The following is a 134033-nucleotide window of genomic DNA, read 5'->3' as shown; positions in this document are numbered from 1 at the left end:
GAGACTTATTCATCAGATGGGGACTGTGAGCGGGTGAGATTTCACACAAATGGATGGGAGTCTGCTGGAGGGAAAAATTCAGAGCATTGAAGGTTCTGCCTGTGTGAGTGTTTGTTGGGTGAATGAGGGGACTGAGGAGGAAGGAGGGCAGGCAATGAGGCTTTAAAGGGAAGAAGGTAGGAAATTTGAACTCATCTTTCCTAGTGCTTACTCTCAGCCCATTCCCTGGTTTGTGGTCCTGACCCCACACTGCTTTTTCCAGCACCACTGTCTGTGTGAGTCCATTCACTTCAATACCAGAGCTACCTCTTTGTTTCCTATTTACTAAGAAGCCATACCAGCATGAGATCTCCTTGCTAGTGTTAAATCCCACTGTGGAAAGATTGAAAAATATCTCCCAGCCTTACCAGAGGTTATGATCCAGTGTGGAGGCAAAAGACATTGAGAAGAAAAAAGCAAATGCCTCCTCCTGGCTTTCCTGTTAGGTTGACATAATCATAATTCCCCTTTGAAAGGTCTCCCACATTTGCCCTTTAACTTCCTATTGCCATGATAAGTATTTAGGTTATTACCTAAATAACTTATTACCTCGTGCCTTGATTATCTAAATAAATTCTTAGATGGCTTCCCTTGCCTCCTGTTCTCCCTCCTCGATCCGCCCTACTCAGTGTCACCAAATTTTGTTTTTTAACAACTTTGTCAGGTCATGCCTCTGCTTAAAGACTTGCTAGTGTTCCCAATTGCCCACTGAGTACAATAGAAATTCCCTAGGATGGTGCTCAAAGCCCTTTGTGATCTGGCTTCAGTCACCCTTTCTAGAGTCATCTTGAAACATTCTGGATACAAGCCACATTCCATCTAAACTGAACAATTTTCCAGTTTCTGAACATGCTTTAAGATTTCTCCCATCTCCATCTTTGCAATTTCATTCCCTTTACCTGTAATGCTTTCCCCCATCATCTTTCCTTTGGCTCAAATGCCAACTTTTTCCTGCAAACTTCTCTGATTAACCCAGCTAGACAAAAAATTTCTCTGTGAACATTTAAGTTTTCAAGGCTTTTATCACAAACATCCTTGTCCTGTCTTCCCTATTAGAAAGCTCTAGATTCAAATATTCAGCTGCCTACTTGACATGTACACTTAATATGCCTCACTAGAAATAAGCAGTGATACACCCTGGGGCTGTTCCCTTTCTCCCAGTTTTCCTCATCTTAGAAAATGGCACCTCCACCCATCCAGTTGCTTAAGCTAGAAACCTGGAAGTTATCCCTAATTTTCCTCTTCTCTCACTCCTTACATCCAGCCTGTCAACAAGTCTGTCAGTTCTACTTCCAAAGTGTGTCTTGACTCTCCTCACTTTTACTACAGCTACCTTAGTCCAAACTGCCATGATCTCCCATGGGTTATTATAACTCCTAGCTGGAGTCCTTGCTTCTACCCTTGTTCCTACAGTTGTCTATAGACAGTGATTTTTTTTTTAAGTAATAGATCATGTGACCCCCCTGCGTGAAGCCCTTAAATGATTTCTCATTGACACTTAGAATAAAATCCAAACTGCTTACAGTATCCTGCAAGGCCCCTGCCTACTTGTACTTTGTCTCTTGCAACCCCTCTTCATATACCACTTTCCCCCTGGCTCACTGTAGTCTTCCTATGGACACATGTTGAGCTCTTACTTACCTCAGAGACTTTACCCTGCTATTCCCTCTCCCCAAGCATACTTTACCCATACTGCTCCCTCCGCTAGAATGCTCCCATCTCCAGTGTTAGCATATAGCTGGCTAGTCCCCATCCTTCAGGTCTTGTTGTGTCACTTCCTCAGACAGGCATTCCCTGGCAGCCTTTTGTCTCTGTCTACCCTATTATGCTATCACTGTTTCCTGTTTTCCTCAATTCATAGCACCTCCCAATGTATCATGGTATATATGGTCATTTGCTTTCACTCAACAAATATTTATTGGGTACCGACTATGTGCCTTGTGATATACAGTAGTGAACACAATACACATGCTCCCCGTCTGCCTCCCTCACTAGTTAGTAGAGTTTCATGAGGGGAAGGGCCATGCCTGTTTTTGCCAATCACTGTATCCTAGAGCTTATCCTAGTACCTGGGATCTAGGAGGTAATTAAATGATGGGAACTGTGTTTTGTTCATGTCTTCATCTCCCTCAGGGGCCTGAAACAGTGCCTTCTTCATAAAGGGGTTGGATAAATACAGTATGAGTGAGGTAGATGGCAATCCTGTACATTCAAGTTGGAAAATGAAAGACTGAGATAATAAGTGCTATAGGTTATAAGGGGCGATCAGTGCGAGCTGCAGTGGCCTAGTGTTTCTCTTTAACTGATCTTTGGTATGGGTAGGTAGAAAGGCTACCGAAGGAGAACAGGAATGTGGGTACTCTTTACTACAAACATTCTGAATCTTATCAAAAGAGGCTCCCTGGCATGCAGTTTTTAAATACTGAGAACTATAAAACATAACCAGGAGATGTCTGTAGAGACCAGATCTTGAGAATGAGAACTAAAAGGAGAAAGAAAACATTCTGAGGAGGTGTCTGTTCACTTTTTCCGAGAGTGGTGATAGTTTGTGTCAAGAGAAGAAAGGAGCTGTCCACAAGCAAATAACAGACAGAACAAGTCTGTAGGAAACAAGTTCTGGGCACTAGGAGGTCGATATGTGCTTGTTGGATGAACTAATGGGCAGCTTAGGTAGAGGCTTAGACCAGGTACCTTGTGGCCCCAGGGAACAGGAAAATTTGCTTGCCCAGGTTTGGTGATTGCAGATTATCTGGGCTAACAATTCAGAGGCAGAGGCTTAATTGCAAGCTCTTCATTCCCAGAGGCAGTGTCCAGATGGAATGTCTTTCAGAATTCTGTATATGAATTCAAACCCTTTTCTATAGTTCTGTATTTGGAGTGAAGCTCAGGAATGCCAGGTGTGAGCTCAGGCTAAGTCAAGTGTAATTTCCTTCAAAGAATGACTTACGCTTTGTGAAATGGACATCTCTAACTCATGACTTCTGTTAGGCAAAGGGGGGCATTAAGGAACTATACTTTCTGAATCAAAACTTAGAGCACATGTTTGGATAATAAATCAGATAATTGAAAGAAGAGCTGACTTAGTCTTATGTATGTGAAAGCTTTAGTTACCAAGTGAGACATAAATGGTATTCATTTTCTAATAGAAAATAAAATCTTTCAGAAGAAATTTTTTTTGTTACTTGCCCCCATCCCTAAGCCGAAAGTTTTGATGTGATTCACCAGAAATTCCCAACCCAATTTTAGATAAAACCGTGTAAATGTTTTGGGTGCTTTCAACATACCAAACACCTTCCATATATCTGTCCATTGTGCCCTCAGGCAGGTAAGATGACTTTAGACAGAGGCTCAGGAAAGTGTTCCAGAAGGTCTGGTCTTCCAGATAGGCCCTGGAAACCTGGAAGGATTGGAAAGCTGAAGATGTGTGAGGAGGGTTTTCCAGGTATAGGGAAGAGTAAGCAAAGTCATAAGACTGGGTGGGGAGTGAATACAGAAATACCCAAGAGGGTTTGAGAGAGTAGATTATCCAGTGTGAAGCATAAGGAACATATTCAACCAAGGGCTGGGAAATGTTAGCAAGAGGGGCTGTGCTAAACCTGCTTAATGAATTAGGATGAAGTAGCTGTTGAAATCTCTCCAATTGTGCGTAAATTTGGGGTGTTAACCACAGTGTGTAGTTACCTTGGACTGACCTTTTCTCTAGCAGTGAGACCTGGTTAATCATGGATTTGTTCCAATCCACATGGTCACAGATGTGGATGACAGCCACCATTATCCCTTCCCTCTCCAACCTCTCAGGTCTGCCTTTCCCCTGGCCTCCCACATTTTATGAGTGGAAACCCATCCAAGGTCTTTAAGATATTTGAACTTTGGGGAAGAATCCTGAGAAGTTTTGGCCTGGGAAAGACCATTCCCTTGGTAACATGGATTCAGATCTGTGGCAGAAAATACACTTTGTTTTCTGCCCCCATTCCCCAAAGACACACATTGTGGTGTGGCTTTGACCCTACCTTTAGGTCACCAATCTACTTATTACCCATTTGTTAGTACCTACTGTATACCATGACCACACTGAAAGGTAGCTCTCATCCACATTTTATAGATGAGGAAACTGAATTGTAGAGAATTGAAGTGGGTTTCCCAAGGCCACCCAGCTAGAGTGCAGAGGCAAAATCCAAACCCAGATTCGTCTGACTCCAGAGCCCAAACTCACTGCCTATTACACCATACTGCCTATCTTGAAAATGATTAGTCTTGTCTTCTTCCTTTTAATAGGAAAATGCTAAAGCCAGCCCACACTAACAGGAATTTCCAAGGAAGACAGTTTCACGATCCCACACAATGTTTAACGGCCCTCATGATCAGGAAATTGTTCACTTATATAACGAATATCCCTCCAAACAACGTGGAAATTCATTTCCCCTTGACTGGGTTTTTCACTCACAACTGTCACTTGGCAGCTTTCCTGATATCCAAACAGCCATCGAGATCCTATTCTTACACTCCGGGAGGTCTTGGACTTGCTGGCCTCTGCCCATGGGTGTTCTCACTGGCTGCTTTGAATCCCCCTCTCCAGACAGTGCTGAGCTGGGCAAGTCTCTTGGGGAGTGAGAAAGTGACACTTAGGAACATATTGGTTTATTATTACACACAGAGAAGTAAAATTAACCATACAAGGTACCTCTGGAATTGCCAACAGGAGGATGTCACCACCTTTCTCATCCTGTCTGCCTTTTCCTTGATTTCTATCTTGCCTCCATTTTTAAGCTATTGAATCATTTCGGTAAAGGGTATGTTACTCAGAGAAGTCCCGTTCTCCTCCAAATTCCAGTGTCCATTGTTTCTGAATTTCAATTCTATTTTTTAAATCCACTGAACTCATCTTCTCTGGCTCCTTTTAGGCTAAACTGAGAAACTAGTGCAAATGCTGGTGTTAATACCTGATCTGTGGCTGAATGTGTTTCTTTTCCCAGCCAGTATACTTGCTTTTTAACCAAAGTGTTCAGTGCCTTTAAACCAAGGGAGTAGGGTCTTCACAGTATCATCAGATATATCCCTTTGTGGGGGATGCTGATCCATCCTCTTGTGTTCCATTGGGCAATTCCAGACATAAATATAGGTGAAAAGGCTGCAAAGAGCGTCTTCTCTTTGTAGGTTTTTTTTTTTAATTTTTTTTTATTTTTGAGAGTTTTGCTGTTGCCCAGACTGGAGTGCACTGGCATGATCTTGGCTCACTGCAAGCTCTCCCTCCCGGGTTCATGCCATTCTCCTGCCTCAGCCTCCCGAGTAGCTGGGACTACAGGCGCCCACCACCACGCCCAGCTAATTTTTTATTTTTTTTATTTTTATTTTATTTTTTTTTTAGTAGAGACGGGATTTCACGTGTTAGCCAGGATGGTCTCAGTCTGACCTCGTGATCTGCCCACCTCAGCCTCCCAAAGTGCTGGGATTACAGGCGTGAGCTACCATGCCCGGCCTCTCTTTGTAGTTTTTGTTTAACTGGCTTTTCTCCTGAGCAGCCCACACAGAATTTGGTCAAATATCACAGACTCTGAAAACACTGGTGGAGAATAGGAGCTACCGCTCAAATGCTGGCTTGTCTGCCACACTATTCATACTCGTTTGGCATCTCATTTCACATCCCATTAAACCTCCCTAGTATCTTTTTTTTTTTTTTTTTTTTTTTTTTGAGACGGAATCTCGCTGTCGCCCAGGCTGGAATGCAGTGGTGCGATCTCGGTTCACTGCAGACTCCGCCCCCTGGGTTCACGCCTTTCTCCTGCCTCAGCCTCCCGAGTAGCTGGGACTACAGGCGCCCGCCACCTCGCCTGGCTAATTTTTTGTATTTTTAGTAGAAACAGGGTTTCACTGTGTTAGCCAGGATGGTCTCGATCTCCTGACCTTGTGATCCGCCCGCCTCGGCCTCCCAAAGTGCTGGGATTACAGGCATGAGCCACCGCGCCCGGCATAGTATCTTTTTTTAAAGCATGTGAGCGTTCTCAGTGTTATCTCCACAAGGTCATGAGAATTTTCAAACAGAAACTTCTTCAAAACTCCCGAGGAGGTGACCTGTGAAGTGGTGAGGCTGCCATTCTGGAGGAATAGGACTTCAGAGAGGACAGGAAAGCAGCAGCTCTCTCCTAAAATGGACCTGATGATGTGCCCTTGCGTGGTGGCTTCCTGCTTTATCAAGCTCTAAAACTGCTGCTTGTCTTTGGGGGTGATGAAGCCCAGAGCAGGGAATTTTAGGTGAGAGTTAAGAAATTTCTGAGCTGCAGTTCCCAGGAAAGTGATGGGCTGTGGGGTGGGAGGAAGTGGTCAGATTATAGCCTCTGCATTACTGTGCCTGATAACAGCTTGTTAATATTTTATCAGTGATCACATCACAGCATATAGTGAGCCACCACTTAGGGCAGAAGAGAGAGATAACCTGCTAGACTTCCTGTTTGAGGTTCTTTTTCCTCTTGAGATAACAGAATTTCTCATCAAAGCCGGGAGCCGCTTGAGCAGGGAGACCATTCTGGGTGAAAGCCAGGCTTCAGCCAGCTGAGGAGAAGCACATGCACTTCCTGGCCTGGGCCTCTGTGTCCCAGAGTGGGCTGCTGCAGGCACGAAAGAATCCCCTGTCCGTGGGCCCAGGGCTGAGTGGGAGGGAACAGAGTTGGCCCTGCAAGGCCTCATCACCTTCCTTTAGCACTAGGCTCTTCTCTTGCCTGTCTCCCTTCTCCCACACCTGCATTTCTCCTCTGGTCCAGAGACAAAAGGCCCCTGGCTACCTGAATGGGCACTGCTTGTGCTGCCCCCAGCAAATTGCAAAGTCTTGTGCAAGGGAAGGAGATGAGGGAGGAGAAGCTGAGCCCCAGGGTCACTCCTTTTAGAGTCACATAAGGGTCCTGTGAGGCAAACTCAGAAGGATTCCGGATTAGCTGCACAGCATATCTCTGCTACCTCCTTAGCACCGCCTCTACACCCGATTGCTCAATTTCCCAGAGTCCTTCCATTGCAAGAAGCAGTTTTCATCATGCTTTCCCCAAAAGCTCATGTAGTGCCAGGCCCTCATTTCATATGGATTGGAATTTAAGGGGACTTACAAGACTATTTTTATCAGCCCTTGACCCCTATCTTACGTCACTTTTGTCATGTCTTTCACAGGACAGCCCATATGCTGCCTTGTACCACAGTTAGGTGTCCATGTCTTATCTCCTCTAGATGAGCTGTCAGTTCCTACAGGGTACAAACTTTACCTTGTTCACTCTCATCACCCTCAAAGCCCTTTGCACATTTCCTGACACAGAGTAAGAGTTCAGTGAGTGTGGGCTGGCCAGCAGATAGCTGTTTGAATGGCTGGACAAAGGTCTTTCCGAAAGTTGGAGCTTGCCTTTCCACTAAGAAGCCAGTTTCAGTCCTCCTTCTCCCATTAATGATCACATAGCAGTGGGTCACTAGGGCTCCAAGGGGAAGAAAATATGAGTCATGTTATTATCAGAGGAATGAGAGAGGGCAGAAACATCTCTCCTTGTGCAAGGGTCAGAGAGCCATGAGGCTGGAGCATAAACATAGTGGCCTTCACTATCCCCTAGGTCTGTGGCTAATCTAAATTACTTTATGAGGGAAGGCAATGGGGTGAGCTGAAAAGTGTTTGCCCTGGATCCAGGAGTCGGGAATATTTCTAGGAAACTACTTAGAGCAAAGCCTTTCTTGCTCAACCAGCTGGAGGGAACAGTTGCTCTTTGTTAGGTCTTCCCTGGCTTTTCTAGTTGAGGATGAACTTCTAACTCCTTCCACTGAAACTTCCCAGATTAACAAAGGTAGGAGGACCCCTCAGGCCAGCCTCCTTCTAAGATGAAGGAAAGCTCTGTGCTCTATATCCAACAAAGGCCCTTGTATTCCAGTGGCAGACAGGGACACGAAGCCTGCAAGAGTTTGAAGAGCAATAGTCCTCATACACCTTCTGGGACCAGAATGCTGGGCTCATGTTGCTGTGAGAAGTTTCTAAGCTTACGTTCAAACTCTGACACTGTGACCTGAGTGATATTGCTCACATCTCTGGGCCTCCATTTTGTCTCTTGTAAAAGACCCACTTCACTGGAGTATGTGGAGAATGCAATGAAATCGGTGGATCTGCAAGTGCTTTAGCAGCCAGATGGTGGCTCATCAGAGCCCATACCAGACTGCTGCCCACTCAGCATAGCAGAGCCAGCAAGGTGGTTTTATCTTCCAACCTCCAGTGGCCCCCAATCAAGGGCTCTGGGGTTCCTGGTGCCAGACCAGAGACATGACTTCTTGTTAAGCTTTTATCCAGGGAGCCTTCTCTCTCTCCCCTTATCCCTGCCTGCTGCCATTCCCTCTAAATGGACTTGGATGCTGACGTTCTAGCCTCTGCACCAAAGAAGGCTCACTTCAGAAGTGCAAGGGTAGTGTCTGATACAACAGGCTATGTGCTGAGGCCCTCTAGATCTAGGGGCTGGTTAAGCTGAATCAGGTAGGGCCCCATTATTGTCAGTGTTGCCACAGTGAACACCCTTATGAATGGGGCTTTGTTAATTCCTAGTGAGTGTAGAACAGAGCCAAATCATTGGCCTCCCAAACTGCCACACCTTCAGAGTTAGGGGAATTGGAACTGAGGTATTGTATTTTACTCAATGTAAGCCCGGCATCCCCCTGCTAGAGCAGCTAGCTGGGCCCAGGCTGGCCAGCATAGCAGGAGAGGGCAGTTCCAGGTGGTACACTTGATGATTTCCCAGATTGCCCTCATGGGCGACCAGGAGAGCCTGTGTGCCTTCCTTGTTACCTGGCTGGCTGTGAGTTATTTTCCTCAGGCAGCTTGGGGACCTCTGGAAGGCTCTTCTATTGGCTGTGAATGGTGTGGGATTAGCAGGGTCCTATTTTGGGAGTCAGGAGACTGAGGGAACTAACACTATCTTTGTGGCCCTGGGAAAATCTGTTTACTTGTGTGGGCCTTAGTTTCCCCATCTGCCAAATGCAGATGATCAGATCCATTTTACCTTCCTCATGATAGTGGTTCAGAGAATGAAATGAATAAATACATCATCGTTTAGCAAATAACTGAAAACAATTGTTATGAAAAGGAAAGAGCCCTGGGCAAGTTGAAGAGGTTGGAGTTGCCTTGGGGAGGAGATTGTCATGCTTTCTAATTATTTCTAGTAAGGTCTAGAATTGTCTATCTACCCTGTGGAAAGAAATGCCAGTTTCCACACTCCCCTCCCCTTAGCCGAATTCCCTCGAGTTTCACTTGCCCATTCTGGGCCCCTTTTAATCAGTAAGACAGTTACTCAATCAACAAGTGTTTATTGATCACCTACTGTGTGCCCGGCACTGTTACAGATAGTCTGGGGGAAACAGAGAGGTCTAGGATATGGCCCCCACCCACCGAAGGGTTTACAATGTACTTGTGAGATCGGACACACACACACACAAATAACGATCAGTCAAAAATTGTGAATGCTAAGCATCAAGAAGCAATTTATACATTGAGGGTTGGGGGAGGGAGGGGTAGGAGAGGGATGGAGTGATCAGAGAAGGCTCAATGAAGGAGGTGACGCTGAGGAAGTTCTCCAAGCCTGAGGAGGACTTGGCTAAGGGGAGATGGCCTTCCAGGTTGGGAGAGCAGCTGGAACATGGACAAGAAGGTGGACATGTGAAAGGCATGTTACAGACAACAGATGGGCCCTCTCTGCTGACACTGAGGTTTGAGGAGGTGTGCTGGAATTTTTCAGAAGCCAGTCATGCCTAGACTGGTGAGGGAAAATACCTTTGGTGTATGACCCCTCACTCCCACTCCAGGGTAAAGGGAACATTTTCAGACCTTAGAGGTGGAACTGTCTTCCTGGGAACCATTCTCTACTCCCACCTCAGCTGCAATCCCAGGCAGCAGTGCAGCTATCACTCAGATCATGGACACAGCACTGCGGGCATGGATATGCCATGCTGGAGCCCTTAGATGCCCTCTAGCCACTCTGGAGCATCTTCTGATGGACAGTGGGGGAATCTGAAGGGGCTCGCTTGGTGCTGTGGTCTTTCAGAGGCTCTGTAGTGCTCTGTAGGTGGACCCTGGGGTGGCCTGATCTCAGTTGAGCTGATTTTCCATTACGCCTGAAGACTTTCTGGGGGGCTGCCTCTCACTGGCAGAGTAGAAACACCCACTGGAGCCACCACACACATCCACCTGGCTTCTTAGACACCAAGGTTCTTATTCCTTCTTGGCCACCGTCAAGGAATGGTGTCTTCCTCAGTACCCCACAGCTCCCACACTGTCATCCCCCAGCCAAGGGCCATCCCTAGAAAAACTGGTTTACTGTTCCTAAGGAAACCATTGTCTATAGCCCTTAGCCTTGTGGTTTAGGCAAGAGGCCAGGTCAGATGCCCCAGAGTGAGGCAGGGGCTTCAGCGAAAGTTGTGATCGCAGCTTCTGAGGCAGTTCCTCAGTGGAGTCAGAGTCCGCTGCCACCTGAGCTTTCCACCAGATCTTCTTTCCTTTCCTTGTGCTTTCCTCAAGCTGCAGGCTTGATCCCCAGCCCACAAATATGAGAGAATTCTGGAAAGTGCCCTGAGAAATGGGTTCTGTTTTTTTTTTTTTTTCGTTTTTTTTTTTTTTTAATGTCCCAGGCTGCCTTCCTGTCCTCCCATCCTGCATCCTGCTTTCTGTTCCCTGGATACCGTAGGATGGTTTTATTTCAGTTCATGCACAAATTAGTCTGGACACTGTGGAGTCATAACAAGAGTGGGATGGAGGTTCCAGGGCCAATCAGTTTCTTTGGAGGGAAGCTTGAGAAGTAGGTTAGAGCAATGCCCACAAAAGCCACTGCTTCTCCTTCCCATCCCCAGCAATGAGCTAAGAGCCAACCTCAGCCAGAGAGAGGGTCTTTGATCACAGAGGGTCAGTCAGTGGGATGTGATTAGTGGGTTTGGAGATGGAGTCCCAGGTAAACCAGAGGGCAAAGGGATCCTCTGAGTCCTGGCTTAAGGTAAGGGAATGGGGTTTCAAGTTGAGGGTTGGGGACTTAGGGCAGGGGAGCGGCAAGGTGAGGAAAACAGAAAGGCTGGCATGGTGAGCATCCTTGGCAATTCAACCTGCATGCTGTTACACTAGCCCCCATTTCTGCCTTTGCTCAATCCAATGGCCAAAGTCAGTCTATCCTCAGCAGCACCTTCTGACACGATCCAGTGGTAATGTCCCTCACCTGTGGCCCTCGGGGTGCTGTCCACTGTTTTTCACAGACCCAGCCACCCCCCAGCTCTGGCCCCTGGTTCTTCACACATACCCTGTCAGGCTGTAGGAATTGAACTCACTCTTGACTTTGGGAGGTTGACCAGGCCTTGGAGAGCTCCTTGTGGCAAGAGGTTGGGCTTGGTAGGCATCATAGTAGTTGGAGCGATTTCTCTGGGATGAGCAGGAAAAGCAGAGGATGATTCCAGCTATCAGGGAGAACAGGGAAGAAATAATGCCCAAGTAAAGAGCCTCTCCAATCTCAAATTTCATGCTGTCAGGCACCAGTGGTGAGTAGAAGTCCCGTAGGATCCCATGAAGATTCCAGGCAACAGGAATGAAGCCCAGGAGGCCTCCAAGGATGAAAAAGACTCCACCTGCTACCGCCACTCTGTCTTTGGCTCGGGATTCCTGGCAGAAGACTGTGCATCTCATGCCCACCACAGAGATAATGCAGGCCAGGGAGGAGATTGCACTGGATGTCACCATCATGGCCTGGGCAGCCTGGATGTCAGCGGGCAGGCCCAGAAGGGTGCTATAGATGTCACACTGGGTGATACCTGTGCTGTGTGTGGCACACTCCATCCAGAGGCCCTTGGAGAAGCCAACTGCTGTCACAATGCTGGCACCGACGTAAGAACTTGTTTTCCAGCTGGGGAGCAGCATGGCAACCAGTGTGCCCAAAAGCCCCAGAAGGCCTAGGATGTAGCCCACAAGTTGGAGGCCAAGAGAGGCCATGGCAGACCTCTCAGTAGAAGCGTCTTCAGGGACTGCTCCTTGTCTTCAGGCTGAAGCTCTTGCTCCTTGAACACCTCTAATCCCTCATTTCAGAGTCTCTCTGCCAGGCTGACTTCTCTCCTCCTTACAAGTGTCTGTGGGTGGCCACAAGCAGCCTCAAGAAGGCATCCAGAAGACCTAAAAAAAAATCCATAAACCAGATTAAATATTGACCAGAAGCTTATGAGAAACCAGAAAATGCTGGATGCCTTTTGACCTTTGTTATCTTTAGAAATAACACATGAGAAACGAAAAAAAAAAAAAAAACTTTGAACGTGGAGCCAAAATGTCATCGCCTCCTGCGTAGGCACATGCCTTAGGTTGGCAGCTGGACAAAGCCAGGAGCCAGACAGGTGGCTGCCTTCCGGGAAGGTGATGATGGCAGTAGTGGTTGTGGTGGCTGTGTTAACTCAAGTGCTAGTCCCCAAGGCCTGCTGTTTAATACATTGCCAAGCAACATTGCCATAGGGCCCCTCAATTGCAGACTGAGGCCAAACTGCAGACTACATCAGGAGGAACAGATCCTAGAATGTAGCCTCGGACTCCAGCTTGTTAGAGGCCTCTTGAATCTCTAGGGGCCTACAGAGTAGTGGTCTAGCCCTGGATCATTCTGCCTATGGTGAAAATCTACTCCAGGGTAGATGGGGGTGGGCAGCAAAGCCTTCTGTCCGTGCTCTGAGAGTTCATATCCTCCCAGCCATGCCCAAATCCCTCTCTGCAGCCTAGTCTAAGGCCTTCTGCATGTATAACATGCCCAGACATTTCCTGTCCAGTCTCCTAATAGATGCTCCCATTATCAGCCTCTTGGATGATGAGGGAGCACTCTGGAACAAGGGTTCCAGGACTGACAGGGAGCCCTGAAATTCTCTGAGCCATCTGTTAGGGGGGACAAGAGTCTGCCACAGAGGAAAGGGAAACTGCTGTAGAATATAGGGCTTTGCATGAGGCAGGTATCTGAGTCAATGCTTTGGAATCTCAGAGCCATATAAGATTTTGCCGTGTTCAAGGAACCCCCAGTGTTGCCAAGATTGAGGACATTAAGAGTCAAGGGCACACCTCCCCATTCTCTACAAGACCCTCTGACCCACTAATTTTTCTTTCTTTCTTTTTGAGACAGGTTCTCACTTTGGCACCCAGGCTGGAGTGCAGTGGCATGATCTCCGCTCATTGCAGCCTCGACCTCCTGGGCTCAAGCGATCCTCCTGCCTCAGCCCCCCAAGTAGCTGGGACTACAGGAGCACATCACCACACCTGGCTAGTTGTGTGTGTGTGTGTGTGTATTTTTTGTAGAGACCAGGTTTTGCCATGTTGCCCACACTGGTCTTGAACTCCTGAACTCAAGCGATCCACCTGCCTCAGCCTCCCAAAGTGCTAGGATTACAGGCATGAGCCACCGTGCCCGAACTAACCCACTAATTTTTCAACCCACCACAATCTGGCTATTCCATTTTAGCCTTCTTCAAGATTTCTCTTTCCCTACTCATCTCTTAAATGTGAGTATTCCTCAGAAGTCCATCCTTTTCTCAATTAACACTCTGTCCCTGAGCAAACTCATCTTGCTTCCATAACTTAATCTACTACCCATCCACTGACCCTCCCAAATCTGAATTTCCAGGATAGACCCTTCTGAGCTTCAAGACTGGCAGAGCAATCACCTAGTCAGAATCTCCACAGGGAAATCTCATAGACATCTCGAATTTGACATGTCCAAAAGTGAACTCATCACATCCCCCATGCAGCTTTCCCCAAACAGTTCTTCCCTGTGTTCCCTGTGTTCACTGAATGATACTTCTGTCCATCTACTGGTGCCAGACCAAAATCCGGAAAGTGATCTTTGGCACCTTTCTTCTACTTACCTCCTGCATCCTATAGTCCCTATGTCCCAGTTCTACCTTATGAATATACCTCAAATCCATGGTTCCTTTCTCTCCATTTCCACGCTACTTCCCTAGTTCAGTTTCACCATTCGTTTTTGTTTTTTTTTTAAGACCCAGTTTTGCTTTTGTTGCCCAGGCTGGAGTGGGGTGGGGTGATCTTAGCTCACTGCAATCTCCACCTCCCGGGTTCAAGCGATTCTTGTGCCTCAGCTTCCTGAGTAGCTGGGACTACAGGTGCACGCCACCACCCCCAGCTAATTTTGTATTTTTAGTAGAGACAGGGTTTCGCCATGCTGGCCAGGCTGATCTCGAACTCCTGACCGTAAGTGATCCGCCCACCTCGGCCTCCCAAAGTGCTGGGATTACAGGCGTGAGCCACCATGCACGACCTCATCATTCTCTTTCACCTGGATTATAGCAACAGCTTTCTAACTCGTCTTTCTCCCAATTCATTCTCCACATCATTGCCAAGGTGATCTTTCAACACATTAATCTGATTAAGTCACTACTCTACATAAAGCATTCCAATGGCTCCCCATTTGCTAAAAAGTAAAGTCCAAACTTGCTTGTACCCCATGACCTCTCAAGCTTCATCTCTTGCCATTTCCCTCCTCATAGTCTGTACTATTGTGGAATTAAATTACTTCCAGTTCTTCAATCATGCCATGTGGTCTTTTGCTCCCAAATAGAAATAGAACAGAATATTCTACGCAGAGTGTTATGTATTCTTCGTCCTCTGTTTAGTGCCTTCTCATCTTTTAGGATTCAGCACAGATGTCTCTTACTCTAGCCTGGGTCAAGTACCCCTCCTGTCTATTCTTACAGTATCTTGTGTTTACTTCCATCATAGTAATAATAATAATAATAGCAACACTTATGTAGTGTTTCTTATGGGACCATTAGAAGCACTTTTTACATGTTAGCTTATTTAGTCGTCACAAGTTTTTTTGTGGTAGGCACTAATAATCCCTATTGTATAGATGAAGAAACTGACGCAGAGATAGTACATTTTGCATTATGTTGCAATTTCCTGTTTAAACCTTCATTCTTCCCTATTAGCCTGTGAGCTACTTGAGGGCAAGACTATATCTTATGTATCTCTGTATCTCATGTGCCTTACACACTGCTTTACCCAGAGCAGCAATTCAAAAACTATCTTCTTAATGAATGAATGAAGTTGGCAAAGAGGTTTGAGGGGCTCCATATGACTAAAATATAGGGACTTTTCAAATGAGTCAATAACGCTTCAGTGTAAGGGTCACTGAAGTGCTGCCCAATGTTGGGAAAGAAGAATGAGAGAGAGAGATAGGGGATCAGAGGAAAAAAGAGGTAAGGGGGGAGAGAGAGACAGCAGAGCTTCATTATGTATATATATAATGTATATTATATATATTTATAATATATATGCATTTGTGGAATATTTTGTCTCCTCAACCAAATTCTAAACAATTTGAGGGTGAAAAAATATATATTAAATGTCTATCATGCTTCCACGGCATTGGGCACATGACTGATAGTCAATACGATTCATCGGCATTGGAAACACCAATGCCAGTGTTGATGCAAAGCAGTGCAGAGCAGGAGTCGATAAACATTTGATGAAGGGAGAAAAACACAGTTTGAATCTCACCTCTGTCACTCATTAGCAAGTCTTTCTTGACATTGGTTTCTTATTGCTAACCTTGGCACAATCGTACCTGTCCTGATCATGACTATGTATCTCATTTAGGCCTTCAGTGCTGCTTGGAAATCCTTCTACTTCTCCCTGGTAAGCACCCTTCTGATGACTACTTCAAATATTTGCTACTACTTTCTGAGCTCCCTACCCTACCTCCTCCCTGTGCAGCTATTACTCCTATCTTCATCATTCTCTTTGCAGCCAAGATCCTTAAACAAGCCATTCATTATTGATGTCTCCACTTCTTCACCCTCCCACTCACTGCTCAGCCCTCTGCAGTCTGGCTTCCACCATTAGCCCTCCACTGAAAATACTCTCACCAAAGTTATCAACTCTTTTCTTGATCCAAAATTCAATGATCATATCTCTGTCATCTCACCTTGTCTCTCTCCTTCATAAAACTATCTTCTCCCTTGTTTTCTGTAGCACCACTCCATTTTACCTACTTCTCAAAATGATTCTTCCAGTTTTCCTTTATAAGTTCCTTTTCTTCTGCTCGCTCTTTAAGTCTAACTATCCATCTCTGCCCCTCTAGCCTCCTCAGGGTTTCATCTTGACTTCTAGATGGCTCTTCTTACCCTTCACATTTTTCATGGGTTATCTCATCCACTCTGTCTCCATGCCAGTGACTCCTGAATTCATACCTCTGCCACAGATTTCTCTCCTGAACTCAAGATTTGTGTAGTTAACTATTACTTGGAATGGCCCTACCTGAATGTTTTAATGGCCTCAAATTCAACATTTGCAAAGCTGGAATCATCTGCCCTTTTTTCTCCCCATGCCCAAACTGCTCCTCATGCAGTGTTCCTTACCTCAGTGGGGCCGTCACCCAGTTAATAACCCAAGCCAGTTATCCTTGCTTTTTCACCTCTTGTTGACATATAATTAATTATAATGTACCATCAGGTGTGCCTTCAAAAATAGACCGTGAATCCATCTACTTCTTTCTGTCGCCACTGCCCTAAACCATAGTTCAGACTATACAACCATCGTTTCTTGTCTATTTGAAAATCTCTTAGACACCTCAAATTGATCTCTCTAATTCCACTTCTGCCCCAATCCTGCAATAATGAATTACCCACCCAGTAGTCAAAGATCTTTGTAAAGTTGAAATCAAATTGTGACTCTCACCTCACCCTTTGCCATGCTTAAAAATCTTCAGGAGCTCAGCCGGGCACGGTGGCTTACGCCTATAATCCCAGCACTTTCGGAGGCCGAGGCGGGCAGATCACAAGGTCAGGAGTTTGAGACCAGCCTGGCCAACATAGTGAAACCCCGTCTCTACTAAAAATACAAAAATTAGTTGGGCGTGGTGGCATGTGCCTGTAATCCCAGCTACTCGGGAGGCTGAGGCAGGAGAATCGCTTGAACCGGGAGATGGAGGTTGCAGTGAGCCGAGATTGTGCCACTGCACTCTAGCCTGAGCGATAGAGCAAGACTTTGTCTCAAAAAAAAAAAAAAAAAAAAAAAATCTTCAGGAGCTCTTAAGTATTTCAGGTTGAAGTTCAAACTTGCTAGCCCAGGAAACCAGGAAAGCCCTCCATTATTTCACCCCAGCTTTTCTTCACAGCCTCATCTCACACCATTAACCTCCAACCTCATGCTTTATGCTCCTATACATACACATATGATCCAGCCATACCTAAGCACTTGAATTTATCTGACTGCCTTTCTCTCTGTCTCCAAGCCCTTAAGCATGCTATTCTACCATCCACCATTTGCTTGGATAATTGCAAATAATCTTTCAGGATGCATCCTTGCCTTGAAACCATCCTTGGGCCCTCCCTGCTCCTCACCCAGGCTGGGTTCAATACTTTTCCTTTCTTCCTCCTGTTTGTATCTGAGCTTTCAGTGAGAATTGGTGAGATACCTTGAGGTTTTCAAGGGGAAGACCTACTGCTTCCCAGAGGAGCAGCTCCTGCTTCAGCCTTCCTGGGATGGCAGCAGAAGAGTCAAGCTTGAGTTTCCCAAGGGAATCAACAGTGTCCCCAAGAGGAAAGCCTCTCCCCAGAGCCTGTCCTAAGTAATAGTAAGTAGGCAAGTATTTTGGGGTGAGGGAGAGGGCAGAGTCAAGAAAATGCCATTACTGAGGCTTGGAATCTCTAGAGTCTGACTTGGCATAGCAGCATGCCCAGGCAGGAGGAAGAACAAGTTATTGGAGCTTATTCAAGTGATAGAAATGGCCCCAATGAGAGGGGGCGGGTTCAGCTTTCCACCAGAGTTAGGAAGACCAGCTAAATGGCGAATTGTTGGGTGGTGAGCCAGGCTGGATTCAGCCAGGTTTTTGTTTGCCTGATGAGCAGTAGAGGTGAGGGCAGACAGGGTCCTAGTGTTAGAATCAAAAGATCTAGCTTCTTGTGGTGTCAATTCTGCCTATAACCTGTTGAGGAAGTCCTATAGCTTCTCTAGGCCCTAGTTTGTCATCTCCAAGATTTTTAGTCTCAAATAAAGGCATGGGGACAGGAAGCCACTTTGACAAATATAGAAGACTGAAGAGCTGTTGTTAGAAGCAGCCAGTTTTAATAGAAACCTCTCTTTGAGGGATCCTCCTAGAAGTCAAGTACTGGCTGCTTTGGAGGTACAGAGGACTCTAGGCCTTGTCAGCTGAATTTGTCTTCTGGGCATGGGGCCAACATACTCCATGGCCCAAGGACTGGGCAAGAAAGTTTAACTTAGGATCCTTACTTAATCTTCCCTAGTGGGGGGACCGGAGCTGCAGGAGAGGATTAGGAGGGTCAAGATTGACTGCAGCTCCTGACTTAACCCCTTCTCACCTAGGTACTTTCCCTGCTATTCTCCCCATCTCTTGCTCCAAGAGTCTTGTGCATGGTACTCTTTCTTTGGCAGTACCCTCCTAAGACTACATGGGACAGGGCACTTGGGGTTCCCAGGCTCAAGGAAGGAACTGATGTGACCTTCTGAGGGTGATGGTGGCCACCACAGCCCTCTTCTGTCAGTCAGCCTCATTTCTCCATCCCTTGATCTCACTGCCCCTCATAAGAATCTGAGACACTTGCCTCCTTCTCTGAAACTCACTTCCAGCTGCCAAGGGCACTAGTAGGTGGCAAAGCCATTCCCTTGAGGCCCTACTTTCTCAAAAGTTTGTCCTTAGAGCAGTTCATCTTTCCTTCTGCATCAATTGATTGATGGCAGTTCAGAGAATTGCAACTGGATTGAGAGATTTTCTTATTGTTTGAAAAAGAAGTTGATTTTTGTCCTGATCATCAAAGTAAAGCATTCTCACTTTAGAACACTGGAAAACACAGAAAGGCAGAATTTAGAAAACAAAAATCGCCTACGATCTCCCCAGCTGTAAGTGCTGTGAATGTTTTGGTTCCAACTTCATTTTCAAAGAGGGCACTTGAAGAGAGTAATACCTCAGTCCAAAGAAGGAATTTCTAATGACAGACTTGCAGACCAGTGGGAGAGAGTCATTGAAGGACTTCATGGGGAAACTTTATGACTTCACTTAGGAACCCACCTTCTGCTACCTCCCTGAGCCTTCATGCCAAGGAGGGCACTGGAGCTGGCTGTCAGGGAGTGCCCCTTCCGCCACTCCTCAGTCCACTATAATTAGGCAGAGGGGTAAACTGTGGCTCCCTTCCTCCAATTTTTATCCCAGTCCTTTTAAGCCCCCAAACCAGAAAATATCTGATTTGGAGAGTGCTTTCTCTGGTCCTGAAGTTTTAAAGATTTGAACCTTTGTGATAGCTTTGAGGAAACAAATACCACCAACCCAAATGCCACCGGAGTTTCCCCTCCCATACCCTTCACTCAGAAACCCAAGGTGGCCCAGCCTGGCTCCACCATGGGGTGAATGGATAGTGACTAGGAAGGAAGAGTGCCCACCTTGGTGAATTTAAAAGGCAGCAACTATATCAGGATGGAGATACTTACAGGGCAGTTCTTTGCAGAGCCTTGGAGGGGGAGATGCCCCTGGAGAGGGAGAAAGGGATCCTGAGGGAGGGGAGCGAAGTACAAGGGGCCACGGGCTGAGGTGATAAAGGATTTCTAATCGTTAACCACAGCTTTGCAAAATCTATCTGCAAATCTGAGCCGTGGGTCAGAGACTTATTACAGATCAGAATTAAACCCCTGGAGGCTGGGAAAGATTGAGGTACTTTAGGGAAAAAAAAAAAGGTTTGGTGGGTTTTGTGTGTGTGTTTTTTTTCTGTCAAAAACTCCACTCCAGCTGGGCTTTTGTGTGGTGACCTCTGTGAACCCAGGAGAGGCCTTGTGGGGAGGGGGATTTGGCCCAAGAAGGAATTCAGAACATTCCAGCTTTGAGGGTGGTGAGAGGAGGGGGCTCTGTCCCACCAATTAGGTGTCCCTGGCTAGCAGCCCTGAAGCCCAGCAGGGAGTAAGCTGCATAAACACAGCCCTGGTGAGCCAGTGCCCAAGCAGCCCTGCATGGCCTGCAGCTCCATAGACTTTTCTACTCAGCTTGATTCTCTGGCAGGCCCTCAGCCCTACCCTACCCCTAAGGTTGGTCCCAAGGCTCAAGGGCAAACATGGGTACTGTAGGTTCGACTCTGAGTTCAAAGAGCAGGTCCTACAAGGTGGAACTGAGTAAGCCAGCATAAGGACAGGGTTCTCCTTTTTACCACACATGGCAGTGCCATGTACTATGTCATTTAAGCCTCTCAAAAGTGCTGTGAAGGCCGGGTGCAGTGGCTCACGCCTGTAATCCCAGCACTTTGGGAGGCCGAGGCAGGTGGATCACCTGAGGTCAGGAGTTCGAAAACAGCCTGGCCAACACGGTGAAACTTTGTCTCTACTAAAATACAAAAATTAGCTGGATGTGGTGGTGCGCACCTGTAGTCCCAGCTACTCGGGAGGCTGAGGCAGGAGAATCACTTGAACCCAGGAAGCGGAGGTTGCAATGAGCCGAGATCATACCACTGCACTCCAGCCTGGGTGACAGAGTGAGACTCCATCTCAAAAAAGCAAAGCAAACAAACAAAAACCCAAACAACAACAGAAATAAAACAAAAACAAAACAAAAACATGCTGTGGAGTAGTAGAGTGCAGTGACTGGCTTTATTCTCCCAACGCAAAAAAAGCTTTCTAGTTTTTTCTAAGTAGAAAAATACTAGATGCTATTGAAAAGAATTCAGAAAATGAATTATAAAGAAGAAAATAGAGGTCCTCATAATGCCACCAGCCAGAAATAATCATTGCTAACATTTTGATGTATTGTAGAAGATATTGATGGGATTTGTTTTATAAAATTGAATCACACTATACCTACAATTTATGTAACCTTACATCATTTGTAAATAACATATCATGGACCTATTTCCATGTCAATTAAAACACAGAACTACATCATTCTGTCATGGCTGCACTGCATTCTATCATATAAAATATGATTTATTTAATCGTAAACTACTAGACGTTTTGTTATTTTCATTTTCACTGTAACCCAGCATCTTTGCACATAATACTGACAAAGTCTTAAGAATAGAATTGCTAGGTGAAAGAGTGTGCATGTTTTAAAGGCCAATACAACATGTTACAAAAATAGGACAGCCATTACTATTTCCAGATGAGGAAACCTCAGCCCAATGAGATGAAAAGAGTTGCCCAACATCCCAAATTGAGCAGTAATAGTTAGACCTGGAATCTAGGTCTGTAGATGTCTAGCTTGGCAAACTTTGCAGTGTACAACACCAACTCCCTCCCAAGGATTCCCATGTACAAATGATAAGGCCACTGTTCATTGAACACTTGGTAGGTGCCAGGCACTGTGCTGAGGTGTTTCCTATCCATAGTCTCACTGTGCTAGTACAGAGCGAGGCCTGGGTACCAAACCTGGCCACCTCTAGAGCTTGCCTCGTAATCATTATGCTTGACTCTATTTTTCAAGTCATATCAAAGCAAACAGTCGGATTTGTTGCCTAGGGTGAACTCAGTGAAGCAAACCAGAAATCATCCTCCTTCCCAAGGCGGCCCATCCCTACCTTGCAGGTACAAATGGGGCACTGATCCCTTGGCAGTGCTCCTGAACAAGGGTCTCTCCAGGGCGCTCCCTCTTGGCAGGCTGGGACATGCTAAAAGGGCAGCCATGCCTGAGCTCAGGCCTGGGGAGTCTTTGGGCATGAAAGCAAGCAAGGCTGAAAGGGTGGGAGGGATATCAGGCTAATCCTCTAACCATCTATGTGACCTCAGGCAAGCCTCTCCATTTTCTTTCTCCAGGCTTCACCCAGCCGAATTCCCAAGGCTGGGTGAATGAATGTGAATGCATTTTGACAAGTAGAAAATGCTGATTGAATGCAGAATGTTAGAATTTGTAGTAGAGAGGCACCTTATCAGTTCATAGTGACTGTGCAATTGAGGATAGGAAAAGGCAGAATCTTAGGGGCAGGTGCCAGGGCGGATGAGAAGACTGTGTTGGCAGGATGTGGTTTCCAGATTGGCAATCATTCAAGGACTGGGTTCTAACACTGTGTTTCCTTCAGGTCGGCATTGTCAGATCCTGGTGGAATCATGCCAAATACTATGACTCCTCAGTGTTGAGACTAGGAGGTTCTTTAGTAATCCTTCTGCCAAGACCCCTGCTGAGATCCAAAGAGCTTAGATGGGTGCGGGAATGGAGAGGGGGCTGAAAGAACAGGAAAGAATAGCAGTCTGAGAAAAGCAGCATTTAGTTCAGGAGACAAGTGAGTAGGGAGAGAATAAAGGGAGGGAAATAAGAGTATGGGAAGAGGTGGGTTGGGGGAAGAGAAAAGGAGAAGAGAGAAAAAGGGTCTTTGAGGAAGAAAATAGAAGAGAGCTCTGTAGAAAGCAAGGTCTTGAAGGAGAGGGAGGAAATGATGCTATGAAAAGAGGAGTCTAGAAGGAGAAATAAGAGATTCTAAGGAAGAGCGTGTAGGGATGGACTCTGGGAGAAGGAGTTAGGGTCTAGGGCAGAGAGAGGCTTAGAGACATTTCACCCTCACTATTCCACCAAAAGAAGTTCTTGTCACAGTTACCAATGACCGCATGTCACCAAATCCAATGGCCACTTTTAGTCCTTAATTTCTATGACCTCTATGCAACATTCAGTGCCCTTGATAACCTTGTCTTTCTTGAAATACTTTCTCCTCTTGGCCTCTGTGATAACAACACTCCTCTGGTTTCCCTCTTATCTTTCTGGGTACTTCTTCATTGGTACCTCTGCCTCTGCCAGACCCTTAAATATGGGCACTTCTCAGGAGCCTGACCTAAGTCCTCGTTCCTCACTCTACATTCCCATTCTGGGAAGTCTCATTTATCCTCTGTGGTTTCAGTTATCCTCTATCATCTGACGACTTCCAAATCATCATTATCAGCCCAGACTTCTCTGGGCTTCAGACCTTTATATACTAGCATCTCCATTTGGATAGCTGAAAGTTGTCTCAAATGCAACATGTCCAGGATCTTGCTCTGTTGCCTGGGCTGGAATGCAGTGGCATGATCACAGCTCACAGTAACCTTGAACTCCTGGACTGAAGCGATCCTCCTGCCTTAGCCTTCCAAGTAGCTGAGACTACAAGCATGTGCCACCATGCCCAGCTAATTTTTTATAATTTTTTGTAGAGATGGGGGTCTCACTATATTGCACAGGTTAGTCTCAAACTCCTAGGCTCAAGCCATCCTCCTGCTTCAGCCCCCCAAAGCGCTGGGATTACAGGTGTGAGCCAGTATGCCCAGCCTCAACATTGTATCCTTGATATCCCTTTGAACTGAAATCAGTCCTCCCTCAGTCTTCTCCCTTTGAGAAAGCCAATTGTTTAAGCCAGAAACCTCAGAGTTAGCTTTAATTCCACTTTCTCTGACCCTCATTGTATCAGACCTGTAAGTCTTTCCCATTCTACCTCCAAAATTTAGCTCTTTCGTCCATCTGCTGGTTTCCACTTCCACTCCCCTTAGCATCATATCTCACTGGGATGCAATACCCTTCTGATTTTCCTATTTCTCCTTTTGGCTTTCTACAGTCCATTCTCCACATAGTAGTATGATTTGGCCCCTACCTAGCTCTCCAAACTGGTTTTGTACTACTCTCCTCACTCCCCACTCTCCCAACTGGCTTCCTTTCAGTTTCTCAAGCCTACAGTGCTTTCCCTTCCCTCTAGGCCTTTACAAGTCCTGTTCCTTCTGCCTGGAACTCTTTCTGGACCCTGACCCTACTCCGCCTTCAGCTGGTTTTGTCTGGAAAACTCTTTATCCTTTAGGGCTCAGCTTAAGCATTGCTTCCCTGATTCCTGGGTCTCTTGGTTGGATGTTCCTCCTCTGTGCTCCCAAAGCATCTTGTTATCCCCCCACCAATTGTCTTGGGTTGTATTTGTTGTTGCTGCTCCTGCATAGGACTGTGAATGCCTGAAGGGTTTGGCTTTTTTTTAATTTTCTTAATTTAACTTTTATTTTAGGTTCAGGGGTATATGTGCAGGTTTGTTATATAGGTAAACGTGTCATGGGGGTTTGTTGTGCAGATTGGGTTTGGCTTTCAATTGTTATTTTCATCACTATTCTAGTCTAATACATAGTAGGTGCACCATTGAATTGATGGAATCAGACTGAGAAGAGATTGTGGTAAGAAGGGAAACAGTAGATGGGTCTGGGAAGAAAGGGGTCTGGGAGAAGAGGAAGGAGAGACAAGATGATTATGTAAGGGAAAGGTGGGTGAAGAAGAGAAGTTCTGGGAGGGGAGGCAGGAGAAGGGCTCATGAAGACATGTCTGGGAGGAAAGAGAGAATAAAGGTGTGAGAGGCAATGGATAAGCAGATCTAGGAGGAGAAATGTTGAGCAAGTGCTTCCTAAGCACTAATGCACAGACTTAAGAAGAAAGGAAGAGAGTGGTAGAGGATCACCAATAGGAAGAAACTAAGGCCAATGTAGCAAGATTTGTAAATTATTTAAAGCTTATTCAATTTAAAAGACTACTTGTAATTCCGGACTTATTCTTTGAATAGTTGGTATTAAGATTTCTTTTGTAAAATAAGAGGTGGTAGTATTTTTCATTGCCCTTAGTTAACAAAATTAAAAGTTTGACAACCATATGTTGATTCTCCCTCATTTTAAAAAATTTTGTAATTCCACTGGTCCACAAAAATCCCAAATTGAGGAGAGCTCTGGGAAGAGCACATTCTGTCAATGGGTCTCAACATTTTGGTCTCAGGACCACTTTACATTCTTATTTAGGAAATGACCTAAATGTCGTTCAACTAGTGAATGAATAAACTGGTACATCTGTGTAATGGAATACTACTCCACAATCAAAAGTAATGTACTATTGATACACACAGCTACATGGGTGAAGCTCAAATGTATTATGCTGAATGAAAGAAGCCAGACTCAAAAAGCTGCTTACTGTTATGTTCTATTTATATGACATTCTTGAAATGATACTACTTAGGGATGGATAATAGATTAGTGGTTGCCAGGGGCTGGGGTGGTGGAAGGGGTTTACTACAATGGAGTGGCATAAGGAAATTATTTGGGGTGTTGAAACTCTTAATTGTTGTTACATAATTCTATGCATTTGTCAAAATTCGTGGAGCTGCACACCCAAAAGAGTGAATTTTATACATCCCTCCACATTTTGTCATTCAGCACCTTAATATCTATACAAATTTAAAAATAAACAAATAAAAGATGTTAGTTAACAGATTATTGAGGACTCCAAAGGGCTTTTATTTGTCTAACCTCCAAAGGGTTATATCTATTGACATTGAACATATTTGAAATTAAAACTTACATTTTAACTATTTATATATTACTTTAAAATAAAAATTATAAACTTATTACAACATAAATAATATATATTTATGACAATTATAGTTTTCAAAACAAAAAAATGGCAAGAAAGTGGCATTATATTCAAAATGTTTGCAAATCTCTTTAATGTCTGGCTGAGCACAAGGCAGCTGGATTCTCATATCTGCTCTTGCACTCCAGCTGTTGCAATATGTGGTTTTTGGTTGAAGTGGGTGAAGAAAATCAAGCCCCACAAAGATAGGGAGGTAGAGAAGGAGGGTATTTAATAGTCTTTTTAGGCAGAATTCTAAGAATGACCCCGAAATGTCCCTCACCTGCCTATAAATTTCTTCTCTTTTGGGAGTGTTTCTGATGAGATATCACTCCCATGTTTGTGTTAGTTATATGGCAAAGGGAAATTATCAAGGTTGTACTCACCTAATCACAGGAATCCTTTAAAAGAGGGTTTGTGGCTGGGTGCAGTGGCTCACACCTGTAATCCTAGCACTTTGGGAGGCCGAGGTGGGTGAATCACCTGAGCTTAGGAGTTCGAGACTCCCCTGGGCAACATGGCAAAACCCACCTTTATTAAAAATGCAAAAATTAGCTGGGCATGGTGATGCGTGCCTGTAATCCCAGCTGCTTGGGAGCCTGAGGCAGGAGAATCACTTGAGCCCGGTAGGTGGAGGTTGCAGTGGGCCGAGATTGCACCACTGCACTCCAACCTGGGCCACAGAGCGAGACCCTGTCTCAAAAAAAAAAAAAAAAAAAGGGGTTTTCTAGTGGCGGAAAAGGAAGTCGGAAGTCAGAGAGATGCAAACTTGACTATGCCGTTGATGGTTTCCAAATGGAGAGAGCTGCGTAAGAAGGAGTGTAGGTAGCCTTTAGGAGCCATGAGCAGCCTCTGGATGACAGTCAGCAAGTCAGGGGGGCCTCAGACCCACACCCTGAAGGACCTGGATTCTGCTAACAACCTGAGTAAACTTGGAAGGGAACTTTTCCCCAGAGCCTCCAGATAAGAGCCCAGCTCAGCTAACCACTTCACCTCAGCCTTGTGAGACCCTAAGCAGAGAACTCAGGTGAACACACCTGGATTTCTAACCTATGTAACTGCGAGATGATAAATGGGCATCATACTAAGTTGTTAAGTTTGTGGTAATTTGTTATGGCAGCAATACAAAACTAATAAATGGTGTGGGGATTCTTCTTGATAACTACACCTACACTTCACAAGTGGTTGTTTCTTAATCTTTCTTTGCAGTGTTGAATCTGAAACTAAACCGTATCAGTGAACCTTTTGTACTCTGTTACATTAAAATCTACTGGTCAGCCAGGCACCATGGCTCACACCTGTAATCCCAGCACTTTGGGAGGCTGAGGTGGGTGGATTGCTTGAGGTCAGGAGTTCAAAACCAACCTGGCCAATATGGCAAAACACTGTCTGTACAAAAAATACAAAAATTAGCCAGGTGTGGTGGTGTACGCCTGTAGTCCCAGCTACTTGGGAGGTTGAGGCACGGAAATTGCTTGAACCTGGGAGGTGGAGGTTGCAGTGAGCCAAGGTTGTGCCACTGTGTTCCAGTCTGGGCAACAGAGTGAGATTCTGTCTCAAAAAAAAAAAAAAAATCAATTACACTTTGAATGGATCTGTTATCCATGCATGATTTTGTAACATCATGCATTAGTCATCTGGAAAATATCAGTCTACCCAGTTAGGCAGATCTTCCCATTGTTGACTCGCTTTTTGATTCTACAATATTAAAAAATCACATTCGTTAGTATCCCTACTAATCTTATTAGAAAGCTCTTTAGGATATTGAGAAGCTCGCAAGCTCACAGTGGCTGATACAGGTTTTCCAAAATTGTGCTCTTTACTTGAAAGCTTAACTTTTATCATTGACAAGAAATAGTAACAGTTGTTTTCCTTGAGGTGACAGGATCATTTTGTCCATTTTTAACAAAATAATTGCCAAGCACCCAAGTTTGAATAACCACAATTTATCCGTCAATCATTCAAGTAAAAAAAAATAAAGTGCTCCCCAGCACTTTGGGAGGCTGAGGCAGGTGGAATGCTTGAGCCCAGGAGTTTGAGACCAGCCTGGGCAACATAGCGACACTGTGTCTCTGCTAAAAAATAAAACAATTAGCTGGGCATGGTGGCGCAAGCCTATAGTCCCGGCTACTTGGGAGCCTGAGGTGGGAAGATCGCTTGAGGCTGGGAGATCGAGCCTGCAGTGAGCCATGATGGCACCACTGCACTTCAGCCTGCATGACAGAGCCAGACTCTGTCTGGAAAAAAAAAAAAAAAAGAGTTCCATAAAAAATTCGCTAGTTTAGCTTGCAAGTCAATTGTGCAAGTGCTTTTCCTCATGACAACTGCACTTCAGTATGCAGAAGTACTTTATATATCCATATATACCCATATATACTTCCTATGCCCAGCCCCATGAAAGTAGTTTTGACTGAACCTCCTGAATCTTAGGGGCTCCCTGGGTCTTTGGACCACATTTTTAGGGCTGCTGGTCTAGGCTGAGGCTGGAAGGGGAGGGAAGGGGCCTGGGAAAGAGTGGAGATGAAATTTTAATTATGCTTAGAAATGTCCTGTCAGTAGAGGAGACAGCTGGGCATGAAGAGGAGGAGAGGATTCCTAGGTTCCTTCCCAAAGGACCTCTGCTGTTGTTGTGCCCTTTCCTACTCCTGACCTGCCTTGTTCATGAGCTGTCCCAGCCAAGTCAACAGCGACCCTCTGTAACTACTCATATCCTGGGATCTTGGGTGCTCTGTCTTAGAAGGCCCCAATACGAACAGAGAATCCCACCCTGGCCCATGCACCTGTCATAGCTGTCTGCCACCCTACTGTGGAGCCCCAAGGCTACTTGCTACACTACATCTATTAGTCTTCTCAGACCAACTACCTGTGTCAACATCATTCCATTCACATGAAATGAACGCCTGCCATGTCCCCAGTCCTGTGCCAGGTGCTGATGGGAGGGAGGAGACAAGACTAAGCCACAGCACCTTGATAGAAAGGCTTGCTTCTTATCCAAAAAAGTGACTGAAAAGAGGGCTGGCACCCCTACATGAGGGAAAAGCTCAAATGAGAGGCCTGCAGAGGGAGGCAGATGTTAGCGTGGCTTGGAGGCTTCCTGCAGTCAGTGTGGATTCAAGGAGGACCTGGAAGGGAGGGCAGAATTTGTATCATGGGGAAGAGAGGTGTTCTAGTCTTGGCAGGGGTTTGGGGGGTGGAGATGGTCATGTGCAGGGACACTGTAATAACAAGCCTGCTGGAAGTAAGGGGGAGAGCAGAGTGGAGTCAGAGGTGAGGCTTGAAGGAACAGGGAAAACGTGTAAATGCCTCTTATTCTCATCACTCATGAGCTGCCATTGCGGGTGTCTGAGCAGGATGGAAGCTATGTTCTGGGAAGCCAAATCTGGCCCAGTCTGCAAAAACACCTGGAAGTATGTGGGACAGAAAAGGAACACCGGTTTCCATACAGTATTTCATTTCATCCTCACTCCAATCCTGGGAGATGGGTACTATTGTTTTCATCCCCAGGAAATTGAGGCTCAGAGATTGGTTCACTTACCCAATATCACCTGCGTGGTAAAGGATTGAGGAAGGCTTCCAACCTAGGCCTGCTTCTAAAGCCTGTGCTCTGAATAGCCACAATGTATGCAATGATGGAGGGGCAAAAGGAATAATCATAATAGTCACCATTTACTGAGTGCTAACTACATGTCAGGTTATAAGCAAAATCCATGCACTATTTCTTTCAGTCTTCACTGCAACTCTGTGAAGTAGGAACCATTATTTTTCCCCCACACCCAAGTCTAGCTATAGGGCCCAAGCTTTTTGCACATTAAGATTGACTGCAAAAGTACAGGCATTAGACAAGAAGGGCCTGAGTTAGAGTGGCAGACAAACCTCTCAATAGCTCCTTGAGCCTGGGTAAATTGCTTAATCTCTCCATGCCTCAGTTTTCTGCTGACCTTTACTTTTATGGCTTTTTTTTTTTTTTTTTTTTGATGGAGTTTCACTCTATCCGCCCAGGCTGGAGTGTAGTGGTGCGATCTAATTTTACTGCAACCTCCACCTCCTGGGGTTCAAGCGATTCTCCTGCTTCAGCCTCCTGAGTAACCAGGGTTACAGGTGCCCCAAGCCACCATACCCAGCTAATTTTTGTATTTTTAGTAGAGACAGTGTTTCACCATGTTGACCGGGAGAGTCTTGAACTCCTGACCTCAGGTGATCCGCCCACCTCGGGCAGATCACCCAAAGTGCTGGGATTACAGGCATGAGCCACTGCGCCTGGCCTCTGCTCACCTTTAAATGGCAGCAATAATAGTAACACTACCTCATAAGATTTTTGTGAGGAGTCAATAATAAAACAATAAAGCACTTAGCACGGTGCCTGGCACAGAGTAAGCAGTCAATAGATGTGAACTATTTTTCTTGTCATTGTTTTTGTTAGTTTCTCAGGATCCACATCCCAGGAAGATAGCTGCCTCTAGTTACTAGTATCGTTTGCTTACTTAGCCAGGATCATCAGGACACCAAGACTAAAAGGACAAGAGGAAAGACCGCACTACTGAGAATTCAGCATCGCTTCATCTTCCCAAGGTCTCAGGCCAGGCTGGGAAAGGGGGCTGTCTCAGAGAAGAGAGGATGAAGAGGCTGGCCCAAGGAGCCAGGGGAGGAGCTGGATAGAAGGACAGGACGGAGAAGGAAAGGAGCCCAGCTGGGAGTGACGTTTCCAAACACCTCCCTCCTGCCCACCTTCTTCCTCAGAGCTTTGTTTTTCTAGGCTTCTGCAGTCCAAATAAGGAGCAAATGGGGAGCTGCGAGAGGTTCTGCCAAGAGAGCCCACACCACATGGGCCACAGCCCTGGCTCAAATGGTGGACCAAGCAGCGGAGGGTGTAGGAAGAGAGCTAATCCAGGAACAAACTGTTCTCCAGAGGGGACCCCCTGTCCCAGGAACCCAAGGGACTGCATATAAGAGTTGGCACATTTGGGACATTTGGACTTGAGGGCAGAGTCCCCAGGCACCATTTGCTATTTATGATTTGGAGGCAGGCCCGGGTTGGGGAGAGAAACTTCTCCTTTGCTCCTTTCAGAGCAGACCCTGTGTTACTTCGGGCCTCCACCGGGCACCCTCACTGGATGTTTAGGCTTCCTGCCCTCAACCCCAGGGGACCGGGGTTGCAAGACAGAGGCCAGAGGGAAAGAGGAAGAGCTCCTTTCTGGAGAGGAGCGCAGAACCTGTTGCTGGAAATTTCAACCTGGCATTGAACGTTCTCCTCCCTCTGTTGCCTGCTGGCCTAGCCTCTCACTGTTCCCAAGACAGCCCACTCTCCCCACTGCTCCCCAGTGGCAGGATAGGGCTGGGCAGTGGTTAGGAGCACAGAGACTCCCCGAGTTCAAATCCCAATCTTGTCACTTTTAGCTCTGTGACCCTGGGTAAGTTACCCGGTCTCATCTTTAAAATGCAGCTTTTAATAGTATCTTCCTCACTGGGTTGTTTGTGAGGCTTGAATTAATTCACGCAGAGTGCTTAGAACAATGCCTGGCATATAAATGTTTAACAAATGTTCTCTACTCTTATTATCCACCTCTGTGCCACTTTTCTCTGCCAGAATTACATTTCCACCTTCTCTCTGCCTCCTTAAACCCAGTCCAGCTCAATCTCCCCCTCTTCCATGAAATCTTTGGGCAGTATCCAGTCTCCTGACCTCTGTTACACCCGGCAATGAGACCAGAACCATTTTGAGAGCAAAGGACAATGACATGAGCAGCACTAACTAAATGAATCACAGAATAACATCTGCGCTAATCTCCTTAGTGCTATCAAACTTTTTGACTGTGACCCACAGTAAGAAATATATTTTATAGCATGACCCAGTCCATGCATTTTGTATCAGTGTATTCATTTGATACACAATGCATTTGTATATAAACATTGTTATAGAATATGAAAAAAAAAAATAGCCGTGGGTGTTGGGACACAGCTATGGTCCCAGCTACTTGGGAAGCTGAGGTGGAAGGATCGCTTGAGTCTAGGAAGTCAAGGCTGCAGTGAGCTGTGATCGTGCCACTGCATGCCAGCCTGGGCAACAGGGTGAGACCCTGTCTAAAAAGAAACAAAAAAAAAAGAAAAGAAAGAAAAAAATACACTGTCCCAAGAATGACCCTGAGCCTTCCCTCCAGAGGCCCTAAACCCTGAAAAGATTACAGGTGAATGGCGTGTTTGCGGAATGGAGATAGAGTTGAGGTAGGCTGCAGTGGACGGTGTATGGAAGGCCTTCTGAGGCAGAAGACTGGAGAGCAGGCTGAGCTCAGATGTCAAAGGGCTTCAGCTGCCACACGAAGGAGTTTGGACATTTTCTATAGACACTGGAAGTTTTTAAGGAGAGGAAGACCATACTTGGCTATGTGTTTTAGAAAAATCTCTGGGGCAGCTGTGAGGAGAATGGATTGGAAAGACTAACTCACAGACAGGGAAAACTATGAAGAAGCTCTGTTGAGCATCCAGGTGAGAGAGGACAGATGAGGCCATAATTTAAGAAACAACTGGGAGAGTGGAAGAGTGGAGAACATGGAGGAGACAAAAGTCAGAAATAGTAAAGACCGAAATCAGCAGCTGAAGTTTTGAGCTTGAGTAACTGGGTCAATATAATGCTGGTTTCCAAGGTAGGTACAAAGGAGATTTGTCCGGCAAGAAAACAGTTCAGTTTTGGAATAAGTTTGAGATATCCACTGGAAAAATTTCAGTGGGAAACATAACTCTCATTCTTTCATTCATTCAATAAACTTTTATGGGACTGACATAGATAAACTAACGTTTTATTTTGCCAGAGTAGAAACATTAAACAAATAAAGTAACTTCCATCATTGCCATCATTTCAAAGAACATTTTACTACCAAAAAGTAGGAACAGCATAATCTCAGAACGAAGGAGAGTCCTTTATTATTATTATTATTATTATTTTGAGACGGAGTTTCGCTCTGTTGCCCAGGCCGGAGTGCAGTGGCACAATCTCGGCTCACTGCAACCTCCGCCTCCTGGGTTCAAGCAATTCTTCTGCCTCAGCCTCCCAAGTAGCTGGGATTACAGGTGTGTGCCACCACGCCTGGCTAATGTTTGTATTTTTAGTAGAGACGGGGTTTTGCCACGTTGGCCAGGCTGGTCTTGAACTCCTGACCTCAAGTGATCCGCCCGCCTCAGCCGCCCAAAGTGCTGGGATTACAGGCGTGAGCCACAGCGCCCAGCCTAGTCCTTTATAATTGAAAAAATGTATTTATTGAAACACTTTCCTAGTAAAGTTTTTCTCATTTTGCCATGAAAACATCGCTGTATAATACCAGCCTGTTCTGGGGACTGTAATTGAAGAACCACTGATTCGAGGAATGGGCAGAGGAAGAGAGGCCAGCAAAAGAGACCATGAGGAATGGTTCCAGAGGCAGTAGGAAAACCAAGAAAGCGTGATCATGGAGGCCAAAAGAGGGGAGAGTTTAGGAAATAAGGGCTTGGCCAATAGTGTCTTTTGCCACCCAGAGTTCAAAGAAGTAATCAAATTTGGCAATTAGGAGGTCATTGGTGACCTATGGCAGAGCCCTTTCACTGAGATAATGTGGCTGGAGCCAAACTGCTCTTGGTTGAGGTGTGAATGGGAAGCCAGGAAAAGTGGAAGTCTAGCATGTAGACTACTTTGAACAAATTTGAGAGTGAGGGAAAGAAGATAGAGAGAGGAAAGGAGGGAGGGAGAGAAAGAGATCAAGAGAGAAAGAGCAAGTTAGAGGAGCAAGAGAACATACAGTGGAGGGGGAGTTCTTGTTTTTTGGGATAACAGAGACAGGCATTTTATAATCAGGACAGAAAGAGCTGGTATAGAGAAGCTGAACTTTCCTGAAGACAAGAAGCATAACAAATGGCTGGAGGAAGGGCCCAGGAAGGAGGTGGATGAGGCCAAGGCCCAGGCAAAGGGATTAGCCTTTAACCAGAGGGGCACCTTGTCCCCTGAGAAGAGGGCTGGAGGGGAAGGAAGTTGGAAAGGCAGGCCAAGTTTGAGGGGGGAGTGGGGCAGGGCACTGAGGTAATTCACGCTTGAAGGCCTCTGTTTTCTCAGGGAAGTAGAAGGAGAGGTTATTCCGTGCAGAGAGAGGGGAGGGGCAGGAACATGGTAAGGAGCTGAAGGAAGTTTGGAATGTGGCCAAGCAAAATGTGGAGGCTGGAGCTGGGGCCTTGACATGTGAACACGCTCAAGGATGACTGAGGGGCGCTGGGGGTCAGCTGAGATTGATCGAGTCTGTCTTCTCTCTGTGGGTCTTGTCTCCTTTGCAAAGCTTGAGGCAGAGTCCATGGCACTTTCCTTTCCTGTCTGTCCGTTAGCTAGGCAATGCTAGCCCCAGTACTCTCAGAAAAGTCTGGAAAAGCAATCACTGGCAAAACCCAGAAGCACTATAGGGCTGTTAGGGGAACAGAGGTAAGATCTTAACTGCTCTGATAGGAGGGTCTCCATCTTGGTTGATCCAGACCTTTTCTGCTGCCCTGCTGACCAGTTTACTCCTGTTTTGTGTTAAGTGAAAAGGAGAACAGCTAACTTTTGCCCAGCAACACTTGCAGGCCTTAAATCTTACAGGCCGGGGAAAAGCCAACAAGAAGAGCCAGCGGCTTCATGTCCCACAAGCTAAATGAGGCTGAGGCAATTCCTAGGAGGTAGCAAGACAGAGCCATTGCGTAGGGAGGACAAAGACCCATGGAAACAGGATTGAAGGCTCCCTGGGCTCCAGGAGAGCATGCTGGGAGCTGGGTGTAAGTGGAACCCTGAGGCCTGCTGCTCAGGGGAGTGAAGGGACTGGACAGCTCCTAACGTGAAGGTGGTGACTGAAGGAACACAAGTTCAAGGTGGGAGGTGGCATGATGGGTGGCATGGTTGAGTCTGGTCAGGCATGAGCCCCGAGCTCAGGAGGAATATCTGCCTCTTAGCCCTCTCCCTCCTTCCTTCTGCTGATTCTCGGAGGCCACTTACAGGTGGAAAAGATCCTTGAGTGTGACAACAGGTGTTGTGCTTCTTTCTCTTTTGCACACCATCTCCTTCCAGCCCAGTCTTTTCAGCCTGGCTCCTTCTCTGAGCCACACTCCTCCTTTCAGCCAGTGATGCAGTCAGTACAAGGAAACGCTCAGCTCATAAAGGTAAATTTAGCAAGAACTCTCAGAGACTGATAGATGCTCTGGCTCCCCAGCAACCCTCTCTTTCCCCACAAGATTTCCCTCTTCAGGACCTGGGATCTATCTTGCACTTAGAAAATTCAGGGACAGAGAGCTCTCTCAAGTCCAAGGCAGCACATTCCACTGAACTCATTTCACCTCATATAATAAACCTCTGTTTATTGAGGGCCGGGACCATGCCAGGCCCTTGGGTTAGGTGGTGACTGAGCTGTTAGAAAGTTTTCCTTTGATTGAGCCAAAATGTGTCTCCCTGTAGCTTCCAGCCGTGGGCCTCAGCCCTGCCCTTTGAAGTCACCCAGAACAAGTGTAATCTCATTGCAGTCTAATCCTCAGATATTTGAAAATATCTGTCACTTCCCCCAGCTTTCGCTCCTCCATGGATAAACATTTCTTTCTTGGTTTATTTTTATTTTTAGTGCCTTTCCTTTTTATTACTCAAATAATGTCAGTTCATTGTGGAACTTTTTAGAAAATTCAGAAAAACATAATGTAAAAATCCACCCCACTGTTACTCCCAGAAATGACAACCCTAACACTCTTTCTTCTCACCAGTCTTATTTTTTCTCTGCATGCTGTCCATTCTATATCTTTTTTCTTACCAAAATGGGATCATCCTTTAAGTAATATTTTAGAGACTTATTTTGTTTTCACTCTTTCAATATGTTAACTTTTCCCTCATTCTTCTACCATGCCAATTTTAACATGAAATTGTGTAACTGCCCAATGATTTATCTAACCAGCTTTTAAAAGTGAGACATTTAGGTTGTTTTCAATTTTCCTTTGCTGAAAAGAACATAGTGGGACTAGAATTGGAAGTGGAGTGAAGATGGGGGGTAGGTGAACAGAGAAACGAGGAGCCCTTAAATTAGTCATGCTATCTTACCATCTGATTTTTTTTCCATTTTCTGTGTTGAAAAATTATACTTCCCAGAACATGATTGTGAGCACCTGCTTGGTATTCAGTTGCAAGGATTTGCCCTAATTAATGTAACTGGTTTCCTATTATTGGACATTGAGGTTGTTTCTAATTTTTGACCATTACAAACCAGACTGTGATGAACATCCAAGAAGCTAAATCTGTGCTGGAGCTGGACATTGAGGTCAGGAGGAATATTTTCGAGACCTCTGAAGCATAAGGTCCCTGCCAGTAGTTGTAACTAGAAGCTTTCCGGCAAAGGCCCAGAAGGCTGGCTAAGGTCGAGGACTGTGCTCAGGCCTCTGGGCTTGCCCGGGTTCAGTACCCATTTATGTAGCCCCTGTCAGAGAGTGTTCAGGCTGGCATGGTCCTATGAGACCACTGGGCCAGCACCCTCATCTCTCACATGAGGGAACTGAGGCCTGGGGCTGGGGCTGGTCCTTTGGCAGCTCTGTAGTCGGGCAGAACTTTGCCTCTCCCCAGCACCCTGGCTTCTGAACTGGAAGCTGAGCTTTGAGGTTTGGAATCTCACCCAGAGGCCCTGTGAAATCCTGCCTGCTCTCCTTCACTGGACCACTTACTGCTGAGGCTGGAGGGGGCACTTTGGCAAATGAACTGATCAGTAAGGGGCTGAGGGGCATTGAAAGAAGACTTAAGGTTTACCCTACAAGCAACTGGGCCTGCTCTGCCCAGAATGCCCCTTTTTTCCCTAACCCAGATGATATGCTTAATGGCAGTCACCCTACATTCAGGTCCACCTGGCAAATCTATCTGAGGTTGAGCTGAAATAACAAGTGAGTCCCTCACTCTCCTTAAAGGGGTCAGCTGTCTCTCTTCTTGCCAGGAACTGACTTTGTTAAAGGCCTGTCTATTCAGCCCTCTGTCCCTGACAGCTCTGTGGTTTCAGAGTGCTAATGAGCTCCTCTCCTTCCCCTCTCAGGCCTTGCTACTCCCTGGGGAATTCACACAAATGGTGTGCGATTTGCCCCTTCTGTGTTTTCCTTTCTGACTTGGAGGCAAAGCAAATCCCTCACCTCCCACTGACACCATGTTTATTCAACTGGGAGAGATTTCACACCCAGGAACCCAGCTCTCCCTCCCTGAGCCCCTTCCCTAAATCTTTGTCCCCCTCCCAAGTCATCCCACCCCTGTCCTCCCTGAATAATTTATAAGACCAGGCAGGGCTTATAAAAGGGTCTCCCAGGAAAGGCCAAAAGAGTGCAGAAGGTTCTGGGAAGTAGGAGACCCCACTGACTTTGGTCCCCTAAGAATGGACTCTGCTGCCTGTGCTGCTGCTGCCACCCCTGTTCCAGCCCTGGCTCTGGCCCTAGCTCCAGACCTAGCACAAGCCCCACTGGCACTCCCTGGCCTGTTAAGCCCATCTCCCCTTCTCTCCTCTGGACAAGAAGTAGATGGGAGTGAAAGGTAAGTTGAGCTTGGCCTTTGGCAACCTGAACTTAGGCTTGAGAGCTTCCTGAGAGAGGAAGGAAAATGAGATGTCCAGGGCACCCTGTTCTCTGTGAAGGGGAAAAGCAATGGCCTCATAGCCCTCCCTCCTCATCTCTAGCTGTAATATCTCATCTGACCTTTCACCTCACTAATCCCGCTGGGTGGCAAGAGGGGACTTGGGGACAGTGGCTGTTGCCAAAGCTGAAGGTGAAGCAGCTAGGTCCTCATAGGCCAGGTGGCTGAGTCCTCTGAGGGGGTTGGGGAACTGCCGTGAAACCTGGGCTTAACACAATCTAGACTGTGGGGGTGGGGAGTGTGGGGAAAGAGGACCAAAGTCTAAAGAGGCCCTTGACTGGGACATTGTCTTTTTCCTGACCATGCCGTAAGATTTCCATTTGCTTTTTTCCTACCTCTGCAAGTCCAGTGGGGAAGCAGTGGGCCCAGGAACATTTCTGGCCCTCTTCCTCAGCCCAGGAAGATGGTAGAGCTCTGAGTTCTACTTCTTGGAGCAGGAAGTAGGAGGCAAGATATTTTCCATCTAACCCCCATTCATTACTCCAAACATTTAGTCTTCAACAAACATTTACTGAAACAGCTACTGTGTACCAGACATTGTGCTAGGTGTTGAGGATTCAGTTATGATTGAGCATATCTTTGAGCTTAAGGAGCTCAAAGACAAGTAAATAGACAATTACAAAACAGCATGATAAAAGCAATAATAACAATGCTGAAGCCAAGAGGAGGGGCATCTGTCCTGGAATGGGCTCAGGAGCCTTAGGAAAGGCTTCCTGGAGCAGATGGCACCTGAGCCAAGCTTTTGGGAGGCCTCTTGTTATCTCAGGGAGCCCACCTTTCAGTCTCTTCCTCTACAGATTGATCTCTCCTCTTTGTCCCAGAAGAACTTGTCTCTGGAGGCCCTGGCTGTCTTCCACAAATGACTTTCCAAGGCAGATGAGGAAGCTGGTGGATTTGGTGAGTTCGAGCCCTTGTGACGCATGTTCACATGCAGCCACATGCATTAACACTGACCAGGTCACTTCCCAGAGAGCCCCTGACCTCAGTCCAAAGGTGCAGATCTGAGATAGCATCCTCACAGTTTTGTCAACATTTGATTCCAACAGAGAGCAGATCCAAGCTTTCTGTGGCAATTGGAAAGATGAGGAGACCAAGGCTCAGAGTGGGCAAGGGATCTGGGCAGGCCCCACAGCCAGTGTGTGGCAGTGCTGGTGCTTGAGGCCTGGTCTCCTGGCACCTTACTCCAGTGCTCTCCCACCCACCCCATCTCCCTGAATCTTTGCTGCTCCAGTAGAACTCTGTCCCCTGGAGAGCCTCCAAACAGGTGCTGGAACAGAGGCAGGGAAGCAAACAACCCACAGGACTCTGTCTGCTTGTTTTTCAACCAGAACCAAGAGAGACCCCTTGTTGAGGGGCGGGTATTGGGGGTTGCTGGGTCCCAGAGATGTCTAAGGTCTCTTCAAGATCATTTTACCTGCAGCTTTCTGACCTCTAGTACAGAGGAGGAAGTTATCTAGCCATGTACTTTGAGCCACATGCTAGCTTTTGCTTTGGACAGGCTGCTGATGGGGCAACGGCTGCTGAGGTCACCAAGGCTGAATCCAAGTTCCATCACCCTGTCAGGTAAGCTTCTGGCATGAAGCTCCAAACTTGACATAGATCCATTAGCTCTTTGAATCTTCACAAAGGTCTTGTGAAGCAGGAGAGGGGAGGAATTGCTATCTATGATCGCTGTTTCATAGAAGAGAAAACTGGAGCCCAGAGGTTAAGGGACTTTGCCAAGGCTGTCTTTTCTGGAGGCATTGTTAATGATGCCCAAGAATGATCCCCCATGGATGGGTCAGTGAAATAATCCTCAGTGGAAGGAGATGGGGCCATAGGGCTGGAGAATTCTTGGCTAGAAGCTTTCTGGGGTAGGTAGCAGGTGGTCAGAGCCATAAGTGGCAGATGCTGGGGCTGCCCCCCCCAACCTCTATAGGTCCATAAGGGGTTGCCTTCCTGCGTAGGGCCACTTTGTAACAATGCAGAAGGTTCTGTTACAAAACTTTCTTTCTTCCTTTCCCTATGACCTCATTGTTGCAGCCAAGAGAAGGGGTTTAGGGGTCAGCTTCTTTCTTGGCCCTACTGGCCCCTCTGCACATATGAGACCTGTTAGGGGCCATGCTTCTTCTCTGTCCACAGGCTCTTCTGGCCTAAATCCTGCTCCTTCGACTATCTGTACAGTGCTGGGGAGATTTTACTGCAGAACTTTCCTGTCCAGGCAACCATCAACCTATATGAGGACTCAGACAGCGAAGAAGAAGAGGAAGATGAAGAGGAGGATGAAGAAGAGAAGTAGGAGGCCAATGAAAAGGGGCCAGAAGAGTGTGTGAGGGTACCAGGGTCCATACCCTACAGCGCCACAGCTCATCCCCCTTCCCCACCCCTAACCTATCCAAATGGAGGCAGCCAGAGTCTGACTGGGGTTCAGTTTATCTGGCGAGTTTTCACAGACATCAATTAGCCAGGAGTATTAGTCCAGCAGATAGAGCTTTCTGGACTGAAAATTGGGTCCTCTAGCTGCCCAGCTCACCCTGGCTTACCTGACTGGCCTGTGAGCTCAGGCCTCTGGCATCTCACTGTCTGGGCTGCTGTTGTGTTGACCATGGGAGGGTTCTAGGAGCTCTAGAAGAAGGAAGGCTTGCCGAAGCCCCCAGGAAGCAGAGCAGGGCAGGGAATGCCCTTGTGGAGGGAAGTAGTCACTCCTCAGGCCCGTTGACTCCCCAGACTTCCCAGGTGACCATGTAGTCCCGTCTCTCTGTGGAAAGCCTGACTTCTGGCTTCACCCAAAGGAATACCAACAGCAGATCCATGCAAGGTTGGGGTGCCTTTTTTATGAGTCTTACAGGAAGGGAAGGGGGTGTGTAGAGAATCGGCTTGCTCTGGGGTGCCCCCCCATTTTGCCTGCTGTCCATTGAAGTCTGTGTGTTGGCATGAGATGAATCAGGAGAAAAAGAAACTGGATGGTGTTTTCCTTTTTCTTGGAACTGTGCTGATTTCTTAACTGAACTCTGCCCATATTGTGAAGCCATGGGCAGAGGGTCAGAGACCAGCTCAAGGCCAATTCATTGCTTTTCCTACCTGAGGTCAGTTGACAAGTTTTTCTTCATGGGGTTGTGGGGCTGGGGACCCAGCATGGGGCCAGGCCCTCTCCATCAATTTGTGAAATCAGACTTGATTAAACTTCAAGGACGGCTTGGAAAGAGAACAAAAAGGCCCCCAAAGGGCAGCTTGTAAGTTTGGAGTAGGGATCAGGTTAGAGGGGAAATATAACATGTGCAGCCTCATTTGAGCCTCAGAGATGGCTGTGTGCATGTGGGGAGGAGGGCTACTAGGACCTAGCAATTTTTTTCCTCAATTCCCTTTGTATTTACCGCAGCTCAGACCCTCATGCTTACCCTTGCTCCAATTACTCTTCGACTAATTTTTTTTTTTTTGGCCTCCAGCTGTCCCTTTGCGATTCATCTTCCACACTGACAACCAGATTAGACCACATCATGCCTTTGCCAACACTTTTGGGCTTATCCTTTTTTTTTTTTTTTCTTGTCACAGATCCCCTGGAGAACCTGTGGCTTCTCTACTCAGAAAAATACATTTGTTCACACCACACACACACACACACACACACACACACACACAGTGCTATATCTTCACAAATCAAGTACTTAACTTGATATTCTAGGCCTTTCAATTGTCTGGGTTTTGCCTGTCTCTTGAGACTCATCTCTCAACTCTTAAAGTTTACACTGCCTCTCCTTGAATGTTGCATGCTTTCTAACACCTCTGTGTCCTTAACCCTGTCTGGAATGCCTTTCCACTTTCGCATGCCTAGGAAACTCATTCATCTAACAGAACCAGCTCAGACACCCCTGCTGTAGGAAGCCTCCCCAGACATCCCAGGCACCAGGTTGGGTGCCCCCACTCATTCAGAGCCTCCCCTACCATAGCATTTGCCTCCTTTCCTATACAGTAACCTGGGGCTGTATTTGATATTCCCATATGACTTCATTGCACAGAACACTGGCTGACACAAAGGAGGTGCTCAGGAAATGTTGAAAGAGAAAAAAGATTCTCAAGTCTTCTGAAAGTAGCTCTTGGTGGAACCACCATTGTTCCCCAACTTGCTAGCTTCCTGGTTTAGCTACAAAGGGGAAAGGGTAATGTCATTTCATTCAGGAGCAAAACGATGACCATCTTTCTTTTCCTTCTCCCTCAACATGAGACAGGCTGCTTCAGTTCTGAGCCCTAGCTGGGACTTCCCTGCATTGGACACAACCTTGAGTAGGCCACCAAACTCACACACTGGTGCCATCTATTGGTCAAAATTTAATCTTTTTCTTTAATTAAGGCTTCCAGGCAGTTGACCTTTGACTACATTAATTCTTTTAGTCCATTCTGTTTCTGTTTGTAAGTAAAGTGGAATCTACCATGTGCTAGCAGTATGACCTTGGGCCAGTTACTTATCCGCTCTAAGTCTCAGTCTCCTCATCTGTAAAATGGGGCTAATAATACTTCCTTTCAGAGTTACTGTGAGGATTAAATGATATAGTATATGTAAAGTACTTAGCATGCTCCCTGGCACATAGTACAAACCCTCAATAAATGGTAGTAGTCATAATAATAGTAGTCTTAGTAGCTGCTATTACTGATTTTATAAAGGAAATGATCTTATAGGCCAGAGTCAGCTAATGACGATTTACTCAACTAATAACTGATTTGTCAGTTATCACCACTTGATCTTCCTGGCACCATTTGATGGTTTACCAGTAAAAGCATCTTTTCAGTGTTTATTCCAAAATGAAAAAAGAAAGAAAGAAATAAAGAAAGAAAGAAAGGAAGGAAGGAAAGAAAGAAAGAAAGAAAGAAAAAGAAAAAGAAAGAAACCGCCCCCCCAAAAAGAAAAAAAAAAAAACAGAGGCAAAGTATGGCTCCCTGGACCACTATCTACATTCAAATGGTAACCCACAGGTTTCAGCTCCCTTTTTCCAAGGCCAGAGGTTTGTAAACGTATTTTTTTGTGCTTTAGCAGGAAAACCTTTCTTTTGAATTGAATGCAGAAGCCCAATATATAAATCAAATAAAAATGGAGCTCCCTGGTGGAAGCCTTAATGGGGGGGCCCAGAATTCTTATGCTGGTGTCTTCTCTCTGGTAAAGTAGCTGTCTCCACCCCTTTCTGTGAGGCACTTTCAAGGATCCCTAGACTGTGGAAAACACGATTTGGAAACCACTGTTCCAAGGGTTAAACCAGGATTGATTTGAAGTAGAAGGGAGATTAATTAGTACTTCAAAATGTCCAGTGTTCTGTTTAAAATCCTTGCTTTGGGTCCTAAGCACCCAGCATTTCACAGCTCAAAAATTGCTCGAATCCTTACACCATAGGTTATAGGGATTTAAAATCATTGGAATCCCAATATCCTTGGTTTTAAGGTATTGTATAGCATAGTATTACAAATCCCTAAATCCTCAGGGATTTAAAGACCTTAAAACCCTTGGAGCAGTAATTCTTAACTCAGAATGGGCTCTTCTCATTTCCCAACCCCGCCCTCCTTACTGCACACGTGCTGTTGTTTACTGGGCAGAAATTTTGTTTCGCTGTCCTCTCTGTCCCCTGTCCTGAAATGGCTTCCAATCCTCTTCCCCATACGTGGTTGCTAAGTAATTGGAATTCACTGTTCTGACTAATCAGAGCTCAGTATGAGTTACTTTGTTGTGGGTGTTTCCAATCCTTGTACCAACTTCAACTCCAGTGCACAAACTCAGGAGAAAAATCTCTGTGCAAAACTCAAGAGTCCTTCCTCCAGCTCCACCTGGCTGGCCCATCCTAGTGTCCCAGCACTTCCCCATCCTAGCACTGATTTCCTCCTGTTTCTCCCACCTTGTTGCAGCAGTGAGAGAACACATCTGTTGGGGTGAGGCTGCATTTGAGCTGGGCTTTGAAGGATGGGCATGAGTAGTAATGGAGGGAGAAAACTTTTCAGAAAGAGGCAGCACTATGAATGCCTTCATTAAACAATACTTATTGAGCACTTACTATGTGCCAGACCTTAATGTTGTAATGATTAAGAGCATGGGCTTTGGAAGCAGATGTACCTGGGTTCAAATGCCTTTTCTGCTGCATGGTAGCTCAATTCATAGGCCCACTCCCCTCAAGTGTCAAGGTCAGCTCTCTGCTCTTAACCCTTTCACTACAACCTCTGTAGTTTCTTTTTTGTTTGTTTGTTTTTTGAGACAGGGTCTCACTCTGTTGCCCAGACTGGAGTGCAGTGGCGCTTGGCTCACTGCAAACTCCGCCTCCTAGGCTCAAGCAATTCTCCTGCCTTAGCCTCCCAAGCAGCTAGAATTACAGGCGTGCACCACCACGCCCAGTTAATTTTTGTATTTTTAGTAGAGATGGGGTTTCATTATGTTGGCCAGGCAGGTCTTGAACTCCTGACTATAGTTCTTTATTGTATCACACCTCTTCCCCACACAGCACATACTTATTAAAATAGTTGCCTATTCTCCTCTGCCTCAGCAGGGAAAGCCCTCTGCCTACCCAGTGGGTGTTACAAACCCTCACCTCTCACCCCCTCCTCAAAACTGTGCCTGTGTGACCCATCTAGTGGGTAGATACATTGTCTCCTTTCCTCCCCACTTCCCTTTTGCCAAATGGTGGCCAATCTCCGTCCCAAATAAGGTTGTTAGCAGACCTGAATCCACTGTTTTGGCCTATCAGGAACATTGTGTTGGTTCCTGTGTTTTTGGTTTATCCCCTGGCTAGCAAGGCTCGTGACAATCTCCATGGAAACACAGAAACTGAGATACAGAAAGCCAACAAGGAATGAGTGCTCTGACAGCGGGTGCCACAGCACTTGCTACTGACGTTACACCCGTCATCTTGTGTGGTACTTGTAATCGCAACAGTCCTAGAGATAGGTCTTATTATTATCCCCACTTATTAATGAGAAAACTAACAGTTAGCTGGGTTTCTGTGCCTGGGTTTGTGTGCCTGCATGGAAGATGCTACAAGCCTTGTCAGCGGTGATTAAGTAAAAAATACAGGAACCAACACCAGGCCATGACAGGTAAAACAGTGAAGTCAGGTCACCAGTTTACAACAGGAGACTGGAGAAAAGAGGAGATGAACTGTCTGTCCACTAGAGAGCCATACAGGCACAGTGCAGGGCGGGGGAGTAGGAGGTGGTGACACCCACAGGTGTGGGAGTGGGGCTTTCCCTGTCCAGAGAAGACTAGACAATAGGATACGTAGGAAGATAAGAGTTAGAACAGCTGATAATTCTGGAATTTTTGTTATGGACCTTACATGGATTAACTCCTTTAATACAACAACTTTGAAGGATAGGTACAGTTGAGAAAACTGAGGCTTAGAGTGGTTTTTAAAACTTGCCCCAAATCACACAGTTGGTAAATTGTGGCACCTTCTAAGTGTCAGGCTTTTTACACATTTTATCTCATTTAATCCTTATGGCAACCCTAAAACTCAAGCACTATTATTTTCCTTGTTTTATGGATGAGGAAACTGAGTTTCAGAGAGGTTAAGGAATCTTAAGGTCATGTAATTAATAAATGACTGACCCAAGATTTGAGAGATGACAGCAATTGCTCCAGGTTACATTAATGGTAAGTGGCAGAACCAGGGTTCAGGGCTGCCTGACTCCAGAGCCCCGTGCTTTCAGGAGGTGGAATCAACAGGGTTTGCTGAAGGATTAAATCTGTGGGAGGGCAAGGGAGAAAAGATTTAAGTTCTGGCTGCAGGGAAGTGAGTCAGAGGATATGAAGAACTCTGGGCCAGGGGCCAGGAAAAACTGAGGGCCTCTGAAAGGTATCACTGAGGGAGGAATGTTTGGGGACCTCCTGCCCAGCAGTGGCAGGCTCTCACAGCACCTGGGCTGTGGGCACAGGACTACCAGAGGTGAGAGGGGGATGAGGGAATTCTGTTCCTGCCCCTCGGTGCTGTGCTGCCTCAGAGTGGAATGGGCCCTGGCTGGACATGTCTCACTCTGGCTGAAAAGTGGGAGAACTACCAATTGCTGAGCTCTTCTGCTCTATCCCAGGCACTGTGCTTGGCACCACACACACTTTATCCTGAACTGGGTGATGGCGGTGGTGGGGCATCCTAATGTTTACAGATAAGAAACTGGGACTCAGAGAAGTGAAGTGACCTGTTAGTAGCACAGGCAGTGAGTGGGAAGCTGGGGTAGAACAGGACAGTGCGACTACAGAGTCCTGGCTCTTAACTACTAGGCTCCTCCTTCCCTCCTCCTTATTCCCCCAGAGAAGCCCTGAAAGTCCCTTAGGGCAGGCAGCTCTCCCTGGCCTCCTGTAGCCTACGGGGAAAGAAGTGTGTAAACTGTCAACAAAAAGGCATTGCTATCCCCATCACTGGGGACACCTTGAGGCCTGGGACCAAGTGTGAATTAAAAGAGGTTGAGGGAGAGACCAGGAACCAGCTGGAGTCAGGCTCTGGGTTTTTCTAGAAGTCTTCCATCCAAGGGAGAGAACAGCTGCCTGCAAGTCCCTAGCGATTCAACTCGTTTTACGCTAACAGCAAGACAGGCAGCCCCCTCTAGTGGCTGAGCCCTAAACCTACAGCACAAGGCCCAGGATGAGGGGGCTCATCCATCCAGAGGATTCTATGGCCAGCACTGTTTTGTGCCTGGTGGTTATAGGGACAGACTCTGGACTTAAAACTAAACCTGGGTTCAAATACTGGCTCGACTCCTTGTTAGCTAAGTGATCATGAGAAAATGTCTCTAAGCCTTAGTTTCTTCATCTATAAAATAGGAATGATAATAATACCATTTTAACAGGGTTAATGTAAGAATTAAATGAGACAGCATACGTAAGGGGCTGGCAGAGTACTTGGCACATTACAGATGTGATAGAGACATGCATATATATTTATATATACATGTACACACACTATATATTGTGCATATATATGAATGTATATATATTGTGCATATATATATTGTGCATATATATGAATGTATACATATATATGAATGTATACACATCTAATAATTCCTATATATGTATACTCATCTAATAATTCATATATACACATATATATGAATGTATACACATCTAATAATTGTTCTTTCTTGACACATGCTATCATAATAGTCATCACCATTTTCACTTCCCTTGCCTTTCCCATCTGATATGGTTTGGCTGTGCCCCCCCGCCCCCAATCTCAAGTTGAATTGTAGTTCCCATAATCCCCAGATGTCATGGGGAGGGACCTGGTGGGAGGTAACTGAATCATGGGGGCGGTTACCTCATGCTGCTGTTCTCGTGATAGTGAGTTCTCAGAAGAGCTAATGGTTTTATAAGGGGCTTTTCCCCAATTTGCTTGGCAGTTCTCCTTGCTGCTGCCATGTGAACAAAGACTTGTTTGCTTCTCCTTCCATCATGATCCTAAGTTTCCTGAGGCCTCCCCATCCCTGGGGAACTGTGAGTCAATTAAACCTCTTTCCTATAAATTACCCAGTCTTGGGTATGTCTCTATTAGCAGCATGAGAACAGACTAATACACTATCTAGCTCTACTAAGCCCTGGTGCCCCAAGTACTGTCAACACACTCCCCTGAAGCTTATGGGAAAGACATGGGCTAAGATACTTGCTTTTCTCCATGTACACTTTCAAGAATCTTGGACTGCACATCTTTGTCCTTCAATATTCAGGGAATGTTAATAAGCTTGCTTTACACAGGTGCTAGGCTCTTTCTGTGTTTCAAAGCAACTTTACCTCCGTGATCTCATTTGAATCTCTTAATACTCCCAGTACTCTCATTTTTTTTCATTTTGTTTTAGATACGGGGTCTCACTGTCACCCAGGCTGGAGAGTAGTGACTCAATCATAGCTCACTGCAGCCTCAAACTCCTGGACTCAAACAATACTTCCACGTCAGCCTCCTGAGTAACTAGGACTGCAGGCGTGTGCCATCATGCCCTGATGGTTTTTTTTTTTTTTTAAATAGAGACAGTGGTCTCATTTTGTTGTCCAAGCTGGTCTTGAACTCCTGGGCTCAAGCAATCCTTCTACTTCAACCTTCCATATTGGATTACAGGCATGAGCCACTGTACCCGGTAACATTTTTAAATGAGGATATTGAAGATGATGACAAGGGAAATGACTTGCTCAAGGTTGCATAGCAAGTCAGTGCAGGAGTCAGGACTAACCTCCAGAATCTCGATGTTGAGTCCAGTGCTTTCTACCAACACTTGCAATCGTCCAGGGCCTTAAGCTCTGACTAAATATGAAGCACTTGGAATCCAGGACAGAGCTTACTTTTGAAGGCCACACCACTCCACTTTGACACCAATTTCCTGCTTCTACTGAGGCCAAGGTTGTATCTCCAGGAAACTATCAAACTATGATTCTTCACCTATAAGAAGTGGCGCCATGTTGCCAGGACTGGTGACCCAAGACAGCTACATCTCCAAAACATGCCAAGAATACAATTAAATGTTAGATGATGGGTTTGCAGAGAGGTGAACATTATCTTCTCAGCCAAGCTGCATGCACTGCTAAAGGAATAGCTGCTGTCCTGTACTCACAGCCAGCTTGACTTAGCCACTCTTTTTGTGTTGGACATAACCATCAGTGTCTCAGAAGGGCAGCCTTGTCCCTAGTCAGCACAAAAATTGGGAGGTGCTGATGCATGTCATCAGCATGGGTCCTGATGGCAGCATCTGTTTGTAGGCACTGAGAGAAGCAGTACGATAATAACTCAAAGCTCTCAGTGTCATTTGTTATCACTTTGGGGGCAGAGGATGCAGGCTTGACTGTCAGTAGCAGTGGCCGTGTTTTCTCATTCTAACACACTGGTGACAAAATGAGCACTGCTGAGATAACAAATCATGTAGCCCAAACACCCTCTCCCTAGCCGCCATGCGACACTGGCAAGCTTGGTTCTGCTCAGAGGGGAAGCTTGTTACTTCCTTCTGGAGTGTTGGATCTCTGGGTGGCACTGAATTTTTCTTTCTGCTATCACTTGTTTTTTACTTGCTCATCACCATGGCAACTCGAGAGTGGGAGCCAACATTGAAATCAGTCTCTCCCCAATAGACATATGTGGAACAGCAAGTGTACTCCCTCTCTAATATTAGGGAAGCAAAACATTTTTAACCCTCTCTCCGTGCTTCAGCCTTGGTCCGTGGTGAGAGAAAATACTTTCACCTGCAATTTCAGGCACCTTTGCTCTTCCTGCATGGGAGTTTCTAATCTCATTGGTCTGAGGCCAATCATTGGGCCACAGCTCACCAGTGACCCAGGTCATTACAGTGAAAAGAATCATACACATCTGTGACTAGATAGCCGGTTCCACTTGCTGCTGGATGATTAGGTCAGGCCAAATTTGTTCTGAAGACTTTAGCTTCTCAGATTCAGAGTGAAGGGAGTAGCTTAAGCTGCACTTTCCAATCAATTTTTTTAAACCAAAGAACCCTGCAACAGAAAGAGGAGAACAAGGTTACCAAGCCTATGTTGAATTCTCAGATCAAGTGTTTTATTAATGAATACTTTGCTTACTATTCTACTATTGCTCCTTATGCATATAATTTTCTTGGTGGGAAGGGTTGAGGAGAAGGGTGAGATTCAGGAATTCAGGAATAATAACTCCAACTTGAACCCACAACATCTAGGAAGGTTTGCCCAAGGTCAAAGTCTTGTCCCAGCCTATGTCTACACTGGGCAGAAAGGAGGCACATGTTCAATTTCCTCACCTTCCACTGATTTCTGAGGATTTTGGGAGTACATCCAACTGAAAATCAAATTTTATGTTGAGCTTTCAGTAGTGTGTAACTCTTTCACGGATACCGAGACGTGACCTGCCCATGTAATGAAATTGTTAGCCTGGGAGTAGGAGCTTTGCCTTGGACTAACAGTCAAATTTCCCCCTGCTCAAACACAACCATAGAAACTTGAGTACCAAAACGTTCTTGGAAAACTGTTGACAATTTCCACGTGTAAGAAAGCCCTGAAATAAAAAGCTATTCTTTGTAAACTTAGCAGATTTTTTTGAGTGGATATTTAATATCTTCTGAGATGGGGGAAGTGTGCTGGGAAGGAAAGGGCACCAAGCATTAGGAGACTGACTCAGGTACTTGTTTAGTTCTGTCATTTATTACTTGTTCGGTCCTCTAATATGTTGGACAAGTGATTTAATTTTCTCATCTCTAAAATGGGGACAACCTTCAGGCCTATCAACCTCGCAGGTTTTTGGGAATGAGGTTCCAGTATATAGTTATATGATTAAACCACTCAGAAAACTGTAAAATGTTATATAAAGTTGTATTTTATAAGCACTGTGAAAAGAACTTCAGGATAATAGTCTGCCTTTCAAAATGCAGACACAAGCCCTATACATTTCTGGGAGAAACCCTTGGCGATCTTGCATAGAAGTCATTCATGCAAATTGCTAGAGAAGTTAAACCTCATGGCTTCACTTAAAAAGGTAGTAGAAATAGTTTTTGTCTGCCCACCTTTCCTGGATACCCCATTTCCTAATCAACTTGGGGCAGTTTTCCAAGAGGCCCTGTATGTGAAACTGTAAATGTGGGAGCAGTAACTTTGCCTGAATTATTGGGAGTGGTGACATTTGGTGGTTGCCATTGGCAATAGCTTACAAAATCTGAAGTTCACATTATTTCTCCGAAGCTAAGCTGCTTGTGCATTTGAGTAACATGAACATATTATTTCATTCTTTTTTTTTTCTTTTTTTGAGACAGTCTCACTCTCTTGCCCAGGCTGGAGTGCAGTGGTGCGATCTCGACTCACTGCAACCTACATCTCAAGAGGGCAAGCAATTCTTATGTCTTATATAACTCCAGAAAATGTCCAGGGGAGCGCCAGCATGCCCAGCTAATTTTTGTATTTTTAGTAGAGACGGGGTTTCATGTTGGCCAGGCTGGTCTTGAACTCCTGACCTCAAGTGATCTGCCTGCCTCAGCCTCCCAAAGCGCTGGGATTACAGGCGTGAGCCACTGCACCCGGCTACATATTATTTCACTCTGAAGGCACTCAGCATGTTAGGAAAATGGACTTTTTTTTTTTTTCTACAAACAACTTTAAGGATTCATACTATTTAAACTCCAAAAAGGTAGAGGGAAATTTTCAGGTTTTTTTTTTCTCTAAAATAGTGGAAAAACTTACAAATAATCCATAAGAGAATAATTCCAGGCACAAGACCACCACCAAAAATGGTAGGCAAAATTCCAACTGACCAAAATGTTTGCTGAAACATAAAAAGTAAAATGAAGATAGAGTCATGGGAATACAAATAAAATGATCAAAGGTAGGAGAGTTTCTTTTTACTTTTAAGAAAAGGAAGGGTGAAGATACTAGTTTTTATGTAAATATTATACACGTTTTGTGGACTCTTCCCCTATTAGATATATAGAAAACCATACATAGGCTCATGAGGAGTTAGTAGAAATGAAAATTTTGCTCTTCCTATCTGAATAGAAGGTAAGAATCATAAATGTAGATGTTTGCAATGCTTCCTTATATCTATTTTTATGAGTCCAGTAAAATTGCATGCAGCTGGAGACTCGACAACTTTAACCAAATAGAAGGCAGTAGGATTAGACTGGGCATGGTGGCTCATGCCTGTAATCCCAGCACTTTGGGAGGCCACGAATCACTTGAGGTCAGGAGTTCAAGAACAGCCTGGCCAACATAGCAAAACCCCTCTCTACTAAAAATACAAAAATTAGCCAGGCATGGTGGCAGGAGCCTGTAATCCCAGCTACTTGAGAGGCTGAAGCAGGAAAATGGCTTGAACCCAGAAGGCGGAGGTTGCAGTGAGCCAAGATCACACCACTGCACTCCAGCCTGGGCAACAGAGTGAGATCCCATCTCAAAAGGGGGGGAAAAATGACAGTAGGATTAAAAAGAAAGAAATAGACAGGGGATTGAATAATGAACCCTCTTTAGTATCCAGAAGTGCAAATCTGTGGTTGTGCTAGGCTGATGACATTAGATATGATTTTACTTTATTTCCTCTTTTTTTCTAAATGTTCCTTAAAGGGCTTTCATTGTTTTTAGACTTTTAAGTTAAGGGTTAAGACAGTTGGAGGAAAAAAAGAAGACATATTAACTTCAAAAGTGCAACAATAAAACTGACAGCTTAAGAGAACCAATAAAAGCCAAAGACAATAGAATGAGCTTATCAAAGTGCTGGAAAATTTAAAAAAAATAAAAGCAAAAAAAAAATCTAGAACTTGATATCCAGTAAAAATGTCTTTGTAAAATTAAGGTGAATATCCTCACACACATATGCAAAATTGATTTTTATCAAAGACCTAAAAGCAGCCATTTCAAAAAATGGTGCTGGAACAATCAGACAGGCAGAGGCAAAAATAAAAAATGAACCTTGATCTAAACCTCACATCTTATACAAAAATTAACTCAAAATGGATTATAAACAAATGTAAAATGTGAAATTATGAAACTTTTAGAGAAAGCTATAGCAGAAAATCTGTGGTATGTACAACTAGGCAAAGATTTCTAGACTTGATACCAATATCATGATACTATATAAGAAAAATAGATAAATTAGACCTCATTAAAATTAAAAACCTGTGCTCTGTGAAATGTTCTGTGAATTAGACAGAAAGACAAGCTAGAGACTAGGAGAAAATATTTGCAAACCGTATAACTGACAAAGGACTCACATCTAGAAATTACCATTCTCAGTAAACTATCGCAAGGACAAAAAACCGAACACCGCATTGTTCTCACTCATAGATGGGAATTGAAAAATGAGAACACATGGACACAGGAAGGGGAACATCACACTCTGGGGACTGTTGTGGGGTGGGGGGAAGGGGGAGGGATAGCATTAGGAGATATACCTAATGCTAAATGACGAGTTAATGGGTACAGCACACCAGCATGGCACATGTATACATATGTAATTAACCTGCACATTGTGCACATGTACCCTAAAACTTAAAGTATAATAATAATAAAATAAAATAAAATAAAATAAAAAGAACTTTTAAAACTCAACAATAAAGAACCCAAACAATTCAATTAGAAAATTGGCCAAAGACATGAACAAATATTTTTCCAGAGAGGATATATCCATAGTGAATAAGCATGTGAAAAGATGTTCAACATCATTAGCTGTATTCATTTGCTAGGGTTGCCATAACAAAATACCACAGACTGTGTGGCTTAAACAACAGAAATTAATTTGCTTACAGTTCTGGAGACTAGAAGTCCAAGATCAAGGTGTCAGTAGTGTTGGTTTCATTGTGAGGCCTCTCTTGTAGATGGCTTGTAGATGGCCATTCTTGCTGCCTTTTCTTATGATTGTCTTTCTGTACAAACGTGCCCCTGGTATATCCGTCTCTTCTTATAAGGACACCACTTATATTGGATTAACGCCCTAATCTAATGGTCTCATTTTAACTTAATAACAATTTTAAAGGCCCTATCTCAAATATGGTCACATTCTGAGTTACTGGGGGTTGGGACTTCAACATATAAATTTAGAGGGGACACAATTCATCCAATAATATGTAATAAGAACATAAAAAGATGCTCACATTGGGGAAATACAAATTAAAACTGCAATGAGATACCACTAGACACCTAATAGGGTGGTTACATAAAAAGACAGACAATAACAAGTGTTGTTGGCAAGGATGTGGAGAAAATGGAAACCTCATACATTGCTAGTGGGAATGTAAAATGGTTCATTCACTTTGGAAAACAATTTGGCAGGTCTTTAAAATGTTAGACATAGAGTTACCATATGACGCAGCAATCTCACTCCCAGGTATATATCCAAGAGAAATTAAATCATGTCCACACAAAAACATATCATGAATGTTCACAGCAGCATTATTGATAATAGCAAAAAGGTGAAAACAATCCAAATGTTCATCAATTGTTGAATGAATATATAGATTGCAATATATCCATACAATGGAAAACAACTCAGCAATGGAAAGGAACTAACTGCTGATACTTGGCTACAACATGTATAGCCTCAAAAACATTATATGTAAATGTAGCCACATGCAAAGACCAAATGTTTTATGATTCCATTTATATTCACTGTACAGAAAAAGCAAATTACAAAAGGTAGACAGTAGATCAGTGGTTACCTGGGCCAGGAATGGGAATGAGGATTGGGAGCTCTCTTTGGAGTGATGGAAATGTTCTAAATTTGGATTTTGGTGATGGTTGTAAAACTGTAAATTTACTTAAAAATTATTGAATTTTACATTTAAAAGTGGGTGAGTTTGCATTGGGCACAGTGGCTAACATCTCTAATCTCAGCACTTTGGGATCTGACACGGGAGGAGCATATGAGGTCAGGAGTTTGAGACCAGCCAGGGCAACAGAACAAGACCCCATCTCTACAAAAGATTTAAAAATTAGCTGGGCATGGTGGCATGCACCCATAGCCCGAGCTACTTGGGAGGCTGAGGCAGGAGGGTTGCTTAAGCCTAGGAGTTCAAGGCTGCAGTAAGCCATGAACATGCCACTGCACTCCAGCCTGGGTGAGAGAGTGGGACACTGTCTCAAAAATAAAAAACAAACAAAAAACAAAAACAAACAAAAAAGGATGAATTTTGTGGTATATAAATTGCATCTCAAAAAAGCTATTTTTACAAGTATATGAACAATAAAAATAACATCTATAACAATAATAATAATAAAATAAAATAAAATAAAAAAGTAAAAAAAAATCTTATAAAATAAAACAATGCTACATACTCTATGATTCCATTTATATGAAAGTATAGAAAAGCCAAAACGACAGTGATAGGAAGCAGTTCAATGTTGCCAAGGGCGAGGAGTGGAAGGAGGAGATTGCCTCAAAGGGGCCCAAGGGAACTTTTTAAACTGATGGAAATGTTCTATATCTTGATTGGAGTGGTGGTTGTATGAGTGTATACTTTTTTCCAAACTCCTCAAACTGTTTAAAATTGGTAAAATTTCACTATCTATGCATTATCTCTCCAAAAAATTGATTTAAATATTTTTAATCAGTGAAAGATTTTAACAGACTTCACAAAAGATGATAAAAGAAACATCCATAAGTACATTAAGTGACATTGGACTTCATTAGCTATCAGTGAAATGTAAATTAACACTACAATATGAAATAATCTACATACCCTCTAGAATGGCCAAAATTTAAAAAGACAAACTTTTTAAAATGCCAAGTGCTGGCGAGAATGTGGAACAACTGGAGCTCAAATATACCGCTGGTAGGAATGCAAAATGGTACATTAATCTGAAAAACAGTTTGGATGTTCCCTAGGAAGTTAAAAAATATGTCCCATCATTTTCATTCCTGAATATTTACCCTATAGAAATGAAAATATGTTTACACAAAGACTTGTAAGCAACCGTTCGTAACAACATTATTCATAATTGCCCAAAACTGGGTACAACCCAAATGACAATCAAAGGGTGAATGAATAAACAAATTGTGGTATATTTATACTAATGGAACACTAAAAGGAATAAACTTCTGATATGGGCATGGATGATTCTCACAAACATTATGCCAGAAATAGCAGGCAGAAAAACTTAGTTATGACTCCGTTTTTATAAAACTCTGGAAAAGATAAATCTATAATGACAGAAAGCAGATCAGAGGTTACCTGGAACCTCCTGAGGGTAGGGGAGGTTGACCTGGTTGGGGAACAAGGGAAATTTCAGGGTGATGGAAATATTCTATATCTTGATTGTGGTGTGGTTGGTTACACGGGTGTATACATTTTGTAAAAATCATGCATTATACATTTTGTGAAAATGTTTAGAAATGAGTGCCTTAACTCTGTGTAAATTATACTTCAGTAAAGTTTACTTTGAAAAATAATTAGGAAAATGCAAATTAAAACTGCAATGAGATACTATTTTACACCCACCAGACAGGCTAAGATGAAAAAAGTTAGATGATATCAAGTGTTGGTGAGGATATACAGATATCAGAACTCTTATTTATGACTGATTGGAGTATTAATTGGCACAGCCACTTGGAACATTATTTAGCAGCATCTATCAAAGCTGAACATATACATACTCTATTGATGTAGCAATTTCACTTCCAGATATTTAAATATATACCCAAAAGAAATGCATAAATATGGGCATCAAAAGACAAATATAAGAATGCTTACAGCCACATTATTTTTGTATCCCAAAACTGGAAACAATTAAAATTTCCATCAACAGTAGAATGGATTTTAAAAACCATAATATAGCCATACAATGAATTGTCACACACAATAAAAGGGAATGAACTGCTGATATGTCACATAAATGAATTAAAAAACATAATGTTGAGTGAAAGAAGCCAACTAAAAAAATGCACGTTGCATCATAGCCATAAGATTCAATTTATATAGTTTTTCATGTTATTTTTAATGGACACATAATTGTACATATTTATGGAATATAGTGTGATATTTTGATACATGTGTACAATGTGTAATGATTAAATCAATGTATTAATGTATTCTTCACTTCACTTATTTTTTCTCATGTGCTGAGAACATTAAAAATTCTCTCTTCTAGTTATTTGAAAATATACAATAAATTATTAAATATAGTCAGTCTACGGTGATATAGAACACTAGAACTTATTCTCCTATCTAGCTATAATTTCAATATCTGTTATTATCCTCCCCTCCCCCTACACTTTCCAGCCTCTAGAAACCACTGTTCTCTATTTCTGTCTCAACATTTTTAGCTTCTACATGAGTGAGAACATACAATATTTCACTTTCTGTGCCTGGCTTATTTCACTTAACATAATATGCTTTAGGCTCATCCATGTTGCCACAAATGACAGGATTTCATTCTATTTATGCTGAATAGTATTCCACTGGGTATATGTACCACATTTTCTTTATCTGTTTGTCTGTTGATGGACACAGATAGATTCCACATCTTCACTATTGTGAATGGTGCTGAAATAAACATGGTAGTGCAGATATCTCTTGGACATACTGATTTCCTTTCCTTTGAATATATACCCAGTAGTGGTATTGCTGGATAATATGGTTTTCTATTTTTAGTTTTTTTTTTTGAGGAATCTAAATACTGATTTCCATATTGGCTAATTTATTAATTTACATTCCCACCAACAGTATATAAGAGTTCCCTTTTTGGCTGGGCACGGTGGCTGACACCTGTAACCCCAGCACTTTGGGAGGCTGAGGCGAGCTGATCGCTTGAGTCCAGGAGTTTAAGATCAGCCTGGGCAACATGGTGAAACCCCGTCTCTATTAAAAATACAAAATTAGCTGGGCGTGGTGGCGTGCACCTATAGCCCCAGCTATTTGGGAGGCTGAGGCGAAAGGATCACTTGGGCCCGGGAGGTAGAGGTTGCAGTGAGTGATCATGCCACTGCACTCCAGCCTGGGCAATAGACGGAAACCCTGTTTCAAAACAAAAAAAGAGTTCCCTTTTTCTCCACACCCTTGCCAGCAATTCGTTATTTTTTGTCCTTTTAATAATAGCTATTTGGACTGGGGTAAGATGATACCTCACTGTGGTTTTGATTGGCATTTCCCTGATTAGTGATGTTGAGCATATTTCCATGTATCTGTTGGCCATTTTGTATGTCTTATTTGGAGAAATGTCTATTCACCTCATCTGCCCATTTTTAAATTGCATCATTTGAGGGTTTTGTTGTTGTTGTTGTTATTATTGATGTGCTTAAGTTCCTTGTGTATTCTGGATATTGATGCCTTGCTAGATGAATAGTTTGCAAATATTTTCTCCCATTCTGCAGGCTATCTTTTCACTTTGTTGATTATTTCCTTTGCTGTGCAGAAGATTTTTAGTTTGGTATAGTCGCATTGGGTCTATTTTTTATTTTGTTGCTTGTGCTTTTGAGGCCTCATCCATAAAATCACTGGCCAAAGTCCTGAAGTGTTTTCCCTGTTTTCTTATAGTAGTTTCATATTTTTTGTGTCTGACATTAAAGTCTCTAATCCATTTGAGTTAATTTTTGTATATGGTGGGAGGGGTCTAGTTTCATTCTTCTGCATGCGGATATCCAGTTTTCCCAGCACCATTAATTGAGGAGACTTTCCTTTCCCCAATGTATGTTCTTGGTACCTTTGTTGAAAGTGAACTCTGCTGTAGGTGTGTGGATTTATTCCTGTGTTCTCTATTTTGTTCCATTGGTCCATGTCTGTTTTTGTGCCAGTACTATGCTGCTTTGTCCACTATAGCTTTGTAGTGTAAATTTTGAAGTCAGGTAGTGTGATGCCTCCAGCTTTATTCTTTTTGCTCAGGATTACTTTGGCTATTCAGGGTCTTTATTGGTTCCATACAAATTTTGGGATTATTTTTTCTATTTTTGTGAAGACTGTCATTGGTATTTTGATGGGGATTGCATTGAATCTGTAGATCACTTTGTGTAAAATATGGTCCCTTTAGCAATATTAATTCTTCTAATCCATGAGCATGAGACGTCTTTCCATTTTTTTATGTTCTCTTCAATTTCTTTCATCTGTCTTTTATAGTTTTCATTATAGAGATCTTTCCTTCACCTTGTTAAACTTATTCCTAGGTATTATATTTTTAATAGCTATTGTTAATGAGATTGATTTCTTGATTTCTTTTTCAGCTAGTTCATTATTGGCGTATGAAAATGCTGCTGATTTTTGTATGTTGATGTTGTATCCTGCAAATTTATTGAATTTATCAGTTCTAAGAGTTTTTGGGTGGAGTCTTCAGGTTTTTTCTATATATAAGATCATGTCATTTGAAAACAAGACAATTTGACTTCCTCTTTTTCAATTTGAATGCCCTTTATTTCTTTCTATTGCCTATTGTTCTGGCTAGAACTTCTGGTACTATGTTGAATAACAGTGGTGAAAGTGGGCATCTTTGTCCTGTTCCAGTTCTTAGAGGAAAAGCTCTCAACTTTTCCTTGTTCAGTATGATGTTGGCTGTGGGTTTGTTGTATGTGTTTTTGTGTTGAGACACATTCCTTCTATACCTAATTTGTTGAGAGTTTTCATCATGAAAAGATGTTGAAATTTATGAAATGCTTTTTCTGCATCTATTGAGATGATAAATAAAGAATGTAGTACCTGGAGTGCTTGCAGGTGATAACATTTCAAGGAAATAGGAAACTGGAGATTACATAATCTGGCTGAATTTGAAAGCAGTGATAATTATTTTAGTATTATAATACGGGATGTTGGTAGTACATGTGCCTATTGAAGGCAAGGCTAGATGGACCAGGTAACTGCCACTACAGATTATTTTAGCATTAATAATGAACCCAAGAATTGTGAAGTGGGCTTTTTCTAACTGTACTCTAGTGTTTAAAGAAAGAAAATGGCTACATTGGGATGTACATGGTCAGCACAAGAAACAGACAACTACGAGTTTCTATTCCCTTATTTCTTGATGTAGAACTGACATAGTTGAAAATTGGCCACAGAGTCTGATATAATGGGTCATTAAATCATAGTATACATTGAACTCACAGCCTTACCGGTTCATTTTTGGGAAAGTAAGGATATTTATCGGGATAGAGTGAGACCACCCAAGAATAGAAATGGGGACATTTGGTGCTCATCAATGATAGATTGGATTAAAAAAAAATGTGGCACAAATACACCATGGAATACTATTCAGCCACAAAAACGAATGAGTTCATGTCCTTTGCTGGGACATGGATGAAGCTGGAAACCATCATTCTCAGCAAACTAACACAGGAACAGAAAACCAAACAGCGCATGTTCTCACTCATAAGTGAGAGTTGAACAATGAGAACATATGGGCACAGGGAGGGGAACATCACACACGAGGGCCTTTCGGGGGGTGGGGGCAAGGGGAGGGATAGCATGAGGAGAAATATCTAATGTAGATGACGCGTTGATGGGTGCAGCAATCCACCATGGCACATGTATACCTATGTAACAAAATTGCATGTTCTGCATATGTATCTCAGAACTTAAAGTATAATAATTTTTTTTAAAAAGAAATGGGTACATTTGGGTAGATTCAGACAACTCTGTTTACCAACAAGTGTGCTTTGCCAGCAGAAGCAGCCCCGGTTTGATAAGGCTGGTCCTGCCTTCCTTGAACACTCTGAATTTACTTTTAGGGGAATGTCAACTTTCTTCATAAAGCACCCCTGCCCTCCTCATTGCTTCCAGACTTATAACTAGAGTCAGATAAGCGTATGCTCCAAGAGTACAAATATGAAGTCTGACCTGGAAGGAGATAAGAATTGCAAAATTTTGCTAATTTATAATGACAGAAATCTGGAGAATATGTGTAGGAATGTGTCTTAGAATGGTATACTACAGAGAAAAAAATAATTTTTGATCAGGCCAAATAGACCAACATCTGCATAGTTACCAAAGTCTAAATTCAATTACTAGTTTACCTAATTGGAAGTGGCTCTGATCAGTTGATTGATGGAAGCCAAGGCTCAGAACTAGCCCATATTAAATGAAGTTGATATGGCAGATATTCCTTGGTATGATGAAGAGGAAGTACTCCAAAAACTTAAGGAGATAGAAACATTGGAGTACATTTATATGATTCAGTCACCTACATTTTAACCATGTCCCTCTTCCAACAGGGACCAGGGGATGCTTTCTTACTCAAGGCGTTGAAAATTACCTTAATGAGAGGAGTCTTAGTATCCTTGAAACATGCTACAGTGGCTGTCTTTTGAAGGCTATGATTTATGGTGAAATTAAGTCTCCTTAACTTCTTTTTTAAAATTAATTTTTGACACATAATAATTGTACATATTTTATGGGGTGAAGTGTAATGTTTCAATACGTGTATACATTGTGCAATGATCAAATCAGGGTATTTAGCATATCCATCACCTCATATATTTATCATTTCTTTGTGGTGAGGACATTCAAAATCTTCTCTCCCAGCTATTTTGAAATATATAATACAATCTTGTTAATCATAGTCACCCTACTATTCTAACACCGGAACGTCTTCTTCCTATCTAACTGTAACTTTGTACTCCCTAACCCATCTCTCTCCATTCCTTCCTCCCCACTACCCTTCCAACCTTCTGGTAACCATGATTTCTACTTTCTTCTATGAGATCAACTTTTTCTAGATTTCACATATGAGTGAGATCATGCAGTATGTGTCTCTCTGTGTCTGGCTTATTTCACTTAACATAATGTCTTCTAGGTTCATCCATGTTGCCATGAATGACAAAACTTCATTCTGTTTTATGGCTGAATAGTATTCTATTGTGAAAATATACCACATTAAAAAAATCCATTCATTCATTGATGATTACTTAGGCTGATTCCATATCTTGGTTATGTAAATAGTGCTGCAACAAACATTGGAGTGCAGATATCTATTAGATGTACTGATTTCCTTTCCTTTGGATATATTCCTAGAAGAGGGATTGCTGGATCATATGGTAGTTTTATTTTTAATTGAGGAACCTCCCCACTGTTTTCCATAATGGCTATACTAATTTACATTCCCACCAACACTGTGTAAGTGTTCCCCTTTCTCCACATTCACACCAGTATTTGTTATTTGTTGTCTTTTTGATAGCAGTCATTCTAACTGGGGTGAGGTGATATCTGATTGTGCTTTTGATTTGCATTTCCCTGATGAAAACGGTGAACATTTTTTCATATATCTGTTGGCCATGTCTTCTTCTGAGAAATGTCTATTCAGGTGGTTTGCCCATTTTTCAATTGGGTTGCTTCTTTCCTGCTGTTGAGTTGTTTGACTTCCTTGTATATTCTGGATTATTAGCTCCATGTCAGATGCATAGTTTGCAAATATTTTCTCCCAGTCTGTAGGTTGTCTCCTTACTCTGTTGTTTCCTTTCCCATGCAGAAGCTTTTTAATTTGATGCAATCCCATTTTATTTTTAATTTTGTCATCTGTGCTTTTGAGGTCTTATCAAAAAAAAAAAAAAAAACCTTGCCCAAACCAATGTCATGAAACATTTCCCCTATGTTTTCCTCTAGTCATTTTATCATTTCTGGGCTTATATTCAAGTCTTTAATCCATTTTGACTCGACTTTTGTATATAGTGAGAGATAGAGGTCTAGTTTCAATCTTCTGCATGTGGCTATCTAGTTTTTCCAGTACCATTTATTGAAGACTGTCCTTTCCTCAATGTACATTCTTGGTGTCTTTGTTGAAAATCAGTTGGCTATAAATACCTTAATTTATTTCTGTGTTCTCTATGCTGTTTTATTGGTCTATGTGTCTGTTTTTGTGCCAGTAACATTCTGTTTTGGTTACTATAGCTTTGTAGTATACTTTGAAGTCAGGTAGTATGACTCCTTCAGCTTTGTTCCTTTTGCTCAGGATTACTTTGGTTATTCGTGGTCTTTTGTGGTTACATTTGAATTTTAAGAATTTTTTTCCTAGTTCTGTGACAAGTGTTATTTTTTTTCATAGAAATTGCATTGAATCTGTAGATCACTTTGGGTAGTATGAACATTTTAACAATATTATTTGTAGGTCTCCTTAATTTCTTAGTTCACACTGCCATTGTCAGGAGCTTGCTAATTCCAATGAGAATAATGGGAACCTAGAACGGTAGAGACCAAGTGGGAGAACTTAATGACTAGAGATGGGGTGAGCATGGTTGAGTATGATAGGAGCATGACCAGGGAAGTCATCTAAATGTTTTGACTTGCAGAGATGTTTGGTAGTGGCTAATTTTTCTTCAGGTCTCTTAGATTAAAATAAATGGTAGCCTACTAATTCCTACTTGATTTGTATAGCCAAAATATTTCCAGTCTGGTGAACAATGACCTAATTTGAATAATCATGATGCAGATTTAAGGTCTTTTACCCAATTTGCAGACCTGAGTCAGTTTACACACTCAGAGGCTCCTGAAGGAAAACCAGGTACCCGTGAGGAAGGATTTTGCAATACCATGAGCATGTGTTGTAAATCCTCTTTTAGGAAGAGGAGGCTGTGGCCATTTACCAGGGTAATTTGCACTGGGCAAATGACTTAGACTTTCAGAGATTATTTGACACTGACTCTGAGTTCACATTCATTCCTGGGAGAGATTAGAGGGGGTTAGAACACAATGGTCATCTAGTGGTCAGAGGCAGGGCTTATGAAGTCAAGAGATACAGTTTTATCTTGAATCCGTCTACAATGGATCTAGTGTATTTGCAAATATATTGTATAGCTATTTCTCAGTTCGTGAATGCATAACTTGAAATAGCCACAATCAGCAACTGACAGATATACCACATTTGCTCCCTGACCAGTGTAGTAAGAACTTTTTATGGTAGAAAGGGCCAAGTAGAATTAGTTGGGTCTGTCAATAACACATCCCTAGGGAAATCAGAGATGAGTGTGTACCAAAGATTTGAAGAACATGCGTGTGTATGGGAGGTGGGGGTGATTTCTATCTTACCCTCCTTTAACTTGCCTGTTTGGATTATGCCAAAGGTAGAGAAGTCTTAGAAAATGATAGTCAATTATCAAAATTTAATCATTTATCTCAAACAGGATTTTTTAAAAGCTGGATAGATCATAGGAAACTGTAGAACACTGAAAGATCAAGATCTTAAAAGTAGTCATAAAGAAATGGCATTACCTGCAAAAGGAAGACAAGTAGAATTAGAAGCTAGGAAATACATCGCTTGATGCTTCTGGGATGGGAGAAATATGTAGTTCTGATGACAGAAATGGAAACTGCAACATAATGTGAGATAGGATAAATGTGCTTCTTTTGATGATTATACACCTATGAATGTAGTTACCGGAATAATTTGCCTTGCCTTTAGGGATCCGGAGCTACAGTGCCCCAGCGTCACATGCATCACTGTTACTCTTCTCCCCTTGAGTGGGCGCAGGACCTGTGATTTGCCTTTAACCAACAGAACATGATGAAAGGGATGGGATGTCATGGCTGTAATTATGTTACATTATATAAGACACTGTCTTGCTAGCAGATTTGCTCTAGAGACTTTTCTTGCTAGCTTGATAAAGTAAGTGGCCATTTTGGGGGAAGCCGATGTGGCAAAGAACTGTCCACAGAAGGTGAGGGCAGCTGTTAGGAACTGACTGAAGCCTCTAGAAGCTGAGGGTGGCTGCCAAGTGACTACCAGCAAGAAGGTGGCGTCCCAGACTGGAAACCATAAGGAAATGAATTCTGCCAACAGCCTGAGTGAACCTGGAAGTGGATTATTCCTTAGATGATCCTTTACATAAGAACCATCCTGGCTGACACTTTGGTTGCAGCCTTGTGAGATCCTCTAAGCAGAAGGTCGAGCTAAGTTGAGCCCAAAGTCTTGACCCACTGAAATGGTGAGATAATAAATGTGAGATGGAATTAGTTATGCAACAATAGAAAACAAACACACTGTTCAATTTGCTTTCCACCCTCTTAGTTTGCCTTTCTATACCGTAGAGGCTAAAAAGCTAAAAGTAAATTTCCCAGATTCCTCTGCAACTAGGATTCTGGATTTATTAGCGGCCAATCAGATGCACACATGTGAGATCTGAATGACAGAAGTGAGGTGTTGGCTATGTTTCTGCCATTTCTGCTGGTAAACATAGTTGTGAAGATGTTTGGCTGTTCTATTGCAATTTAGTCATCAGTTTGTGGTTGATGAGAGGCAGGGTGCCTGGCATCTATTTTGCTAGTGTAAATCACAGCAGTTGAAGCATGGTTCCTGAGGTAGCAGCAGTAGTGATGGCTTTTTATGACAGCAGTAGGAAGTAGCACTGTCCTTACCACTGAAGAGTTAGCAATTCCCTTGGTGGCCTGATAGTGGTGTGTCTTTGGAAGTTGTTCTTGAAAGCTCAATTTAGTCCATCCTCCTGATAATTATGTAAGCCACTTGATATCCAGTAATAAATCTTTTCCTGATTAAACTAACTAGAGTGAATTAGCTCTCTGCAATTGAATTCTGATACAAGAGGGAAGTCCTCAAGTGATATCTGAGTGAAGTGTAAGTAAAAATACATCATAGCTCCGTGTGAACTGAAATTTAGAAAAAGAAAAAAAAAAAGCCTGAACATGGTGACTCACACCTGTAATCCACATTTTGGGAGGCTGGGGCGGTAGGATTGCTTGAGCCTAGGAATTTGAGAACAGCCTGGGCTACATAGGGAGACCACATCTCTACCAATAAATAAATAAATGAATGAATGAATGAATAAATAAATAAATAAGCCAGGCATTGTGGTGTGTATCTGTGGTCTCAGCTACTTGGGAGGCTGAGACATGAGGATTGCATGAGCCTGGGAGATCAAGGCTGTACTGTACTCCAATCTGGGTGACAGAATGAGACCTGTCTGTCTGGGTGACAGATTGAGACCTGTCTCCATAAAAAAAAAAAAGAAAAAGAAAGAAAAGAAAAGAAAAAGGAAAAAAAGACATCATAATAAATAATATTAATCTTTTTAAGTAAACCATTTTTCATGTTTAGTAGATATATTTATTTTTATAAAGACAAGTAAAGCCACCTTATAACATATTTAATTTAATGCATAAGGTATAATGAACTGGTTCAGTTTAACACAACTACATAAGATTTTTAATATTATGAACAACCTGTTTGGTTAACAAGATAGCAGCTATAAAACTATAATGTTTAGTTTGTTTCTCCTGCAGACTCAGAAAATAAATGTTTTCTTTTTGCTTTGCATTTATAAACTTTTTGCAACTCAAAAAATCTCTTTCAGTATTCAATTTTAATTAACCTAGCCTAAAGTATAATACTCAGTAACCTGTACTATTCTGATTTTAAAATCATATCAAATATTAATAACATATATGCTCTTAAGAAAGTACCTTTCTTTGTAAATACAACTGACAAAATATTCAGCAAAGTGTGTACAATAGTGCCTTGTATACATGTGTCTTTCTAGAGCTACTTCAGTATAATTTAACAATCATTGCATAATAGCAGATGTATAATAGTTTCCATATAAACTATTAACTAAGCTCTAAAATATGGACATAGTTCAGCAAATCATTTCTGAGAAAAGGCATAGATGTTTATTTACCAACTATCTCTTTAAGTGGTAATTTCCTTGAAAAGACAAGGTTGATTAAATAATTTAAAGACACTACTAGTAAGTGTTTAGCTAAAACCAATTTATGGGATTTTCAAAGGCTCAACTTGAAAATTCTTGAACTTCTTTGAAAATAACATATTCTGTGGGCGATGAAGCCCCTTTGTTCACAGTGGATTCTTCCCAAAGGCTGACTGTACCAACTCCCTCCAAGAAAGGGAGACCTCTTGAGTCACTCTGAAGGAGGTCTGCCCTTTCATGGTTTCACACCCAGAAAAGTTAAAAGGCTTATAACCAAAGTCTTTTGTAAAGAAAGAAGCTCCAATGAATGATTTCTCCCCCAGTTTTCTAAGTCAATTGATTAATAAATTGTCCTTGGTAGGAATAGCACAGGACAGTGGACAAGTGTGGTTTGCTTTTTTTTTTTTAAGTGCTAACAAAGCCCATTATCTCTAAATGGACTCTCTGTGTAATGATTGAAATATAAACAGCATAAAGTATATAGAAATTACACATCTAAATTGGATAGTCAAAACTTTTTAGACAGATGTCAGCAATTCTGTTACCTTGGCAATCATTAGATACAAGTATACTTTATGTGCTTGCCAGACTAATAAGATAATTCAGTCTTAGTGTAGCCATTCTTTACTATCTAATGTAAATTAACACATGACTGGTGAAAATCCAAAATCTAAAGCTAGAACCAAAACAATCATAAGCTACTCTGAGACAAATGCCACAAACAGCAGTGCCCAGAATTTCTAGTGATTTCTCGGTCTAATGAAAGACCTATATAGTTAATCGAACTGTTTCTTAGCCCTTCTCAGAAGGCTGATTTTACCCAGCTTAAATCCAAATCCAATATTGTTTTTTTCTTTATATCAGCCCAGAATTTAGAGTTATTGATTTGCTTTTATCAGTAACAGAGTTAGCAGTGTGAGTCAGCAGCCTCTGAACCCCTCAGGTAGGAAGACTGTAGAAGGTACTTAAAAAAGCATTTATTACTAGAAGACTGAATGAGATTAACTTTAAAAAATTAATAATATTTCAGTCAGATAACTTGAAAACAAGGGCCCCAAATGGTAATCTTTTAGATAATTTGGAAAGTAGGGTTTGTCGATTGACATGACATATCAGCCTCACTAACACCCAAGCATAACACCGTCTTTTCAAAATAATCAGTAATTCATATGTAAATAGCAACACAAGCTAGTAATTTCCTTAGTAAAAGTGATATGCTTATGCCCTCTGGTGGTAACATTTAGCATATTCCCCTGATATTGCATATATTGTGAAACATAAAAAAGTATATTTGTATTTGAGAATATCATCAAAATTTGAGATAACAAATGTGGTTTGCTTGTTTTTTTGTTTGTTTTTTTTTTGTTTGTTTTTTAAAAAAGTGCTAACAAAGCCCATTATCAACAACAAAGGAATGATACATTGTGCTTCTGGATATATATTTTGGCCTTCAGACACATTAGTAACAAGATAAATCCCTGAGCCCTACTCACAGGAATCAAGCTGACAGCTACAGGAATGTTAGTAAACTTGTCTATGATAGGCAATTCCTAGGGATTTACATCTTGGTTCTAGACCTTAACTGAGAAATTTTTGCATTTTCCAGCTTGGCTTTTACATCTATGGGTTTCTCAAAAAACCTCACCAATGCTGGTTCATTCAACAGCGATGCAAGAATCTGTTCAAATGCAAATGACCACTGAGGTTCCTCCCTAAAGGAACAAGGATCTTTCTCCAAGTGGCTCCCTGTTTTTTCCTCACTGGGTCCTCCAGAACCACAGACAGTACCAGAGAATCCTTTGGCTGATGATGTAGGGCTATGTAGTTTCCTTCCAACTTCTTCCATCCTGAGTAAAAGGCTGGTAACAACAGCAATGGCTTGATATAATGATTCTTCTTCAGGGTCCTCATGAAATAAGTTATAGAGGGTCTTCGAAAACTGAATAAACTGAGACTAGAAGACGCAAGTTGAAAATAGCACGTTTGAATATTAGACTTAGCAAATATAAGGAGAACTTAGAAGTGAATAGTCTCCTATATAGGATTTGTACCATAGAAGCTTCACCCTAGAAGTTATAAGAACTGGTGATTAATCCCAAAATAAATATTGGTTCTAGAAAGGTGAGTATGGGCCAGGCGTGGTGGCACATGCCTGTAATCCCAGCACTTTGGGAGGCCGAGGCGGGTGGATCATCTGAGGTCAGGAGTTCGAGACCAGCCTGGCCAACGTGGTGAAACCTCTACTAAAAATACAAAAAATTAGCTGGGCGTGGTGGCAGGCACCTGCAATCCCAGCTACTTGGGAGGCTGAGGCAGGAGAATCGCCTGAACCATGGAGGCAGAGGTTGCAGTGAGCCGAGATCGTGCCATTGCACTCCAGTCTGGGCAACAAGAGAGAAACTCCATCTTAAAAAAAAGATGAGTATGAACCATGGAAGAAAATTTCATTTAGGTGCTCTCACTTATTGCCTAATAGTACATTTTATCCAGACTAATTCCTGGACTGTTTGCCTGCCAGCATTACTTAAAAGTTAGGTGCTATTTTTTTTTCCCTAGACAAGGTCTTGCTGTGTTGTCCAGGCTTGAGTACCATGGTGCAATCATAGCTCACTGCAGCTTCCAACTGCTGGGCTCAAGTGATCCTCACACCTCAGCTTCCCAAGTAGCTAGGACTATAGGCACATGCCACCATGCCTGGCTAATTTTCACATTTTTTGTAGAGACAGGATCTTACTATGTTGCCTGGGCTGATCTCAAACTCCTAGACTCAAATGACCCTCTCCCACTTTGGCCTCCCAAAGCACTCAGATTACAGGCATGAGCCACTGTGCCTGGCCAGGTGGTACTTCTAATTAGGCAAAGTCCCTTTGAAGCTGTCCTCAGAGGATGAACAAGAATTCTGGACAGAAATATAGTTATAATTATGCATAAATTAGGCTGCACTTCTTTCTGCTTCCATGGAATGAAAAGTCACTGACATTAGAATCATAAGACTTTTGTTTAAGAATTGTTTAGGATGTTTAATCCTGAATTCCAGCAAAATAGCTGATGCAAACCAGTTTGAAGACTCCAACAGAAGAACAAAACCAGCATGAGAATAGTTTCTTCATCTCCCTGCCCAATGACTACACCCTGCATTCTTCGACCAATGATCTCCACGCTTTGGCCCACTCCAAAGCCCTTAATAATCCTAGTCTCAAACTCCTCGAGGAGACGGATTTGAGGCCTCCTCCTATCTTATTCAGCAGCCCTACAATCAAACCTCTTTCTCTGCTGCAACCTGATGTCTCGGTGTACTGACTTGCTGTGTACATCAGGTAAAGGACCTATTATGGTTACACCATATTTCCCTACACATAAATCATTAATTCATTAACCAATCCTAACAATTAAAAATGAGTTCCACTTAATCTGAAATGGCTGGAGTGGGTAGCTCAGCCAGAATGACTTAAATTTAAGGAAGAATGAGTTTTGGGACTATCTAGTAATGCAAGGTGACTCCAAGGAACACATTTTTTTCTTCTTTTTGAGACAGAGTCTTTCTCTGTCACCCAGACTGTAGTGCAGTAGCACGACCACAGCTGACTGCAACCTCGACCTCCTGGACTCAAGCAAACCTTCCACCTTGGCATCTCAAAGTGCTGGGATTGCAAACATAAGCCACCGTGCCCAGTCCAAAGAACACATTTGGACATGTTTCTCTTTAAAGGCTGAAGTGGGGCCTAAGTTGATAGATAAACTGGTTTGCCTGCTAATTGCACCTTGATGATCCATAGATATTCCTAGAAGATACCTGTCAATTTACAAAACAATTCCAACATAAGAATTCTACAAGTCAATCATCCTACCAGAAAAGTTTATCTGTAAACAAAAAGCAAATACAAAAGATACACTTCATGATAATATATTGTAACAAACATTTTTCTTCCTTCATTAATCTACAGTTCTAGTGTTCCTATATTTTAAATATATATATATATATATAATATTTTATATTTTTCTGGGTTCCTAGTTCACAACTCCCATAGTCCTTTGTTACAGTCTTTTCTTATAATGTTGTGTGTATTAGGCCACAGGGGCAGGCCTCAGAAAACAGAATCTTCTCCTCACTCTAATCTTCTTCCAACCTTCCTTTCTTCCTTCCTTCTTTCCTTCCTCCTTTCCTTTCCTTTCCCTTCTTCCTTCCTCCCTCCCTCCCTTCCTCCCTCACTCCCTCCCTCCCTTCCCCTTTCCTTCCCTTCTCTCCCCTTTCCCTCCACTTCCCCTTCCTTCCCCCTCCCCCTCCCCTCCTCTTCCTTCCCCCTCCCCCTCCCCTCCTCTTCCTTCCCCCTCCCCCTCCCCTCCTCTTCCTTCCCCCTCCCCCTCCCCTCCCCTTCCTTCTTTCTTTTTGACAGAGTTTCGCTCTTGTCACCCAGGCTGGAGTGCAGTGGTGAAATCTCGGCTCGCCCAGACTGGAGTGCAATGGTGAAATCTCAGCTCGCCCAGGCTGGAGTGCAATGGTGCAATCTCGGCTCACTGCAACCACCACCTCCCAGGTTCAAGTGATTCTCCTGCCTCATCCTCCAGAGTAGCTTTCTGACAGTTGGCCTTAAAACCCTCCCTAGAAAGGGTCCTACCTCATACCCTTAGGGGAAGGAATGCTGACATCATGAAGCTTCCATAAAAACCCAAGATAACTGGGTTCAGGGAGCTTCTGATAGATGAATGCATGGAGGCTGACAGGAGGAAGGTAAAGAAGAACTCATCCTCATGCCGGGAGGGTGGTGCACCCCAACTCCACAGGGACAGAAGCTCCTGTGCTTGGGACCCTTCCAGACCTCGCCCTATGTATCTCTTCTTCTGGCTGTTTATTTGTATTCTTTAAAATATCCTTCTTAGAGGGTGGTGCACCCCAACTCCATGGGGACAGAAGCTCCTGCGCTTGGGACCCTTCCAGACCTCGCCCTATGTATCTCTTCTTCTGGCTGTTTATTTGTATTCCTTAAAATATCCTTCTTAGTAAACCAGTAAATATAACTATTTCTCTGAGTTCTGTAAGTCTCTCTGTAGCAAATTAATCGAACTCAAAGAAGGGATAGTGGGAACCCCAACTTGAAGTTGGTCAGCCAGAAGTTCAGGAGGCTCAGACTTGTTACTGGGGGAAAGGAGGGAGCAGTCTTGGGGACTGAACACTCAACCTGTGGGATCTCATACTATTTCTAGGTAGATAGTGTTGGAATTTAATTGGAGGACACTCAGCTGGTATCTGCTGCTTGGTAGGGGGGAAGACTCCCACACATTTGGCCACAGACATTTTCTTCTATGTTGATGATTGTTATTGTTGTGGTGTGAGAGTAGAGGAAAAAAGGCAGTTTGAAAGAATTTTTCCCTAAACAATAGTACTGTTCATTTATAGTAATTCTAGATTAAATATATCATACTGACTCATTTTAGAAAGTACTTATTCAATTGTCAAATGATATAGTCCACTGAAAAATATGAAGTTATTTGATAGTTTTCATTTTTGGTAAAGTTCTCGGGATCCTCAGTATCTGTACTAACCTGATTTTAATTAAAAAAAGAAAAACGTATTTTGATTAGGCAGTGTATAAGAAAGAGATGAACTTGAAATTATGTTCAGATATAAGATCAGTAGGAACCAGGGTGTGACCCATCTCAGTAATTTATCATTCCCAGTACCTACCACTGGGTTTGGTATCTGGTATACAGTAAACAAATGTTTACTGAATAAATGAACATTTCCAATAAAGTTGGAAATATACTACACATACATTTTTTTTCTGCAGGTACATGTCACAGCAGAAGAATTCTCTGAAACACTGGACACATTTGAGTGTTAAAAATAAAAAAATCATTAAAACATTTCTCCCCACTCTTCCATGCTCATCTGAAACTTAGAGAGATAATACATAGATTATTTAACTATTTTGGGAATAGCATGTTAGCTATTTTAGAGGTTACACCCACATCCATACAAAAAAGCAAGAACTTAGAATTTTCTTTTTAAAAATGCTATACCTGATTCATTCTTGGTAAATCCTTAATGTTTTCTTCTTTTTTGAAAAGCTCATCTTGCCATTGACTTAGATATGCTTGAATATCAATTTTCCCTTTGCCTGAAGAAAGGGAGTAAAACCATTTCATAAGGAACAGCCCACTATACTTTCCCAAAGTTCAAAATTAATAATTATGATTAAAAGGTATTTCACTGAGATATAAGATTCCAATTTTTTTTAATCCAGGAAATGATCTGAAATTACCTTTCATTTCACCCACTGCCTCTCAGAATACTTTTCCCATTTCTGTTTAGACTAAAACGTTTACTTTAGGAAGGTTGGGAACTAGGGAATATGTGGCGAGAGAGGGAGAAAGGACATATTTAGATTAAAACAATACACCCCGACTTAATAATGCAAATTTTATGCAGTCATTCTCATGTACACTATTAAGTTTAAAACAGCTTCTATATTATGTTCTTAATATGCATATATTGTTTCAAAGTGGGCTGGGCGCGGTGGCTCATGCCTGTAATCCCAGAGCTTTGGGAGGCTGAGGTGGGCAGATCACCTGAGGCCAGGAGTTCGAGACCAGCCTGGCCAACATGGTGAAACCCTGTCTCTACTAAAAATATGAAAATTAGCCGGGTGTGGTGGCGGGCGCCTGTAGTCCCAGCTACTTGGGATGCTGAGGCAGGAGAATGGCTTGAATCTGGAAGGCGGAGGTTGCAGTGAGCTGAGATCATGCCACTGCACTCCAGCCTGGGCGACAGAGCAAGACTCCATCTCAAAACAAACAAAACAAAGTGGTCTGTAGTAGCTCTTTTTCAAAAATTGGAAACACTACTTATTCATTCAAAGAGTTTAAGATACAAATGTACTGACATGAAAAGATGTCCATGATATATTGCAAAATCAAAAAAGGAAATTATAAAACAGTACTTGTGGAATTTTTTTTTGAAAAGAGAGATGTCCGCATACATTGTGTATACATAGAAATAGATCTGAAAAGGATATAGACAAAAATGTTTTCGGGTAGGGTTGAGTGAAGGCAAAAGGACTTATGTACTGTCTGAATTTCTTTTCCAAGAATTATCTATTACTTTTGTAATTAACAAATCTTTTAAAAATAATAAAATTAAATGAATATGGGTCATTTACTATCATATTTTCTATAATTTCTGAGACATCAATAGCCTTTAAAAGGAATCCACCTTTTCCCCCTTTGTAGCTATCCTTATTTACATAAAAAATAACTAAATAAATTAAATGATAACTCCTAGATCATAGTACCTTTTTCAGGGCTGTGTTTTGCTGATTGTGCTTCCTTCTCATTTGCAGGCTTGGAAACTAGAAGAAAAGATGTAATTGCATTCTGTAAGAGGTTTAACAAATACTCTTTGAAAGCAAAATAATGTTTCATATAGACGTATAAGCACATTATTTTATTCAATTCTGCAAACAAATTTTAGCTGACTTGACCTATCATCAGAAGACAAAATATTCCAAAACTTTCACAGTAAAAAGAACATTGGGGGAAAATCCGTATTTTAAAAAATCTTAGAAGGAAGCATACCAAATATTAAGTATTTATTTCTGGGTGGTATTTTCTTCTTTGTGCCTTTCTTTAAATAAAGTTATATTACTTTTATTATCGGGGAAAAAAAGCACATACTGGACGTCAGAAGAGTGTGCTACAAAGCCCTGACTGTGGCAATAACTCAGTGTGAAACCTTGCACAAGTCACTTCTCTCTGGGCCTTAGTGCCTTTATCTATAAAAGGAAGAGACTTGACTAGATGATTTGTAAGGTCCCTTCAAACTTAATGTTCAAACACTTTAACATATAATAACCACAAATATACATTAATCAGGGTTCATCCCTCTATAGGACATTGAATATTTACTAAAATAAACTAAAGGACACAAAAATAAACTCATATCACTTTAAATTTTGTCTTGGAGAGAGACTCATCCCTGTCTCCTACACCTACAGTGATTTATAACAAGTGTTCACTGTTTGAAAAATAGCTGTGGCCTTTAATCATCAAAGATTCTATTGTACTTTATCAAGGCATGAAAATGGTCTAATACATTTTAGAAATTTCTGCAACGTAAGTAGAAACAAAATACTTTATTGAGTGTCCAATAAGCAAGAAATTCCACAAATCAAAGCACCAAAATGCAATTTGGTTAACCGGTCAAACATTTATGGACCATGCTAAGTGCTGTGGTAATACAAAAGAAGTATAAGGTAAAATGAAGCCCAATTTTAGCTGGGTAAAGTATATCTAAGTCAGCAAGATCTTTATGGGTGACTAATCATCAAAACAGTTAAAATTTTAAACAGGTATTTACCACGGAGCTGACTGAAATAAAGTAATTCTTCCTTGGAAAGTTCATCTCCTTTTGAAGCATCCTTAGATTTCACTTCAGTATAAGCTGAAAACATATAAATAACCCAAATTACATTTATTAACAACCAGGGGCAGAGACGAGGTTCATAATGGGTCAGGCAAATCTGGGTGTTAAAGAGTTTCTGTATAAGAAAGATGTCAGTGGAGAAATACAGAAGTGGTTCTACTCTACTGTAATATATAGTAATTATACTGTAATATATGTAATATATATAAAATATAGTAAATACGAGAAGTAGTTGATCATTTTGAGTTCTATTATTTTTCCTACTTGTTTTTTTAATGGTTTTCCAAGAGCTATTAAAAGTTGAAATTGTTTAAATCTGGCATTTAGAGATCTCTGAAAATGTGACCTCAGCCATTTAAAAAACATCCTCAATAATAAGGAAAACAGAAAGTTGGGTGCTTTGGTTTACTTTCTACTTGTGCTTTAACAGGTACATAATGTTTTTCCTATTTTTTATCCCTCTGTTAAAAGCATAGTTGATGACAATATCAAACATTCTAACAGTAGCCTGATTTGACAATGGAAACTCCTTTTATAATTAAATTTTTAGGTGATTTGTCTTTTGTTTTCAATGCTGTGTTTGTGATTTGAGTGTGTGAAGGGTTAAAGATGGCCTTTACCTTGTTGGTGTGGTAAAGAATGTTTCCTGGCTATCCTGAGAAAAGCTGAAAAGGGATCCCAGGTGTAGATTTAAACAAATTATGAGGTGCTGTTTGTTTTTGTGAATTACCCCATCTCGGCTAAAAGGTACTTTTTGCAATGCTCCTTCAGTTTAAAGCCTAAGACTGTTTTCACAAAGTAGGGATCAGGCCTTGGCAAGGCATCCTCTTCAGGTCAGTGGGAAAAACAAGTAAACTGAATGGTGTGGCAATTTTGAGGTAGTACGGAAGAATATAAAGAAATGTAAGCTTTGGAGTCAGACTTCAGTTTGCTATGCAATTTATTAGCGATGTGATCTTTGGCACATTTTTATCTTTCCAGCTCTCAGTTTCCTTATCATCAAAATTGGAAGGATAATACCACCTATCAGGGATATTGTGAGAATTAAATTTAAAAAATGCATGTACAGTTAATGTCTTGACAGAACAAGTGCTTAATAAATGATAGCGTTTATTGTGCTTCCTTTTAAAAATATTTGATATCCCTGCTGCCTTGTCCCATTTTTCTGAATAATTTGTAGTATTTTGCAAGTTTGGTAGTTTGTCTAAAGTTAATTTCCACTCTAATGACAACAACAACAATTCAACATTATACCAACAATCAAATGATATGTAATTCTTATATACAAACTACTTATCATTAAATTGACTACTAACAGGAAGGAAACTTGTGGGCCCATATGTTACACAGAATCTCTTCCATAGAAGATCACTGTATCTATATCAGCAAAAGTAGTCATAATATAATTTGAGGGCCACAATGAAGCAACGATCTTATATCATGTTGAAAATTAGTTTAGTTGTTAAAAAATCTGTAATTATACTTGCTAAAATGGAATAAATTCCTGCTGTACATCGTTAAAGACTGGTAAACTCTTACCTGGAGGAATATGTAGCTTAAAAAGCAGCTTAAGCTTCTCAGTAAAACTTCCATTGTACATTATGTCTGTTCAATAAAATTCAATTGTAAATAATCATGTATCTAAAGAACACTCAATCAATTTCAGCAACAAAGATTAATTAAGATATAGATATTAGTCAAAAATTAGGATTTAGAAACCTGTTACTTAAGCTAACAATTAAACAACCACCTAGTCAGTCAGATGCTCTCCTTAAAGTGTATAACTGTATAAGCAAAATACTCTTTATCAAAAAAGTAAAATGTTCTCTTTCCTAGCTCCTTTCCCCCAATCTTAGATTTCTCTTTTCTTTTGAATGAGGCCTGTGCAGGAAAGAACTGTTCTTCAAGGGGCGATCCCTGATAAGAAAGCATGCTGGCGTATCTGGAAAAGCAAAGGAACAATATCTACAGGTACAACATCTTGACTATCTGTAGGTACAACATGTTTGCTGGGTATTTATCTACCACTCTTCTAGGCTATGTGGTTGAATTTTTACGGGGAGGTCGGTGGGGTGGGGGAAGTCCTTCGGTAGTACCCATGCATCTGAGTGTGGGAAAATTGGGATGTTATCTTCCTTATGTTAACCCTTAAAACACTCACATCTAACAGCTTGCTTTTCTGAAAGGGTTGGGGAAAATAATACCAAAATACTTAGATTTAGCAACAAATGCAGAAAAGGGTCCATTTATTACTAAAGCTAAACACACTGTAACCCATGGTGATATAATCTGACTAAATTGGCAATAATAGGCAGTACTAAGTATTTCTAGGAGCACCTTTTTTTTTTTTTTTTGCTTAAAAAAATCATCTTACCAATTGCAGAGGAGAATTCTTTGAAGTTTATAAGGCAATCAGAGTTTTCATCTAACAATCTGAATGTCCATAAAGCTAGTGAGTCTCTATTTGCAGAATGAGCCCAGGGACACAACAAGTGATACAACGCTCTGAACTGCTGGCAGTCAATCTGATACTGTTCCAAATATGGCAGACTGGGGTCATGATGCTTCAATACTGGACAACCCAAACACCAATAACAAGATAAAAACAGCTCTTTCTATTAAAAATAAAAAAAGGAAAGTTACTAATTAGAAAAAGTAATTTTGGAAGATTTTAAAAACCATGTCTGCTAAAATAAAGATAAAAATAATTAGAATGGCTGTGATACAATTCTGCTAAAAAAAGCATTATTTTTCATTTAAAGAAGAACAACAGTACCTTAAAGATGACATAAAGTTGATCCAATTCATGAAGGCTCAATTTCACATCTTGTGATACAACACGCAACTTTAAAAAGATTAAAAGCAATTTAGTACACAGAATTTAACATTGCAGTAAAGAAATTCTCTTTGAATTACCTTAGAGTCTCTCTCTGCTAGAAGAAAATATTTGTCTTTTAACTTCTTAAATGAATAATAAAAAGTTATTATAAGTTATTATATTATAAAGTTATTATCTATTTTATCCTTTTAAAAAGTAGTAGTAGACTAGTTCAGTTCTACTCTAATATGTACTTTGATATTCATCTCTTCATACTCAGAAATCACTGCCAAAGAACAGCCACCTAAAGTCTATAAATATAAGTAACAGTATTCTAAGTCCTATTCCATATATTCCTCTCTTGCCACATAAGCAGCATATCTAGCCATCATGTGAGGTTGCTATTAAGTACTTCAAAGGCATTGGGAGATGTACATTCCCTCTCTATGCCAAAAAACATAATCCAAGAAGTAATAAGCTTAGAAAACATGTACTTTTATCCTATTCCATGAAGAAGAAGGACTAATGGTACAATCATTATGGTATCTAAGAAATTTGAAAACAAAGGTAAAGAAAAAAGCTAGAATTGATGAAATAGGGAAAATTAAGAAAAACCAGTAGACTCACAGTAAATAAAATTAAGAGTTGGTTTACTGAAAAAATCAATAAGATAGATACATTTCTGGCAAGTGAGATGAAAGAAATCACAAATGACTATCATTGAGAAGTGGATAATTTAAGTATGGATACAGAGGTCATTTAAAGTGCCCAGCAGAGGCATGGTGGCTCATGCCTGTAATCCCAGCACTTGGGAGGCCAAGGCAGGCAGATCACTTGAGGCCAGGAGTTCAAGACCAGCCTGGCCAACTTGGTGAAACCCTGTCTCTACTAAAAATACAAAAATTAGCCAGGTGTGGTGGCATATGCCTATAATCGCAGCTACTCGGGAGACTGAGGCACAAGAATCACTTGAACCCAGGAGGCAGAGGTTGCAGTGAGCTGAGATCATGCCACTGTATTCCAGCCTGGGCGACAGAGTGAGACTGTCTCAAAACAAAAACAAAAACAAAAACAAAAAGGTGCCCAGCATGGGAGGGGCCAATATGGCAAACTAGAAGCAGATCATAGGTGCTGCTCTCTTATGGAGGGGAAACAAAGGGTTTAGTGAACACTGACCCTAAAAGCCGATCATCTAAGAAACCACACTGGGAACCATCAAAGCAGCAAGGGGACACAGAGAGCAGAGAGGAGTGAAGCTGGGCAGCAGCCTATCTGGCATCAATGTGGAGTCAGGAGAAGCTCCCCAATACGGGAGAGGGTAATTCACACTCTCCATGGGGATCTGTGTAAGGCTGGGAGTGGGAGAATTCCCCTGCCCTAACCCCCTACTCGCCACTCTCATCCTCCCACCTCACCTCTAAACTGAGGCAGAGAGCCACCCAGATGGTTTGCGGAGGCAACTCTTAAGTCCAAGGGGACCTCTGCAAGCCTCGGATCCCGGAACAGACCAACACCAGCGCCACAGCCCCAATAGAGGCCACAGTCACGGTGCCTGGGAACAGTAGGATTGGTCCACCCTCCTCACCAGACAAGGCTTGGTGCCAGCTTCCAGCCCAGCACTCCCGCTTCTGCCTGAAATCAGCCAGAGGCTGCAGCCTCCTGTTGTCCCATGAAACACCTACACGGCAGGGCGGACGACCCCACCCACTCCTGTCACTGGTAGCCAGGTGAGCAACACCTGCTGGAGCTTCCAGCCCAGATGTCCCGCTTCTGCCTGAACTCAGCCAGTGGCTGCAACATCCTGTTGTCACTGGAAACACCCAACAGGCAGGGCAGGTGACCCCACCACGCTCCACCACTGGTAGCCAGGTGAGCAATGCCTGTTAGAGCTTCCAGTCCAGTGGTCCAGCTTCTGCCTAAACTCTGCTGGCAGCTGCAACCCCTGGTACCCTCAGGATGCACTTGGACAGCAGATTAGGTGACACTACTCACCCCCGCAGCTCCTAGTTGGGCGGGACTTTCTGGCTTAGGTGGTGCCCAAGCATCACTGAGAGACGAGACACCCAGGTTCGCAGGTTGATAGAGGGGTGGTGTGTGCCTCCCTCCACAGGGCTGACCCAGTAAGGATAAGACCTGTTTGCCAACTGTGGCTCCTACCTGAGGGAGCCCTGTGGACCAGAGCACCCAACAAAAGAAATGCGGGCATGAAGCCAGTAATCAGAGGGGGTTCCTCCAAGGCCCAGGGGTGGACTAGGTGAATGGGCCATCTCCCTGTCCCCAGTCACAGACCATTACCCCGGAGCCATGCAGCAGAGCAAGAAGCTATCTGCTGGCTAACACTCTTAAGCGCCACCTACTGGATTGCAGCCCAAAAGACAACACTAAAATATTCTGCCAGTATACACCACCTGTGAAAACTAAGGTAAAGGCTCCTACCAGCACCCAGCCTGAGCCAATGCATGTGTACGCTGCCACGCTGCCACGCTGCCACGGATGCTGGCATGCACGAGCAAGCATGGATTCCACCGCCACCACTCCGACTAAGTGTTTTGGCTAGCACCTCCATTGTAGTGTTGAGGCCAGTGGACTGGTAACACCTTGGCCTCTCTGGCAGAGCAGGTTCCTAGCCCCGAGGGCCCAGAGAACAAAGCTGGGGGTCTGGTACCAGCCCCGCAGAGGTAGCACACTCATCTCAGGAGAGCTCAGGTGAGCCTTGGCCATCTGAAATCTTCAAAATCAAAGCCAGTCAACTGAACCCACCTTATACCACAATCAAACCCCCAAGGGCATCAAAGAAGATAGAAGCAAAAAAAAAAACCCATCCAAAGAAAACAACTTCAGAGGTTAAAGGAATATCAGCTCACACAGATGAGAAAGAACCAGCACAAGAACTCTGGCAACTCAAAAAACCAGAGTGTCACCTTACCTCCAAACAACTGCACTAGTTCCCCAGCAGTGGTTCTTAGCCAGGCTGAAATGGCTGAAATGACAGACATATAATTCAGAATCTACATAGAAATGAAGATCACTGAGATTCAGGAGAATGTTGAAATCCAATCCAAGGAATCTAAGGAATACAATAAAATGATATAGGAGGTGAAAGACAAAATGACCATTTTAAGAAAGAATCAAACTGATCTGATAGGGCTGAAAAACTTCCAACAAGAATTTCATAATACTATCACAAGCATTAACAACAGAATAGACCAAGCTGAGGAAAGAATCTCAGAACTCGAAGACTGGTTCTCTGAATTAACTTAGACAAAAATAAATGAACATTTCCCCAACTTTGCTAGACAGGACAACATTAAATTCTGGAAATGCAGAGAACCCCTGCAAGATACTATATAAGATGACCATCCCCAAGCCACACAATCATCAGATTCTCCAAAGTCAACATGAAAGAAAAAATATTAAAGGCAGCTAGAGATAAGGAGCAGGTCACCTAAAAAGGAAATCCCATTAGCCTAACAGTGTACTATTCAGCAGAAATGCTACAAGCCAAAAAAGATTGAGGGCCTATATTCAGCATTCTTAAAGAAAAGAAACTCCAGCCAAGAATTTCGTATTCAGCCAAACTAAGCTTCATAAGCAAAGGAGAAATAAGAACCTTCTCAGACAAGCAAATGCTAAGGGAATTCATGTTCATTAGATCTGCCTTACAAGAGGTCTTGAAAGGAGTGCTAAATATGGAAAGGAAAGACGATTATCAGCCACTACAAAAACACACTTAAGTACATAGACTATTGACACAATAAAGCAACTACACAATCAGTTTTGCATAATAATCAGCTAACAACATGATGACAGGATCAAATCTACACATATTAATATTAACCTTGAATGTAAACAGGCTAACCAGAATGTAACCAGACTGCCCTAATTAAAAGGCACAGAGTGGCAAGTTGGATAAGATAGTGAGATGCAACTGTATGATGTCTTCAAGAGACTTATCTCGCATGCAATGACATCCAAAGGCTCAAAGTAAAAGGTTGAGGAAGAATCTACCAAGCAAATGGAAAACAGAAAAAAGCAGGGCTTGTTATTCTGATTTCAGACAAAACAGACTTTAGGCCAACAGCAACAACAACAACAAAACAAAACAAAAAAGAAATTATATAATGGTAAAGGGTTCAAGTCAACAAGAAGACAACTATCTTAAATATATATGCAGTCAACACAGGAGCACTCAGATTCATGCAGCAGGTTCTTAGAGGCCTATAAAGAGACTTAGATAACTACACAATAATAGTGGGGGACTTCAACACCCCACTGACAGTATTAGACATATCATCAAGGCAGAAAACTTACAAAGATATTCGGGACCTGAACTCAACACTTGACCAAATTGACCTAACAGATATCTACAGAACTTTTCCCCACAAAACAACAGAATATATTCTTCTCGTCTGCACATGGCACATACTCTAAAATTAACCACACAATCAGACATAAAACAATCCTCAGCAAATTCAAAAAACCCCAAATCATAACAACTATACTCTTGGACCATAGCATAATAAAAATGAAAATAAATACTAAGAAGATTGCTCAAAACCATATAATCACATAAAAATTACACAATCTGCTCCTGAATGACTTTTGGGTAAGCAATGAAACTAAGGAAGAAATCAAGAAATTATTTAAAACTAATGAGAATAAAGACACAACATATCAGAATCTCTGGTACACAGTTAAAGCAGTGTTAAGAAGGAAGTTTATAGCATAAATGCTCACATAAAACAGTTAGAAAGATCTGAAATTAACAACCTAACATCACACCTAGAGGAACTAGGAAAACAAGAACAAACCAACCCCAAAGCTAGCAGAAGACAAGAAATTACCAAAATCAGAGTTGATCTGAATGAAATCAAGACATGAAAACCCATACAAAAGATCAATGAATCCATGAGTTGGCTATTTAAAAGAATAAATAAGACTGATAGACCACTAGCTAAACTAATAAAGAAAAAAGAGATGATACAAATAGACACAATCAGAAATGACAAAGAGACATTACCACCGACCCCACAGAAATACAAAAAATACCCTCAGAGACTACTATGAACACCTCTATGCACACAAACTAGAAAACCTAGAAGAAATGATAAATTCCTGGAAACACACAACCTGCCAAGATTGGACCAGGAAGAAATTGAAACCCTGAACAGACCAAAGACAAGTTCTAAAATTGAATCAGACACACACACACACACACACACACACACACACACACACACACACACCCCAATCATAAAAAGCCCAGGACCAGATGGATTCACAGCCAAATTCTACCAGACATATAAAGAAGAGCTGGTACCATTCCTACTGAAACTATTGCAAAAAATTGAGGAGAAATGACTCCTCCTTAATGCATTCTTTTAGGCCAGTGTCATTCTGCTACCAATAACTGCAGAGACACAACAAAAAAAGAGAAAACTTCAGGCCAATATCCTTGAGGAGAACAGATGCAAAAATCCTCAACAAACTACTAGCAAACCAAATCTAGCAGCACATCAAAATGCTAACACACCATGAGCAAATATGCTTTATCCCTGGGATACAAGGTTGGTTCAACATACACAAATCAATTAATGCAATTCATCACAAAAACAGAACTAAAACAAAAACCACACGATCATCTCAATAGATGCAGAAAAAGCTTTCAATAAGATTCAGCATTCCTTCGTGTTAAAAAGCCTCAACAAACTAGGCATTGAAGAACTGTATCTCAAAATAATAAGAGCCATTTATGACAAATCCACAACCAAAATCATACTGAATTGGTAAAAGCTGGAAGCATTCCCCTTGAGAACCAGAAGACAAGGATGCCCACTCTCACCACTCTGGTTCAACATAGTATGGACAGTCCTAGCCTGAACAATCGGGCAAGAGAAAGAAATAAAAGGCATCCAAATAGGAAGAGAGGAAGTCAAACTATTTCTATTTGCAGATGATATGATTCTATATGTAGAAAACCCCACAGTCTCAGCCCAAAAGCTCCTAGATTTAGTAAACAACTTTGGCAAAGTTTCAGAATACAAAAATCAATATACAAAAATCAGTAGCATTTCTGTATACCAACAAAGTCCAAGCTGAGAGCCAAATCAAGAACTCAATCCTACTCACAATAGCCAAAAAAAGGTAAAATACCTAGGAATACAGCTAACTATGGAGGTGAAAGGTCTCTACAATGGGAATTACAAAACATTTCTCAAAGAAATCAGAAGTGACACAAGCAAATGAAAAACATTCCATGCTCATGGATAGGAAGAATCAATATTGTTAAAAAGGCCATACCAACCAAAGCAATTTACAGATTCAGTGCTATTCCTATCAAACTACCAATGACATTCTTCACAGAATTAGAAAAAACTATTCTAGAAAATTCATATGGAACCAGAAAGGAGCCCAAATAGCCAAAGCAATACTAAGCAAAATGAACAAAGCTAGAGGCATCACGTTATTCACCTTCAAACTATACTACAAGGCTACAGTAACCAAAACAGCATGGTACAGGTACAAAAACACACATAGTCTAACGGAACAGAATGGAGTGCCCAGAAATAAAGCTGCACACCTATAACCATCTGATCTTTAACAAAGTCAACAATAACAAGCAATGGGGAAAGGACAACCTATTCAATACATGGTGCTGGGATAACTGGCTAACCATAGGTAGAAGATTGAAACTAGATCCCTACCTTTCACCATATACAAAAATCAACTCAAGATGGATTAAAGACTTAAATGTAAAACCTACAACTATAAAAAGGCTTGAAGAAAACCTAGGGAGTACCATTCTAGATATAGGCGGTGGCAAAGATTTCATGACAAAGATGCCAAAAGCAATTGTAACAAAAATAAAATTTGACAAATGGGACTAATTAAACTAAGGAGCTTCTGCACAGTAAAACTATCAACAGAGTAAACAACCTACAGAATGGGAGAAAATATTTGCAAACTATGCATCTGACAAAGGTCTAATATCCAGAATCCATAGGAACTTAAAAAATTAAAAACCAGGCCAGGTGTGGTGGCTCATGCCTATAATCCCAGCACTTTGGGAGGCTGAGGCGGGTGGATCATGAGGTCAGGAGATTGAGACCATCCTGGCTAACGCGGTGAAACCCCGTCTCTACTAAAAATACAAAAAATTAGCTGGGAATGGTGGCGGATGCCTGTAGTTCCAGCTACTCGGAAGGCTGAGGCAGGAGAATGGCGTGAACCTGGGAGGTGGAGCTTGCAGTGAGCCAAGATCGCACCACTGTACTCCAGCCTGGGAGACAGAGCAAGACCCTGTCTCAAAACAAAAACAAAAACAAAAAACAAAACCCAAAAATCAAACAACTCCATAAAAAAGTGGGCAAAGGACATGAACAGACACTTTTCAAAAGAAGACCTACATGCAGCCAACAAGCACATGATCAACATCACTAATCATTAGAGAAATGCAAATCAAAATCACAATGAGATACCATCTCACACAATCAGAATGGTGATTATTAAAAAGTCAAAAAATAACAAGATGCTGATGAGGTTGTGGAGTAAAGGGAATGCTAATACACTGCTGGTGGAAATGTAAATTAAGTCAGCCACTGTGGAAAGCAGTTTGAAGATATCACAAAGAACTTAACAGAGAACTACCATTCAACTCAGAAATCCCATTACTGGGCATATACCTAAAGGAATATAAATTATTCTACCATAAAGACACATGTATGTGTATGTCACAGCATTATTTGCAATAGCAAAGACATGGAATCAACTTAGATGCCCATCAACAGTAGACTGGATAAAGAAAATGTGGTCAATATACATCATGGAATATTATGCAGCCATAAAAAAGAATAATATTATGTTTTTTGGAGCAACATGAATGGAGCTGGAGACCGTTATCCTAAGTGAACTAACAGAGGAAAAGAAAACCAAATACTGCATGTTCTCACTTATAAGTGGGAGCTAAACATTGAGTACACATGGACACAAAGAGGGGAACAATAGAAACAGGGGCCTACATGAGTATGGAGGGTGGGAGGAGGGTGAAGATCAAAAAACTACCTATTGAGTACCATTATTACCTGTGTGATGAGATAATCTGTACACAAAACCCTGTGACACATAATTTACCTATATAACAAACCTGCGGCTGGGTGTGGTGGCTCATGCCTGCAAACCCAGCACTTCGGGAGGCTGAGGCGGGTGGATCACCTGAGGTCAGGAGTCTGAGACCAGCCTAGTCAAGATGGTGAAATCTCATCTCTACTAAAAATACAAAAATTAGCTGGGCATGGTGGCAGGCACCTGTAATCCCAGCTACTTGGGAGGCTGAGGCAGGAGAATTGCTTGAACCCAGGAGGTGGAGGTTGCAGTGAGCTGAGATCGTGCCACTGTAGTCCAGCCTGGGTGACAGAGTGAGACTGAGTCTCAAAAAAAAAAAAAAAAAGAATAAGACAAGGAAGCCTGCTTCTACTGCTATTATTCAATAATTCTCTGAAGATCCTACCTAATGCAATAACACAGAAAAAAGAAAAGAGGTATAAATGTTAGGAAGGGTCAAAATTCTAAGACTGGAAATGACATGCTTGTCTATTCAGAAAATTCGAGGTCAACTAAAAAAAAATAGTACGATTAATGAGAGTCAATAATGTGACCACTTAGAAAAGCAACATACCCAAATCAATAACTTTTACACACACAGCCAATAAAGAATTAGGCAATGTAAAGGAAAAATGATCTCATTCATATTAGCAGCAAAACCATAAAATATATAGGGGTAGAATAAACCCAATAAGAAATGTGTAAGACCTACATGATGAAAACTAAAAATGCTTACTAAAGAACATTTAAAAAGACAGATTGTTAAAATGAATAAAAGCCTTACCAGATTACAAAGTAGACAAACCACGATAATTAAAAGAGTGTGGTACTGTTGTAGTAACAAAAAAAGAGAGTCCAAAAATAAAGCCCATGTATGTATGTAAGAATTTAGCATATGAAAAAAGTAGAGTACTGTGATGATAAACTATTTAATAATTGGTTTTTAGAAAATGAGTGATTTCTGTTGGAAAAACATATTACATAATAAACAAAAATATACTCTAGGTGTATTAAAGTTCTAAATGTTAAAAAAGCAATACCAGTACTATAGGCCAATATGAAAAAATATTTTTATAATTTATATAATTTTAAATAGGGAAAGCCTGCTAAGTTTGATATGAAACCGAGATACCATGTAATAAAAAAGAGAAAGACTTCATGGAAATTAGTAACTTGTATAATCTGAAAAACATTATAAGGATAATGAAAGAAATAATAAGACTAGGGGAAAATATTAGGCCACAAATATAGCTGACAAAGAACTAGTACTACTAACAGTCAAAAGAGCTCCTACAAATCAATACTTAAGACAATCTCATAGAAAAATAAGCAAAGGCTATGAATAGGCAATTAAGAGAAGAAATTAAAAAGGCTAATAAACACATGTGATCAGTGAATTGAAACCCTAAATGAAAAGTGATATTTGATCTATCACACTGGCACAAATTGAAGATTTTGTTTTGTTTTGTTTGTTTTAGAGACAAGGTCTGGCTCTGTTGCCTAGGCTGGAGTGCAGTGGCATGATTATAGCTTACTGTAGCCTGGAACTCCCAGGCTCAAGGTGATCCTCCTGTCTCAGCTTCCTGAGCAGCTGGGACTACGAGTGTGTGCCACCATGCCTGGTCAACAAATTCAAGATTTTAAATATCTGGTGTTAGTGAGAATGTGGGGAAAGGGGCATTCTTACAGGCTGCTGGTGGGATTACAATTTGGCAAAATCTTTTGAAGCATAATTTGGCAGGGACCTGTCAAATTTTAAATGGGCATACACTTTTACCCAGCTTCCACTTCCAGATATCTATCTTGCAAAGAATATATATACAAGAATGTTTACATAAAGTATTATTTGTAAGAGCAAAAAAGGGAGACATATTAAATGTACATCAGCAGTGAATAAATTATAGCATATCCATATTATGGTATACTATTCAATGCATTAGGAAGAGTGAGGTAGATCTATATTTACTGATATTCAATAATCATGATCTATTTCTGAATGAAAAAAGTTGCAGAGCAAAGTGACTGGTATGATCTCATTTCAAAAACTATATCCTTCCAATACACATGCATGTGTGCAGACACCTAGGTAAAAGATCTGAAAGGATATATGCCAAATTATTTTAAGATGGTTACTTCTGGGGTGGGGAATCTACTTCTTACATTTATGTAATGCTTAAATTATTTACAGTGAGCATGTATTACTTCAGTAAATTTTTAAAAATGCTAACATATAAAAACTAAAACAAGGGGCCCTATGCTAACTATGTCACAGTAACCTCACTGAATTATTCAATTGAAATCTAAACCTGGAATCTTCAGAAATGTTAATCTTCCCAGATTTGTATCTCTGAGGACCTTGGCCTTTAAGCAAGTAGGTTTACAAAAACAACACATGGTCATGATAGAAGCTCAAACAGTACAGAAGAATATAAACAGCAAAGTAAAACTCTCCTCCTTCTGACCAGTAATCTATTAATCTGATTCACCAAAGGCAACCAGTATTAACAGTTGCTTATGGAGCCATCCAAATATTAAAAAGACAAGTATTTAAAACATAGTATTTACTTTACGTATCCAAGGATAATAATATTCATTGGAGCACTGACTACTATGTAGATCAGCTGTTCTTACTGATGCAGCACATCACAAATATGTTATGCTTAAATGCCAACATGATAGCATTCAGCACTGAGCTGCAGGCTAGGTGTGGTAGCTCACGCCTGTAATCCCAACCCTTTGGGAGGCCTAGGCAAGGAGGATCTCTTGAGCCCATGGGTTTGAGACAGCCTGGGAAACATACTGAGACCCTATCTCTACAAAAAAATTTAAAAAATTAGCCAGGCATGGTGGTGTGTGCATGTAGTCCCAGCTCCTCGGTAGGCTGAGGAAGAAGGATCTCTTGAGCCCAGGAGGTAGAGGCTACAGTGAGCTGCGATCATGGCACTGCACTCCAGCCTGGGCAACAGAGCGAGACCCTGTCTCAGTGGTCTTGAAGGTCAAATAGTACAAAACATGTTGGAGAAAGCAACATAATTCAACCAGAAGAAAATAATTTATTTTCTCTAAAAAAGAATTTACCATAGGCTAAACCTTGGCAAGGATCTAGCTCAAAAGTTTAGTCCTTTTCATTTTATTTGCCCAGAAGATAATTTCTAAAGAAAGTTACAGAAAAAAAATTACTTCAACTGGTTTTTCCCCATTGGTTGCATACTTACCACATTCTGTTTTGTTGTTTCCTCTAGGGTCTGTATCACATACAACCTATTTCGACAGCGCATACTGTGTATATCTTCATAGCGAATATTACCATATTTCTGCAAGAGATATGATTTCAGTGGATACTCACTCACAATAAACATCAACTTCTTCTTTTACAATTCAGTTTTATCAGACTCAATTCTTGGAGGCCTTGATTCTATTTCTAGGTAATTTCCTGACTTGTTCAATGATTTTGCAAATTTTTACCTCCCACGTTTCAGTTTTTAAATATATTCACTGGAGAGAATTCCATCTACTATGTGAATAGACTAAGTACAAAAATATGGGTAAAATTCTTAATCTCTAAGAAGTGAATAATAATAATGAGAATAATTCACCTTTTAATACAGCGATAGATGTTTAAAGTGGTCATTATCTGTGAAAGCAAGTGAATTTAATTTCATTTAATGAAAAACAAATTGAGGCAGAGGAGGATACACAACCCAGGAACAGTTCACAGAACTCATTTTGAAAGTTAAGTTGGATTTTAAGTTGTATGTCTACTTGCATTATTATCTTACACTTAATATACCACTAGAGATATACCATAGTTCAATCATTTTAAATATGCTAGGTAATATATTTATGGCATGAAAAAACTTACCTCATTTGATTCTCTAATCAAATCTGTAATATCCACTCTAGTATGACTGGTTTTTTCATCACTCACATTTGAACCCTGCTGAACATTTGAAGGCAATGGACTATCCTTATTAGTGACATTGTCAAAGAACCTATTGAAAAGTGATAGTAATACAAGAATTAGTGGAACTACCATTATTAAAGCAGAGAAATGACACCTAATTTCTCCCTAGTTAGTTAGAGGTTACTTTCAACTGAGAGGACAAGGGAAGGTCTTATGAAGAAGTGGAACTTTGTCCCTGTTTGCAGATGACATGATTGTATATCTAGAAAACCCCATTGTCTCAGCCCAAAATCTCCTCAAGCTGATAAGCAACTTCAGCAAAGTCTCAGGATACAAAATCAATGTACAAAAATCACAAGAATTCTTATACACCAATAACAGACAAACAGAGAGCCAAATCATGAGTGAACTCCCATTCACAATTGCTTCAAAGAGAATAAAATACCCAGGAATCCAACTTACAAGGGATGTGAAGGACCTCTTCAAGGAGAACTACAAACCACTGCTCAATGAAATAAAAGAGGATACAAACAAATGGAAGAACATTCCATACTCATGGGTAGGAAGAATCAATAGCGTGAAAATGTCCATACTGTCCAAGATAATTTATAGATTCAATGCCATCCCCATCAAGCTACCAATGACTTTCTTCACAGAATTGGAAAAACTACCTTAAAGTTCATATGGAACCAAAAAAGAGCCTGCATCGCCAAGTCAATCCTAAGCCAAAAGAACAAAGCTGGAGGCATCACACTACCTGACTTCAAACTACACTACAAGGCTACAGTAACCAAAACAGCATGGTACTGGTACCAAAACAGAGATATAGACCAATGGAACAGAACAGAGCCCTCAGAAATAATGCTGCATATCTACAACTATCTGATCTTTGACAAACCTGACAAAAACAAGCAATGGGGAAAGGATTCCCTATTTAATAAATGGTGCTGGGAAAACTGGCTAGCCATATGTAGAAAGCTGAAACTGGATCCCTTCCTTACACCTTATACAAAAATTAATTCAAGATAGATTAAAGACTTAAATTTTAGACCTAAAACCATAAAAACCCTAGAAGAAAACCTAGGCAATACCATTCAGGACATAGGCATGGGCAAGGACTTCATGTCTAAAACACCAAAAGCAATGGCAACAAAAGCCAAAATTGACAAATGGGATCTAATTAAACTAAAGAGCTTCTGCACAGCAAAGGAAACTACCATCAGAGTGAACAGGCAACCTACAAAATGGGAGAAAATTTTTGCAACCTACTCATCTGACAAAGGGCTAATATCCAGAATCTACAATGAACTCCAACAAATTTACAAGAAAAAACCAAACAACCCCATCAACAAGTGGGCGAAGGATATGCACAGACACTTCTCAAGACATTTATGCAGCCAAATAACACACGAAAAAATGCTCATCATCACTGGCCATCAGAGAAATGCAAATCAAAACCACAGTGAGATACCATCTCACACCAGTTAGAATGGCAATCATTAAAAAGTCAGGAAACAACAGGTGCTGGAGAGGATGTGGAGAAATAGGAACACTTTTACACTGTTGGTGGGACTGTAAACTAGTTCAACCATTGTGGAAGTCAGTGTGGCGATTCCTCAGGGATCTAGAACTAGAAATACCATTTGACCCAGCCATCCCATTACTGGGTATATACCCAAAGGATTATAAATCATGCTGCTATAAAGACACATGCACACGTATGTTTATAGCGGCACTATTCACAATAGCAAAGACTTGGAACCAACCTAACTGTCCAACAACGATAGACTAGATTAAGAAAATGTGGCACATATACACCATGGAATACTATGCAGCCATAAAAAATGATGAGTTCATGTCCTTTGTAGGGACATGGATGAAACTGGAAACCATCATTCTCAGCAAACTATCACAAGGACAAAAAACCAAACACCGCATGTTCTCACTTATAGGTGGGAATTGAACAATGAGAACACTTGGACACAGGGTGGGGAACATCACACACCAGGGACTGTTGTGGGGTGGGGGGAGGGGGAGGGATAGCATTAGGAGATATATCTAATGCTAAATGATGAGTTAATGGGTGCAGCACACCAACATGGCACATGTATACATATGTAACAAACCTGCATGCTGCACATATGTACCCTAAAACTTAAAGTATAATAATAAAAAAAAATGAAGTGGAACTTGTTTTTTGTTTTTGAGATGGAGTCTCGCTCTGTCTTCCAGGCTGGAATGCAATGGCGCAATCTTGGCTCACTACAACCTCTGCTTCCTGATTTCAAACAATTCTCCTGACTTGGCCTCCCAAGTAGCTGGGATTACAGGTGCCCACCACCACACCTGGCTAATTTTTGTATTTTTAGTCGAGACGAGGTTTTGCCATGTTGGCCAGGCTGGTCTTCAACTCCTGACCTCAGGTGATCTGCCTGTCTCGGCCTCCCAAAGTGCTGGGATTACAGCCATGAGCCACTGCACCCAGTGAAGAAGTGGAGTTTGAAGATGGTTGAGCATTAGGAGGGCATGGGTGAGGGAAATGGGATAGTGAAGGAATCATTTTGGGGTTTTGAAGGAAGCAAACAGACTCAGAGAGTACTTGGCAAATACCACACAGCTCAGTAAGAGTGGAATATAGGGTATGTAGAAGCATACAGGGGGAAATAAGTGAAGAAAAGTACACTGAGCCCTTACCACAGAGTTCTGAATGCCAGAGTAAGATGTTTGTATTTTATTCTGTACATAATGGGATTTCATGTGGCATTACGATAGTTGCCCATTCAAATTTATTCATTAAGCATATACGAATGTGTGCATACACACATACACACACATACAACACATGTGCTCCAATACAAAATAGCATTCATACAGAAGCTACTAGGAAAATAAAGTTCAACCCACCTGAAACCACATAGAAACCAGAATAAGTTCCTGGCCACTGGATATTTAACATTATCAACTACCCTTTTCCTGCTTGAACTAATTCTACATAGACACTTTATAGCTCAAACTGGGAATATGAAAGTCCTAGCATACTGAATCAACAATATTAGTGTAAATGTGTACATAATTTAGTGGTTCACTTCAAAGTGATTTATTCTTGCTATATTTTTTCTGGAGATAGAGGACTGGACTTTAGGTGTAGCTCTTTCATTCAAGTGGTTTTGTAATCTCGGACAAACTGAAATTTCTAGGGCTCAGTTTCCTCTGTAAAATAGGGGATTGAACAACATCATCTCTCAAATCTCCTCCAGATTTAAACGTTATGGTTCTTATAATACCTGTTTAAAGCTGTCACAGCTTCAGCATCATCTTTACAAGTCAGCAGTTTGTCTAAATTATAGTCAAGTATTGCCAATCCCAGTTGCAAAATGGCCTTTATTCCATCATAGAAGAAACAGTCCACCACATTCACTGCACTTTCAATAGGTAGCACACTAATAAAAAGTGTGAGAAACCAAGAGAGAGAAACTGAGGAAAAGAATGTCATATCAGTCATGTGTTCTGTCAGCTGAGGAAGGTGATCCCTGATAAGTTCTTCAAAGACTGCCTGATCCACCAAGGCACCTAGAGAATATCAAAAGAAGTTTAAAAATAAACATTTTTCAAAAGGACTTGCTTCCATACCTCCCCACTTCTATTAGCATGCTGATGTATCTCATTCTTCTTCCTTAAATTATGAACTCTTTCAGAACCTCTTCTGTATTTTATACATCTAACTGCTAGTAGTGTCATGTACTTCAGAAACGCAATTCAAATTCATTTGAAGAGTTATTTATTGAGTCTTTATTATATGCAGAGACCTGTACTAGGTATTATAAGAGCTATACCAATTAATGAAATAGTCTCATGTTCAGGGAGTTTAATATCTAGCACAACTCAAGATAAATACACAAATAATTATAGTGAAAGACAGTACAATCAATGACCTAACCACAATCCTGAAAGCCTATTACGGTACAAAGAGACCATTCATAAGTTTTAAGGTAAGGGGTCACAGATCTGTAAATATTTGATGACTAAAGAAAATATTGGCCAGGCGCGGTGGCTCACGCCTGTAATTCCAGCACTTTGGGAGGCCGAGGCGGGTGGATCACGAAGTCAGGAGATTGAGACCATCCTGGCCAACATGGTGAAACCCCATCTCTACTAAAAATACAAAAAAAATAAAAATAAAAAAATTAGCCGGGCATGGTGGCGGGCGCCTGTAGTCCCAGCTACTCGATAGGCTGAGGCAGGAGAATGGCGTGAACCCGGGAGGTGGAGCTTTCAGTGAGCCGAGGCCGCACTCCAGCCTGGGCGACAGAGCGAGACTCCGTCTCAATGAAATAAAATAAAATAAAAATTATACCATTAACAAACTAAGAACTCGATCCTTCTTTGAAATCTTACAAATATCTATATAATTCATACAAATGTGGAAATTTTAAGCTGATTGAAATCTCCCTCCCATCAAGAAATTACAAAAATTCACCAGTAGCTGTGGATACTTGAGATCACCATTGTTTTAGCAACATAGAGTTTATAAACTTAATGCTTCCATTTTTGTTAAGAAACAGACCAGGTATTTTATTTTTAAAAGCAACATATTAAACAATCTTTCCGACTATACATTCAGTACAAAAAGCTCTTCTTTTGAGAATGTCAGTGAATGTGAAATTTTGATGTTGCTTGCATTTTATACCACAACATAATACATCAGTCCTTCTACTTTATTAGTAATTAGACAAGAGACATTGAAATTGTTTAGAAAAGAAATATACATCTCTGTGTGTGTATGCATACGTGTGTGTGTGGTTTTTCTTTTACCAATAATTCGACGATTAAAATAATCAGGCAACATTCGTTCACATACAGCAACCAGAAGCCAAAAAGCTTCTTCCTCTTTTGCATATAGAAGCAGCACTGAAGTCAAAATATTCATTGCCTAAAATTCATAAAAAATAGTATTAAAAAGCAAATATTGCTCAGGTAATAATTATACTTCTTCAAACATGATAGTTTTTGACAGCAAGAAGAATAACTGAGAGTAATAATAGTGTAACAACAGTGGAAACATGAGAACTCTGAGCCAGTCCAAGGCAAAACAAGGTGAAGTCAGGCTAACACTTGATAATCAGTTATTTTATAAAGTAACATTCAAGAAAAGTGAAGCAGTAATATAATAAATAAAGAACATAATAAGCAAAACCTCTCTAATTTCAAAGAGTGAAAAACCTTAATTATCACTAATCTGAAAAAAGCCTACATAATTTTCAAAGACATACTAAAACAAAAGAAAATGAACTTCATCTGTATTTCCAACTACCTATAAAGAAATAGTCCTCAGATATGAATCATCCTCAATTTTGTCCAAAACTGAACATCTTCTTTCCCCTATCAAGTAGGATTCTTCTTATCTATCCTAGTTTTGATTATGCTGAAAACCCTCTATCTGCTGCATCTGTTTCATATCCTAGAGTTTCTTCTTATAAAACATCTTTTGGATTTGCTTTTTCCTTCCCATTCCCACTACCACTCTAACTTGCTGCTGCTTCTTACCTATCTTGCATACAAATATCAGATCACTACTTTTATATACATTGCCACATCCCTTATTATAAAGTAATAAATCCTTAATGGATAGAATTTGGAGAGAATGGAAAAGTATGAATGAGAAAATAAAACCTCTTGTATCTTGTGTACCCAGAAGTAAACTGTTAACAAGTTGATATATTTTTCTGCAGTTTTTTCTTCCTTTTTCTCCTAAAATTTGTATCACATTGTGTACTAAATCTTTATTTTTTTGCTTAGCACTAGATAGTAATATTCAATGCCACTAAATATTCTTCTAAAACAGTATTTTTAATGACTAAAAAAATCTAAGGTGGATATAATATATTTAACCATTCTACTATTGTTGGACTTTTAGGTTAATTCCAATTTTTTACTACTACATATAATGCTGCAATGGTTATCTTTTTAATATAAATTTTCATCCAACTATACTTTTTTCTCAGGACACATACCTAGAAATGAAATTGTTTGGTCACATGGTATTTTTAAAAGACTTCATATTATTGCCAAATTAAATTCCTGAAAGAAAATACCAGTTTATATTTCTGACCAATAATGTTTAAATGTTTATTTCACTGCATCTTTGCCAATATTGTGAATCGTAATAACTATAATCATCTTTATTGATTTGATAGTGAAAAATGGTATCTCATTGTTTTAATTTTAATTTCTTTGAGGTTGAACTTCCTTTTTCAGACTTTAACATCAACCTGTATTTTCTCTTTGGTGATTCATCCTTTCATGTCCATTGCTCATTTTTATACTTTCATACCTTTCATATAGATTTGTATATTAACTATGTCAATTTCTTGCCAAATCTAGTACACTGTTTGATGTCAAGCTTAGTTTTTACTGAATCATTTTCCCATGCAAGAAACCATACTGGGAGGGGATGTAGTAAAAATGGCAGAGTAAGAACTTCTAAAAATGCTCTCCTCTATAAAAGCAACAGGAACACTGACAAAAGTCATCAGAATCAACTTTAGAACTCTGGAAATTAACCAATAGCTTACAGCAATTCAGGTAGCATTTATTTAATAAAATGGCTGAATCTCAGTAAAACCAGTAAGCTCTGTGGCATTTTAAATTGCCCTATTCCCACCCCCCTCCCCAGTTTCACAGTAGCCTTAAATACCAACATCTAGGCCAGGTGCAGTGGCTCATGCCTGTAATCCTAGCACTTTGGGAGGCTGAGGTGGGTGGATCACTTGAGGTCAGGAGTTCATAACCAGCCTGGCCAACATGGTGAAACCCAGTATCTACTAAAAATACAAAAAAGATAAAAACAGCAGGGCTACTCAGCTACTCATGAGGCTGAGACAGAAGAATCGCTTGAACCTGGGAGGCAGAGGTTGCAGTGAGCCAAGATCGTGCCACTGCACTCCAGCCTGGGCAACAGAGCGAGACTCTATCATTAAAAAAAGAAAAGAGAGAGAGAGAGAAAAAAAAAGAAAGAAACCAACATCTAGCAATTACAGTGGAAACCAGTACCTAGTAGCTACTGAATGGAACAGAATGGGGTTGGAACTCCAGCAAAGCCCCATTCCCAAATAATTGTTGTTATTTGACTTGTCTAGTGGTTCCCTGGAAGACTCCTCTCACAAGGCTGTCTTTATTTGACTTGACACAGAGCTCCTCTGGTGTAAACAGCGTTTTCCCCAGTGGTGTTTGTTGAAAACAATCAGAGGCAGTTGTTGAACATGTGGCTATCCAAGGCAGTGGATAGCAGTTGGGCCAAACAATATGCTAACAAAGTGTTAAAAGAAAAGTGGGGGCTTTGAAAAACTGTGACATATTCCTGGGAACCCAGAAGGCCAACTACATGCATATGGCTTTATGTATACTCACAGCTGTATGTATGCTTAGGAAAGAACAGAAAAGACCTAAGCTCTTATCTCCAGCTAATCTTCCAGCTTTGTGCGAGTAGAAAGTGATAAAGACTAGAAATAGAGAAAAATCAACAAAAGCAAAAGTTGGTTCTTTGAAAAGATTTTTTAATCTTTTCAAAAAAAAAAGGGATAAAAAACATAGAAATATCTTTAGGTAGCCTAACTAAAAAAATTTTCCAAAAAAAAAGAGCAAGAACGAGATAGTGTGAGTGAGAGATCAAGAGTGCAAAAGTGAGAGTGTGCAAGAGCAAGAGTGTGAGTGAGAAGGGGGGACTCAAATTATTATAGCTAGGAAATAGAGAACTATCAACCTTATAGAAGTAAAAAAGATTATAAGTGATTATGATGAAAAATTATATGCCAACAAATTAGATAATCTAGATAAAATGGACAAGTTTCTAAACAAAACCACAAACTACTGAAACTAAAATGGGAAAAGTGAAATAGACCTATAATAAATAAAGAGATTGACTTAGTAACGAAAAAACTTTCCACAAAGCAAACTCTAAGAGCAGATGGCTTCACTGGCAAATTCTACCAAACATTTAGAGAATAATTACCACCAATTCTTCATAAACTCTTCAAAAAATAGGAGAGGAGGAAACGCTATCTAACTTATTCTAAGAAACCTAGACACCCAAACTAGACGAAGACATCACAAGAAAACTATATATCAATATATCTTACAAATATAAACATAAAAATCCTCAACAACGTACTAGCAAACTGAACTTAAGAACACATAAAAAGGATCCCAAAAGGCCAAGTGGGATTTATTCTGGGAATGCAAAAGTGATTCAACATATAACAATCCATCTATGTTTATTTATATATATATATATATATATATATATATATATATATATGGAAAAATCACATGATCATCTCAATTGACACAGAAAAGTCATTTGACAAAATCAATACTCTTTCATGATAAAAACACTCAACAAACTAGCAATATAAGAGAACTTCTGCAACCTGATAAAGATGATCTACAAAAAACCCACAGTTAACATTATACTTTACAGTGAAAGACTGATTACTCCCCTTAAGATAAATAACAAGACAGGGACATGCATTCTTACCACTTCTATTCAACATTGTACCGAAGGTTCTAGTCAGGTCAATTAGGCAAGAATAAGGGAAAAAAAGACATCCATACTGGAATAGAAGAAGTAAAAGTAACACTATTCAGATGCCATGATTTTGTATATAGAAAATCCTAATGAATCCACAAAAAAATCTATTAGAACTAATAAATAAGCTCAGCAAACTTACAGGACACAAGATCAGCTATTAGTTGTATTTCTATATGCTGGCAACAAACAATCAAAACATGAAATCAAGAAAACAATTCAATTTACTATAATAACAAAAAATTAAAATACTTAGAAATAAAATTAACAAAGGAAGTACAAGCCTTGAGCACTGAAAACTATAAAATATCTTTGGATGAGGCAAATTAAAGAATGATTAAATAAATGAAAAGGAAAGACATCTTGTGTTTATGGGTTGGAAGAGTTAATATTGTTAATATGAAATACTCCCAAAATTGATCTACAGATTCAATATGATGACTATCAAAATCCCAGCTGCCTTTTTTTTCTTGTTTGCAGAGATTGACAAGTTGATCCTGAAATTTGTATGGAAATACAAGGAACTAAAAGAGCCAAAACAATCTTAGAAAAGAACAAAGTTAAAGAACTCACACTTCCTGATTGCAAAACTTACTACACAGACGCAGTAATCAAGACAATGCGGCACTGGTATAAGGGTAGAAGTATAAATCAATGGAATAGAATTGAGAGTCCAGAAATAAACTCTAACATTTATGGTCAACTGATTTTCAACAAGAGTGCCAAGGCACCACTTCAAGCTCACTGGAATGGCTGCAATCAAAAAGAAAGACAATTAAGAAGTGTTGCCAAGGATGTGCAGAAATTAGAATCCTTGTACATAGAATGGAGGGGAGATTTGGTAAAAAAAATAAAATAAAATAAAGACAAAGAAAAAACAGAACCCTCATACATTGCTGGAAGGAATATAAAATGGTGCAATCTCTTTGGAAAATAGTTTGACAGTGCGCCAAAATGTTAAACAGACAGTTATCATATAACCTAGAAATTTCACTTCAAGGTATTTACCCACAAGAATAAAAAACAATGTCCGTACAAAAACTTGTACATGAATATTCATAGCAGCATTATTCACAACAGCCAAAACAAGAAAACATCGCAAATAACTATCAACATTGAATAAACAAAACGTGGTATATATCCATATAATGGAATATTATTAAATCATAAGAAAGAAGTCCTGATACATGCTACAACATGGATGAACTTTGAAAATGATATGCTAAGTAAAAGAAGGCAGGCACAAAAGATCACATATTTTATCACTCAATTTATATAAAATGTGCACAATAGGCATATTCATAGAGCTAGGAAGTAGATTAGTGATTGCTTGGGTTGGTAGTAGGAGAAATGGGGAGTAACCGCTAATGGATATGGGGCTTCTTTTTAGGGTGATGAAAATGTTCTGGAATTAGATAATGGTGAAGGTTTGCACAACTCTGTGAATATATGAGAGACCACTAAAGGGGTGACGTTCGTGGTAAATGAATTATATATCAACATTAGACAGATAGATGGAGACAGATGATAGATAAGATTAGATAGACAGAATAGATAGATAGATAGATAGATCGATAGACAGACAGATAGATGGAGCAAGCTAGCCAGCCATGTGTGTCACGTGGGTTTTTGATCAAAACCAACAAAATCTGTTTACCATATTAAGTTTAAACTCTTTTCCCAGGCTTTAAAGATTCTTCATGATATTGTCCCATACAAATTTACTTTTTTATTCCAATGTGAACCTAGCCAATCTTATCTCCCAAGGCGGGCTTATTCTCACCTGAATGGCATCACTCATACTTTAGCCCCAAATAACTTTCCTCCTGCCCTCCATGTTTCTAACTTTGCTCTCATCTTTTAGAAGTCAATATTAAGTGCTGCCTATTTTGAAGCTATTTCTAAACTACTGCTTATAGACAATATCACAGGGTCTGTGAGTATAAGCTCTTTGAGAAAAGAAGCGTTATGCTTCTTTTGTACCTTTCAGAGATCCTAAAATATGCTAAAAATCCTTGCCATTTAGATGTTCCATTCACTTAAACAGTTTTTCAAAAAAAAAATCTCTATTGACAAGTTACAGTGGATAGGTAGTATTGACATGTAACAATTACAGGTATTCAACCCATTATAAATAAATGTATGGTGCAGAGTGCTACCTATCCATGACATTCCAATCTCCTCTTCTTCCATAGCAGCTGCACATGTCTGCTCAGCCACACTATACTCCACAGACTTCCTTGTGAATAGGTGTATCCACGTGACTAAGATCATCCAATAGAATGTGCGTGAAGTGATATTTGCCCCTTTCAAGCCTAGCCCATAAAATCTTTTACAGTTGTTTCTCCATGCTCTTTCCCTGTTCCTGTGAGTGCTACTGGTGATGAAAGTGTATTCGGGAAGTTTTGTTTTGAAAATGACAGTCTGCTGTCAGCCTACAGTCTAAGTTCCTGAATAATCTCATGGAGGAGAGCTGCCTACTGACCTGAAGAGTCAATCTCCTTTGTTTATTCCTTCAAGAAATAAAATTATACGGTTTCATCTATTATCTGTGTTTGTGTTAGCAGTCTAGCCTATCCTAATTGTGTGCTCCTAAATAATTTTTTTCCAATGATTCCTCCACTGCCTATAAAATAAAATTCAAACTCCAGCTCTATCCCAATCTACCTTATTGATTTTTTTTTCTCCAACTACTTCACTTCATCCACCCTATGTTTCTACCAAACTAAACAAACATGGTCCTATATATACTTTACGTTTACTTCTACCTGTGGTCGGTTACATGGATTCCATCACCTGGCATGTTCTTTTCATTCCATTTCCATATGTCCAAAATTCACCAATTTTTAAGACTTGCAAATGCTACCTTTTCCACGAAGACTTCTCTGACTCTTCCAGATGAAAAATAGTTTCTCCTTGTTATAAATCATGACAGGACTTTATATTTCTCTAACAGTTTCTCTCACTTGATTTTTGTTTCTTAATGAATATGCTTTAATGTCTCCTGGTCTACATACTTTTAAGGGAGGACCCTTATCTGATACATCTTTATATAGCCTTAAGTACCTAGCAGAGTATCTTTTATAGAGCAGAAGTTCAATAAACATTTGTTAAGTGAAAAAGAAAAATAATGAAATATCAATTCTCCTAAGTATTCCCACTACCATCCTACTTACATTAATACTATGCTCTATCTGTCTCACCCCCATCTCTTTCCTTATAATCACCACTTCCAAATTAGTGGAATTGGATTTGATGTGATTTTATTTGGAACATACACACAGTTGGGCTCATAGTTAAGTCATACCTGGCAGTATCCAATTTTGGGATTCCTGTATGCATAAGCAGTGAGTACCCTTCTCAGAGCAGATATGCCAGTGTCACTCTGAAAGGCTGGGTGCTCAGGCAGAGAGCGACGTAAATCACGTTCAATTTCTTCAGTAGCCAAGTTGCAGGTCCCTAAGGACTGCTCAACCACTTCAGTATAATAGCCAGGATTAGTAGCCATGTCATTAACAGCACCTGTGAAGATTATTACATTAACATACAACAGAAGGGGGATATAATGAAGCTACTATTTCCATATATACATAAAGAATTGGATTTCATTACCTTGATATTTAGCCTTATGCTTAAGTGATTTCTGAGCACAAACAGAAAAGAGCTTTACACTAGAATCTACGTCAAGCTACTAATTTTATCCAACAGAATACCATTTTCATGAGCTTTTTTCCCCCTTAACTGACTGTTGACACTAGAGATAAAGATTCCCCCATTATACATACCTTGCCTAATAAATTAATCTGCTCAGATGCTGGATGTGTGGATAGATAGGTAAGGTGTAGATAACTACTTACCTTTCTTTGACTAGTCTGAACTCAAGATGAGTAAGACTTTGTACTAACCATCTTTGTAATTCTTTTGCTTTAGCTTAGGGCATAACTCCTAGAAAGGCATAGTTAATGTCTATTAAATAAATAAAATGAATAAATGTAATACCTGAAAAAAGCATCCAGAGTTCTCCTCTTAAGGTTTCTGGAATCCCTCTTACAACAAGATCTCGAGTCTTTTTGGTTCGAAACATACTAACACCACGCCCACATTCTGCAAACAGTATTTTCCATGACTGTTCCTTCATTTTTTCTTTCAACTGTAATGACAGAAAAATCAAAACAACTAAATCTAGTGAGAAATTAACTTCCGTAAAATAACTTTCCCACTCTCTTTACCTTGAAACAACATCTATAGAAATTAAGAACATAGAAAACCAAAATCAGTATTCACCCAGGGGTGAAACACTGAATCCTTGTCATCATGAAAATCTTTTAAACTCATGTGAGCATAGCAGCTTAATTTGCTATTTTAATTCTTAGCTAAACTCATACAAAAATGGTAAAAGTGTTATACTTGGGAGGCAAAGCTTTAAACCATCATTCTCCCCAAATCACATCTATGTCAGGATTAGAAAGCCATGCAAATAAAACCCAATGTCAATAAATGTGTACAACTATTATGTATCTGTAAAAATCCCCAATGTCCAACTTTTATCTTTTATCTTCATTCCTGATAATAGTCCTTGTGTATAGTGAAACTAAATAAATTACACAGTAGTACCTGCTGGAAAACTTTTCAAGTCCCAAAAGAAGCGTTTTCAGTTGTGGTACCTTCTAGTCTGCTTTTAAGATTTTTACTTTTCACCAAATGTTTCAGCCCATAGGTTTAAATATTTTGTTTTCCTACCATTTTAGAATTAAGAGTCTCCAAATTCTGAGGGTGAAATACCATCATTAAGGCTTCAGTGTTCACAGTTTTACTGCATTCCCTCTGACTTGTCAAAGATTGAACCTCAAAATTATCAGATGTCTCTGTAGACTCAGAACTAATAGCAAGCTGAAAAACAAAGAATGTAATTGTCCCAGATGCATGCTTAAGTTTCTACAAGAAAAAAAAATTCTAATGTTTACTGTCATTTATAAGCCACAATCTATATACACAACAAATATTAAAGCAATATATCAGAGATATACCTATCAAAATTAGATATGTCAACAACCTGACTTCTAGAATGGCAAGTTCAGAACCTCTGTGAACACACTCCCCAACAAAAGCAACAAAATAGTGGTAAAACATTCAAAATAAACCATTTCAGAACACTGGAATTAACCAAAGGCATGCAATAAACTGAAAAGCATCTATTCAAGAAAAACTAATGAGCCTGAGTAAGACCAGAAGAGTCTGTGGGGCTTTTAACTTTATCCACCTGCCCAAGCTCAGAAATGAAAGCCAGCAGTATGGCAGCCAGTGGATCTTTTGGAGTTTCATTAAAAGCCCTAACCCTAGGGCATAGACAATATTTGACCAAACTTGCAACTCCCTGGAAAATCTCTATTCCCAGGGTGTTGTTATCATTTGATTTTATTCACAGCTCAGCTTGGTGAAAAAACTCTGTTCCCAGGGTATTATAGAAAACAATAGCAATTGGTTGGTAACAACCTAGCTGTCCAAGGCTATGATTTCAGCTAGAGCAAACAAGAGCCTGGCTAAAGATTTAAAAGGAAGACCTGAAAAACCAGATGATGATGTGGAACTTTGAAGGCCTGCAACATATTCTTGGGGATCTAGAAGAATGAACACATGTACAGGGCTGTGAACATGCCTAGGAAAGAAATGGGACAGAAGAAGGCCCCAGTCACTCAACTCTGGCTATCTTTGAAAGCAGGGAATAAAAGCTAAAGCTGATGTGAAAATTGCCTGAAGTTTGACGTATACCTTCACACAGATATCCTTGAGAAAAAGGTGGAATATTTGATAGCATAAGGCATTAAAGGAAATCTAACCCATCACTGAATAACCACTAAATTATACTGATTCAGGGGGTGATCCAAGGAAGTCAGGCTTAAAAACAGAAATAAGAACTTAAAAAAGCAACCAATAGAAAGTGTCTTGAGGGGGCCCACTTGTTGGATTTTGTAAATAAAGACTGTAAAGTAGCTATTATAAATATATTCAAAGAATTAAAGAAAACTATGTTTTAAAAAATAAAGGACTCATTAAAAAGTGGGCAAAAGATCTAAATAGATACCTCACCAAGGAAGATATAAATGGCAAATAATCATATGAAAGAGGTTCAACATCAGCTGTCACTGGGTAATTGCAAATTAAAACAACATTACACACCTATTAAAACCCAAAACATTGAAAATACCAATTGCTTATGAGGATGTGTTGATACAGGCATGCAATGTTAAATAAGCACAAATATATAAACTATACCCCTATGTTTCTTGCAGCACTACTCAAAATAGCCAAGATATGAAATCAACCTAAATGTCCACCAACAGATGGATGGATACAGAGAATGTGATAAATTTTTACAATGGAATACTATTCAGCCCAAAAAAGAATGAAACATTTTCATTTGCAGCAACATGGATGAACATGGAGAACATTATGTTAAGTGAAATAAGTCAGGCACAGAAAGATAAATACCATATGTTCTCACTCATATGAAGGAGGTAAAAAGTTGAGCTCATAAAAGTATAGAGTGGAATGATGGTTATTAGAAGACAGAAAGTATGGGGTGGGAGGGTTGTACCATTTTACATTCCCAACAGCAATATATGAGAGTTTTAATTCTTCACATTCTCCTCAACAGTATTATCTGTCTTTTTAATTATAGCCACCCTAGTGGGTATGAAATGGTATCTCATTATGCTTTTGATTTGCACTTCTCTATTGACTAATGATATGAAAAATCTTTTAGTGTGCTTATTGGCCATTTCTTTATTTTCTTTGGAGAAAAGTCTATTCAAATCCTTTAACCATTTTTAAAATTGGGTTGTTTGCCTTTTATTATTTAGTTGTAAGAGTTCTTCATACATTCTAGATAGCAGTCCCTTACCAGACATATAATTGGCAAATATTTCCTCCATTCTGTGGGTTGTCTTTTCACTTTCTTGATGATATCATTTGCAGCACAAAAGTTTTTAATTTTGATGTAATCCAATTTACCTATTTTTTCTTTAAGGTCACATGCTTTTGTTGTCATATCTATAAACAATTGCCTAATTCGAGATCATGAAGATTAACTCCTATGTGTTCTCTGACAGTTTCATAGTTTCAGCTCTTACATTTTGGTCTTTGATCCATTTTAAGTTAATTTTTGTGTATGTTTTAAGAAAAGAGTACAACATCTTTTTGGGGGTGGGGAGTATGTTGCTGTCCATTGTTTCAGCATCATTTGTTGAAAATAGTTCTTTCCTCCATTGAGTTAGGTTGGCTTTCTTGTTGAAAATTAACTGACCATAAATAAATGTAAGAATGTATTTCTAGAGTCTCAACTATATTACATTGATCTACATGTCTCCCCTTATGCCAGTATCACAATGTCTTGTTTACTATAGCTGTATAATAAGTTTTGAAATTGGAAAGCATGAGTCTTCCAACTTTGTTTTTCCTTGTCAATACTGTTTTAGTTACTCCGAGTCTTTTGTATTTCCAGATAAAACTTTATGAACTCCAAAGTTTTACTCTTAAAACATATCAGTTACCCAGCTTCTATGGATTATAACTACACCAGCTATTGCAAGTTATTACTAGGAGTGCTAAAAAAAAAAAAAAAAAAAAAGAAAAGGCTCACTAAGTTCATCCCTTAAACTTTAGTAAACCTTAGTAGCTTAAGTAAGATAAAGAATGCCCATGACTGAGGCAGAGGAAAAGTAGCAGCTTAGGGTGGACCAATCCAGTGGTATTTTAGTTTGAAATCCAAGAAGCCAGTACAAGCCCTAGCAGGGCTGGACATTAAGATTGGCTCTGAGTCCCCACCCAAATCTCACCTTGAATTGGAATAATCCCCATGTGTCAAGCGTGGGACCAGATGGAGATAACTGAATCATGGGGACGGTTTACCTAATGCTGTTCTCATGATGGTGAGTGAGTTCTCAAGAGATCTGATGGTTTTATAAGGGGCTTCCCCCTTCACTCAGTACTCATTCTCTCTCCTTCCACCCTGTGAAGAGGTGCCTTCTGCCATGATAGTAAATTTCCTGAGGCCTTCCCAGCCATGTGGAATTGTGAGTCAATTAAACCTCTTTGCTTTATTATCCTGTCTTGGGTATTTCTTCATACCAGTATGAGAATGGACTAATATAGTAAATTGGTAGCAGGTAGTGGGGTGCTGCTGTAAAGATACCCAGAAATGTGGAAGCAACTTTGGAACTGGGTAACAGGCAGAGGTTGGAACAGTTTGGAGGTCTCAGAAGAAGACAGAAAGATGTGGGAAAGTTTGGAACTTCCTATAGATTGTTGAATGGCTTTGACCAAAATGCTGATAGTAATATGGACAATGGACTTCCTATAGACTTGTTGAATGGCTTTGACCAAAATGCTGATAGTAATATGGACAATGAAGTCCAGGTTGAGGTGGTCTCAGATGGAGATGAGGAACTTCTTGGGAAATGGAGCTTTAGCAAAGAGACTGGTGGCATTTTGCTCCTGCCCTAGAGATCTGTGGAACTTTGAACTTGAGAGAGATGATTTAGGATATCTGGTGGAAGAAATTTCTAAACAGCAAAGTGTTCAAGAGGAAGCAGAGCAAAAAGTTTGGAAAATCTGTAGCCTGATGATGTGACAGAAAAGAAAAACTCATTTTCTGGGGAGAAATTCAAGCTGGCCACAGAAATTTGCGTAAGCAACAGGAGCCAAATGTTAATCACCAAATTTGGATGTCTCCAGGGCATGTCAGAGATCTTCACGTCAGCCCCTCCCATCACAGGCCTGGAAGCCTAGGAGGGAAAAATGGTTTCATGCACCTGGCCCAGGGCCCCCCTGCTCTATGCAGCCTCAGGACATGGTCCCCTGCATCCCAGCTGCTTCAGCTCCAGCTGTGGCTAAAAGAGGCCAAGGTTCAGTTCAGGCCATTGCTTCAGAGGGTGCAAGCCCCAAGCCTTAGTGGCTTACATGTGGTGTTGGGCTACAGATGCACAGAAGTCACAGGTGCACAGAAGTGAAGAACTGAGGTTTGGAAACCTCTGCCTAGATTTCAGAGGATGTATGGAAATGCCTGGATGTCCAGGCAGAAGTTTGCTGCAGGGGTGGAGTCCTCATGGCAGAACCTCTGCTAGAGCAGTATGGAAGGAAAATGTGGGGTTGGAGCCCCCACATAGAGTCCCCATTGGAGCATTGCCTAGTGGAGCTATGAGAAGAGGGCCACCATCCTTCAGACCCCAGAATGGTAGATCCACTGACAGCTTGCACCTTGCACTTGGAAAAGCTGCAGGCATTCAACACTAGCCTGTGAAAGCAGCCAGGAGGGGGGCTGTACCCTGCAAAGCTACAGGGGTGGAACTTCCCAAGGCTGTGGCAGCCCACCTCTCACATCAGTGTGACCTGGATATGAGACATGGAGTCAAAGGAGACTATTTCAGGGCTTTATGATTTGGCTGCCCCGCTGGATTTCAGACTTGTATGGGGCCTGTAGCCCTTTTGTTTTGGCCAATTTCTCCCATTTGGAATTGTGTATTTACCCAATGCCTGTACCCCCATTGTCTCTAGGAAGTAACTAACTTGCTTTTGATTTTACAGGCTTATAGGCAGATGGGACTTGCTTTATCTCAGATGAGCCTTTGGACCCAGACTTTGGGTTAATGCTGGAATGAGTTAAGACTTTAGGGGGCTGTTGGGAGGGCATGACTGTGTTTTGAAAGTGAGGACATGAGATTTGGGAGGGGCCAGGGGTGGAATGATATGGTTTGGCTCTGTGTCACCACCCAAATCTCACCTTGAATTGTAATAATCCCCACGTGTCAAGGGCAGGACTAGGTGGAGATAATTGAATCATGGGCAGTTTCTCCCATGCTGTTTTCATGATAGTGAGTGAGTTCTCATGAGATCTGATGGTTTTATAAGGGGCTTCCCCTTTCGCTCAGCACTCGTTTTCTCTCCTGCCACCCTGTGAAGAGGTGCCTTCCACCATGATTGTAAGTTTCCTGAGGCCTCCCCAGCCACGCAGAACTGTGAGTCAATTAAACCTCTTTTCTTTATAAATTACCCAGTCTTGGGTATTTCATCATAGCAGCATGAGAACAGATGAATATAGATAGGATTCAAGGAAAGTTAAGGAGGAGTATTCAAATCAATGTGTAAATAAAAGGGTAAGGTAGAAGAAGCCAATAAAGGAAACATTAATGATTAGAGAGTATAGGTCTCAAATTGCAACAATTCCCTTCTTTTTTTTTAAATGCTTATTTTGACAAATCACATACTTGACAACTTAATATTAAGTTTAGCTGTTTGAACAAGGAGTTATATTTTTGCAAATACAGGTTGGAAAATTCATGGTTGTAGTCTGGATCTCAAGCACAGCACATTCCTTTAATTTAAATGACTGAATCATCAGTTTATCTATTGTTCTAAACTACAGGAAAAGTATCCCAGAGGGAAAAAATAACCTCTTAAGCAATGAAATCCTAAACATAAATTTATAAGAGTGATGACAAATATGTCAGTTCTATCCATTATTACCTCTTAAGTATTCATAAAGTCACGTTAAAAACTTCACCTTCATCAACAGGCAGTAAGTGGTTAGAAAATTTAAAAAAAATGACAAAAGAAATAAAATAAAAAAAATTTACCTTCAAAGATGGTAGTTTAATGTTTAAAATTTTGAAGAGTATAATAAAGTAGATTATTCAAGGAACTAAACTTAAATTTTTTGAACATTTTTGCTCTGGCTCTTTTGAATGGAAAGTTTTACCCATGGTGTTTTATATATATATACTTGGATAAATATCTATATTTCTCTCCATTTATTTGGGTGTTCACACTTATGACAAATAAACTTGGCACTCATCAGACTTTTAGTGCCTGAGCAAAATCCAATCACATCTAGAAAGCAACATAGATTGTTAACTCTATAGCAGGTATTCTTAATCTGTTTCATTTTTATTATCTGACATTGCTTTTACAATTATCATATGGCTCTAAAAGTGAAGGAAAGACAAAGCAAAGATGAACATTTCTTTATGTGTAAATTTCTACAAAATACTATATTTAAATTAGAATACTTCATAAACTCCGTATAATAAATGGTGGTTTGGGGGCCAGAATTGACCTGTAAAACCAATAATTAAAACAAAAAAAAATAAACAAATGCTTTTCTCAAATATCAGAAGCTTATCTTAAATAGGATCCTGTTCATAGTCCACAATTTAAAGGGTGTGAATTTCATTTTTAATAGTTTCTGGTTTCCCAACTTAGAAATAAATTTACCCCCACAGCTAAAAATCATTTTTCAAATTTATACTATAGTCATAGGAAGCACCTTATTCTTATCAAGGCAAGAACAAAATCAGTTATGTTGGTTAAACTACTATTTCAATCTACATTATCATGTAGGAAACCCATTACTTCTATTTAAAAACTTAGTAAGATAGTCCTGGTTATGAAACTATCTTATTAAGATAATAACTATATTACATATAGTTAGTAACTATCTTACTAACTATATGAAACAAGTTATGTTTACATATTCTGTGATAATCTGTAGAAGATACTTATTTGCCCATCTAAAAACTTCAAGGCATGAACTCAATTACTACCTTTCTTGACATTCCATAGTTTCTACAATTCATTCATAATGTAGTTTAAAAGCATCAGGCAATGGATCTTCAGTAGTGCTTTCCATTCGTAGGCCACTTTGCTTAAAACTAACCTAAGAGGGCCCATTTTTCTTTCATTGAGTAGTTTTGAAAAATTATCTTATCTAGTAATAGTTCTTGATTATATGTGTCAATGAAAGTAAAAGATTCATGTATTTTTCCAAGCAGTTTATTAGAATTTTACTAAATCTCTTTATATGCCCAGATTTTAGTATAACTTATTAAAATGTGGAACATTTAAATATATATCCATATAAAAACTTGGCTAGAATTGGTACTCATGCATAATTTCAATTACTTCTGGTAGGATTTGTTCTTTGTATCATGTCTTTGACATTCTCACAGGAAAAATTTCCTAAAGTACTTCCTGTATTCATATTTAGACTTGTTGATTTAGACTCTTGGAGACTTAAATTAAAAAGTCTTGTGTTTGTACAAAAGTCACCAGGTTTATTAAAATTATAGAATGCAATTTTTCTCTTTGTTTCAGTATAAGTGTAGTTATAAAAGAATATAGCTATAATTTCTGTTACTTAGAAATCAGATGGAACTAGCTCTTGTTTAAAAAGCTTTCTCTTTACTAATTTTTTACGTGTACTATTATTAAAGCTAGATATATACAGATACTAAAATGGGTCAATATTCTTCATCATTGATAAGATAAAAATCTTAAGTGAAAACAGAATATTATGGCAATTTAAAAATACATATTTCCAAGCAGATAGTATACTAGCTGGTATTTTGTACATATATTTATTAAAACCTCTAAAAACGAGTGAGAAACTAGAAAACTGTAGAATTCTGATGCATATTTGGAAAGATGGTAAACTCATTTTGAAACAAAATCCTTTCTTGACAACTGAGCATGCTCAGCTACTAAAAGCACATGAAAGTTTTAAGGGGAACAGTTACAGCTCTCCAGGTTTCAGAAAAGCAAATTAATTAAAGGAAAAAGAAAGATATGTTGAGCTCTGAAGCTAACACACGGACTGAATGTGAAATAGAACAGAACAAGGAAAACATGATATAAGTAAGAATTTGGGAGCATTGGGAGAGAAAACTACTAAGGCTGGTCAGATTTTACTTGTATTCCCACATCAAACTAAGGAATATCCTGGGTGCATACTAAAAGAGAATGAGAGATAATAAAGTTGGGGCAAGGAAAACTCTTGATGGCCAATGTAGAAATTCTGTGTCTGGAATTGAGATGGAAAAAAAATTTAATTACATGTTTTCATTGTGCTTTTTAATTATCAAAGGGAAAATTAGTTTTATCAATACTGCATTATAATTGACTTAGCATATTATTTTCAATCTCTACTCTGGAGATAGCAGTAAAAGGCTCTATACTCCAATTCAAATAAAATAATATAGCCAATAAAGACACATTTAGTTTTTCTTTGAATTTTAATTAAAATACAAATAGCTATAATTTGATAAGTTTTATCAATCTATTAAAACTTGGGGTTCCTAGACATTGTAAAAGAAAATTCATTTGAATTTGACCTGTCTGCATTTCCATGAGAGACATATTAAACATCAAAATCCTCCTTGTCCTCTCTAATATTTTACTAGTAAACAGATATACCACTATTTTGCTTTTGGCCAGATTATGTAAATAAGGCTGACCTACAAGATATTAAGTAAAAGATATCCAGACAGGTTTAAAATTGCTATCTCTTTGCAACAGTAAGAGGAGTCCTTTTTTGAGGCCTCACTGAATTCTCAAATATATTTTGACTTCTTAAAAACCAAACTATGTGAAAGTACAAGGTATATTTATATGGTAAACAGCAAATAGAGTAAAAGAAAGATCAAATTATAGTAATTTTATAACGTATGAGTTCCTAAAAATGAATAAAGTCCTTAATTCTCACTTCTGCTTTAGGATGTGAGTTAGACAATATAATTTCTTAGATTCTATCTTTAAAAAAAAAAGCCCTGGGCATAAATAGGAAAAGTACTATGAATTCCTCTTGAAGAATGGACTACATTAAACACACACCTTTTTTTCAAATGATTTGATTGCTGTATAATTAATTACCTCTGTGCTAATATCATGATATTGAGTTGAAGCTGCTCCGCATCTGAGCCTGAGTTTTGCTACCAGTTGTTCAAAGTCTTTAACTTCATGGAAGCGAAAAGCTGTTTTTCCTTTGATGCTAATGATGACAGATTTGCTGGAATCATTTGTCTTATCTATAGCTAAGACCTAGGGGGTGAAAAACATAGAGATAAATTAAATTTTCCTTTATTGTTGACACCTTCAAGTAAAATGTGTTTGGCTTACTCTTTTGTGGCCAAAAGTTTTGGTCTATAGTATGACTTATTAAGAAATAGACTTTGGTTACTAGTTGCACCAATCATACAAGTAACCTCTGTGCAAGTTATTTCACTTTTCGAGAAAAAGGTCTAACATGTATCCTTTAAAAATGACAATGCAAATGTAAAAATTCAGTATCAAATACCAACAATTTATTTGACTTACGTAAAAGATGTCAATGTTATTTTTTTTCTGACAGAGTACATCAAAAGTGATAGTCTAACTTTACCATTTAGTAGTCTTACAGCTCTTACTGAAAGTGAAAATTTTAAAACTTTAAAATTTAAAAACAAGATAAGCATTTAGGTTAATGCAAAATGGAGCTTGATCATTCAAAAATGTATGACATTCTCAGCAAACTATCGCAAGGACAAAAAACCAAACACCGCATGTTCTCACTCATAGGTGGGAATTGAACAATGAGAACACATGGACACAGGAAGGGGAACATCACACACCAGGGCCTGTTGTGGGGTGGGGTGAGGGGGGAGGGATAGCATTAGGAGATATACCTAATGTTAAATGACGAGTTAATGGGTGCAACACACCAACATGGCACATGTATACATATGTAACTAACCTGCACGTTGTGCACATGTACCCTAAAACTTAAAGTATAATAATAATAAAAAAGACTTTACTAAATGGAACTGAGAATATCTCAGAAGGTTGTACTCTTATTCTGAAGAATAATTATTTTAAATTACTAAAAGGATATTGCATCTTGAGGTTTTAATAATTTATAGAATTAAAGGACATTTTACTCTGTGAAGGATAACATTTTCAAACTAAAAACTGATATGTAACCAAATTTACATTACCTCTCGTAGTGGAATGATTACACTACACTGATTGCCATCTTGGCTAGCAAAGCAGATATAATTTTCTGAGATGCACATTTTCCCATGAGTATTGAAGTGGCTGAATGGTACCCATAAGGAACATTCATGTACTTCTTTCAAACTCTCTCCTTTGGGCAGCCTAAAAAAGGCATTAAATTGCTCACTGTGGGCTCTATTTTCTAGACCTCTGTAGGAAAGAAAAAATGGGATGAGGCACAAATGAATTCTTAGAAATGAATTCTAAGGTATACATATACCTATATTGACTAATCTACATACACTGTGAAGCACACAGATTAAACACTAAAAATGCTATATTTTTCAACAAATTCTGAAATAGAAAAAAATACACCGATTCCTTGCAAACTCCTCTTGTTTGTTCTTTTCTTCCAATTTCATTTTATTAGTGGATTAAAATGCACAAAGGTTAGAGATCATGTAGGTCTTCAAACTATCTCTAAGGGGTGATTTCCTAGAAGACTATTATATTATCGTATAGGCATAATATGTGACTATGGTTAAAATCAATCCTGGAAGACAACAATGTTCCTATCTGGTTACCAGAAAATCAAGCGAGTTACCCAGTTCAAGTAAAAGAAAATAATGAAAATTTGTGGCATAAAAATTTAGAGGGAACAAGTCGTCTATTAAAGACAGTATTAAAAATTAAGTGAAGTAAAATTTTAAATGAATGTTTTAAAAAATCTAAAGTAGAAGTACGATAAAATAATACTGCTTGTACTATGTTGGGCACAGGATAGGTGTGAATAAATACAGAGGGCTTATTAACTGATAGACAAATGTAGCCTTTGTGTAAAAAGCAATTGCTTTAAATAGTATAATTTTTTCTAGGCACACGAAACAATTGCATTAAGCAGCAATGCCATCTGGGATAATAAGTAAATAATGCAAGTTCTAACTCAAATCCAACAAAGCTAAAACGAAATTCATTCTTCCTGCATATACTATTTAAATATGTGGTAGTTCATCATGTCTTTCAAAATACTTCTGATAAACATGAACAGAAAACCGCAACCATGTTAATTTTTACCTCAGTTAAATGGTATTTTTTTCAACCTGGGAAAGCTGATAAAACAAATAAATTGCAATTTTGTGGGTTCACTATTATTTAAATAAAATAAAGTCCATTTATGTGAATAGAAAGATGTCCATGATATAAGAGGAGAAAAAAAGCAGATTGTAGAACAATGTGTGATGTCCAGACCTATTTTTGCAAATATTTATAAATTCATGCATTAAAAAGCCTAGAAAGATATACGCTAAACTTAACTATCATTATTGTGCTTCTGTACTGTTTAAACTATAAAAGTAATACATATTTGTAAAAACAATAAGCAGAGCAATAAAGATATTCCATTTTATAAAAAAGCCATTTGGAGACTAAGTCCCAACGAATTACTGTTCTTTTTAACTTACTAGAAAAAAAGATGTAGATACATACGATTTTCAATGGGCTCTCCTAAAAATGCACAGAGACAAAAATGGATTTATTATATCTTAATTAAATACAGATTTGGTGATGAATAACTCATTGATAGCCTTTTAGACTATATTTTAAGGGAAATAAAATGGCAAAACAGTTTATGTTTATGGTTGCCAATCAAGAAATGAAATACAAAAACAAATGCCCACCTATAATATAATACAAACAGGATTCTTAATCCTTATAGAATTCTATTTATAAATCATGCATACTGAGACCTAGTTTTGGTACTGAAGTGTAAAATATTTACCTTGCTGATCTAATTTCCAGAAAAGCAGGGAGGCTCACAAACAAATCCTTATGTATATGAATTTTAGGAATAGTTTAGGAACAGGTAAGAGGAACAACTGTACCCAATGAGGGCTGTGTAGTGATCATACAACCTTCTAGGTCACTTGTTCTGGTCTAACCATAGGACTTCGGCTTAGGTTCCTCTTATACTTTCCCATATAGTCTATACTGTCATCCTCCTTGCCAGAAGCTGCTTTCACTAGCTATTTCTGGATCATCTCCTCTCCTTTTCCCCTTTGGCATGCTCATTTTAGTCAACTGTTCAGAATGTTCAGCAGGATAAAAGATATCTGGTCAGTTTCAACAAACCAAATATAATGGCAAACAGCTATCAGACACATACTTCTGAAGGATGCACTAATAATGATGAATATTTGCCTCATATTTTATATTTTACGAAGTGCTTTCACACATATCATGCCCATTCCTCGTAAGTGCCCTCTGAGGTAGAAATGACAGATGAGGAAACTGAGGTCCTGAGAGATATGCCTTGTCTAAGGGTTGTTCTACTTTCATTATGAAGTCCATGCTCCACTGACTCCACGAACTTGCCTCTTCATTAAAAAATGTTTTCTATAAGTTATTTTAAAAAATAAACAATATGTTTAACAATTTTAGACCCAAACTGTCTAGACTATTCATAGAGAAATTTAGAGTTAGACTAACCACACATAAAAATCTATGCATTTCTGAAAGCATTCCAGGGCAAGTCCTATCTGAATCTCAAGAAATAATTTTCAAATCTAACTTCTATTATTTCTTACAATTAAATTTCCTGGAGAGAAGGGTACTATTTATGTAATGCATATGAATAAACTCACAAAACACACACACACACCCACAATCAACTCCAAAAAAACCCCTATCACATAATATAGAAGAGTTAACTTTTAATGGTAAGCAATACTATCATTCTTATGGTCAAACAATACTTTGAAAAGTAAAAATTAAGCTTTGAATACCTTTTGGTGATCTGTAGAGGATTATAAAGGACTGGGTCATTATCAAATGTTTCCTTATCAAAAAGTCTTCTAATGGCATAGTTTGCCAGCTGTTCCATAAGAAGGTATGTTTGGTTAATGTGCAAAAACATTGAAAAGTAGTGATTCTCTCCTTGGGAACACACGTGAACACTCTCTGTCAGTATGACATTTGAAGTCTTTTCAAGTTTTGAGACTTCATCCCAGGAGATAATGAGTTTTACTGCAAATAAGAGGTATAAGCAGGTATGATTAAATTTTCATAGTGATTTATGTTTATTAATCAGGTCTTCTGAAACAATAGTTAATCCCCTGAAAAATACTATAAACAGCTAAAACAGTTTAGAGTTCAAGATTAGTTAAAAATTTGAAGCATCAACATGAATGTGCAAGAATTGGTGATTCCAGGAAGAGATCTAATTTTAAATAATTTCTTTTGAGATAGAGTCTCACTCTGTTGCTCAGACTGGAGTGAGGTGACATGATCACGGCTCATTACAGCCTTGACCTCCCAGGCTCAAGTGATCCTCACATCCCAAATAGTCCCCCCAAGTAGCTGGGACTACAGGCATGTGCCACCATGCCCATCTAATTTAATTTTTTTTTTTTTTTGTAGAGACAGGGTCTCACTATACTGCTCAGGTTCGTCTTGAACTCCTGGGCTCAAGTTATCCTCCTGCCTTGGCCTCCCAAATTGCTAGGATTATAGGCATGAGCCACTGTGCCCAATTTAATTTTAGATAATTTTTATAAAAAAGATTCTGATTTGATATTTAAATCTATTTCTTTATATAATTACATAATTATATAACTACCAATGTAAAAGCTGTTTGTATGTATGCTATAAATAGCACTGTTTGATTCTTCTTTGTGGCTACAAAGTGAGATGTGGGCCATTAGGTACTATGGCCACTATATTCAAATTGTATGTTTAAAATAGATTAAAACACAGACTAAAGCATGTAGGTAGTTCATAACAAGGAATTGAAAGCAGTCATATGCCAGATCATCATCATCATTTAATACTGACTCACTTCCCATGATATGCAAGGCATTCTATATATACTTCTAATGGTTTTATGTTAAGCAACCAGTCTTAAAAGAGTTCTTTCCCTAGATGAAATAAACTTTTTATTGTACAGTTTAATTACCTTTAATATCAATCCTATTATTTTATTTACAACCTAACATCATTAGAGTTGATAGGTCAGACAGCAAATTCAAGGCCATAGTAAGCAATAGAAACCACTTACTTTCTGATCCCAACAAAAAAGAATAGAAGCTCAGAAAGTTGGTGCTAAGATAAAGCCAACCCTGACAAGGAACCCGTCCTTTCCAATAACTGCATGAATAATAGGTCACTAACTTCTCCTTCTCTGGTAAACCAAAACATTTTTCAAATTTCAAAAGGGCTTCTCGGAATTTCTCAGGATCATCTTCTTTTGCAAAACAATGTTTTCCCTCTTCAGCAATTAATCCCTAAAGGAGACAAAATATTTTCTGAAAATTCATCACCTACCAACAAAAATATATTTCATACATTCAAACAGTTGATTGAATACAATTGTACAGTCAGCCCTCCATATCCATGGGTTCCTCATCCATGGATTCAACCAACCAGGGATTGAAAATATTTGGGAAAAAAATTCTACAAAGTTCCAAAAAGCAAAACTTGAATTTGCCATGCACCGAGGACTATGCAGAGTCCACTCAAATGAAGTGATGCATAGGCATTGTATTAGGAATGAGTAGTCTAGAGATGACTTTAGGTATATAGGCAGATGTGCATAGGTTATATGCAAATACTATGCCATTTTATATTAGGAGACTTGAGCATCTGTGAATTTTGGTATCTACAGCGGCGGCCAGAACCAATCCCCATAGATAACTAGGGACGACTGTATATATCTATACAGGCACATATATCATATGTGTGTACATAAATAATTCTCTTAGGACAGAGGTAAGCAGATTTTCTTCAGTTTTGTGCTTAGGTTTTTTTCTGAAAGCCTCATAAGGAACTATTACAAATACAAGTGCTAAATATATTTTTTTGAATGAACAAATGGTTTATTCAACTCAAAACTCAAGAGATATTCAAATAAAAATGCCCCTAAAAGCACTCACAAGGGCACCAAAGACAAACATTTAATGAAAGGGGAAAAAAGTAAATCCAGCTCATGAGAAAATATATAAAATTCTGAAAACAATATGTCAGTAATTGGTACCTAAAGAATAACCAGTATGTTTTAAGAGAATATTTCAATATCTATCAATCTCCCCCTGTGCTAAAGACTTTACAGTTTTCTTTAGCACACTGATTCTGAAATTCATATGTTTGTTTCTACCAATCCTGAAAGGTGCCAGTGAAACAATGACCTTCCATGCAAACTTTGATCCTCATACACGAGAGTCAAAGATTTTGGCACTCCATCTACAAGATATATCCGTGCCACTTACTCTTATTTTTCCTTGTACAAAATTAGTAATATCTTCATTTGAATCAAATACAGATAAGGTCTTCATAATATTTTGTTCCAACCAATCCCAATGCTTGGTTATTTCTTCTCTGTTGGCTCCTGATTAATAACACAAGAAAATAAAACAGTCAAGGAAAACTCCACAACAAAACTGTTCTTGTTATTTAAAAGCATAGTTTAAAAAGAAATAACATTTTCACTTTAAAAAATGACAGTCATAAAGGAGTAAAATATTTACATTTATTCTCTACTTTATCCCTCTATGTGGGCATGAACAGTATTTCTCATAAATAGAAAGAATAAAACATTTAATGAAAGGGTAGTAAAGTAAATCCAGCTCATGAGAAAATATATAAAATTCTGAAAACAAGATGCTAGTAACTGGTGCCTAAAGAATAACCAGTATCTTTTAAGAAAATATGTCGAGTACCAGAAAATACACAATGTATCATTCAATCCTTGGTCTCCAAATAATGCAGTTAGTACTGTGTCTATAATATGTGTGGCTGAAAACAGCATGTATGTGACAATCCTATGCATGCTAAGTAAATGCAGATTTCAACTGTGGCCACTCTACTTATTTAGAAGCCATGAAACCTTTGCTCAGAGCAACCCCATTCATCAAAAGACCTAGTAAACTTACAGAAATTTCATACAGGAGGTTAGAAATTCTGTAGCAAGGTTAAATCCATGTGACCCGCTGAATCAGCATTAGGAGGTTTGCTGAGGGTGAGATTAAACATTATTAGCCCTAGTCGCTTTGACTTGAAGAATATTTCAGTATCTATCAATCTCCTCCTGTCACTCACATACCATTAAAGTCTTCTCAGCACTATGGATTATATAAATATTCAAAAGTAATATGCTGACTTTTTAGTATATTTTATAATATATGGAGACTGGCATATTAAAAAATTTGTTGACATTGCAAATGGCCTATTTCCTACATTCAATCAGAATTTTATTCATGTTACTAAGTCACCATACCAAGAGTAATAACTGTCTTTAATGGACCACAAATAAAAGCCATGGGGGAAATGTTAAGGCCTTAAGTTTGATTCTTTTGGTATAAGGAAGCTTCATTAGTAGGTAATTACACTATTTCTGCATCAGGTTAATTTGGGGGAAATAAGTTATACAATCATCTTTATTTAAGTAGAAAGGCCTTTTTTTAAAAAATAATTTTTACTAACCAGATTTAGAGTTGAGATTACAGAATTCTCGTGATGTCAGCAGGTATAATGTCAACCTCATTTAGGTTAAATGACATTCAATTTAAGAGGGCCAGGAGGAAAGACTCACTGGCAACACTAAAAGAAATTTAGGGGGAAATATAAAAAACAAGCCACACATCCTAAAAAATTAATTGTATGCTATATGTTCACACATATGAATGTTCCAGAAATTCATGTGCTTTTGTTCTTTTTAAAAAAGTATAATATATCTACTTTAGAAGAGAGGGGGACAAGAAGAAAGGCAGTTTTTCAATATCAAAAAGGCTAGAAATCTGGGATTCTAATTTAGACCAACATTATCATGGCATCATAAAAGGAAGTAAGAAACTGTCAATGCAGCTTTTTAAAAATTTATTTTGACTTACTTTATTAGAAAGAATTATCCTAATTCCTTTCCTACCCATAATATATATGTTGAAGCATCTGAACCACCCTGTCATGAATGAATATGTAATATTAACTGTAAGACATTCCTTCATATTTCAAGGATATGATGCTTTTTCTGAGAAGGTGGGAGTGAATAAAAAAGATTTAATTTTCCAGGCTTATACTTCCTTAGGAGTCATTATGTTTTGGGTTCACAGATAACTTCAGATTCTTCTCATTTGAGTTATTAGTAATGAAACTATTTCATGGAGAAGTTCTCATCTTCCCAGCAGTTGGATAAAGCAGAAGTTGAAGAAAGGAGTTATATAGCAGTAACACTGACCAAAATCTGTGCAGAATCAGAATCAGCCCTGCTAGACCACATGCTTCAGGTCCCTCACACCAATGGATTAAAAAAAAAAAAACTTAATAACACATATCCTTTAAAAATAAACAGAGGTCTTGCTATTCTCTCAAAGTAAAGTTGCACATTTAATTTGTTTTTAAATCTCAAAGCAACTACAGACTATAAATAAATATGAATACTCAGCTTTGTAGTACCCTTATTTAATTTGAATTATGTTTTAAAAATCATACTCACCACATGCAATTGACAAGTAAACTTGAGAATCTGGTGTCTGGTGTAGGATGCGAAATGGAGCTACTTTAGCAGTAGAGTCTAAGACTGAATCAAGAGTCCCAACCAGAAGCCCTGTTGTAATAGAAAGATTGTTGAAATAAGGACTTTACAAGAGATAAATCAAATCTGTATCACTTCATATAACAAACTAATAAATTTATTTTAAAACTTTTCTAGCCCAAAGAGTCCTTACAGAGATTTTTCTTAAAGAAAAAATATATTTGGGATAAAGAGAGATTACAGTATGCCAATGTGAGTAGTATCTGAGAAAATTATCTTTCAATAAGAGTTAAGTCAGCTTCAATTGTCCAAATCTCAAAATGTATCTGCAGCACTTATGTATCTCGTTCATAAGGTTGTATGTATATTAGATAAGAATGTAGAATCTAGTACTATAGACTAACTGGGTTTAAATTCTGGCTCTGTCGCTTGTGTCAACTTGAGCAAGTTAAAGTACTTACCCTTTCTGCATCCTCATTTGTAAAATAAGGTTAAAACAGATCCTACTACAAAGGGCTGTTGTAAAGATTAAATGAGTTGTTACATTTAACGCACTTAGAGCAATGCTTAGCACACAGTAAAACACCCAATATTAGTTAATACTATTATTATTTAAGAAAATCTTAGATATTTAAACAAGATAAAACCTTGATTAAATAAAATGCTTCTGTACAGGGATTTTCTTTTCAACAATTCTTAATTCCTCAATTAGGAATTCAAAGCTCTTGATCAATTAGTTCCAGTTTAATAATCTAATTATATTTCCTACTATTTCCTAGAACAAAGTTCACTGTTTTCTTAAACAACCAGCTAATTTCTCCCATAGGGTCTTTGCTAAGCAACTATCATTTTACCTAGAAATGTTAATGAAAAAAAAAGAAATCCTAATGAAAGTCTTCTAGCCCAGTCCAACTAATCTGAATTCTACATTTTCTTCAAGACCCACTTCCCCTATGAAATCCTCACTGGCTATCCCAAGCAATAATACTTTCCCTTTTCTCTGAATATTCATAGGACTTAGAGTCTATACAGGTTGAGTATCCCTTATATGAAATGCTTGGGACCAGAAGTGTTTCAGATTTCAGATTTTTTCAGGTTTTTGATTAAGTGCATACACATACTGAGGTATCTTGGGGATGGGACCCAGGTCTGAACATGAAACTTATTTGTTTCACATATACCTTATACATATAGCCCGAAGATAATTTTATACAATATTTTAAATAATTTTATGCATGAGTTTTGACTGCAACCTGTCACATGAGGTCAGGTGTGGAAATTTTCCATTTGCAGCATCATGTCAGCAATCAATGTTTTGGATTTTGGAACATTTCAGATTTTTCATTTTTAGATTAGTGATGTTCAACCTGTACTACACAACCTAGCATATATTAGGCTGGTTATTATAACTACTTTCTAAGAGCTTCATGTATATAATTTTTGTCTCTTTATCTAGATTATTTGTCCTCTGAGGACAATAACCATGTCTTCTATCTCTGTGTTTATATCCATAACTTTCAACATATTGCTGCACAATACGGATATAGTTTGTTGATTTAACCATATCAATGGGATGGCTGAAATATATAAATTTACCTTCCTTTTCTGGAAGCTCTGATTGGTTGAGTGTTGGTTTTGCTTTATGAGGCATTTCCCTTTAATTTAGAATACAGATTTTTAAGAAAAATTTAAATCAATTATAAACCAGGCTTTTGGCTCTCTTCCTATTTTGACCCACTTAAAAAGAATTAAGATTTTAAGCAAGTTTTGAATGAGAATATAGATAGGTTGGCAGATGCTCACATCTGCCTCACATCACTTCCTATCACATTAGCAAGGTATATGCATGGAAGGAGGTAAATTAGAAGAGTAGGAGATAAGACAAAGACATAAAGAGAAATTTGGCTTAGCTGAAAGGAAAGGATAGGAGAGTAGATACAGGAATTGATAAAAAGTAAAAACAGGAGCCACAAATGTAGCATAATATAAATTAGCAATTTTCTGAGGATTTTGATGGGCAAAGTTCAAGAAAGAGGATTTTGGCAATGGCAGTATGTGCAGATTTTAGAGGAAAGAAGTTATCTGATATGAAAAAGAAGTTCAAGTATGAATTGAAGCTTTTAAAAAATAGAAATGAGAAAACTGACAAATATTATGAAAGAGAAAGTAATGGGGAAAAGACAATGGGAATGAGGATGAGGGAAACAGAAAATAATTATACTTCAACTAATGAGGAGGGAATTACTGATGGGTTTGGGGATAAAAGGAAAAATAATTCTATCACTTTTAGCATTGAAATAGTGACTATGAGAAATTGGAGATTTGGTAAAGTAAAAAGAAAGAAAAGTAGGAGCCAAAATATGCAGATAGTGTCTTCAGAACTATGTGATTAAAATTGCTGAGGAAATGGAGAAGAGGAGAATGTTTTCAATTTGAAGATAGGAATGTGAAAATACTCAAAAAAGGGATAAAAGAGTAGTCGCAAAAGACAACCAAAAGAACTATCACTATGTTGAAAAACAGAATTAAGTACATAAATGTGTGTGTATATAAATAAACATAACTTGTCAAATTTGTCAAAATAAAGAAATTAGAATTTCAAATGAAGGCACTTTATTGAATACAGGATAGCTTTAGCAGATAACAGATAAAGATAAAAGATAACTATCTTTTTGAAGATACTGTTTAAAGATTAACGGTGGCTATGTGGATGTGAGAGGAGTAGTCAAAATCACTGGCAAGAAAGGTCGCTTTTTGGCAGCAGAAATGTTCACAAGATTATAAGCGCCTTGTACTACGTAGAAAGAAAATTGCTCAGTTTTGTTAAGTGTGAAATCAGGCAGTTAGTATAAAACTATGCAACAAATAATTTGGAAGCTAGTGCTAGACTACATTTGTAGTCACTTGGGGAACTCTTCCAGCTCATTAAGCTGTAATCATCATCAAGTCCCTGCAAGTCATTCAGAAATTAATATGTACCAATTTCTGGGTTCTAAATACTCCCTCCTGGAGTATTTTAAAGTAAATTCTAGACATTGTATCATTTCATCCATGAATAATCCAGTATCTTTTAGTTTATTTTAAAAGGTCCTCAGAGGCTGGGCTTGGTGACTCACGCCTGTAATCCCAGCACTTTGGGAGGCCGAGGCGGGTGAATCACCTGAGGTCAGGAGTTTGAGACCAGTCTGACCAATATGGTGAAGCCCTGTCTCTATTAAAAATACAAAAATTAGCTGGGCATGGTGGCAGATGCCTGTAATCCCAGCTACTCAGAAGGCTGAGGTAGGAGAGTCTCTTGAACTTGGGAGGCGGAGGTTGCACCACTTGGAGTGAGCTGAGATTGCACCACTGCACCCCTGCTTGGGCAACAGAGTGAGACTCATCTCAAAAATAAATAAATAAATGAATAAATAAATAAATAAATAAAAATAAAAGGTCCTCATTTGAATCTAACCTGTGGCCAATATTGAGCACACTGATCTATGGTATTAATTGCCCCTTCCAATATTTAGACACCTGCAAATTTTATAAACATTTCTTTTTTTGTATTAAGTCAATGGTAATGATGAACAGGTAGGGCAATGGGCTGAGTGCTAGAGGAAAGACCAGTAAAACAGCCACAGCTTGAAAATGGTACTCATTATCAATGTGCTAGTCTAGTACACAAACTAAAGTGTCCTTTAGTTTGACAAGTGGCTCTTTCTGTTTGTAAACTGGATTGAGGGCACTGTGTAAGTGAATACTGCTCTAGCTGCAGAAGAGCCATGTAATGAACTTCCTAATTACAAACAAGATTTATTTCCATTCTAAGTAAAATGTTCAATCATAATTTTTTCCATGGTAATGATTACTGGAATCTTACAGTGGATTCTTTATTTTGTCATAAGTTGTCATGCTTACAAAGTCAAACAAGTACACCTTTACTGAACTTAGCTTCATTATATGTTAATAAAAAAACTAATTGGTAAACTGCCAATACACTTAGCAGGAAATATATTCAAATAAGAGAAGGTAGTGTGCTCAATAAAGTTTGTGGATTTTCCTGATTCTATTACTTTGCTACCAGATCTAAGTCCTTAAAATGACACTATGAATGCTTATTTTGGAATAATTCAATAGCCACAGTTGGCATTTTGAAAGCTGCCAACTTTATATTAAGAGTTTTGGAAAACAGTTAATAAAAATAATTCTTCTTTGGTCCTGTTTTCCCTCTCCCTGCATTCTTTTAAAGGCACTTACTTGAAAACTGAATATATATATATAAGCACTCATTTCCTTCCCTAACTGAAATCTTTTTTTCATTAAAGGATTTAGAATTTTTTAGGGAAGCAATTGACATAACAAACAACAGATTACAATGTCTTGTGGGAAAAAAAGAATAGATGAATTATTAATCAAACCCAGCTACATTTCTAAAGATAGAGACACAGGAAAATATGAGAATTGGTACTATATTTACAGCCACTTCTTACTCTTCAAGACCTATACACCAATGCACAAAAAGAGTAACCCTCAGAAAAGCAAAGAAATTGCAACACCTGAATTTCTAGGTATAAAGCAGAAAGCAAGTATGATAGCAAATGAATAAACTGGTATACAGTGTAGTACTTTTAAACATTATTTAGAAGAACTAAACCAGGCCCATCATTTTGGTTAGTTTAAAACAAGAGAGCAACTAATATTATAATAATAATCAGAAAATGTGATTACACCTTGTTTTATTTATTTATTTTGAGACAAGGTCTCACTCTGTTGCCCTGCCTGGAGTGTAGTGATGCAATCTCAGCTTACTGGAGCCTCCACATCCCTGGCTCAAAGGATCTCCCACCCACCCCAGCCTTCCATGTAGCTGGGGCTACAGGCACATACCACCAAGTCCTGCTAATTTTGTTTATGTTTTGTAGACACAAGGTCTTACTGTGTGGCCAAGGCTGGTCTCCAACTCCTGGGCTCAAGCAATTCTCCTGCCTTGGCCTCCCAAAGTGCTGAGATTACAGGCATGGGTCACCGTGCCCAGCCCTATACCTTGTTTTAAAACTTCACTTCTTTATAGTGTAGTAAGGGAGGGGAAAAAAGGGGCATATCACAATGTGTATTCCTCTCCCTCCCTGGAACATTTTATTCTCTGAAATCAAGTAAAAAATTACCTTTAAAGATCTCTTTGCACAAGAAAGGGCAGCCTCATAGGAGATTTTGAGAAATAAAGTATGGCCAATGTCATGACTTTTCAGTCTTGTTTTTTTTTTTTTCTTTTTCTTTTTTCTTTTTTTTTTCCATTAGAATGAAATCTACTTGACAGGAAATATTAGTTTTCTACTTAGGTATGCAGTCAATAATCTTTCCACTGCTACCAAAAAAGTGGGGGGGGGGGTGGGTAACACTAATCATCCTTCATTTTTCAAAACCTCCTACAAGGTTGCCCTTTCTCATTCAGAGATGTTTAAAGGTAATTTTTTACTTGATTTCACAGGGACCAAGATGTTCCAGGGAGGGAGGGGAGCACACAGTGTGATCTGCCCTCTCTAGGGGTTGCCCTATGTGATTTTCTTTTTAATAAGCCAAAATGTTAATTTATTTGGCTTATGAGTTGAAACATTTCTAGTGGATATCTGATAGATTACTGACTATTTGCCTAATTTTATCTTACTTAATTGTTCTGGCTCACAGCAGGATGGAATATCTTGTGGAAATTTTTGTTATACATAGGCTGTTTTGTGTCCACTGAAAGAACAGTGGACACAAAAAACAAAGGTTTAATTCTTAGGTCCCTTTAATTCTCTATCTTAGGTTTTCCTCTGGTATAGATTAAGACATTGCTCTTTAATAAACTTTTTCTAGTCACTAAGTGCATTATATATTGAGTCTCATATTTTCAACTCCACATAAATGAATCTAGAATATTTGCTGTGTCCCCAACAACTGTTATCTTTTGCTTTTGCACTATCACATTATTCCTCCTACTTAGAACGTCCCCCGCTCCCCCCACCACTTCTACCAAACCACCTCTCAGATATTGTTAGTGCTCATAGATGGATGATTTAATTTGAGAACACCCCAAACTGGTTTTTGGCAAGATGCTTCACAGATGCCACACTGGAACTTTGTCACCAGTACACCACCTATTATTAATCACTGCTTTTAGGAAATATTTGTATCTTTAACAGGATTTCGGATAAGCATACTTTACAAGACAGCTGGCCTTGGAAAATTGCTTTGAGGGTTTCCCTGCATTATGGAGATTTCTAAGCCAACAGAACAAGGCTGCTATTATTATTGACTACACTAGCAATTGTATTGGTTTGCTTACTTATTTATCAACTGTCTGACCCATCACATTATAAACTCCGTAAGGGCTGGAACTATTTCTGTCTTTTTTTTTTTTTTTTGAGACGGAGTCTCACTCTTGTTACTCAGGCTGGAATGCGGTGGCATGATCTCGGCTCACTGCAACCTCCACCTTGTGGGTTCCAGTGATTCTCCTGCCTCAGCCTCCCAAGCAGCTGGGATTACAGGTGTGTGCCACCACACCCAGCTAATTTTTGTATTTTTTGTAGAGATGGGGTTTCACCATGTTGACCAGGCTGGTCTCGAACTCCTGACCTCAGGTGATCCACCTGCACTGGGATTACAGGCGTGAGCCACTGCGCCCGACCAGAACTATTCCTGTCTTATTCACCACTGTATACTCAACACCCAGGACAAGGGCCAGCTACCACCCTATTTGTCTGTTTCCCTTCACAGAAAAACTCCTAGAAAAAATTATATGTATTCACTCTGTTCCCAAATATTTGGCTCATATATTCTAGTACCACAAGTCTCTGTTCACAGCTCACCCTAAGAGGCCTTCCCAGACCAATTTCTCTAATATACCAACCCCCTCCCCTCTCTATCATGATACTTTATTTTTCTTCATATGGCTTATCAGCACCAGTCATATCATATACTATTAGCTTATTTGCCTCCCCCAACTACAGTATTAGCCCCATGAGAGTAGGGACTTTGTTTTTTTTCATTGCTTTATCTCCAGCACTTAAAACAGTGCTTGGTTTTTAAAAGGCACTCAGTAAATATCTGTTGAATTAAAGCCTTGTATACCATCACATTTAGGATTTAATCTTACCTTTTGTGCTTACATAGCAGTAGCAAAAGGTGGAAAACTGGGCAAATGTTCTAAAATAAAGGCAATATAAAATCTGTCATAGCCGTACAGCAATGTGGCAAACATTATAATGCCTTTTACTTTTTAAAATATTTTTTATCTCACTATATTGCCTAGGCTGGCCTTGAACTCCTGGGCTCAAGCAATCCTCCCGCCCCAGCCTCCTAAGTAGCTGGGACTACAGGTGTGCACCACCACGCCTCACTGCTTTTTATTTTTTATTTTTAGCTTACCTTACAGCCATAAGCCTTCCACAACTGTTCACAAACTGCATGAGTTTTCATCAGTTGAATAATTATTTCCTTTTTAAGTATTGTTTTGAAAAATATTACTAAGGTAACAAATGTTATATGTACTCTTTATCACCACTCAGCAAGACAAGTGATGCTGATATCTATGGAAGCACTATTTGAGAACTTCCAGGTTTTGGGCGACAACAGATCAAAAGGAAATGATGTCATGATAAGTTATTCTAATTCTTGTACATTATTCTGATTATAAACCACAAATGCATAATCACTGTCATGCCCAAATTCTTCAATTAGTAACTATCAGTGTTTTGTTTTTGTAGTCATATCATTGCATATCAGATATAATCTATGTTACCACTCCAAATCAATTTCTATATACAACATGGGGAAAGTAATTACTAGGGAAAATAGCATAAATATATAACCCCTTTGGTCTTCAGGCCCAGAAAATGGCATTTTAACATCTTTCTCTTTCATTAATAGATAAATGTCAAGTATTTGTACAGTTGCTCACAAGTTTCAAAACTCATTTGACCCACATAAAAAATGCTGTGAGGTAGGAAAGACAAGTTTTATCCCCATTTTACAGATGAGGAAACTAAGCCTTTATAAAATAATTATAGCTGAATAGAGACATAAAACTATCACAAAATCAAGGAAGATAAAAGAAGCAGGGTTAATGGGGCAAGTGGAATCACTGAACTTGGTATTATATTCATATATTTGTGGATGTTGGCTTGTAGTTGGTTTATTTATTATTATTATGTTATTATTATTATTATTATTATTATTTGAGATGGAGTCTCCCTGTGTCACCCAGGCTGGAGTACAACAGCACGATCTCGGCTCACTGCAGCCTCCACCTCCTGGGTTCAAGTGATTCTCCTGCCTTAGCCTCATCAGTAGCTGGGACTACAGGCACCCGCCACCAAGTCTGGTTAATTTTTGTATTTTTAATAGAGACAGGGTTTCAACATGTTGGCCAAGGTGGTCTCAAACTCCTGACCTCAAATGATCCGCCTGCCTTGGCCTCCCAAAGTACTGGGATTACAGGCGTGAGCCACTGTGCCCAGCCTGGTTTATTTACTTTTTATTTTTTTTAAATCCCATAGGGCAATACCTAGGGAGGGCAAATCACACTGTATTCCTCTCCCTCCCTGGAACATTTTGTTCTCTGAAATCAAGTAAAAAATTACCTTTAAAGATCTCTTTGAATAAGAAAGGGCAGCCTTGTAAGAGATTTTGAGAAATAAAGGACGGTCAATGTCATGACTTTTCAGTCTTGTTTTTTTTTTCATTAGAATTAAATCCACTTGAAAGCAAATATTAGTTTTCTACTTAGGTATGCAGTCAATAATCTTTCCACTATTCCAAAAAAAAAAAAGGTGGGGGGTAACACTGATCATCCTTCATTACTCAAAACCTCCTACAAAGTTGCTCTTTCTCATTCAGAGATCTTTAAAAGTAATCTTTAACTTGATTTCACAGGGACCAAGATGTTCCAGAGAGGGATGGGAGCACAAAGCGAGATCTGCCCTCTCTAGGGGTTGCCTCATGGGATTTTCTTTTTAATAAGCCAAAATGTTAACTTATTAATTTTGTGTGTGTGTGTGTGTGTGTGTTTGTGTGTGTGTGTATGGGGGGGTAGATCTTTCCTTACCTTAAATGAAATGTCATGCTTTCCACTTGGGTACCCTCATCTCAGTAGACAGGTACTTAGAAGGCCAAAATTTTTTTATCAGATATGTCCTTTGTAAGCATGAAACGCAGGGATATTTTGCTAATAACTATCTAAGTTGAACATTTTCAGAGCTGGACTCCTTGAGTCTGGGGTGACGAAATAGGGGAAAGAAGCTTTATATTTTCAAGGGATGGTCACTAAGAGGTTTTAAAAAGGCTACCTTATTGTTTATTATGTATGTGTTTACGACAAATTGTTTACATAGTGATTTGCTCAGTCTATATAAATATCATAAAATGAAAAGCTTCTTTCAAATATTATCATATTCTGGTTTTTACAGATAATTTAATTTCAAAGTAATGGTACCAAGATGAAAAACGAAATCAGAAACAGAATGTCTAAAAATTCTCCATTTTAATAAGTTTTACTTCCTAGCTTTGTTTTACACCACACAAAAAAGGTCTACTGAGGGAGCTTATCAGTCTAACACCCAAGAACCTGCTTACACTATTCAGATATGGAAAATTCAAGAGTAAAATACTCTTTAAAAACTACCTATATGAAGGCTTCCTGATTGGCAGACCTTCCTAAATCCCATATACTAGAGTACTTAGTAGGATGTAGCCCCATAGCTCCATTCATGTAGTAGTTCCCATCTGCCAAGCAAAGCAAATTGATTTGTGCTTAATAAGACAAATATGCATAAATTAGTTTTAACTCTATAAAACCAGGTGCTAAATGTAGGTGCCATAGAAAAGTCATTATTAGCTAGGAGAAGCAAGAGATAACATAAGGGGACCGTAAAATCCAGAAGGGTGAATTATTTCTCTAAATGAAGGAAAATCGCTTTATCTATAAAACAGCTTATGTATACCAAAAATTTCCACAAAACATTCCATCCTGCTGTGAGCCAGAACAATTAAGTAAGATAAAGTTAGGCAAATGGTCAGTAATCTATCAGATATCCACTAGAAGTGTTTCAACAATTTAAAAGAGGTACCTCAGAATTCTAACTTACAAACTCATCTCTTGTTTTAATAATCCTTGAGTTCTCTGTTGCTGCTATTCCATTATTAGAAAAAAAATGGAGTCAACTAACTTTATCAAGTCCACACTTAAGAGTCATTACATTGCTGGTGATTAACACCAATTATCATATGGCAAAGAAATGAAATCTTAAAGTATAACCACTAACGTTTCTAGATGATCATTATCATTTCTTCATTAAACAAAATGCATAAACTAATCCTTTAAAGAGATAGCACACAACACTGGATTTTAGCAAACAAAGTGAACAGAGGCAAACTTATGCTGGCACACAGTCAAGCTCCTGTGAGAACTAATCCAAATGTGGATTTGTGGTAAAGCACAACAAAGCTTTTGGCTTCATGATTTTAAGTAAGAATACAGTAATTGAGCAGCCAGGAAAATCAGCACACACTTATGCTCTGGACCAAAAAGAACCAAACGAACCTTAAAAGCACCTCTTTGTTTCTTTCTTATCCATTTTGTTTAATTTACATGGAATTACAGTGGTAGCTCTCATGTGGTAATTTCAAGCATCTTGTCAATACCACAGATAAAATAATCATGAAGAGATATAAACTGACCACTAAATGAATGTGGATATCACTAGTCACAACATATATATGTGGTAGAAATCTTAGTTTATTTCTTCAGACAAATTTCTCTTATTCTAGACTATGGGGACTAGTAAATGGAGTGGGCAGGATAGAGGTAAACCAGTGCAGTTGGTCCATGCTTTAAGAAGAAAGCATGTCAGGCTGGGTGAGGTGGCTCATTCCTTTAATCCCAATCCCAATCCTTTGGGAGACCAAGGTGGGAGGATCCTAAGGCCAGGAGTTCAAGACCATGCCTAGGCAACACAGCCTGTCTCTTAAAAAAAAAATGAAATTAGCCAGGCTTAGTGGCTTGTACCTGAAGCCCTAGCTACTCCGGAGGCTGAGGTGGGAAGATCACTTGAGCCCAGGAGTTCCAGGCTGCTGTGAGCTATAATCACATCACTATCACTGCCCTCCAGCCTGGGTGACAGAGTGAGAGACTCTGTCTCAAAAAAAAAAAAAAAAAAAAAAAGGGAAACTTGCAACAAGTTAAAAAACCATGTAATACTACATTACAGTGATTATATTTTCAAGAATTTGATTTACCTACTTAAAGGAACACAGTTTTAGTATGAGGAACCAAAATAAATTATAAGACTATTCCTGAGGCTGTAACACAGGACTATAAAATCTATTTTAATTTTTTTTTCTTTGAGACAGAGTCTCCCTGTGTTGCCCAGGCTGGAGTGCAGTGGCCCTATTACGGCTCACTGTAGCCTTGACCTCCCAGGCTCAAGCCATCCTCCCATTTCAGTCTCTCAAGTAGCTGGGGCCACATGGCTGGCTAATTTTAGTAATTTTTGTAGAGATGGGTTTTCGCCATGTTGTCCAGGCTGGTCTTGAACTCCTGGTCTCAAGCAATCCACCTGCCTCGGCCTCCCAAAGTGCTGGAATTACAGGCATAAACCACCGTGTCCGGCCTGAAATCTATTTTAAATATATCCTGAACTATTCTCAATGGACTCAAGTGGATAATTTATGTCACTGGGTAATTATGAACATCGATTCTAAAATTTTGATCTGGAAAATATCTGCATCTATTAAATGGAAAGACTCTTCTGCAAAATAGCATTTGTAATTTTTAAAAATTAGAAAATGACAGAATGTCACATTTAACAGGGCAATTTTTGTTGCCATATTTTCAAGAGGGCCTTTTTAGAAGCTGGATAAGATTAATAGGTCTAGCAAAATTTTTTAAAATGTCCTGTAGAACCTCAGAATTCTTTGCACCCTGGGAGTGGCTTGAAAACGAAATAACGGCATACGTTTATCACCATCTTAACGACATACATTGATTTGGTGCTATTATCTTTCGTTTTATTCTCTCAACTCTGTGAGGTAGGCACCATTTTCCAAGAGAGAAAAAGCAAGGTCATCTCCTCCATGAATTATAACTTGCCTAGTTTACTAGGTGGTCTTTTTCCCTTAGCCCTTCCCACCATTCTTATCCAGATTATAAGCACTGCAAAGCCAAGAAACTGAATCTTGTGAACCTTGTAGCACACAGTAGGTGCTTAAGGTTGAGTAAATGAAAGAATTTGAGGAATGTCATCCAACAAGTAAGAGAGTAGGATGGGACTAAAATGCAGATTTTCAGAACTCTTCCCTTTTTCCATTACATCAGGCTGCCTGGTCTACCACTTCAAGGTCACAATACCAAATTAGAGATTGATTAGAAAAAGAGTTCTTGTTTTCCCAACGTCCAAAACTTTAAATGTCCCTACCCAAGATGAGTGGTCTCAAAATAACGTTCTCTGGAAACTTTAAACATTTGGCCAAAAAACAGTTTTTAAGAATTGGGGTCAGGGTGGGTTAGACAGGAAGAGTTAAACTCCTACCGTCTGGCTTACAATCACAGCTTTGAATGAAGGGGCAGCACCAGTTACTTAAGAGATTAATTTATTACGACGTTGTTAATAGCCTTTGAGAGGGGATCCCAAAGATTGAAAACTTGGAGACAAAGTAAAAGATGCTAAATTGGGAGAGATCAGCAATTCTGAGCCTACCCCTCCACCTCTCCTGACTCCAGTTCTCCCTCTTCCCTAATATTTCTTTTGAAGTCTATTTCTCAGGATGTGATTGGGGCGCCTCCCTGTCTCCTCACCATCCCATCCCCCATACACTTAATCTCCCCAGGGTGCTGATGATCGGTATGGGTTCTGTGAAAAAAGTTAAGTTCACAACTGCGAACTAGCCCCTGTCACCAGCCTAAATGCGACCTGTCTAGGTCTAACACTCATCATCAGCCTCCCTCCCCCTATGTGAAGCGACAAGGTAGGTACCCGTTTCTTCCTTGGCCTCAGAAAGAACCGCGCTCCTCCCTTCACCCGTCCCAACCAAAGAGCAACTCGTCGTCCAGTGAGACATTCTCAGGACTTGGAGGTGGTGGCGGAAAGGTGGTGTCGGGAGAAGAACCCCAGTCTCTCCGCCCACGATTTGGGATTGGGAAACTGGTAGCGACGAGTAACTGTTGTCCTCACCACCTTTTAAGTAACAGCGAACACAGCCCAGAGGCAGGTAGGGTGGCCACAGCTTACCTGTGAGCCCCCCTCCGGCTTCCTCCCCGTAGCCCCGACGCCGCTGCAGCACGAAGTAGTCGTTGGACCTTTCCATCAGCCACAGCTTCAGCGCATTTTTCAGAAGCACTTCCTCAGGCTTCAACCACATCGCGAACTTTGTGCCTACCGGGAACAGTGACCTAGATGCCCTCCTCACCTCACTCTCAACCCGTCTCTTCCCCTCTGCTTCTCCTCCCACCAAATCTTCCTCAGGCGACAGCAGCTCAGGTTCAGGTTTTCCACACTTCCCCCAACCCTCCCTTCTCTCCCACGTAGGCAGAGAGATTGCCAATTCCCTCCCACAGCGCTACCGCCAGACTGGGAAATAGTCCCGCTTCTTTACCTCTTGGGAGTTGTAGTTTCCTACGCGCTTTTCTGTGCTCACGCGGCTGGAACATGGGACTACCCTTCCCACAATACACTGGGGTGAGAATGGGTGGGGGTGCTTTCAAAGCGGGTCCCAGCCATCAGTTAAGTGTGTTTTGCGTATCTGAAGTTTAAAGCATTTTTTTTTGGTTCAAATAAGTGAGTCCCAGGTGTAAAGGTGTTGCTTCTTTTTATCGTTTTACAGCCGAAGGCATTAAACTGTAGAAAACAAATTTCTGGAATTTTGGAATATCGGTTCATTCCAGGAAGCAGCAGTAGCAACAACTAACATTTAATGAGCTCTCACTATAAACTCAGGCGATCTCACGTAATCCTCACAGCAGTCTTGCGAAGTGGACATTCGTCCCCGCTTTGCACATTAATAAAGGAAAGCGCTGTCGGGTGAGGCGACTTATCCAAGGTCACACAGTCAGTGATACGATTCCTTCTCTAAATCCAAAATTCATGCCTAGATTAAGCTCTTTTTGGTTATATAGGAAGAATACAAAATTTCCAGAAGCCACGCATTTTCTTCACTCCGTGCACCCCTCCTTTCCTTCACTGTCGCCTCTGTTTATTAAACTACTGTAATGAACCACAGAAAATCTCTCGTCCAACTTCCTATTTTGGAATCTAAACAATTTATGTGCATTTTTTTTTTCTTTCTTAAACTCTTAAGAAAAAAAATCCCTTTGGAAGCAAACTTGACCTCTTGGTATCTGGGCAATGATGCACAGCGGTTTGAACACTAAGGTGAGGTCAGTAATTTGCATGATATCGCTGTGAGGAAATATTTGAGAGATGTTTTTATTTATTGCAATAACTAAGTCCACCGGAATTAAAGAGTGCATTAAAAGTGAAAACAAGTTTAGAGGGAGGAAGGAGTTGGGAGGCCATGTATAAGCAAAGGGCTCTTGGCAAGCTGTTTTGAGAATAAAGCCTCAAAGCCATGTGGATTAAAAAAAAAATGGGGTGGGGCACACGCAGATGCCAAGCCAAGGAACTCTGCCCTGGAGGAGCGTCTCTGGGGTAACCTTCTAAGATGTGAGCCATCTCGAGTGAGGCAGGCGTGTGCTCCAACCAGGGATTTTTCTTGTGAATGAGAAAAGGGGCAATCTGGGATTCTCTTCTACTAAATGGCAGTAAGTAGTCCCAAGGCAGCTATCTGGACAGTTTGGAAAGAGATAATCCTTTCAGAGTTCAGACTGCAATGTATCTTTGGGAAAAGCCATCGCAATTTGAATGTGTACTAAGGG

General features: G+C 40.1%; 3 protein-coding genes across 7 annotated transcripts; 1 reads left to right on the top strand and 2 right to left on the bottom strand.

Moving 5' to 3' along the window:
* Positions 1-9460: 9460 nt before the first annotated feature.
* On the bottom strand, positions 9461-14031 carry CLDN2 (claudin 2). Its single transcript, XM_054472220.2, has one exon. The coding sequence runs from the start codon at positions 12002-12004 to the stop codon at positions 11312-11314; it is 693 nt and encodes a 230-aa protein (XP_054328195.1). The 5' UTR covers positions 12005-14031; the 3' UTR covers positions 9461-11311.
* Positions 14032-36730: 22699 nt separating this feature from the next.
* RIPPLY1 (ripply transcriptional repressor 1) lies at positions 36731-39441 on the top strand. 2 transcript variants are annotated; one of them, XM_054472221.2, is made up of 4 exons: positions 36731-36885; positions 37806-37881; positions 38483-38547; positions 39106-39441. In XM_054472221.2, exons 1-4 carry the CDS (start codon positions 36731-36733, stop codon positions 39260-39262), a joined length of 453 nt encoding a protein of 150 aa, XP_054328196.1. In that variant the 3' UTR covers positions 39263-39441. The 2 variants fall into 2 exon arrangements, with proteins under 2 accessions (XP_054328196.1, XP_054328197.1); XM_054472222.2 differs by lacking the exons at positions 37806-37881; positions 38483-38547.
* Positions 39442-64373: 24932 nt separating this feature from the next.
* On the bottom strand, positions 64374-132738 carry TBC1D8B (TBC1 domain family member 8B). 4 transcript variants are annotated; one of them, XM_054472217.2, is made up of 21 exons: positions 132391-132738; positions 119102-119212; positions 116880-116998; positions 115673-115898; positions 114402-114642; positions 111624-111831; positions 110524-110691; positions 101563-101712; positions 100822-100972; positions 100130-100344; positions 93051-93168; positions 91523-91808; positions 88197-88326; positions 87550-87648; positions 76193-76261; positions 75791-76031; positions 74956-75021; positions 73351-73434; positions 72287-72343; positions 71016-71113; positions 64374-66951 (listed from the first exon to the last, which is right to left on the bottom strand). In XM_054472217.2, exons 1-21 carry the CDS (start codon positions 132518-132520, stop codon positions 66556-66558), a joined length of 3363 nt encoding a protein of 1120 aa, XP_054328192.1. In that variant the 5' UTR covers positions 132521-132738; the 3' UTR covers positions 64374-66555. The 4 variants fall into 4 exon arrangements, with proteins under 4 accessions (XP_054328192.1, XP_063516727.1, XP_063516728.1 ...); XM_063660657.1 differs by having other exon boundaries at positions 93027-93168; positions 132391-132717; XM_063660658.1 differs by having other exon boundaries at positions 93027-93168; positions 111624-111783; positions 132391-132677.
* Between the last annotated feature and the right edge of the window lie 1295 nt (positions 132739-134033).

The sequence above is a fragment of the Pongo pygmaeus genome, chromosome X (assembly GCF_028885625.2).
Source record: "Pongo pygmaeus isolate AG05252 chromosome X, NHGRI_mPonPyg2-v2.0_pri, whole genome shotgun sequence".
NCBI classification, from domain to species: Eukaryota; Metazoa; Chordata; class Mammalia; order Primates; family Hominidae; genus Pongo; species Pongo pygmaeus.
This window is presented reverse-complemented; position numbering and strand designations above follow the sequence as displayed.

Excerpts from the sequence above, each read along its gene's own strand:
- CLDN2 (XM_054472220.2), bottom strand. The coding sequence starts at position 12,004 with ATGGCCTCTCTTGGCCTCCAACTTGTGGGCTACATCCTAGGCCTTCTG.
- RIPPLY1 (XM_054472221.2), top strand. The coding sequence starts at position 36,731 with ATGGACTCTGCTGCCTGTGCTGCTGCTGCCACCCCTGTTCCAGCCCTG. Across the intron at positions 36,886-37,805 it reads GAAGTAGATGGGAGTGAAAG|AAGAACTTGTCTCTGGAGGC; the intron begins GTAAGTTGAGCT and ends TCTTTGTCCCAG. Across the intron at positions 37,882-38,482 it reads TGAGGAAGCTGGTGGATTTG|GCTGCTGATGGGGCAACGGC; the intron begins GTGAGTTCGAGC and ends TGCTTTGGACAG.
- TBC1D8B (XM_063660657.1), bottom strand. The coding sequence starts at position 132,520 with ATGTGGTTGAAGCCTGAGGAAGTGCTTCTGAAAAATGCGCTGAAGCTG. Across the intron at positions 116,999-119,101 it reads TTACTTGTCAATTGCATGTG|GAGCCAACAGAGAAGAAATA; the intron begins GTGAGTATGATT and ends GTTATTAATCAG. Across the intron at positions 110,692-111,623 it reads TAATCATTCCACTACGAGAG|GTCTTAGCTATAGATAAGAC; the intron begins GTAATGTAAATT and ends TTCACCCCCTAG.